The following is a 144,179-nucleotide window of genomic DNA, read 5'->3' on the forward strand; positions in this document are numbered from 1 at the left end:
AGGTGTGTCAGAATCACCAGTAGTGGCATTTTGGAGGCGTGGTGGCAGAACAACCTCCAACACTACTGCACCTTGTCCTGCATTCTTCCCAGCTGCCAGCAAAGTCACCCAATGTGCCGTAAAACTTAGGTAACGTCCCTGTCCTTGCCTGCTGGACTATGAGTCAGCGGTAATATGCACCTTACCGCTGACCGCCCTGTCCAGCGAGGCCAAGACATTGCCTTCCACATGCCGGTAGAGAGCCGGAATCGCCTTCCTTGAGAAAAAGTGGCTTTTGGGAACCTGCCACTGAGGAACCGCAAATTCCACAAACTCACGGAAGGGGGCAGAGTCTACCAACTGAAAAGGTAGCAGTTGAAGTTCTAGCAATTTTGCCAAGCTAGCATTCAACCGCTGGGCATGTGGATGGCTGGGAGCGAACTTCTTTCTGCGGTGCAGCAGCTGGGGCAGGGAAATTTGCCTGGTACAATCTGATGTCGGTGTACCGATAGCAGATTGCCCGCAAGTACTTGGCTGTGACACACCTAATTCTACACCTTCATTCCTCTCAGTGCAGGTCTCAGAGAGGACTGAAGGTATAGTGGGGTTGGAGATCACAGCTGATGAGGAGCAAGGAGAGGTCCTCTTTGTTCTTTGGTGTGGGTCTTTTAGGTACGCTTGCCAACGAACTGCATGGCAGGTCAACATATGTCTGGTCAAGGATGCGGTGCCCAAGCGGGAGATGTTTTGGCCACGCGAGATACGCTTGAGACATATGTTGCAAGTAGCAGCGGGGCGATTTGATGCACTCGTCTCAAAAAAGGCCCACAACAAAGAACTTTTGAAATAACGCGCAGAGACAGCAGCGCCCTGCACATGCGGAGCTCTGCGGTGTGATGCAGTCAGTGTGCTGCCCTTAGGCTGGCCCCTGGAGGGCATCCTGCCTTGTTGGTGATGTGCCTCCTCCTCCTCTCTCCTATCAGGCACCCACATTGAGTCAGTGACCTCAACATCCCCTCCCTCCTCATCACTGGAGCAAACCTGGCAGTATGCTGCAGCAGGGGGAACATGACTGCCAGATTGCTGTCCTTCTTGGGCACCCCCTCTGTCCGTGCTCACGTTACTGCCTTCATCTAGCTCAATATCATCATCAGAGCCTTCAAAATGCTGGGCATCCTCCTGGAGCATGTACCCAACACTGTGGTCAAACAGTTCTAGGGACTCCTCAGGAGGACATGGTGAGGCTAGGGAAGGAGTGACTGATGCCATTGAGCTGAGGGAAGAGGTCGCGTTGGCAGCTGCTTTGCCAGACAAAGTACCCTGAGCCTGGGTGAGAGAGGATGAGGAGGATGAGGACGGCTTGGTCATCCACTTGACCAAGTCTTCCGCATGTTGCGGCTCAACACGGCCAGCTGCCGAAAAAAAGGCCAAGCGTGTCCCACGGCCACGTGCTGATGAGGATGCACCGTCTCCACGACCAGCACTGTTGCCTCTAGACACAGAGCCTGCTTGCCCTCTTTTATTGGTTTGTGACTGTCTGCCTCTCCTTGTTGGTCTTCCTGACATACTATTGGCCTGCAGTGAGCTGCACAAAACTGGGATATATATATATACCGATTATACGGCAGCTAGCAGAATCAACTGCCTGCCTGTAATATTATTAGTATGATAACCCCTGCACTTGTCTTCAGGTAGCTATAATGTAGGTGCAACTGTGAAGGGTACACAGTACAGTAACTGGAAATACGTCAAGAGCCTACACAAGCACTTGGCTGCAGGTAGCTATAATGTAGGTCAGACTGTGCGGGGTACACCGTACAGTAACTGGAAATACTTCAATGAGCCTACACAAGCACCTGGCTGCAGGTAGCTATACTGTAGGTGAGACTGTGCGGGGTACACAGTACAGTAACTGGAAATACTTCAATGAGCCTACACAAGCACCTGTCTGCAGGTTGCTTTACTGTAGGTCAGACTGTGCAGGGTACACAGTACAGTAGCTGGAAATACTTCAATGAGCCTACACAAGCACCTGGCTGCAGGTTGCTATACTGTAGGTCAGACTGTGCAGGGTACACAGTAAAGTAGCTGGAAATACTTCAATGAGCCTACACAGGCACCTGGCTGCAGGTTGCTATACTGTAGGTCAGACTGTGCAGGGTAAACAGTACAGTAGCTGGAAATACTGTAAAAACACCTGCCTGCCGGAACACACTACACAGGGCCGCCGTGGAGGTGGCCTTATATAGTGTGGGGCGTGTACTAAACCCCTGAGCCATAATTGGCCAAAGCCTCCTTGGCTTTGGCCAATTACGGCTCTCTGTTCAGACGGCGCTGTGTTTGGCCAAGCATGTAGGTCATAGTGCATGCTTGGCCAATCATCAGCCAGGAATGCACTCTGATGCCGCAGTGAATTATGGGCCGTGACGCACCACTCGAATTTGGCGCGAACGGCCCATATCGTTCGTAATTCGGCGAGCGACCGAACAGACGATGTTCGAGTCGAACATGGGTTCGACTCGAACACGAAGCTCAACCTTAGTCCTGAGCACTTTTGAGTTTGGTGGTCTTTTTTGTATATTCACTGCTCCAAGTGTTTTTCCACAGCAGCTGTGTGTTATGTACTGTAACGCAGGGGTTTTACCAGAATCCTTGTACTGGATGGTGTGTATTCCTTAAATAAGGAAATGGCTCCCTCTAGTGGTTGCAACAACTATGCATGATACCAACAACTATGCATGATACTGTGAAGCCTAGAGGAAGTGACTCATTTGTTTAACTAGGCTGTGCACTACCTACCCACGATGCCCTGTTCACTTACCCACAATGCCAGGGACAGAGCAGCCTGCTGGGTAGGCCTATAAAAGAGACAGCACGGCCATGCTTCTCTCTCTTCTTTCCGGGACGTGAGACCTGCCTGCAGGGACCTGTGTGGGTGTATCGGAAGAACTACGGCCTGCATGCTGCGGAGCAGAGTTGGAGCTTCCTGAGTGATTTAACACACAGTGCGCTGGACCAGCGCATGATCGGACCTGAGGATCCAGGACACTCAAAGGAGCCAACAAGACGGTTCCCGGTCATCTGACGGAGGGTGCAGTTTGACGATGCTACCCGGGAGCGGGACTGGGATCACAGAAGCGGAGCAGCACATTTGTGTGGTGAGAGGGCTGTTAAATATATATAAATATAAATATATATATATATATATATATATATATATATAACTTTGCCACTTTGCAGCCTAGTTCAGAAGGATTGCTGAGACTCATAGTTCTACAGAGCGGTCTCACTGCATAGACTGTGTTTGACTCAAAGTTTGCCTTTCACATAACATAGAGTGTTCGGTTGCACTTTTCATAGAAGAGGAAGTTTGCACGTGTTTCACACAACCAAGTTCACAGTTCACCTACCACCTTTATCTTATTTTAACATTTGCTTACTCATTGGATTACAATTACTGCAGTATAATAAGGCTAGCTGAAGAAAGAAGATCAAAGACTTTGCCATTCACTATAAAGCACTTATTATTTCTCTTACACACACTCTGCGGACTGCAGTGCAACCTAGGGGGAGCCCTTGAGTATATTTACTGTGTTGTCTTGTTTTCTAATACTGTATAGTGTACTGCAGGTTAGGAGTGTGTTTTCACAGCTGCATTGGGAATGGGAAAGTGCCCAGTATCAAAGTTTTACCGCCCTGAGCATCGGTCCCACTTTGAGGCATGCCTGCACGTGTTACTCATGTGATCTTTGAGTCTGGATATTTATATGTACCTTGATTGTAATTGACCTTGTGTATCGGAATCAACATTGTATTCTATATTCTAAACCAGCTTCCAGTAAACTTACTGTGTGGTTAAAGTACAAATGGTGTGAGATGTTTTCTATTCCTATAGCAGGTGGTGTGACGGATACCCAGGTAATGGTGAATTACAGTATATTGTATTATAATTGTGTTGCTTCTTAGCATTGGGCCTCACACAAACACTGCCACACAGTTGTGCCTAGGGGGTTGAGCCTATATTCAGGGGTTGATAGGCAGAGAGCAGGTCCAAAACAATTATCAGCAGCTCCTTAGGGGTCAGTGCTACACGTGGGGGCTCATCCGGGATACTGTTACTCTGCAATCAAATCCCCCCCCCCAGAGGGTACCCCCCATCTAAAAATCAGAATGGACCCCCTCACTGTGGTCCAGTGGAGTTAAGCAGAAGGCACCTGCTCAGAAGCGAATGTGGCAATTGAATTCCCAGTCGAAGCCAGGGAGGAAGAACAGGTCAATCAAGTTGTGAAGGCCCTGCCCCCAGACCGAAGGGCATGGGTGATTGCTGTCAGACCAGATCGGGGGACCTCTCGCACTCATGCATTGCTAGAGTGGAGAAAAGGAGTACCTGACAGCTTCAAGGGTAAAAGTGTACAACTAGGCAACAAAACAAAGCTGTATATATCACATCCGAAGGTATCAGATGAGGGTCCTATTAGCCCCATTCAAGCAGGAACAGCTCCCTCTCAGTCGTCGCTGGCTATGATTGGACCAGAGTTCTTTACAGCCATGGGGGACTTTGTGTCAAAATGCCAGAGGAGCAATCCAATATGTATAGACGTTGGATATCGGAAGTTGAGGATTTTCTCTGGAAAACAGCCGATGCCAAATGGAGAGGAGGAGTTTGAAACATGGCTAGAACAGGCCATGCAGGCACTAGATGAGTGGAACCTGCCAGAGACCCAGAATAAACAATGTATCAGTGAGAGTTTGCGGGGAGCCGCAGCTGAGGCTATTAGGAACTTGAGATTCAGCAACACAACCTGTACCGCTTACGACTACCTGACTATGTTACAGGAGGAGTTTGGACGGCCAGAGAAGGCAAGTGACTTGATCTATCAATTTGAACACAAACTGCAACGCCAAGGTGAACGCCTATCGGAACATATTAGACGGTTGGACAGGATGCTTTACCAGATTGTGCTAAAAAAAGGAATGACACACTCTGCCATTGACCAGGCCAGAATACAACAAATCGTGAAGGGAGCCCTACGCTCGGACCCAGTCTGGCTTCAGCTGAGGACATCAGTGGGTGTTATGTCCCTGAGGTACCCAGATCTCATTAAAATAGTGAGAGAAGAAGAGGCCCTGTTTGACGACAAGCAAGATTATGACTTTACTGATGGCAAAAGTCACCCAGACACCCCATGATGGTGTAGCGGAGACAAGAACACCGCAAACTTCATCTATGACCTTAAGTCAGAGGGTAATGGGCAATGAAATTTGTTTTAACTGTGGAGGGACCAGACACAATCGATGAGTATGCCCAAGTCCAGCAAAACCTGAGGTACAGAGTCAAAAGCCAGCGGAAAACTACCGAAGGCCCCGGTGAAGGAGTCAACCGGGTGCCCTGCTACATTAGCGAGCTCCAGAAACCTCAATGATGCAAAAAGACCACGGCAGAAGCTCAAACCCTTGCATAAAACTCCTGTTGTCACTTCTGAACAGCCCAGTGTCCCACTACCCGGCATTGGAGAGTCAGTGCACACCAGACCCCTAGGGCCCGGAAGAAGATCAAGCCGAAACAAAACCTCTGTAGGAAGGGAGAGCGAATGCAACCCACCAAACCTGCCACTTCTTATAAATTCCCTTCCAAGTTAGTGGGACCCTCTCCTGAAGTCCCCATTCAGGTAGGGGGGATCTACACCAAGGGCCTCCTGGATACTGGAGCCCAAGTGACCCTCCTCTACAGGGACTTCTACGACAAGCATCTCAAACACTTGCCACTACAGGAGTTAGAAGAGCTGGCAATATGGGGTATCAGGACTCAGAATTTCCCCTATAATGGTTATCTATCCATCAAACTGACCTTTTACCCCTCTGTGGCTGGGAAGGCTGAGACGTTTGATACTTTGCTGGTGGTCTGTCCTCGTCCACCAGGGGCTAGTAGAAGTTCCCTCATCATCGGGACCAACACTGACCTGGTCAGAAGACTGTTAACACCTCTTGCCCAGAAGCAGGGCGCTTCAACTCCAAGTATGCATCCCATGTTGAGATCAGCTTATCAGCGTCTGGTGCAAGAAGAGAAGGCCCTAGCTGATGGAGTGGGAAAGATCTGGCGTTTGGACCGGAATGAGAGGGTGTTACAGCCCAATGAGGTCGCTTGTTTGAGAGCATCCGTCAAGCTGAATTGGGAGCAGCCAGGCCCCTTCATTGTTCTTGAAACGAACGGTAAGGAAAGAGAGATGGGATTGGAAATTATTCCTGAGGTGGTTTCAACGAAGGCCTTACAGAGAAGTCACTGAAAAGTTTTGGTTAGTGTCCGCAACACGACAGCCTCGCCCCGGAAGATGCAAACTCGGATGTTACTGGGGCAAGTAAACCAGGCAACCCCAGTCTCCCCATGTGATTTGAGGTGTGGTAGAGGTGACGAAATCCCTGAAGATGAATTCTACCCGAAGAGCACCCCTCTCACACCTACCTGGATGGAAAGGGCCAAAACTCAGCTCCTAAGATGGCGAGCTGCTTTTTCAAAGAGTGAGTTTGACGTTGGGTGTGCCAAAAGTGCCCAACACTGGATCTGCCAGGAGGAAGACAAGCCTTTCTGAGAAAGAACCAGATGGATTCCCTTTTGGGACTTGGAAGACCTGCGAGAACAGCCGGCCGAGCTGAAGAGAACAGGAGTTATCCGAGAGTCTCGGAGTCCATATGCCTCCCCAATAGTGGTAGTAAGGAAGAAGAATGGGTCATTGCGTTTGTGTATCGACTACAGGACACTGAATCGAAGGACCATTCCTGACCAATATACCACACCCAGGATACAAAATGCCCTACAGAGTCTGTCAGGGGTGAAGTGGTTCAGCGTGCTGGATCTGAAAAGTGGATACTACAAAATCCCCATGCACCCTGAAGATAGGGAAAAGACCGCTTTCATTACCCCAGTAGGCTTCTTCGAGTTTGACCGCATGCCTCAAGGTCTGTCTGGTGCCCCAGCCACCTTTCAGAGATTTATGGAGAAGACTATGGGGAACATTAACCTGATTGAAGTGTTGGTATACTTAGACGACATCATCGTGTTTGGCAAGACTTTGGAGGAGCATGAGGAGTGCCTGGAGAGGGTCCTGAAGAGGCTCCATGATGAAGGCCTTAAGCTCTCCATGGAAAAATGCCAATTTTACCAACCTTCAGTAAATTACCTGGGTCACATTGTGTCCGCCGAAGGAGTGGCCACAAATCCCGAGAAACTGGAAGCTGTCACCTCTTGGCCTTTCCCCGACTTGCTGATACCCCAACTTGCTGACGCCCCAACTTAGTTGGGGTAGGCGGAACACTTTGGTGGGGGTGGGTCACCGCACCTCTTGACCTTTGACCTCTGGGGGACACGCCTGCTGACCTTTGACCTTTGGGGGTGGTCCCTAACCCTAACCCTAACCCTAGCCGTAACCCTAACCCTAACCCTCTAACCCTAACCCTAACACCCTAACCCTAACACCCTAAACCCTAACCCTCTAACCCTAACCCTAAACCCTAAACCCTAACCCTAACCCTAAACGCTAAACCCTAACCCTAACCCTAAACCCTAACCCTAACCCTAACCCCAAACCCTCTAACCCTGACCCTGACCCTAACCCTAACCTAACCCTAACCCAACCCTAACCCTAACCCTAACCCTAAACCCAAACCCTAAACCCTAACCCTAACCCTAACCCCTAACCCTAACCCTCAATGTGAAGAGGCTTTCAGACAGCTGAAGTGGAGCCTTGCAACTGCCCCAGTCTTGGCCTATGCCGACCCTGCCAAACCCTACGAACTTCACGTAGATGCCAGCCGGGATGGGCTGGGTGGGGTGTTGTACCAGAAGCATGAGGGACATGTAAGGCCTATCGCTTATGTGAGCCGGAGTTTGGCACCTGCTGAGAGGAACTACCCCACCCATAAGCTTGAATTCCTGGCCTTGAAGTGGGCAGTGGTAACAAGCTGAGAGACTACTTATATGACACAGAATTCGTTATCAAGACAGACAACAACCCTCTCACATACCTGCTCACTACTGCAAAGCTGGATGCCACGGGCCATAGATGGTTGGCCGCCCTATCAGGTTTTATCTTCAGTTTGAAGTACCGGCCAGGAGTCGGAAACAAGGACGCAGATGCCTTGTCGAGAAGACCCCACTGCTCCCGAGACTCCCCAGAAGAGTGGACCCACCTCACCCCAGATGGAGTGAGGGCCCTTTGTGAAGGAGCAGAACAACAAGCCAGCGGTAGAGCCAGAGCTGAGGACATTGGAGTGTCCGCTGCTGGAGTGCCCAGAAGCTACTGTAATGTCACCCAAGTCAGGGCTGAAGGTCTGCCAAAGCTATCCAAGAAGGATCTGCAAAGAGACCAAGTGGAAGACCCTCTCTGTGGCCTGGCATTGAAGGCCCTAGAGAGTAAGTGCCCTGAACTGCTTTTCACTAACTCTCCGAAGGAAGCCCGCTTGCTGCACAAGGAGTGGGATCGGTTGCAACTGCAACAAGGGGTGGTCTACGGAAGGTGCCCCTTTGAGGACTCTGAAGAGAAATGGCAGTTGTTCCTACCAGAGAAACATAGATAGGTGTTGGTCGCTTTACATGATCATCATGGCCATTTAGGGTCGGAGAGGACTTTTCCACTGGTGGGAGATAGATTCTATTGGCATCGCATGCGGATTAAAGTCGAGGGTTACTGCCATTCCTGCCTGAGGTGTATTCAAAGGAAGACTTTACCCCAACGAGCTGCCCCAATAGGTCACTTAGAAAGTCAAGGCTATTGGAACTGGTGTGCATTGATTTTCTGTGCCTGGAGTCTGACTTGAGTGGGCAGGGAAACATCCTGCTGATAACTGATCACTTCACCCATCATGCCCAGGCATTTCCCACAAAGGATCAGCAGGCACCCACGGTGGCTAAGATCTTGGTAGAGAAGTTCTTTGTGCATTATGGTCTGCCTCGGCGTATCCACTCTGATCAAGGAAGAGACTTTGAGAGCAGCCTAATTAAGAAACTTTTAGACCTGCTGGGGATCAAGAAGTCTAGAACCACCCCGTACCATCCTCAAGGAGATCCTCAACTTGAGAGATTCAACAGAACCCTTTTGAATATGCTGGGAACCCTAACCTCAGAACAAAAGCAACATTGGAGTAAACACATAGCGGCTATTGTACACGCTTACAATAGCACTGCAAATGATGCCACAGGATATTCTCCCTATCGTTTGATGTTTGGGCGAGAGGCCAGACTGCCAGTAGACCTAGCCTTCGGCATTTCCTTGGACCATACCTCAGCAACTTCTCACAGGGGGTATGTGGGCCGACTACGGAGAAACCTGAAGAATGCCTATAAAAAGGCCCAAGCTGTGTCAGATGCCCAAGGATAGAGAAATAAAAGAAGTTTTGACCTCAGAGTACGAGTACAGGACCTACAACCAGGTGATAGAGTACTGCTGAGGAATTTAGGTGTGCCTGGGAAACACAAGCTGGCTGATCGCTGGAAATCACAGCCCTACATTATCTGCAAACAACTCCCAGGACTGCCAGTGTACCAGATTCGGCTAAAGGGATGTACAGGCCCACTCAAAACTTGGCATCGTAATCATCTCTTCCCCCTGACTGAGACAGTGCCACCATAGCAAGCTTCACCGTCCACATCCACCACTCCTCAGGGATCCCGACCAGTGACTAGATCACAGGCTGTACCTCTTGTTGAAGAATATGAGGACAGCGAGGATGAGGAAATGCAAATAGACTGGTTGTGGTTGTCTCACACGCCAGAGCTTATTACAACTCCACCCTCTCGTCCAAAGGTGGCAGATAGTGGAGCTCTTCGACCAGAGGCCCCTGAGTTTGTACCTCAAGACAAATCTTCAGAAGATCTAGAAGATCATCAAACTTCTTCATTAGGAACAGACCCTGAGGACCTTTCTTCTTGTATTGAAACAGAAATACAGGAAACTGAAGTAAACGAACAAGAAGAAGGGGATGAAGATGATACCAGTTTGCCTGAGACACTGAAGGAACAGAGAGCGAAGAGAAGTCATTCACCCACCCAAGAGTCTAACTCACGATACCTTAGGTGAATGCTCCAAAGAAATTTGCTTCACTTCAAAAAGGACACTTGAAGTGCCTGGTCCTTCCACCGCTGATTTGGTGGAGGACAACCCCATCTCACCCCTTGGCACATCTATACAAGACGCTTTGGTGTCAGTAGCAGGTAGACAGAACAGCCTCCCTCCTTGTGACAATTGTGGGAGGCTCCTCTGTCAAGCTTATGTCATGGTATGAATTGTTTGAGTTTAAACTCTGGTTATGATAATGCAACTTGTTTGTTATAATGTGTACACTAACCCAATTTCTCCTCGAGTATACAACAGCATGTAACAGGTCATAAATTTTAATTAATATCACATAGGGGATTGGGGAGGGGAAGAACCCAAAAGGGTGGGTTCAAGAAAAGGGGTTACTCTATGCAACAATAGAATATGGAGTTGGTATAGTGATAAAATCAATTTTATTCATCTTATACATAAAAAAGAAACACAATTTACTAAATCATAAATAGCAAAAATGGTAATACAATTAGGCCTTGAATAAATCAGACAAGACAGACTTGACAAACAATACATCTAAGAAACATATATTGCTACCCAGTCAGGGCATATTGCAGTTTGCCACATTGGCCTAATGGTTAAGTCAATCAGTCAAATTATATTGGATTACAATGTGGGTTCCAATTTAGTGTTTAGACTATAGTGTAGGCCCCTGTGGCATTATGCAATGGGAGAGTGTTAGACACTGTGGAAGAAAAGACACCTGTGATGTGATAAGGCAGGGTGTGATTCTGTTGTTGTTTTGGTATTGGGAGTTAACTATTCCTCTAAATTGGATATAGGGCAGTGTAGACAGATCGTCCCAAAACCGTATTAACCACTCTATAGTTATCTGGAAGTCCTTGGTGACCTGCAGAGGTGTTAGAAATGCCGGTTCAAGCTGATATCAACCAATAACAACACAGCTTAATACCAACAGCAATTGTATTCTAACTACATTACTAGATTGTGGTTTGAGTGACTGCACTGCCACTTGAACACCTAGTTAAACTGCTGACTGACTGCCTATGGTACCACCGCATACCTGATATCAGCTTGAACCGGCATTTCTAACACCTCTGCAGGTCACCAAGGACTTCCAGATAACTATAGAGTGGTTAATACGGTTTTGGGACGATCTGTCTACACTGCCCTATATCCAATTTAGAGGAATAGTTAACTCCCAATACCAAAACAACAACAGAATCACACCCTGCCTTATCACATCACAGGTGTCTTTTCTTCCACAGTGTCTAACACTCTCCCATTGCATAATGCCACAGGGGCCTACACTATAGTCTAAACACTAAATTGGAACCCACATTGTAATCCAATATAATTTGACTGATTGACTTAACCATTAGGCCAATGTGGCAAACTGCAATATGCCCTGACTGGGTAGCAATATATGTTTCTTAGATGTATTGTTTGTCAAGTCTGTCTTGTCTGGTTTATTCAAGGCCTAATTGTATTACCATTTTTGCTATTTATGATTTAGTAAATTGTGTTTCTTTTTTATGTATAAGATGAATAAAATTGATTTTATCACTATACCAACTCCATATTCTATTGTTGCATAGAGTAACCCCTTTTCTTGAACCCACCCTTTCGGGTTCTTCCCCTCCCCAATCCCCTATGTGATAATGTATAAGTTATGGTTACAGCAACAATACCCTAACGGGTTAAATTACCAAGCATTTGCTTAAATAATTTACGATTCAGTACAGGTGTACTCACGCCTTCCCTCTCCCCCTCCTTTCCCTCCCATCCCTCATCCTCCAATTTCCTTCCCCCCTCCCCCCATTTTTTGACATAAATTTTAATTAACTTTGGGGACCAAAGACTTTAAGTGGGGGAGTATGTAACGCAGGGGTTTTTGCCAGAATCCTTGTACTGGATGGTGTGTATTCCTTAAATAAGGAAATGGCTCCCTCTAGTGGTCGCAACAACTATGCATGATACCAACAACTATGCATGATACTGTGAAGCCTAGAGGAAGTGACTCATTTGTTTAACTAGGATGTGAACTACTTACCCACGATGCCCTGTTCACCTACACACAATGCCAGGGACAGAACAGCCTACTGGGTAGGCCTGTAAAAGAGACAGCGTGGCCATGCTTCTCTCTCTTCTTCCCGGGACGTGAGACCTGCCTGCAGGGACCTGTGTGGGTGTATCGGAAGAACTGTGTCCTGCTTGCTGCGGAGCGGAGTTGGAGCTTCCTAAGTAGGTTTAACACTAGGGATGAGCTTCGTGTTCGAGTCGAACCCATGTTCGACTCGAACATCGGCTGTTCGATCGTTCGCCGAATTGCGAACGTTATGGGCCGTTCGCGCTAAATTCGTGTGGCGCGTCACGGCCCATAATTCACTGCGGCATCGCAGTGCATTGCTGGCTGATGATTGGCCAAGCATGCACTATGACCCGCATGCTTGGCCAATCACAGCGCCGTCAGTAGAGAGAGCTGTAATTGGCCAAAGCCAGGGTGGCTTTGGCCAATTATGGCTCAGGGGATTTAGTACACACCCCACACTATATAAGGCCGCCTGCACGGCGGCCCTGTGTAGTGTGTGTTCCGGTGTGCTGAGAGATAGAGAGAGAGAGAGACAGTGTCATTTGATTTGAGTTAGATAGATTAGGCAGAACAGTCAGTCAGTTAGCTGCACTTACAGTGTATTGTGTATATATATGCATCCCAGGTGTTGCATATATATATATACACTGTATTCAGTTTAGCTAGATCCGTTCCTGTTATCTTCTATCTAGACTATTTACATTTAATGCAGTGCGTCCTGCTCACAGTGTTCAGCTAGATCCGTTCCTGCTATTTACATTTAGTGCAGTGCGTCCTGCTCACAGTGTTCAGCTAGATCCGTTCCTGTTATCTTCTAGACTATTTACATTTAGTGCAGTGCGTCCTGCTCACAGTGTTCAGCTAGATCCGTTCCTGCAATTTACATTTAGTGCAGTGCGTCCTGCTCACAGTGTTCAGCTAGATCCGTTCCTGCTATTTACATTTAGTGCAGTGCGTCCTGCTCACAGTGTTCAGCTAGATCCGTTCCTGCTATTTACATTTAGTGCAGTGCGTCCTGCTCACAGTGTTCAGCTAGATCCGTTCCTGCTATTTACATTTAGTGCAGTGCGTCCTGCTCACAGTGTTCAGCTAGATCCGTTCCTGTTATCTTCTAGACTATTTACATTTAGTGCAGTGCGTCCTGCTCACAGTGTTCAGCTAGATCCGTTCCTGCAATTTACATTTAGTGCAGTGCGTCCTGCTCACAGTGTTCAGCTAGATCCGTTCCTGCTATTTACATTTAGTGCAGTGCGTCCTGCTCACAGTGTTCAGCTAGATCCGTTCCTGCTATTTACATTTAGTGCAGTGCGTCCTGCTCACAGTGTTCAGCTAGATCCGTTCCTGCTATTTACATTTAGTGCAGTGCGTCCTGCTCACAGTGTTCAGCTAGATCCGTTCCTGTTATCTTCTAGACTATTTACATTTAGTGCAGTGCGTCCTGCTCACAGTGTTCAGCTAGATCCGTTCCTGCAATTTACATTTAGTGCAGTGCGTCCTGCTCACAGTGTTCAGCTAGATCCGTTCCTGCTATTTACATTTAGTGCAGTGCGTCCTGCTCACAGTGTTCAGCTAGATCCGTTCCTGCTATTTACATTTAGTGCAGTGCGTCCTGCTCACAGTGTTCAGCTAGATCCGTTCCTGCTATTTACATTTAGTGCAGTGCGTCCTGCTCACAGTGTTCAGCTAGATCCGTTCTTGCTATTTACATTTAGTGCAGTGCGTCCTGCTCACAGTGTTCAGCTAGATCCGTTCCTGTTAAATTCCTACTGACCGGCAGGCTTGTCTGGTTACAGTATATAAAGCTACCTGAAGAAAATTACAGGTGTTCTATTTGATCCTATTAGTACCACGGTCAGGCAGCTAGACTATTTACATTTAGTACAGTGCGTCCTGCTCACAGTGTTCAGCTAGATCCGTTCCTGTTATCTTCCTACTGACAGGCAGGCTTGTCTGGTTACAGTATATAAAGCTACCTGAAGAAAATTACAGGTGTTCTATTTGATCCTATTAGTACCACGGTCAGGCAGCTAGACTATTTACATTTAGTACAGTGCGTCCTGCTCACAGTGTACAGCTAGATCCGTTCCTGTTATCTTCCTACTGACAGGCAGGCTTGTCTGGTTACAGTATATAAAGCTACCTGAAGAAAATTACAGGTGTTCTATTTGATCCTATTAGTACCACGGTCAGGCAGCTAGACTATTTACATTTAGTACAGTGCGTCCTGCTCACAGTGTTCAGCTAGATCCGTTCCTGTTATCTTCCTACTGACAGGCAGGCTTGTCTGGTTACAGTATATAAAGCTACTTGAAGAAAATTACAGGTGTTCTATCCCAGCTTAGTGCAGCTACAGGCCATTAGTATGTCTGGAAGGCCAAGAAGGAGAGGCAGACAGTCACAAGCCAATAAGAGAGGGCAAGCAGGCTCTGTGTCTAGTGCTGGTCGTGGAGACGGTGCATCCTCATCAGCACGTGGCCATGGGACACGCTTGGCCTTTTTTTCGGCAGCTGGCCATGTTGAGCCGCAACATGCGGAAGACTTGGTCGAGTGGATGACCAACCGTCCTCATCCTCCTCATCCTCTCTCACCCATGCCCAGGGTGCTTTGTCTGGCAAAGCAGCGGCCTCTTCCCTCAGCTCAATGTCATCAGTGACTCCTTCCCTAGCTCCACCATGTCCTCATGAGGATTCCCTCGAACTGTTTGACCACAGTGTTGGGTACATGCTCCAGGAGGATGCCCAGCGTTTGGAAGGCTCTGATGACGATACTGAGCTCGATGAAGGCAGTAACATGAGCGCGGACAGAGGGGGTGCCCAAGAAGGACAGCAATCTGGCAGTCATGCTCCCCCTGCTGCAGCATACTGCCAGGTTTGCTCCAGTGATGAGGAGGGAGGGGATGATGAGGTCACTGACTCAACGTGGGTGCCTGATAGGAGAGAGGAGGAGGAGGAGGAGGAGGAGGCGGCAGCACATCACCAACGAGGCAGGATGCCCTCCAGGGGCCAGCCTAAGGGCAGCACATTGACTGCATCACACCCCAAAGCTCCACATGTGCAGGGCGCTGCAGTCTCTGCGCGTTATTCAAAAAGTTCTTTGGTGTGGGCCTTTTTTGAGACGAGTGCATCAGATCGCACCGCTGCTATTTGCAACATATGTCTCAAGCGTATCTCGCGTGGCCAAAATATCTCCCGCTTGGGTACCACATGCTTGACCAGACATATGTTGACCTGCCATGCAGTTCGTTGGCAAGCGTATCTAAAAGACCCACACCAAAGAACAAAGAGGATCTCTCCTTGCTCCTCATCAGCTGAGATTTCCAACCCCACTAGACCTTCAGTCCTCTCTGAGACCTGCAGTGAGAGGAATGAAGGTGTAGAATTAGGTGTGTCACAGCCAAGTACTTGTGGGCAATCTGCTTTTGGTACACCGACGTCAGATTGTACCAGGCAAATTTCCCTGCCCCAGCTGCTGCACCGCCGAAAGAAGTTTGCTCCCAGCCATCCACATGCCCAGCGGTTGAATGCTAGCTTGGCAAAATTGCTAGCACTTCAACTGCTGCCTTTTCAGTTGGTAGACTCTGCCCCCTTCCGTGAGTTTGTGGAATGTGCGGTTCCTCAGTGGCAGGTACCCAAACGCCACTTTTTCTCACGGAAGGCGATTCCGGCTCTCTACCGGCATGTGGAAGGCAATGTCCATGCCTCGCTGGACAGGGCGGTCAGCGGTAAGGTGCATATTACCGCTGACTCATGGTCCAGCAGGCATGGACAGGGACGTTACCTAAGTTTCACGGCGCATTGGGTGACTCTGCTGGCAGCTGGGAAGGATGCAGGACAAGGTGCAGTAGTGTTGGAGGTTGTTCCGCCACCACGCCTCCAAAATGCTGATTGTGACACACCTCTCTCCTCCACCCCCTCCTCTTCTTCTTCCTCCATGGCCTCTTCCTCGGAACCAGCGGTGCTCCGTAGGCGTTCAAGGGGCTATGCAAGTACGCAGGCCAAAAGATGCCATGCGGTGCTTGAGCTGGTGTGCTTGGGGGACAGGAGCCACACTGGGGCAGAGGTTCTGTCAGCTCTGCAGGGGCAGGTTCAGAGGTGGTTGACGCCACGCCAACTTAAGGCAGGAATGGTGGTTTGCGACAATGGCACCAACCTCCTCTCTGCCCTCCGACAGGGACAAATGACCCATGTGCCCTGTTTGGCTCACGTCCTTAACTTGGTGGTGCAGCGGTTCTTGGGCAGGTACCCGGGCTTACAGGATGTCCTGAGGCAGGCCAGGAAAGTCTGTGTGCATTTCCGCCGGTCATATAATGCCAGTGCTCGGCTGACGGACCTCCAAAAGGAGTTTAACCTGCCCAAGAACCGCCTAATCTGTGACATGCCCACCAGGTGGAACTCAATGTTGGCCATGCTGCAGCGGCTGCACACGCAGCAGAGGGCCATCAATGAGTACCTGTGCGACTATGGCACCAGGACAGGGTCAGGGGAGCTTGGTTTTTTTTCCCCACGCCAGTGGGCCATGATCAGGGATGCATGCACTGTCCTGTCACCATTCGAGGAGGCCACGAGGATGGTGAGCAGTGACAGTGCATGCATCAGTGACACTGTCCCCCTTGTCCACCTGTTGGAGCACACGCTGCGTGGAATAATGGACAGGGCACTTGAGGCAGAACAGAGGCAGGAAGAGGAGGACTTCCTTAGCTCTCAAGGCCCCCTTTATCCAGACAGTGTTCCTGCGTGCCCGCCGATCACACAGGAAGAGGACGAGGAGGAAGAGGAGGAGGAGGAAGATTGTGTCAGTATGGAGGTGGAGCCTGGCACTCAGCATCAGCAGCAGTCTTTAAGGGATCAGTCCCAAGAAACACATGGACTTGTACGTGGCTGGGAGGAGGTGGCTGCGGACCATGTCGTTCTTAGTGACCCAGAGGACTCCGGACCGAATGCCTCAGCAAACCTACGCTGCATGGCCTCCCTGATCCTGCAAAGCCTGCGTAAGGATCCTCGTATTCGTGGTATCAAGGAGAAGGACCAATACTGGCTGGCAACCCTCCTTGATCCACGTTACAAGGGTAAGGTTGCGGACCTTATCTTGCCATCGCAGAGGGAGCAGAGGATGAAACATCTTCGGGAGGCCTTGCAGAAAGGTCTGTGCAACGCGTTCCCAGAGACTGGGAGGTTACAAACTCCTGTTTCTGGACAACGTGTTGCTGAGGCTTCGGTCAGTCAAAGAAGGAGCGGTGGAGAAGGTGGCCGTCTGACCGATGCGTTCAGACAATTTTTTGGTCCGCAGCCCCAAGGTATGATCGGTTCCAGCAACCATCGCCAGCGTCTGTTTTACATGGTGCAGGAATACCTAGGGGCAAGATCAGACTTGGACACCTTTCCCACCGAAAATCCTCTGGGTTACTGGGTCTTGAGGATGGATCACTGGCCAGAGCTTGCACAGTATGCAATTGAGCTACTGGCCTGTCCTGCATCCAGCGTTCTTTCGGAACGCACATTCAGTGCTGCTGGAGGCGTGGTAACCGATCACAGGGTGCGTCTGTCCACCGACTCGGTCGATCGGCTGACCTTCATAAAAATGAATGAGTCTTGGATCACCACCAGCTACCAAGCACCTGATGCTGATGTAACCGAATAATTTTTTTTGAAATCTCAGATCCCTTCAAAGACTGCCTATGCTGATGCTGAGTGACTATCCCTGAGTAATTATCCTCTTCCTCCTCAATCATCACGCTGATAGCTTGTAAGAACATTTTTGGTTCTGGGCGCCACCACCAGTGCCTAAGGCACAATTTTTCAGCCCCTGTTTAACAGGGGCGTGTAATTACAATTTTTGATGTAATACTTTGCAGCAGGGCTCGTTCCTGCATTCCAACTAGAGTGTCTGTGAGGGGTTGCAGTGTTGTGGCACCAGCACCAGTGCCTAGGGCCCAATTTTTCTGCCCCTGTCTAACGGGCGTGTAATTACAATTTTTGATGCAATACTTTGCAGCAGGGCTCGTTCCTGCGTTCCAACTAGAGTGTCTGTGAGGGGTTGCAGTGTTGTGGCACCAGCACCAGTGCCTAAGGCCCAATTTTTCTGCCCCTGTCTAACAGGGGCGTGTAATTACAATTTTTGATGCAATACTTTGCAGCAGGGCTCGTTCCTGCGTTCCAACTAGAGTGTCTGTGAGGGGTTGCAGTGTTGTGGCACCAGCACCAGTGCCTAAGGCCCAATTTTTCTGCCCCTGTCTAACAGGGGCGTGTAATTACAATTTTTGAAGCAATAATTTGCAGCAGGGCTCGTTCCTGCGTTCCAACTAGAGTGTCTGTGAGGGGTTGCAGTGTTGTGGCACCAGCACCAGTGCCTAAGGCCTAATTTTTCAGCTCCTGTTCAACAGGGGCATGTAATTACAATTCTTGATCTAATATTTCACAACAGGGCCCTGTGAGGGCTTACAGTGTTGTGGCCACAGCAACACCTAAGGCCCAAATTTCTGCTGAGTATATAGGGCAGGACCCTACTTTCAAACATCTAACTTACAAATGACTCCTACTTGCAAACGGAAGGAGACAACAGGAAGTGAGATGAAATCTACCCCTAGGAAGGGAAATTCTCTCCTGTAAGAGTTAATATGGGAAAACAATTTCTCCTTTCCACTGATGCTTTCCAATCCTTGTTCCACAAAAAAACCCAAATTTTCAAAAAACATTTTTCATTGGGACAAAAAAGTGAGGTGAAATCTTCTGAAGAGGAGGAAAGACAGCAAAACAAATGTCACAGGGGTGATAACCCTTCCCTATGTTTTCCAAAAAGCTTAGAAAAGATTTTTTGGCTGGAGCTAAACACGTTAAAAATGTTCAAAATTACAAACAGATTCTACTTAACAACAAACCTACAGTCCCTGTCTTGTTTGCACCGCCTGTATACTGCTGTTCAGAGTATAGAGGGCCTGGTGGCCCCACACCTTTCCTTATTTTAATTTGGGTGCGGGGTTCCCCTTAATATCCATACAAGACCCAAAGGGCCTGGTAATGGACTGGGGGGTACCCATGCCGTTTGTCTCACTGATTTTCATCCATATTGCCATGACCCGACATGACATTAAACCCGCAAGCAGTTTTAAATGAGATTTTTTCCTTTAAAAATGACATTTGGTGCAGGGACTGTTCTAAACATGGGAAACACGCGTCACTTTACAGGCATACTATAGACACCCCCCAGGTACGATATTTAAAGGAATATTTCACTTTTTTTTTTTTACTTTAAGCATCATTAAAATCACTGCTCCCGAAAAAACGGCCGTTTTTAAAAGTTTTTTTTGCATTGATACATGTCCCCTGGGGTAGGACCCGGGTCCCCAAACCCTTTTTAGGACAATACCATGCAAATTAGCCTTTAAAATGAGCACTTTTGATTTCGAACGTTCGAGTCCCATAGACGTCAATGGGGTTCTAACGTTCGTGCGAACTTTCGGTCCGTTCGCGGGTTCTGGTGCGAACCGAACCGGGGGGTGTTCGGCTCATCCCTATTTAACACACAGTGCGTTGGACCAGAGCGTGCTCGGACAGGAGTATCCAGGACACTCAAAGGAGCCAGCAAGACGGTTCCTGGTCATCTGACGGAGGGTACAGCTTGATGGTGTTACCCGGGAGCGGGACTGGGATCACAGAAGCGGAGCAGCACAGTTGTTCGGGCCCTGTGTGGTGAGAGGGCTGTTGCCCAAGATATATATATATTACTTTGCCACTTTGCAGCCTAGTTTAGAGGATTGTTGAGACTCATAGTTCTACAGAGCGGTCTTACTGCATAGACTGTGCTTGACCACAGGCCTCAAAGTTTGCCTTTCACATAACATAGAGTGTTCGGTTGCACTTTTCATAGAAGAGGAAGTTTACACGTGTTTCACACAACCAAGTTCACAGTTCACCTACCACCTTTATCTCATTTGAACATTTGCTTACCCATTGGATTACAATTACTGCAGTATAATAAGGCTAGCTGATGAAAGAAGATCAAAGACCTTGCCATTCACTATAAAGCACTTATTATTTCTCTTGAACACACACTCTGCGGACTGCAGTGCAACCTAGGGGGAACCCTTGAGTATATGTACTGTGTTGCCTTGTTATTTAATACTGTATAGTGTACTGCAGGTTAAGAGTAGGGATGAGCCGAACACCCCCCGGTTCGGTTCGCACCAGAACCTGCGAACGGACCGAAAATTCGCACGAACGTTAGAACCCCATTGACGTCTATGGGACTCGAACGTTCAAAATCAAAAGTGCTCATTTTAAAGGCTAATTTGCATGGTATTGTCCTTGAGTATATGTACTGTGTTGCCTTGTTATTTAATACTGTATAGTGTACTGCAGGTTAGGAGTGTGTTTGCGCAGCTGCATTGGTAGTGGGAAAGTGCGCAGTGTCAAAGTTTAAAGTAGTTAAAGTACAAATGGTGTGAGACGTTGTCTATTCCTATAGCAGGTGGAGTGACGGATACCCAGGTAACGGTGTATTACAGTATATTGTATTATAATTTTGTTGCTTCTTAGCATTGGGCCTCGCACAAACACTGCCACACAGTTGTGCCTAGGGGGTCAAGCCTATATTCAGGGGTTGATAGGCAGAGAGCAGGTCCAAAACAATTATCAGCATCTCCTTAGGGGGTCAGTGCTACATGTACTTTTTTACTCATCATACATTTGTAATATAATGGACTCAGCACTTGACTTTTGGGTTTATTGTTAATAATTATCTTAGTGTATTTAGTGAAAATATTGTTTTGTAATTTTCAGGGCGGGGGGGCTTTCAAGTAGGCTATATGGAGCCCCGTGATTTCCTAACAGCAGCCCTGTGCTGACCAGCCCTGAATTCCGCATGCCTGGGCTGGGTTTGAAGTACCAGGCCAGGAGTCGGAAACAAGGATGCAGATGCCTTGTCGAGAAGACCCCACTGCTCCTGAGACTCCCCAGAAAAGTGGACCCACCTCACCCCAGATGAAGTGAGGGCCCTTTGTGAAGGAGCAGAACAACAAGCCAGCGGTAGAGCCAGAGCTGAGGACATTGGAGTGTCTGCTGCTGGAGTGCCCAGAAGCTACTGTAATGTCACCCAAGTCGGGGCTGAAGGTCTGCCAAAGCTATCCAAGAAGGATCTGCAAAGAGACCAAGTGGAAGACCCTCTCTGCGGCCTGGCATTGAAGGCCTTAGAGAATCAGCGCCCTAAACTGCTTTTCACTAACTCTCCGAAGGAAGCATGCTTGCTGCACAAGGAGTGGGATCGGTTGCAACTGCAACAAGGGGTGGTCTACCGAAGGGGCCCCTTTGAGGACTCTGAAGAGAAATGGCAGTTGTTCCTACCAGAGAAACATAGATAGGTGTTGATCGCTTTACATGATCATCACGGCCATTTAGGGTCGGAGAGGACTTTTCCACTGGTGAGAGACAGATTCTATTGGCCTCGCATGCGGATTGAAGTCGAGGGTTACTGCCATTCCTGCCTGAGGTGTATTCAAAGGAAGACTTCATCCCAACGAGCTGCCCCAATGGGTCATTTAGAAAGTCAAGGGCCATTGGAACTGGTGTGCATTGATTTTCTGTGCCTGGAGTCTGACTTGAGTGGGCAGGGAAACGTCCTGCTGATAACTGATCACTTCATCTGTCATGCCCAGGCATTTCCCACAAAGGATCAGCAGGCATCCACGGTGGCAAAGATCTTGGTAGAGAAGTTCTTTGTGCATTATAGTCTGCCTCGGCGTATCCACTCTGATCAAGGAAGAGACTTTGAGAGCAGCCTAATTAAGAAACTTTTAGACCTGCTGGGGATCAAGAAGTCTAGAACCACCCCAGAGAGCAGGTCCAAAACAATTATCAGCATCTCCTTAGGGGGTCAGTGCTACATGTACTTTTTTACTCATCATACATTTGTAATATAATGGACTCAGCACTTGACTTTTGGGTTTATTGTTAATAATTATCTTAGTGTATTTAGTGAAAATATTGTTTTGTAATTTTCAGGATGGGGGGCTTTCAAGTAGGCTGTATGGAGCCCCATGATTTCCTAACAGCAGCCCTGTGCTGACCGGCCCTGAATTCCGCATGCCTGGGCTGGGTGGCAGGATAAATAACAAGCACCGGGCAAGCAGGCCTAACGGAAACCTGGTGTTCAGCTTCCGTAGTGTTGTGTTAGGCCTGCATGGCTGAACCCTTCCACCTTGTCTCAGGGCACGCCGCACATGCCAATGCAGGGCTCTTACAGAAGCGTGGGACTTCCCTAGCGTTGGGCCTGTGCAACTTCACCCTTTCACCTCAGGGCCCACACTGATGCAAGGCCCTTAAGGCCCACCAAAATCCCCAGCACCAGGCACATGATGCTGTTAATCTGGCCCTGGGTTCCTGGTGAACAGGAGTAAAAAGTCCCCACCGGTGTCCTACCGAGAGATGGTCATCCCCCTGGCATGAATGGTGTATGCCGCATCCAAGCAGAGGCCAACTCCATGCCCCACCGCATGCTCTCCTCCCTTGGCCAGCCCCAACCGAGCTTCCCTGGCTCCATCTCCTGCCGACCAGTTTAAGAACCTGGAGTCAGTGCAGCAGGCGCTGTGCACCCTGACCTGCCCGGTGGGCAGAGAATACCTGGAGTGGAGCTTCAGCCTGGGATGGGGTTGGGAGGAGGGATAGCAGGAAGAGGGCCAAGTCACTGCATCATGGACCTCTGGGTTGTACTTGTCCCTTGGCCAAAAGTTACTGGTCAGCCCCTGATCTATGGCCAACTGGAGGCCAGGATGTCATGGAAAGACAGGGTGGGGACAAACACATAGCTGTTCAGGGTTTCATGTAATCAGGGCCGATCCTAGGGTCACCGGCGCCTGGGTGCAGAAATATTTCTGGCGCCCCCACATGGGCGTGGTCATCTTACCAACTCCTCCCCTTTATAAATGTTTCTATGGCAACGACTCAAACACAGAGATGCTCCCCTAAGAAGTCTTTGTTACCCTAGGAATAGATCCTCCCCTGATCTTTTAACAATAAAAAAAATACAGGAAGAGCGTACACTAATGAGACCTGGAGGGGAGTCTCTCTGATGCACACAAAGAGGGCTTTTGTTAGAGAGTCTGTTAGAAAGAGCCCCCAGACATGATACAGGAGATGATCAGAGACTGTAGACATGATACAGGAGATGGTCAGAGACTGCAGACATGATACAGGAGATGGTCAGAGACTGCAGACATGATACAGGAGATGGTCAGAGACTGCAGACATGATACAGGAGATGGTAAGAGACTGCAGACATGATACAGGAGATGGTCAGAGACTGCAGACATGATACAGGAGATGGTCAGAGACTGCAGACATGATACAGGAGATGGTCAGAGACTGCAGACATAGTACGGGAGATGGTCAGAGACTGCAGACATGATACGGGAGATGGTCAGAGACTGCAGACATGAAACAGGAGATGGTCAGAGACTGCAGACATGATACAGGAGATGGTCAGAGACTGCAGACATGATACAGAAGATGGTCAGAGACTGCAGACATAGTACAGGAGATGGTCAGAGACTGCAGACATAGTACAGGAGATGGTCAGAGACTGCAGACATAATACAGGAGATGATCAGAGACTGCAGACATAGTACAGGAGATGGTCAGAGACTGCAGACATAGTACAGGAGATGGTCAGAGACTGCAGACATAGTACAGGAGATGGTCAGAGACTGCAGACATAGTACAGGAGATGATCAGAGACTGCAGACATAGTACAGGAGATGCCCAGAGACTGCAGACATAGTACAGGAGATGATCAGGGACTGCAGACATAGTATCGGAGATGATCAGAGACTGCAGACATAGTACAGGAGATGATCAGAGACTGCAGACATGGTACAGGAGATGATCAGAGATTGCAGACATAGTACAGGAGATGATCAGAGACTGCAGACATAGTACAGGAGATAGTCAGAGACTGTAGTTATGATACAAGAGATGATCAGAGACTGCAGACATAGTACAGGAGATGCCCAGAGACTGCAGACATAGTACAGGAGATGATCAGAGACTGCAGACATAGTACAGGAGATGCCCAGAGACTGCAGACATAGTACAGGAGATGGTCAGAGACTGTAGTTAAGATACGATACAAGAGATGATCAGAGACTGCAGACATAGTACAGGAGATGCCCAGAGACTGCAGACATAGTACAGGATATGGTCAGAGACTGCAGACATAGTACAGGAGATGATCAGGGACTGCAGACATAGTACAGGATATGGTCAGAGATTGCAGACATAGTACAGGAGATGATCAGGGACTGCAGACATAGTACCGGAGATGATCAGAGACTGCAGACATAGTACAGGAGATGGTCAGAGACTGCAGACATAGTACAGGATATGGTCAGAGACTGCAGACATAGTACAGGATATGGTCAGAGACTGTAGTTATGATACAAGAGATGATCAGAGACTGCAGACATAGTACAGGAGATGCCCAGAGACTGCAGACATAGTACAGGAGATGATCAGAGACTGCAGACATAGTACAGGAGATGCCCAGAGACTGCAGACATAGTACAGGAGATGATCAGAGACTACAGACATAGTCCAGGAGATGATCAGAGACTGCAGACATAGTACAGGAGATGTCAGAGACTGTAGTTATGATACAAGAGATGATCAGAGACTGCAGACATAGTACAGGAGATGATCAGAGACTGCAGACATAGTACAGGAGATGCCCAGAGACTGCAGACATAGTACAGGAGATGATCAGAGACTGCAGACATAGTACAGGAGATGATCAGAGACTGCAGACATAGTACAGGAGATGATCAGAGACTGCAGACATAGTACAGGAGATGATCAGAGACTGCAGACATAGTACAGGAGATGATCAGAGACTGCAGACATAGTACAGGAGATGATCAGAGACTGCAGACATAGTACAGGAGATGCCCAGAGACTGCAGACATAGTACAGGAGATGGTCAGAGACTGCAGACATAGTACAGGAGATGGTCAGAGACTGCAGACATAGTACAGGAGATGGTCAGAGACTGCAGACATAGTACAGGAGATGGTCAGAAACTGCAGACATAGTACAGGAGATGGTCAGAGACTGCAGACATAGTACAGGAGATGGTCAGAGACTGCAGACTTAGTACAGGAGATGGTCAGAGACTGCAGACTTAGTACAGGAGATGGTCAGAGACTGTAGTTATGACACAAGAGACGGTCAGAGACTGCAATCATAGAACAGGAGATGGTCAGAGACTGCAGACATAGTACAGGAGATAGCCAGAGACTGCAGACATACTACAGGAGATGCTCAGAGACTGCAGACATAGTACAGGAGATGCTCAGAGACTGCAGACATAATACAAGAGATGATCAGAGACTGCAGACATACTACAGGAGATGGTCAGAGACTGCAGACATAGTACAGGAGATGCTCAGAGACTGCAGACATAATACAAGAGATGGTCAGAGACTGCAGACATACTACAGGAGATGGTCAGAGACTGCAGTTCCTATGGACACTAGTACATAATGGCCAATCGGCCCTCTCACCTGACCCAGCGACACAGCAACGGTTCCTCTGATCAGGAGTCAGCTCACTCTGAATTGCCCATGGTGACTCCGCTGGGTAGCACCCAGATCTGTATTCCTGCAAAGACTCCATTCCTTTCTCTGCCAGGGATGGCACCAGGCTGTGTGGCTTTCCCTCTGGTGGCGCAGGGCAGCCGGGTTCTCTCTCTGATGGTGTTCTCTCAGCACTGTCTTCTCCCTCTGGAGTCCTGGGTGTACTTCCCTGAAAGCTTTCCCGGGCTCCTGTCTCTCTCTTTCTTTCCCATTCACCTGAGCATGCTGTGTGGGCTCCAGTTTCTGTGTTACAGTGGGGCTGCCAGTCCTCGGGACTATATGTCCCACAATCCTCTTCTCTGCTCCTTTTTCTATACTGTTTCCTCCCTGGTTGATATGAAGGCGGGGGAAGAAACATTGTGGGCAGCTGTGCTGGCAAGCACCGCTCACTAGTACAGCAGCACGCAGGAGGAGAGGGAGGGGGGAAAGGAGAGGGAGGGGGGAAAGGAGAGGGAGGGGGGAAAGGAGAGCCTGCAGCTGCATTGGCTTCACTAGGGTTAGGGTCACCCCCCTTCCACCAACTATAGTCGCCCCTTAGTACAGACCCCCCTCCACTACATATAGACCCCCCTCCGTCAGTGCAGAACCCACACTAAGTATAAACCCCTCCCTCAGTACAGACCTTACCCAGTACAGATCCCCCCCAGGTAACCCCCCCTCTATTAGTACAGACCCCCCCAGGACAGATCTCCCTCTCCATTAGTACAGACCCCACAGGACAAACCACCCCTTCATTAGTACAGACCTCCCAGGACAGACCACCCCATTAGTACAGACCCCCCTCCATTAGTACAGACCCCCCAGGAGAGACCCCCTCATTAGTACAGACCCCCTCTCCATTAGTACAGACCCCCCCTCCATTAGTACAGCCCCCCTCCATTAGTAAAGACCCCCCCTCAATTAGTACAGACCCCCCAGGACAGACCCCCTCTCCATTAGTACAGACCCCCCTCCATTAGTACAGACCCCCAGTACAGACCCCCCCATTAGGACAGACCCCCCCTCCATTAGTACAGACCCCATTAGTACAGACCCCACCACAGTACAGACCCCCCCCCCATTAGTACAGACCCCCCATTAGTACAGACCCCCTCTCCATTAGTACAGACCCCCCAGGACAGACCCCCCTCCATTAGTACAGACCCCCCTCCATTAGTACAGACCCCCCAGGACAGACCCCCTCTCCATTAGTACAGACCCCCCTCCATTAGTACAGACCCCCCAGTACAGACCCCCCTCCATTAGTACAGACCCCCTCTCCATTAGTACAGACCCCCCAGGACAGACCCCCTCTCCATTAGTACAGACCCCCCTCCATTAGTACAGACCCCCCAGTACAGACCCCCCCTCCATTAGTACAGACCCCATTAGTACAGACCCCCTCTCCATTAGTACAGACCCCCCAGGACAGACCCCCCTCCATTAGTACAGACCCCTCCTCCATTAGTACAGAGCCCATTAGTACAGACCCCCTCTCCATTAGTACAGACCCCCCAGGACAGACCCCCTCTCCATTAGTACAGACCCCCCCAGTACAGACCCCCCTCCATTAGTACAGACCCCATTAGTACAGAACCCCCCCATTAGTACAGACCCCCCATTAGTACAGACCCCCCTCCATTAGTACAGAACCCCCCATTAGTACAGACCCCCTCCATTAGTACAGACTCCATTAGTACAGACCCCATTAGTACAGACCCCCCTCCATTAGTACAGAACCCCCCCATTAGTACAGACCCCCCATTAGTACAGACCCCCCTCCATTAGTACAGAACCCCCCATTAGTACAGACCCCCTCCATTAGTACAGACTCCATTAGTACAGACCCCATTAGTACAGACCCCCGCTGGATTTGTACAGACCCCATTAGTACAGACCCCCTACATTAGTACAGACCCCATTAGTACAGACCCCCTCTGGATTAGTACAGACCCCCCATTAGTACAGCTCCCCCATTATTAGTACAGACCCCCCATTATTAGTACAGCCCCCCCTCCATTAGTACAGCCCCCCATTATTAGTACAGACCCCCATTATTAGTGCAGACCCCCCATTATTAGTACAGCCCCCCATTAGTACAGCCCCCTCTCCATTAGTACAGACCCCATTAGTACAGCCCCCCTCTATTAGTACAGTACAGCCCCCCTCCATTAGTACAGCCCCCCCTCTATTAGTACAGCCCCCCCTCCATTAGTACAGTACAGCCCCCCTCCATTAGTACAGCCCCCCTCCATTAGTACAGTACAGCCCCCCTCGCCCCCCCTCCATTAGTACAGTACAGCCCCCTCCCCTCCATTAGGGTACATAAATATACCCGGGCGGCAGCTGGAGAGGAGAGGACAGTGTGCAGCCAGCCGCGCCGCCCGGGTGGAGAGCAGAGCAGATCAAAGCAGGCATGAGCGGGAGCGGGAGACACAGAGAGGAGAATGTGTCAGGCACGGACCGCTCCACCGCTCCTCCGCTCCCCCCCGCGACATCACTGTGCGGCTGGTCTCTCTCCACGCAGAGACCAGCCGCTCTGCCTCCGATGTCATCTCCGGCTGGCAGCTGCTCTCTTTCTCCGAGGAGGGGCTTGAGCAGCAAACAGCGGCGCAGCGCCTCTTTCTTCTTGGAGCCGCCGCCGGACACAATCAAGGGGAGGAGGAGGAGGGAAGGGAGCAGTGGAGCACTCTGGCGCTTCAGCGCCCCCACCTCTCTGGCGCCTGGGTGCACTGCACCCCGTGCACCCCGTCTAGGACCGGCCCTGCATGTAATGGTTTATGTGTCGTATTGTATTTTCCCTGTTAAAAGAAAAATAGATAGAAGTGATATTTGGCTCTATTTAGCGATTTTATCTACACCTTATTTTAAAACAATATCAAGCCTTTTAATTAGATTGGAATAATGTACAGATGCAGACAGGGGCGTTGCTAGGTCTACAAAAGATCTGGGGCTAGAGCCCATAGCAGCGTAGTAAGAAAGTCATACGCTTGGGCGGGCATACACATGTATATACAGTAATATACTTGTGGGTGTATATATATATCCCCAGAGAGTCCCCCGCTTACATCAGAGTCCCTAGAGAGCCTCCCCCTTACATCACCTTACATCAGGGTCCCCAGAGAGCCTCCTCCTAACATCAGAGTCCTCAGAGAGCCTCCCCCTTCCATCAGGGTACCCATAGGCCCCCCACTGACATCAGGGTTCCCAGAGAGGCCTCCTTACATTAGGGTCCCCAGAGAGCCTCCCCCTTAAATCTGGGTCCCTAGAGAGCCTAGGCCTTAAAATCAGGGTCCCCAGAGAGCCTCTCCCTTACATCAGGGTCCCCAGAGAGCCCCCCCACTTACATAAGGGTCCCCAGAGAGCCTCCCCTCCCCTTGGGGACCCCTGCAGAGACTCGGGGCTATTGGCCTCAGATTCGGGGCTATAGCCTCAAAAGCCACCCCCTAGGAACGCCCCTGGATGCAGACATTCTACTGAAGTTAGGCTTAGGGGAGCCTTCTAATGCCGCGTAAACACGATCAGGATTTTGGTCGGAAAAAGATATGATGGCTTTTCCGACGGGATTCCGCTCAAGCTTGCCTTGCATACACATGGTCACACAAAAGTTCTCTGAACTGTCGACCGTCAAGAATACGGTGACGTACAACACTATGATGAGCCGAGAAAATGACGTTCAATGCTTCCAGGCATGCGTCAAATTGTTTCAGAGCATGCGTGATTTTTTGTGCATCCGAATTGCATACAGACGAACGCTTTTTCGGGTAGGAACTTTTTCCGACCAAAAAATAGAGAACCTGCTCTCAATCGTATTTTCCAACCAAAAGCTCACATTGGTCTTTTGCTGGCAGAATTTCAGATCGTGTCTACGGGGCATTAGTGGTGTCATTTGTCCGGTCAAACTATTTTTGTTTAAATTTTTGATAGATTGGAAAAGCATTCAAATCCCTGTTGGGTTTTTAGTGTTACCCAAATCCACTTCCCATCCGCTTACGCTAACATGCATTGTGTTAAGGCAGCCTTTTCAATCAGAATGTATTGACATTGCACAGCAATAGAAGAAAAACTAGACCTCAGCATTTTTCTGTAACTTAGCTCACCACAACACCGGTATGTGATACTTTTCAGGGTGAGTCTGCTGGCACCTTATATGCTGTGTGTTGGGTATACATACTAGTGTAATTATTATTAATATACAGGATTTATATAGCGCCAAAAGTTAGCTTCACACCTTAAAAGGTGTCATGCTTTACCGTGCCGTGCGGTAACATGTGCTAAAGCATGCATTTTAGTGCGTGTTACTGCAATGCATGAGTGTGAAGGGAGCCATTTACAGAAACAATGTGAGAAAGTGAGGGAAAATTGTTTGTTTTTGTATGTAATGCGGTGAAAAGTTAGGACCCCCTTCAGAGTTACAGTAAATGAGAGGAGATGTCTTTAACTGAGCCATGGATAGCAGTAAAATCCCAACAGCGGTCCTGGCGAAACTCACGTGATGTGAGTGAAATGCGTTGACGTCACAGTGTCATGTGACCTGGCTCCTCTCCCATTCTAACAGCGTTCACCATCCAATATCAGCCGTCCCATCTGACTAACATTCCACCCGCACAGCCTGCACTGAGGTTTGGAGGACTTCTCAGGTGACATGAGTGTTACTCATCTACTGACTTTCGCATCCGCCCCACAGCTACCTGGGAATTTCTGTGGAAATCGAGGAAGTTCATCGAGTATCGGGTCTGCTACCATTGTGAACCCCCTGTCGTGGAGGACAGAGCGTCATCAGGAGATCGGGTGAGACTGTTCCTGAACACCGTTCCCGATCCCTTATGCTATTAGCCCTCTGCCGTTACCACTGCCGTGTGGATGTTTCCAAGTTCATGACTAACAGGCCACAGTGACTAAACTAATATTCCCTTTTTCCATCTCCTTGGCTGTCACTTTTGTATGGCGATTGAAATATACCTCCTACCTCCAGCTTGTGCCTTTCTGTACTTTTCAACACATCTTTAAGTCCTCAGCATATTGCTGTTTGTGGCCCATCTACATGGGCTGTTCCTTTAGTGGCTCAATAAGGCTTAATAAGGTCTTCTGACAGTTCTCCATTCATTTTGGAATACCAGCCACGGCTGTTCATACCAGGTGCTTGATGTCTATTTGCCGCTTAAGCTAGCTGTATGCTTGTCAGTGGGTAATGAATGAGAGCCCAGGTCCTTTATTTTAATTTTCTGACAATGTTATCACGAATGGTTTTTATTATGGTGTGGTGAAGGTTTTGGTTTTTTTGTTTGTTTGATGAATTTTTGTACAAATAAACGTCATCAATTTGATAGTTACATCGCTGTGTGTTTCCCTTTGGAGTCCCTTCACTTTAGTATACTTTACCTCAGTCATTTTCTTTCATTCTAACTCTTTCCCACTCTCTGACACAAAAAAGTGTTTGACTTTACTGTACTTTAACAATTTAACTTATGGAAACAAAACAAGCTTTAAGACAATAGTGGAATATTTTAATAATATCTCTAATATTTACAATTATGTTTAGTTCATCCACACAGTCCAGTCTCATCATTTCAGATGTTTAATTTAGCTGCGTCACCTTAAGAGTCCCCCAATACAAAACGTTCTCCCTCTGGGTATAGGTGTCATAAGGCTCAAATTCTTGTGTGTCCTGCAAAGACAAAGGCAAATGTTTACACAATGGTTTTATTTTCAGGATGTACAGAAGTTACAGTATTATAGTTCACAGAAATCATAAAGAACACCCCCCCCATGAGAAACGTGGGACTTTAAAAATTTACTAACAAGGTAAAATATATGTAAACCTGTCAAGCTATGGAATGCTCTGCCTGCGTGTGTTTGTTTTTAATGTCTACACATCATTGCTGACACTCCTGGCCACACATGATTTTTCTTTCACCTCAGCTTTATTGTTGTGGCCACCCCTCCAGCCTGTTTTTCCCAGGCATCGTAACATAGTTCCGTTCAGACCTATCACAGTGTTCTCTGCCTTTAGCCACTCCCCCCAATCAGATTCTTATGGCCCCTAGCCCTATCCAACCATAGCTTGACGAAGGGGCGCGGCTGTCACGTCATTGCAGCCCGTACACCCAGGAAACGCGTCGCTTGCCAGTGACATAATTTCTCCCCGCCCGCTATCCATCCGCGCTCCAAGCCTCGTTCTGGTCCTTCGCTGTCACCACGGCCTGCATAACATCTTAGCGGTGTCCCTCCACACGCAGGCAGAGCATTCAGCAAGCAGGCAGGAGTTCTATGACCGATCTGATGACAACTTTATGATGGATATCCCACATTTACATGCCTTTTTGATGACTTTCTAAATGTGAGTGATATTGACACAAGATTTATAAATAAATTGTTTTTTAAGTCTACACCTAGAGGCGCCTCTCTCTCTTTGTGCTTCTTCTCATGACTTTGGAACGCGGTTTCAGTTCCCATTGAAGGCAGCCCTATATGTGGACTCACTGTCCTGGTTTTGGACCTTTGGACTTTTTTTCCCATATATACATGATTTCAATACTATAGAAATTTATACCCATTATTGTGGCTTTTTCATGCACCTGTCTTTGAATATATTCCCATATTCCGAGATATTTTAAAAGTTTTAAATGTTTTCATTCAGATACATACATGTTCTTTTCTTTTATATATACCAGCCTGTGGGTTAGGGTTGTTTTTGCTGCTTTCTCCAGTTTATTGGGCCTACTTGCATATAGGAGGACACTGTTAACCCTGTCTCTCCTAAAAAAACCTGTGGCATCAAAATCAAATCATTGGAGGACAAGGTGGACGGTTTGGAAAACCGTCTACGCAGAAACAACCTACGCTTGGTAGGCCTGCACAAGCGAGTTGAGGGTTCTGACCCGGTATCCTTCCTGGAAAGTTGGTTTACCCAGAAATTTTGGAAGGACTGTCTATCTCACTGCTTTGTCCTGGAAAGAGCTCACAGAGTTCCTGGCAGACCGCTCCCTACAGGTAATCCTCCCGGACCATGATGATCCGTCTCCTTTACTACCGGAACAGGGACTCCATTCTGCACTCTGCTCACCTGAAAGGGAGCCTAAAGATCAACAATGCAATGGTGTTCCTCTTCCCTGACTACTCCCCAGCTGTCTGTGCCTCGAGGGCCAAGTACCAGCACGTCAAGCAAAAATTAAGGGAGAAGACCATCCAATACTCCATGTTATTTCCTGCCACATTGAGGGTTGTCTACCAAGGCCAGGTGCATTATTTTCCAAACCCCTGTGAATGCTCTCTCCTGGTTTGAATCCCTGCAACAGCCTGGTCATTTGTCTGACTGGGCACCTAAAACCTGATTGGGACCTTTAAGGCAACCGTGCAGGGCTCCTATATCTCTAATATTGTTAAGCATAGGAAATCTACTCAGGCTACCCTTCGGACCCTTGAGTCCTCCTTAGAGACAGCTAGGGCCCAATATATGCACTCCCCACTCCGGACTCCCATGGTGTCTTGGTAGGGGCACATAAGGCACTGGATCTCCATAGGGTGGACACAACTCAAACAACAATTCTTTTTGTCGGCAAGGTTACACGTGCATAGTAGGAAAAATGGTAAGATGCTGGCCTATCTTTCTCACACGAAATACACGGATAGGTCCATACCACAAATCCAACTACCCGATGGTTCAATTTCATCGGATCCTTTTACCATAAATCAGACATTCAAGTCCTTCTATGAACGCCTATATTGGGACCAGCCCCCCCCCCAACCGAACTTGAGTCAGTGGGGTTCTTTGAATCCATCCCATTCCCTGAATTGGAGGACTCTCACAAACTTATTTTGGATAAACCCCTGACGATCAAAGAAATTACAGAGGCCATATACTCTCTCCTCCCTAACAAGACTCCAGGGTTAGACGGTTTACCTGCTGAATGGTAAAAGAACTATGCAGAAGACTTAGCACAGAAACTACATTCTCTGTTCGGACAGGCATTAGAGGAAGGTGAGTTTCCCGCCTCTATGTGGGAAGCCCTGATTGTAGTGTTGCCCAAACCTGAGAAAGATAAATTATTATGTGGGTCCTACCGTCCAATTTCACTATAAAATAGTGATGCTAAAGTGCTGGCTAAACTCTTAGCTACAAGACTACAAAAGGTTATTCTTCACCTTGTCCACCAAGATCAGACGGGGTTCATGCTTGTTAAGAGTACGTACGACAATATTCGTCGTCTTTATTTACATATTCATAGGGCGGCACTTACACTGCCCAGACAGAGCCAGCACTGACAGCCCGCTTGCATCCCCCCCGCCATGCACGGACAGGGGAGAAGAGTGACCTAGATCTACTCCTTCTCCCACCCACTGTCCTCCTGTGTGTGCCCATGGCCCCCCCCCCCCCCACACTCCAATTGGATTGGAGTGTGGGCGGGGAAGCCGGGGATTAGTGGGCGGGGGAGCCCAGCAGCCGGGAACAGCATGGAGAATGAACATGGAAGATATACAGACTGCATGAGCCTCCTTCCTCCTTGGGGTGAGTGAGCTCACATCCATCCATTCACCCCCTCCATTATCTCTCCTGCCTCTGAATCGGTACAATAATGTAAGGGGACCTCAGATTTAAGGGGTGCTCCACAGACTCTGATGTAAAGGGGGCTTTGGTGAGCAGAGACCCCCTTACATCAGAGTTCCCCTTTACACCAGAGTGCACAGAATTCCCCCTTACATCAGAGCACCCCCTTAAATCAGGGTTCCCAGAACACCTCTTCCATCAGAGTTCCCCTTTACATTAGAGTTCACAGAACTCCCCCTTACAGTGAAAGTCTGCTGGCCCTGATGTAAGGGGGAGCTCTGCAGACTCTGATGTAAGGGGGGCTCTGCAGACTCTGGTGGAAGGGGGAGCTCTGCAGACTATGATGTAAGGGGGGCTCTGATGTAAGGGAGGGCTCTGCAGACTCTGATGTAAGAGGGGGCTCTGCCCCCCATACCCCTCCTCCTGTCAGTCTCTCCTTCTTCTACCCTCCCCATTGGCTGCCCCCAGCCACTTCCCTCTTTTGGCATAATGTGGTTTTAAAGTTGATTTTCTTGGTTCACCGGTGTAACCCTAACCTTGTTACTGGTTTAGTTTCTGTACACTTCAATTTTGCTGACCTACACTGAGATTACTGTAATGTGCTAAATGTGATCTTTGTGCCTTATGGTTTATTGTATCTGGTTTGTCTTATCGTTTCCCTTGAGATAAATTTTAAAAAAAAACCTTTTCTCTTAAAAAAAGGGGGGCCTCCGCAGACTCTGATGTAAAGAGGGCTCTGCGGACTCTGATATAAGGAGGGCTCTGTGGACTCTGATATAAGGAGGGCTCTGCGGACTCTGATGTAAGGAGGGCTCTGCGGACTCTGATGTAAGGAGGGCTCTGCGGACTCTGATGTAAGGAGGGCTCTGCGGACTCTGATGTAAAGGGGGCTCTGCGGACTGTGATATAAGGAGGGCTCTGCGGACTCTGCTATAAGCTCTCTGCACTCTCATGTAGGAGAGACTCTTGGAACTCTGATTATGGGGAATGCTGGGAACTATGATGTAGTGGGGGCTCTGGTTACCAGAGACCTCCTTTTTATAAGAGTTCCCCTTTACACCAAAGTGTGCAGTGTTCCCCCTTACATCAGAGTTCCCTCCTTATATCAGAGTTCTCAGTGTTCCTCCTTAAATCAGGGTCCCCAGAGTTCTCCCTTACATCAGAGTCTACAGAGTCCCCCTTTCAGTGTAAGGGAACTCTGGGAGTTCAGATGTAATGGGGAACTCTGTGAGTTCAGATGTAAAGGGGAATTCTGTGGATTCAGATGTAAAGGGAGACTCTGTGGACTCTAATGTAAGGGGGACACTTGTCATTAAAACCATATGATTAGAAATGTTATTTAATGACAAAATATATGCATAGTGTATACTAAATTTTTTTTTGCTGATGTGCCGTTAAAGAAAAGGTGGCAACCCTACCTAAGATGGCAGGAAGGGGGCCTGCTGCAGAACATGTGTAAGGGTTCCACCTCAGGACCATAATATAGGGCCCTGTGATGGAAGTAAAGAGCCCCAGAATAGGTGGGAAGGGCCCCGGGCTCTGAGGGAAGGCTCCAGGACCAGAGGTCAGGGGGGCCCTTCATGGTTTCTTGCACTGGGGCCCTGAAGGTTCTAGTTACGCCTCGGATTCAACCTATTTCCTTTGAGCCCACTTCAGGTCCGCTCCACAGCAGTGTTACTGCTACAGGGTGGCACACGTGCGCATGATTACGTATATATACTTAGGGTGTGTGCTGGCATGCCACCAGCGGCTCGCTCCTGCTGTGATCACACAACAGGAGCCCAGCGGCGGGTACCGTCGATGTCCGCCAACACCCACCGATGATCTACACTACAGAGTGGCAGAACGACGGTCTGCTTATGTGAACAAATCAGATCGCCGTCCTTACTGGAGAGAGGTGCAAAGCAGGGACAAGGATCCATGTTTTCTCCTAGTTAAAGCGGTAGTAAACCACTAGAAACCCCCCCCAAAAAAACAAACCTGCAAGACAATGGCATAATGTGCTAGTATGCATTGCATACTAGCGCATTATGAAATACTTACCTTAGAACAAAGCCCCCGCAGCGGCGTCCAGTCAGGGTTGACATGTTCCCCGGCGTTTCTTCCGGGTTCGCGGGCTCTGACGCTGTAAGTGGCCGGAGCCATGATGACGTCACTCCTACGCATGCGCACGGGAGCCCCCGGTTCCGGCAAGATGCTCTGACGTCAGCGGCTGCATAAGATCATTTTATAAATGGTGTACGTTTAGGAGATATTAATTTTACCTACAGGTAAGGCTTATTATAGGCTTACCTGTAGGTAAAAATAACAAAGCGGGCTTTACTATCGCTTTAAAGCACCTCCCACACTGTAATAGATCGCTCTAGATGTTTAACCCCTTCCTCATTAGTACAGTGACAGTACTTTTTTTTTTACCACTGATTACAGTATTAGTGTCACTGGTCCCCAAAAAGTGTCAGTTAGGTGTCCGACTGTCCACCACAATGTCGCAGTCCTGCTATAAATTGCTGATTGCCCCCATTACTAGTAAAATAAATAAATAAATAAAAATATCCCATAGTTTGTAGATGCGATAACTTTTGTGCAAACACATTTTTTATTTTTTTTTACCATAAACATGTAGCAGAATACACATTGGCCTAAATTTATGAAGAATTTCATTTTTTTCAGTTTTTTATTGGATATGTTTTATAGCAGGAAGTAAAAAAAATTGTCATCAATTTTGTTTATAGCCCAATAAATAAAAACCGCAGAGGTGATCAAATACCACCAAAAGAAATCCCTATTTGTGGGAAAAAAGGACATCAATTTTATTTGTGTACAGCGTCTCACGACCACCAATTGTTAGTTAAAGTAACGCAGTGCCGTATCGCAAAAAATGGGTACATTTTCCAGAGGGCAAGTGGTTAAATAAAATACATTTAATAATGTAAAAAAAAAAAGCAAAAAGCTGCATGTTTTATATCGGCCTAGGCTTTAGGTAGCATGCAAATCTAATTGTAAGCTAAATAATGAATTTCTGATCATAGCAAAAAATCAAAATATCAAAAAATTTACTTTATTTCCAAGATTCCCATAAAAAACACGGTACAAAGTTTCTGGTAAATCACTATTACCTTAATCAGGCTTATAAAATATGCCCCATTGACAACGTCTGCTGATGATGAAAACGCGTCTGGTGGAAGGCACGTAGTGACGTCACCACGCGAGAGGAGTAGGACAGGCTCCGTTTTTGTGTATGCCGGCCGGCTCTTTTACATGCGATATTATCGCCTGCTACTTGTAAGTGCATTACGTTTTTTTTTTTAACAACAAGGTTGGTCTTTATTGAGAAGACATCATATAACAATTGGAAGACATACATTGGTTGTGTACAAGTTTTCAAGTAGTATGCATACATGAGAACAAGGGATAAAGAAAATAAATAAAAACAGAAAAATTATACAGGGTAATGCAGTCGACTCTCCTTATACATACAGTGCAGGAAATTAAATTGACACTCTCCTACCAAATAATGGTGGACGGGGGAAGGGGAAAACCACATACCAACATCTCTGTACCAGGAGGTAGTACCCAAAACCTACTTCAGTAAAGAGTTAGAATTGTTCAACCCATGGTAACCAGATCCGGTCAAACTTCTGCGGGCATCCCCTATTCAGGTATATCATCTTATACATAGGTAGTACTGCATTAATAGATGAGTCCCAGGACTCCACCTTCGGAGGAGAAGGCGAGGCCAATTTCTTTAAGACTTCTTTCTTAGCGTAAAAAAGTAAGAGTGAGACCAAGATCTTTGTATACCTGGGTCTCTGATCGTCTTCGTGAATACCTAACAAGGCCAATTCCGGCGATATTGGTAGTGATAGCTGAAGCCGGATATTAATACTTTCAAAAACCCCGGCCCAAAATGTCATAATTAAGGGACAGGTACAGAACATGTGTATGTACGTACTATCTGGAGATTGGCATCTGGGACAGTTTGGTGATCTATGGGGATAGAACCGGTGCAGTCTGAGGCGTATAATATATTCGATGCATAAATTTAGTTTGCAGCAACTTATCTCTAGAGGATATCACTAGTTTAGACCCCACCTCAAAGCATTCCTCCCAAGCTTCCCTATCCAAGCTAGGAATGTCAGCCTACCACTGTTCCCATAACTTGTCTATTTTAGGCGAATCCACTCCCAGCAGGGCAAGGTATAATGTAGATAGAGTCTTTTTAAGGGATTCCTGAGCAAGAATATTCTCAATGGGGTCTATTTTTAACCTGATAAGTCCAGGGAATTGGGCCCTGATGGCATGCCTCAACTGATAATATCTGAAAAGCATTCTTCCTGGGAGTCTGTATCTCTCTGTCAGATCCTGGAAGGAGAGCAATGTCCCCGCCTGGATGATGTCTTGTAAAACCTTAATCCCATATCGAGCCCATAACTGTGGGTCTGGAATAGTCCTAAAATGAGGGAGTGAGGGGTTACCCCACATTGGGCAGAATGGGGAATATTGGTGAGGCTGTATGAATCTTTTCCTCGCTGCTGACCAAACTTTGAGGGTTATTTTAGTGGGACCTGGAAGAGAAGGATAGGCCAAGGGTCCCCTGTATACCAAATTCCCTAATTCTCTAAAAGAGCCTAGGATTGCAGCTACCAAGCACGCGGCCGCATTCGTCCGTGATTGCTCAAACCACCATCTCACTGTGACTAGTATCGCTGCCCAGTAATACACCTGCAAACTGGGCAGCGCAAGACCCCCAAACTGCACCGGGAGCTGTAATGTCGTCTTTGCAAGTCTTGGGGAAGAACCTTGCCATAAAAACAAGCCTATGCATGTGTCCAAATCCCTAAAGAATGAATCGGGAAGCCACACCAGTTGCGGAATATATAGCTAAATCTAGGTAGGTATAACATTTTTAGCACATTAATGCGGCCCATGAGATTAGGGGTAAGTCCCGCTATCTGGAGCAGTGCTCCTTAAGTTTTGTGACAATAGGTTGAAGGTTAAGGCCCCGAAAGGCTTGAAGATCCCTAGTTACCCGAATTCCCAGATACCTGAACTCCACAACCCAGAGCAACGGAGTCGGTGAGGCCACCTCTCGGGCCCGAGGATCTATCGGGAATATGACCGATTTTGACCAATTAATCTTGACCCCAGAAAATTGACCAAACACGTTAAAAGTCTCCAGTGCCGCCTGCAGTGAGTTCTCAGTATCATGCAAGTAGAGCAAAGCGTCATCTGCATATAAGGAGATTTTCTCCTCCAGAGGGCCAACCCTGAGACCCTGAATAGCACAGGAGTCCCGAATCAAGATAGCTAGTGGCTCAAGGGCCAGAGCAAACAAACTGGGTGATAACGGACAACCCTGCCTGGTGCCCCTCTGGAGGAGAAAATAATCAGATATGGTACCATTCGTATGAATCCTGGCCTTAGGGGATTTATAGAGTAGGCCCAGCCAATGTAGAAACTTTGGGCCAAAGCCAAAGCGCTTCAGGACTTCCCAGAGGTACTCCCACTCCACGGAGTCAAATGCTTTCTCCGCGTCGAGGGAGACAATGACTCTGGTACCTCTATTATCCTGGGTCATGTCTAAATTGAGATATAATCTGCGAATATTGATATCGGTGCCCTTTCCCGGCATGAACCCCGTCTGGTCTTGATGAACCAGGTCCTCAATCACCGTGGCCAATCTAAGAGCCAGGATTTTAGCCAAAAGTTTGGCGTCGGCATTTATCAGTGATATGGGCCTGTACGAGGAACACTCTTCAGGGTCCCTACCGGGTTTGGGCACCAGGACCACCATCGCTTCAGACATGGAATCTGGGAGAGAACCTAAGTCAGCAAATTGTGAAAGGAGAGAAGTCAATTTAGGGGCCAGTAGCTCTTGATGGACCGAGTAAAATTCTATGGGCAAGCCATCTGGACCGGGGGCCTTCCCCGATTACATGCAGCTCATGGCCTTTTGTACCTCCTCCAACGTTATGTCCTTATCCAGAGACTGACTTTTGTTTGGGTCAAGCGTAGGAAATGGGATCTGGTCTAGGTAGTCAGTCAGATCTTTGTCAGTATAGTTCGCTTTGGAGGAGTATAGGTCTTGGTAAAATTCTAAAAATCGATTACTAATCATTTCTGGAGTGGTCAAAAGTGTACCATCCCCACCCCTCAACCTACCCACATGTGTAGATGCGTACTGACCTTTGGCTAACCAAGCCAGGAGCCTACCATTCTTGTCTCCATATTCAAACACCCTCTGTGCACTAGCTAACATAGATTTTTTTGTGAGATCAACCCGCAGTAAAGATAATTCTCTAAGAGCGCATTGCCAGGAAACATAATTATCTGGGTTTGGGATTAGGACATACTCCTTGTCCCTGTCCTGGGCCTGATTTTCAACCTGCCTAAGAGACTGCACCAATGACCTCTTTTTGTTTGCTATTTTTTTAATGTATTCATAGTATGAGTGGGCCCGAGGTTCCTGCATTACTTATCCAAAAGTTACACAGTGCCTCAGGTAGTTCTTCTTGAATCTCTGTGTCCATAATCCAGTATTTGGATAGCCTCCACACCCTCCGACCCCAGGCAGAGCCGCACGGACCGTGATCAGCAGAGGGGCATGATCCGAGATGCCTCGAGAGAGAATTTCAGTGGATGCCGCTTCTCTCAGCAGGCCACGGGTTGCAAAGGCCAAGTCTATACGGGACAGTGTCCGATAGGTGGTGGAAAGACAAGTAAACTGGGCATCGGAGGGGTGGAAGTGGCGCCAGAGATCCGTCAGGTCAAAGGTGTATGCCCATTGAGCCAACCCAGTGTGAGCAGGGGAGGTGGCACGAAGTCTATCCACTTCATTTGACATAACCAAGTTAAAATCTCCTACGTATAACACCCCATCTACCTCGTATTGTGTAACAGTTTGCATCAAAGAATGCAGTAAGGTGATATCAGCAGGCGGGGGCAAGTATATTCCCACTATTATGTAGGGTATCCCTACGATCAATGCATGTACAATAACTTACCCCCCCGGGATCAGTTTTGACTGTCACAAGCTGGAAAGCCAGGGATCTGTGCATAAACACACTCACCCCCCTAGCGTAATTAGAATAAGAAGCGTGGTAATGTGCACAGACCCAGGCTCTCTTCAATCCCAGAATCCTGGCACCCACTAAGTGGGTATCCTGTAAAATACAAATCTTGGGATTGTGTTGCTGAATATATTTGAATACTAGGGATCTTTTAATGGCAGAATTGAGGCCTCTGACGTTCCAAGAAAGCACAGTAAAGTCAGCCATATTTCCTACAGAGCCATAAATGAAGGATACTGATTTGTCAAGGAATTCCACCTCCATCCACGGGTGTGCAGCACCATGCCATCCTCAGTGCACTAGCCACCTCCACAACTAGACAGCATGACTGATACACACCTGCAGATGTTCCCCCGCAGCATATTATAGACATTAAATAAAGACCAACCAAAAACAACAAACCATAGATAATAAAAAAAACAGTTCCCATACTGATGGCAACGGCCATCCAAATCCCCCCCCCCCCACCCCGTGAACCTCTAAACAGCGAGTAGCACATGATCCCAGAAGTAACTGATATCAGAGTTAGGAAACTCAGGAGGCGTGCGCCCGATTAAGCCATGTCAACATTCGTAGTAACCGTTCAAAATTGATAGGAAAAAAAAAAAAAAAGTTTTTTTTAGAACAAAAAATAAAAAATATAAAATCTGCTGATTATAGGGCGTACACACAGTCGGACTTTGTTCGGACATTCCGACAACAAAATCCTAGGATTTTTTCCGATGGATGTTGGCTCAAACTTCTTTTGTCTACACACGGTCGCACAAAGTTGTCGGAAAATCCGATCGTTCTAAACGCGGTGACATAAAACACGTACGTCGGGACTATAAACGGGGCAGTGGCCAATAGCTTTCATCTCTTTATTTATTCTGAGCATGCGTGGCACTTTGTCCGTCGGATTTGTGTACACACGATCGGAATTTCCGACAACGGATTTTGTTGTCGGAAAATTTTATCTCCTGCTCTCCAACTTTGTGTGTCGGAAAATCCGATGGAAAATGTCCGATGGAGCCCACACACAGTCGGAATTTCCGACAACACGCTCCGATCGGACATTTTCCATCAGAAAATCCGACCGTGTGTACGGGGCATTAGAGTTGCTGGAAAGGTAGTGTCTCAGACATTAAAAGAATTCTTCTAAGGCAGTTCACTAGGTCATGTTACATAACCCATATACGACCTGCAGCTCTGTGACTCCATACCAGGATACAGTACAAGGAAAGTCACGGTCAGAAGAAAACTCAGCCCGGGAGCAACAGGAGCGCAACAACAGCTCAAAGTTCTCAGGGCCACATTCCCAGGCTAACCGGAACAAAACAGCCATCTCACCTCCTCAGTGCAAATCCTTCAAACCGCGGCCTCAATCAGAAGTTGGTAATCTTGGGAGAGGAAACTCGCTACGGAGGTAGAGTCTCCAGCCAGGCGCTGGCATCTTTGGAGCTTGTGAAGATCCGCACTGTTTCTCCGTCGACGACTCGTAGCTTTGTCGGGAACAGAATGCTATAGCCAATCCCCTTCACTCGAAGCGTTGCTTTCACAGCGTCGAATGAACGACGCTGCCTTTGTGTCTCCAGTGTATAATCCGGGAACATCATAAGTTTAACATTACAGTATGGGATATCCCTCACCTCATGGGCCGCCCGCAACAGCTCATCTCTGTCCTGGAAGTTCATTAATCATAGAATAAATGTACGGGGGGGAGCACCCTCCGGCCCCGGCCTCGGGGGTACTCGGTGAGCCCTCTCCACCGTGAAGTAAGGGGAGAGCCGAGCCGCTGGAAGCACTGATCGCAGCAGGTCTTCTGTAAATCCGGTAGGGTTGCGCCCCTCCACTCCCTCCGGCAGACCGACTATACGGAGGTTGTTCCTGTGACTGCGGTTTTCGGCGTCCTCCGCCTGACATTCAAGCGCCCGCACTTTTGTTTGGAGAGATCTGATAGAAGCCTCGTGGTCAGTCACGGTATCCTTCACTGTGCCAACACGCTGCTTCGCAACCGTTATTCTGGACCGGATCTTGTCTAGATCTTGTCGCAGTAAACCCACGTCCAGTTGTACAGCCTCTATTTTGGATGTGAGCGCCGTTTGGCAGGTAGTTATAGCCGCCATCACCTCCAGAATACCAGGTGGAGCGGCCTGTAACTGCTCCTCATGGTCTGTTTGCAAAGCCATGTTGCAACGCCGCGCTGGAGTGTGCTGCCGATCGGAGGACGGGGTCACCTCTTCCACAATGCTGGGGGGAAATTTCAGTTTCTTGCCCCGTTTTGGGCCCCCCGGAGTTCTAGAAGGCATACAGGGCTTTTTGTACCACCTAGTGATATATCTACCCAGATACGGATCTATATACGGATTTCTTGCCAGCAGAGCTCAGTCAGCACGTCTGCTCAGTCTTCCATCCCGGCCACGCCCCCCCGTAAGTGCATTACTTAATTTTATTAAAAACTTTGGAATTTATTACACTATGGCCAGTTCTTTTTTCTTCTGGGCAATGTACTAAATATGTGGATGCCGGACGTGGGTCCTAGTGAGCGATCTTCACCATCCGAATATGGTTCCTATTGTGGTCATCAGCAAGCTTAAAGGCCCAGGCTGGGCTATAGCCACCTGCCTTTTAAGCTTGCCGCCCGGTAAGCTCAATCTACAGCTACGGTGGTCGGGCACTTTATTTGTGTATGCACACTGTGGTGTTATTATGACCCTTCATATCTTCAATGGACACTCATTTGTCTTGATGTCAACTGTTTCGGATTTTATTTTTAGCGCAGCTTTCCCCATTCCATAGATTTTATAAAATATGTATCACATGGAAATTATTTGAAGACCGGTTTGAGATTTCACTTTCACAACTAGCAGTTTACCACATACCTCTGCAAAACCTTCCACTTGTTGCGGGGGAGATGTGTTAAGTGACTTTTTGGAGCACGTTCTGAAAAAAAAGGTCAGAAAATGAAAATATGAATTTCCAGAGAACCAGTCATGATTAGGTTTATGCAGCCGGATTATTTATTAAGTCTTGGATAGGGAAGGGTTAGAACCCTTGTTGGCTTTCTGTTGTCTTCCATTGGGAGAGTGGTTTTCTATTTCTATTTGATGGGTGACAGATAGGAAAGGCAAAGTAAATCTCCCCAATGGAATTACAGATGGTAACAAATAAATTTTTTTTCTAGTAGAGTATGGAAGAGTTAGAACCATACTGCTGTTTGTATACCCATTGGGGAAATTTCCCTGCGTTTCCTATTTAGGGGATGGGTATCAAGAAATGAGATTGGGTGTCAGTACATCAGGATTGTCCAATTTTCATACACAGTGGAACCTTGATTGACAAGTAACGCGGTTAATGAGCGTTTTGAAAGACGAGCAACTTTTAAAAAAAAAATCCTGACTCGGTTTTTTAAGTGTTATCTCGCAAAACAAGCAGAATTTAAGGTAATGGGGTGTGCAGTAGCGCATTTGGCCAGAGGTGCGGGGGGCGCCGGTGACACTCGGAACAGTTCAGAGCCGTTCGGAAATACTCAGAATCACTCGGAAATACTAGGACACACTAGGAAATACTCAGAAATACTTAGTTCCCGAGTGTTTCCAAGCCTTTCCGAGGGTTTCTGAGTTCAGCCGAGCTGTCCCCGAGTATTTCCGAGGCTCTCCGGCGCCCCCCCACCTCTGGCCACATGCGGTATTGCATGCAATAGAATTCAATGCGGAACGAGTTATCTTTGTTTCCATTGACTTCTATGGGGAAACTCGCTTTGATATGTGAGTGCTTTCGATTACAAGCATTCTTCTGGAATGGATTATGCTCGTAATCCAAGGTTCCACTGTATATATATCATAGTTTGTGGACTCTATAACTTTCCTACAGACTAAATATTATACACCAATTTGGGGAATTTTCACCAAAGAAATGTAGCAGAACAAATTTTGGCCTAAATTTGTGAAGAAAGATTATTTATTTGCAAAATAGAAATTAAGAAAAAACTTTTTTTTTTCAAAATTTTTGGTCTTTTTTCGTTTATTTAGCAAAGAATAATAAATCGCCAGCAGTGATTAAATACAACCAAAAGAAAACTCTATTTGTGGGAAAATAATGATAAACATTTCACATACTACAATACTACAGTCAGTGTTACATGACTGCGCAATTGTCATTCAAAATGTGACAGCGCTGAAAGCTGAAAATTGGCCTGGGCAGGAAAGGGGTAAAAGTACCCTGTATTGAAGTGGTTAAAGCGGAACTTCGGTCATTTTTTCATCTTTCCATCTGTTAAATCTTCTGCCCTTGATGTTGTTTTAACTTTGGATAGGAAAACATTTTTTTTTTGCCAGTAAATACCTCATACATCCCACTTCCTGTTTCTTGTCTGGTCATTAGCCTAGGCTTATGACATCATGCACAGCTCTCGTGAGAGTTTTCCAGGAAGGGAGGGGGGATCAGTCATAAGAGGGCCAATGAGAGCTGCAGAGCTGGAGTTGTGCCTCTGTGTGTCTGTGTAAATCCAGGAAGTGAACAGGCAGCAGCTTCAGCTGCCCACAGTTAAAATGGCTGCATCCAGACTCAGTGGAGGGAGATTTCTGCAGCATTTTTGGCAAGTACAGAATCACAGTATATATAAAATAATATGCAAAGTGGTTGGAGGGAAGCTTCAGAATGGCAAAGCTTTTTTTTATTACAAATTATGTGAACAGACTGCAGTTCCTCTTTGAACCCCTGGTAACCTCTGGAGGACCTCTGTTGAATACGGCTGCACTGGTCAATTTTTGAACAAACATTCCTACGAACAATTATTTGAAAAATTCCCAGTACATTCGATGACTTGGCTAATTCAAAACTCCAAATTGAATTTGCTTTTCACATTTAATTTTGGAATGTCAGGACCACGAAAGAATAAATTAGAGAAGTGGCCCCATGGGATTGTCACCCCTGACACCCATTTGTTTTATAAATAAATTTCACTCTTAATAGAGGGCTATGATAATTGTTAAGTACATGTCTCTCGATGGCGGCTTTGCTGGTTCTTTATGCTTTGTGTTTCAGGTGACAAGCTGCCTGCTGTTGCTAGGAAGATTTACCTCAGCTGCTGAGCACTGGATTGGTGACAAATCCTTTGGGCGGGAAACTTCTAGCCAATGAGTGTAACCTTTTACCTATATCCTCTCCTGTCACTGGGCGGAGTCAACATTTACCTCAGGTCTGTCAGCTGGACTCACCTCTGGATTCTCCTCAGCCTTCCTTTTGGATCTTTTGACCCGATCTCAGCCCAGAATGGATATTCGACTTTATGAACTACGTCAAAGGACTAATTCCCCTGGAGTAAGGCTTGCCTCAGTCATTTAATTATACATTTTTTTATTTTTTTTGCTTTTTCCTCCATCAGTTTTCATTGGTGACAGTTTTATCTTCACTACATCTGTGGGCCCTGGGCCTGGATTATGCCTCTCATTCCTGAAGTGCCAGGGCTGCCCTCTATACTGATGGAAATAGGTTACCTGAGGCCAGCCATGGAACTTTTCATCTACCTGTAGGCAGACCTGGTGTTTAGTCAGATTCGGCTACCACTCAAAATGTGTAACGGAAGTGACGTTCCATCGCCGCCATTTTGCTACACCCTGCACTCCTCCACAGTAAGGATACGGTGAGAAGGGGGAAAGCGGACATTTTGTTACACCCACCGGAGTTTTGCATTTTACACTTATTTTTAACAGTACTGTGAGTTTATATAGTGAATTACAGTAGTTAGGACTCCGTCTGTCTGGTTAGATGTTGAATTTTAAAAGCAGCGACAAGCCTGGTCATCTCATAGGTTTGCTAATCTGACACTGCTTTTAAAATTAAACATCTAAACATTTAGACGGAGTTCTGAGTACTGTATTTCACTATATAAACTCACTTTACTGTTAAAAATAAGTGTAAAATAAAAAAATGCAAGACTCCGATGGGTGTAACAAGATGTCCGCTTTCCCCTTCTCAGTGTACCTTACTGTAGAGGAGTGTGGGGTGTAGCAAGATGGCGATGACAAAACCTCACTTCTGTTACACATTCTGACTAAACACTGGCCCTGAGGCAAGACCATAGGATCATCACATCACCACTGGGACTTTACAGGGACCAGAAGAGGAGGACCGCTGACTGGAAGTGTCAGCACAGGCCGACAGGACGGAAGCTACCATGAAAGAATATGCAGGATGAGGAGGCCCTACTTAGACACCCAGAGTGCCACTGTTCCTGCCAGCGTGAGCCAGGTAGGCAGCAGGTCTAAAGCTGCTGCCATGGGCCGACAGCGTGATCAACACCTCTCCAACAGGACCCTCATCATCATCACCACAGACTAGGGGTGAGTGAAGGCTCTGAGGGCCGGGAATGTACACAGACTTCACTTTGTTCTGTCTGCTTCAGTCTCCTCTGTGTCCGTGTCTTCCCTGCTCAGTGTTCTCTGTCTGTCACCCTTTAGTCATCTCTTCCTGATCACTCTCAGCTCTCTAGTGCTTTCATTTATAGTTCACTTATCACACTTCTGACCTGTGAAATGTCTTCATTGTGCTTTTATTTGCTGCAGTTATTGCAGGTACAGTACTGTGCTAGAATGGTCAGTGCGCCTGTTCAGTATACAGCATGTCACTGTTGTTAGGGGAGATTGTTGTGGTTACATGTGTGCCTAACAGGCTGATTAGTCAGCTTATCATCATTGCCTTTTCTGAGGGTTTTATTTACTTCCTTCACAGGAATTAGGCTGTTTAGGGCTTGTAAGTTTTAAATCTGTGAATGAGTTGCCCGATATTGTGTTTTTACATATATTTTTTCCCACTTTGTTTTATTAGGAAAAGTTAAAGAGTAGTACACATACAGTACACAGAGTGTCACGGAACATGACATGTAGACATGATAGTGTTTTAAAATTTAAAAAATATATATAATCTATACGAGGTCTGGTTCTATTTATAATATATATGAGGTCTGGTCCTATTTATGGTGGAGTGTCATTGCGTTGCCTGACCCCCATTGAAAACGTCACCTATGACAAAACGCATCTGGGAGGGCATGCACTGTAGTCACCACGCTGTCTGTGAGGAGGACGGGCTCCTGTGTTTGCCGGCCGGCACTTGTTTTTATGCAAGTTTTTATCCTACCTATGTAAGTATTACTATTTATCCTTTAATAAACTGTTATACTGTATTATCTATGGTCAGTTTTCTTTTCCCTGAGCCCACGTGGAGTACATCTCAAGTATGGCCATGATCCAGTGAGTCGCTTAGGGGGTTGCCACTATTAGGTCCATTACCAGGTGCATTCCTGTGTGTGTCCAACAGCCGTCCTTGCAAGTTGAAGGCCGTGGCTGGGCTACAGCCGATCACTTCCTTTTGCCTACTATCTGGTAAGCAGGCAATTTGTACGGTGGTCGGGCACTTCTTTCATTTTGTGTGAAGTCACTGTGGTGTTGATCATGAACTGAATTTATGGACTGTGTGGATTTATGAATTTATGGACTACTTTCACTATTCATATATTTAATGTTATGGGCGCAGCTATTCCCCAACCTATCTATTTATTGTGTGTATCCCACATTTGAGTTGCTGCCTTTATTTATTAATTTTTTTTTTAATTTTTTTTTTTTCTAATTTTTAAGTCTAGCGCAGTTTTTCCTTCCTTTTTTTCTGACAATAAAGGGGTTGTAAAGGCTCGTTTTTTGTTTTTTTTTAAATTGAAGAGAGTTTAATAAGACTCGTGGCCACTCATTACAATTAGAAGAAAAGAGGTTTAACCTTAAACTACGTAAAGGGTTCTTTACTGTAAGAGCGGCAAGGATGTGGAATTCCCTTCCAAAGGCGGTGGTCTCAGCGGGGAGCGTCGATAGCTTCAAGAAACTATTAGATAAGCACCTGAACGACCGCAACATACAGGTATATACAATGTAATACTGACATATAATCACACACATAGGTTGGACTTGATGGACTTGTGTCTTTTTTCAACCTCACCTACTATGTATCTATATGTAACTATAAAATAACAAACATGTCATACTTACCTCCACTGTGCAGCTCGTTTTGCACAGAGTGGCCCCGATCCTCGTCTTTTAGGGGTCCCTCGGCGGCTGTCTCGGCTCCTCCCCACAAGAGCCATAGCCACTAAGTGTATCACTCGGCCCTGCCCCCGGCGCGCCGCTTCATTGATTAGATTGACAGCAGCGGGTACCAATGGCTGCGCTGATATCAATCTCTAATGAAGAGACGAGAACAGCTGAGAAGACAGGGGCGAGAAGCCAGCTCGTTCACGACGCGGGACTTTCGAAGGCTCAGGTAAGTAAACGGGGAGGGGGGCATAGGATGCCCCCGCCTGTAGGATGCATTAAGGTGAAAAAACGCAAAGCTTTACAACCCCTTTAAATCTTTTTGTTTATTCTCTGCTTTTAGTAAGGAGCTTGTAAGTCCCTGGTCATTCTTTTCTTGCTTCATCTCAAATTAATTTTCTTGATAAGCAGCATGAAGATTCAATAGTGAAGCATTGGAAGGCTTTTGGTGTAGCTACATGATCTCCTCAGAGGCTCTGCCACAGAGATCTGAATTCTCCAATGCTCCTCCTCCTCCTCTCAGTTCAGTACAGGGCTCTGATTTTATTTTAGTAAATCACAATGCATTTTTTCTACAGTGCTGCAGAAATCTGGTTTGCAAAACACTGTTGCCTGGTAGGAAGTTTGTTCTCAAAGCCAGAGTCCAGTGAGCATGGGGGAAGTGATCCCCTGGTCTTCCAGTTTGGTGGTATTCATGTCCCTTTGGCTGCTGAATCACAGTCCTGCCTTGCCCCACATTTATTTCCTGGTGTTGGTATAAGAGTTTGCCAGGATGGAGTTTTAGACTCCTACAAAAAAGACACGGTGTGTTTTCAGAACCACCTTATCAGAAACAAGTATACTGTTTATGTGATTCAGTTGTTCTTGGGCTTTTTGGTGTTTGTATCAGGCATTATGCCTATGAGCAGAATTGTAATAGTGGGCTGGGTGCTTCTCCTCTCAGGCCTTAAAGTGGAGTTCCACCCACTTTTACAACTCTTCAGCATCCCTCACTAAACTGTGCACTGTAAACTACCGTATTTATCGGCGTATAACACGCACCGGCGTATAACACGCACCCCAATTTAGGAGGGAATTTTAAGGAAAAAAAACTTTTAGGAGGGAAGTTGAAGGGAAAAAAAACTTACATTTAAATGCCCATCATTGCAGCCTTGTCAGTGCAGCCTTGTCAGTGCAGCCTTGTCAGTGCAGCCATGTCAGTGCAGCCATGTCAGTGCAGCCTTCCCCAGTGCAGCCTTGTCAGTGCAGACTTCCCCAGTGCAGCTTGTCAATGCAGACTTCCCCAGTGCAGCTTGTCAGTGCAGACTTCCCCAGTGCAGCTTGTCAGTGCAGACTTCCCCAGTGCAGCCTTGTCAGTGCAGCCTTCCCCTGTGCAGCCTTCCCCAGTGCAGCCTTCCCCAGTGCAGCCTTCCCTAGTGCAGCCTTCCCCAGTGATCCCAGCCATTCTGGTCTTCAAAATCGCCGACCGCGATTTGAAAATGGCGCCGCCGGCGCCGAAATACACAGAGCCGGTCCTCGGCTCTTTCCGGCGGCTCTCGTTCATTTTCGGCTCCACTCGTAGTCCCGAGCGGAGCTATCCGAACCTAGCCGACTAGGTTCGGATAGCTCCGCTTGGGACTACGAGTGGAGCCGAAAATGAACGAGAGCCGCCGGAAAGAGCCGAGGACCGGCTCTGTGTATTTCGGCGCCGGCGGCGCCATTTTCAAATCGCGGTCGGCGATTTTGCAAATCTGACAGGTCGGGATCGCAGGGGATCGGCGTATAACACGCACCTGCGATTTTCCCCTGGTTTTAAGGGGAAAAAAGTGTGTGTTATACGCCGATAAATACGGTAATTGGATATTTAAAAAAAAATTTTCTCAGCACCTACTGTATATCTGCTGTATTCATTTCTCACTTCCTCCTCCCTGGCCGCGGCCCATCGCATCATTTCCTGTTTGCAATGCCTTCTGGGAAGGGGCGGCAACTTCCTCTGACACTGCCGTTGCTATGGAAACCTGACCTGAAACCTATTACACTGCTTGTGCTGCACTGAGCATGTGCGAGATCTGCAAGGATGAGATCCAGGAAGAAATACAGTCTGGCTTCAGACGCCCACACTTAAGATGGCCACGGCCTGCTGTAAGTTTATAAAATAACAAACTACTGCTATAAACTAACAAAACAGACCTTAGTTTACAGACTAACTTTACTAGAATACATTAAGCTTGTGTATTATAGGGGGATTTTTATTTAAAAAGTATCATTTCGGCCGGAACACCACTTTAATCACATGCCCACCAGCCGCCGCAGTTGTACTACAGCAGAATGGCACGGCTGGGTAAAACGACGTTATGTAACATCGCTTTGGCCACTAGGGGGCGCAAGCACACCCCCCGAGCCAATGTGAGTGCCCGGCAGTCGCGGTTGCTCGGGGCACACGGAGAATCGGGATCTGTCAGTGTAAACACAGAGTTTCTGGTTCTCTGAGGGGAGAACTGACAGATCCTCTGTTCATACAGAGTATGAACAGAGGATCTGTTTGTTTCCCTGCACAGTCCACATCCCCCTTCAGTTAGAACACTTCCTAAGACACACATTAACCCCTTCACTGCCCCCTAGTGTTAACCCCTTCACTGCCAGTGACATTTTTAAAGTAATCAATTTATTTTTAATCACACTGATCGCTGTATTAATGCCAGTGGTCCCAAAAATGTGTCAAAATTGTCCGTCGTGTCCACCATAATGTTGCAGTCACAATAAAAATCGTTGATCACCACAATTACTAGTAAAAAAAAAAAAATTGATAATAAAAATGCCATAAAACTATCCCCTATTTTCTAGAAGCTATAACTTTTGCGCAAACAAATCAATCACCAAAAATATGTAGAAGAATATATATCGGCCTAAACTGAGGAAAACATTTTTTTTATATATATTTTTTGGGTATATTTATTATAGCAAAAAGTAAAAAATAATGCGTTTTATTCAAAATTGTCGCTCATTTTTTTCTTTATAGCGCAAAAAATAAAAACCGCAGAGGTGATCCAATACCACCAAAAAAAAGCTCTAATTGTGGGAAAAAAAAGGACATCGATTTTGTTTGGGAGCCACGTCGCACGGCCGCGCAATTGTCAGTTAAAGCGACGCAGTGCCGAACCGCAAAAAGTGCTCTGGTCTTTGGCCAGCCAAATGGTCCGGGGCTGAAGCAGTTAAATTCCCTTATTGGCATGTTGGTTTTGTTAGCAGGTAAAAGAGTATCTACTGGTTTTGGCACAAATTTATTTCAGCTTAAAATGTTAGCTCTATGTGGTAGGTGGAATTTGTTTTAGATGAGCATTTTCTAGTTGTCTATGGACGCAACAGAATCTATTGAATGTGGTAATTTCCGGTCTGGCAAATGTTCAGCGTTTTGACCAGAATATTGTATTTTCATGATATCCCTAAGAATATTGTTCACTTGGGCTCTTCCCTGTTGTTGTGGCACTTTGCAGCAAGCAGTTCACCCGCCAGAGCCTCTTATTGATGAATGTTAGAATAGCGTTTTTATGTAATTAATTGTCTAACATATATGGTTCTTCCTGGTCTTCATTTAATGTTTAGGTTAAACATTTTCAGGGTAGCAAAACATTTATTAGCAGATGCTTTTTTGCCTTGTTTCCACTGTTTCAGGACAACAGTTACCCCAGCAGTGAGCAATGGCCTAATATGTCCTTAAAACCTGTTTTTTGCTTGCAGTTATATCCCATATAATATTCCATTCCCTTGCTGAAAAAACCTGCATTATCTATGCCACTGGTTGCCTCTCTTTTGAGGACTCTGCAGAACTTTTTTGCCCTTTATATGACATGTATCAAAGTGGTTGTTTCCACACTCTTTCATCAAAACTGTTAGTAGGAGTTTGAGACTTTTCATATAATTCCCGTTTTTGGTTTAAGAGTTCTGAAAAGGATTTTAAAAACAGTGTTTATATGCTGCTATTGGGTCACAAATTTCATTCAACGTGTTATTTAACCCTTTCATGACTAAGCCTATTTCTGACAGTTAAAATCTGTATTTTTTGCTAGAAAATTACTTTGAACCCCCAAACATTATGTATATTTTTTTTTAGCAAAGAATCTAGAGAATAAAATGGCAATTGTTACAATATTTTATGTCACATGGTAATTGTGCAGTGGTCTTTTAAACGCAACTTTTTGGAGAATAAGACACTTTCATGAATTTAAAAAAAACGAAACAGTAAAGTTACCCCAATTTTTTTGTATAATGTGAAAGATGATGTTACGCCGAGTAAATAGATACCAAACATGTCACACTTTATAATTGCGCACACTCGTGGAATGGCGACAAACAACGGTACCTAAAAATCTCTATATGCGACAAATTTAAAAAAAAAATAATGGTTACCAGGTTAGAGTTACAGAGGAGGTCTAGTACTAGAATTATTGCTCTGGCTCTGACAATCGCGGCAATACCTCACATGTGTGATTTGAACACAGTTTACATATGTGGGCGTGACTTCCGTATGCAGGGACGGGGGCGCTTTAAAATAATTTTTTTTTCAATTTCATTTATTTTTATTTTTTTACATTAACCGGAAGTGATGTAATGACGTCACTTCCGTGTTTACAGAAAGAAGACTGGAACGAAGCTGTTTCCGGCTTAGTGCCAGTCTGTCTCTAGCCGCCGGAAGAGGCAAATCGATGATCGGGTCTCCCGGTGGGACGGGAGGCCCGGTAAGAGCGGAGGAAGGAGGCGGGAGGGGGGGTGTCCCCTCCCGCTCCTCCGGGATAACAACCGAACGGCTTTAAGCCGCATCAGTTGTTATCCCTGGAAAGCTGATCGTCGGCTCTAAAAAACAGTACCGCGATGATGCCTGCAGCTGCAGGCATCATCCTGGTATAACCCCCTAAACCCGAGGCGTAAGCTCAGTGGGAAGGGGTTAATTTCGCTACTGCTTTGGAATCAATCTGTCTGCATATAAAAATACATTAGAACTGCTTTACCACTCAGTTCAGTCTGGTTAGTTGAGGTAAGTTGTTAACTTGCTAGACAAAAGTGTTTGCAGAATTAGAATAGCAAGACAAGGATATGCAGTTATCATTTAATGCCTTAGGCCATTCCCATTGTCCAATAGAGCTGATTCAGCAGTTTCAACTATTCGCAAGGCTTTCCTTTCTTTTTCTGTCACATGTGAATGGCTCTCCTTTATCAGAATCATATTTTAAATCTGTCTCTAAAAGATGTTGATGGTGCAGGATATGCAGCTGCTACATAGGGAGTGTATCAGGATGTAGATGGGCGCACTGCTCTTTATGTCCATCCTGCTCTTTGCATTTATTACGCAAGTCCCTGTCTTTTATAATAATAATAATAAAAAAAAAAAAAATTAATAGTTTGAATAGTTGACATTCATATGTTGTCTGGTGCAAAGGATTTTATTTCCCTCCTGTTAAAAATCCAGTTCTCTTGCAGGGTATATGGGGTATGTATTTGGATTAGTTGGCTGATCATTTTCCCTATTTGCAAGTGTGAGCTGTGTTGGATATCCTTGTTGTTCACCTGGAAGGGAATGATTTAAGTGGATTTGAAATATTAGACTTTCTAAATAAAATGGGAACTGTTCTGTCTACAAATAAATGGTTTTCTAGGCCTGGGCTTCAGTTCATGGTACAGTTACCATAAAATTTAAAGATTCATATGCTGATTCACTGTATACTCATTATTAGTGACTTCATTTTTCCATATTGTGATCTGGAGAGTTTCTCATCAGAGGTCTAGCAGTATTTGGCATAGTGCCCAATTGTCCCTGCTTTGGGACCAAATCCCTCTGTCCCTCATGCAGCTTCAGTTGTCCCTCTTTTTAGTCTGATATGTGCATCTCTATACAAAATGTAATATTTTACTGCCAAAAGTGTTATGCTGTACTAAACTTTTTATCCAGCCTCTATATTACTGCATTTGTTATTTTGAAAAATCATTATAAAGGAAAAGTAGAGGTAAGAAAAAAAGCACGTGTGGTGTTTAGCCAATCATTTTCTGCATATTTGATCATTGAGGTCCCTGTAACTGGGGATATGTTCTTTGCTACTTACTGAGCAAAAGGGTGTACCTCTTTATAATTTCAGAAATTTGGGAGGTATGTTTTTGGTACATTTTCTCAGTCATTGGTAAGGGCATTTTCAATGCTGGATTGTAAGGAGTGATTTTTTTAGGCCGCAGTGGTGGGGTGGGGCCAGGTTGGTAACCTGGCTTTTGGGTAATGTCGCCCACTTTGTGGGTGGACAGTGGTTGGTAAACTGTTATTTGGTTGGTATAAGTTATTGCTGCTTGAGTTTTAGTGACTAAGCATGTTGGTCTGGTTAACAGCAATTCTGTTTGGTATTAAAGATTGAAGTTCATTTCATAATTAAAATTGTTTTGAACCCAATAAAGGGGCCGCAGCCTAAACTTTTCCACAATCCTTGTTGTGTGTTTTATGTTATATTTTAGGTATGTTCTTATGGTATGATGGGTGTTAATGGGGTGTACAATCCCATGAATGTAATTTCCTGAATGAAAACCACATTCACTGTTAGACATTTTTTAAAGAAAAAATTTCCATCCTGCTTTTTCTCACCACTGTGGTAGAAAACATACCGTATATACTCGAGTATAAGTCGAGTTTTTCAGCACATTTTTTTTGTGCTGAAAGTGCCCCTCCTCGACTTATACTTGAGTCAAGCACTTTTCTGCATCAAAAAATTTCATTTTCCGAACCGACTTTGGGGCCCTGTATCTCAGGGCCACTTGGTGCTAGGAACCCCAGATTGTGTATGCAAACCCAGTGGAACTGGTACCACAACATATCCAAAGATGAAGTTCCTAGCACTAAGTGGCCCTGAGATATGGGGCCCCAAAATCGGTTCAGAAAATGTCATTCTCTGCTGCAGAAAAGTGCTTGACATTTTCTGAACCGATTTTGGGGCCCTGTATCTCAGGGCCACGTGGTGCTAGGAACCCCACATTTGGTGTGCAAACCCAGTGGAACTGGTACCACAACATATCCAAAGATAGAGTTCCTAGCACCAAGTGGGCCCGAGATAGGGGGCTCCAAAACCGGTTCGGAAAATGTCATTCTCTGCTACAGAAAAGTGCGTAACATTTTCTGAACCGATTTTTGGGGCCCTGTATCTCGGGGCCACTTGGTGCTAGAAACCCCAGCTTTGTATATTGTATGATGCTAGTTCCACTGGGTTTGCACACCAAATTTGGGGTTCTTAGCACTATGTGGCCCCAAGATACGGGGCACCAAATTCGGTCAACTGTGTCCATCTGCAGCAATGTCATTTTGGGACCCTTTGGGTTCAGAGACCCCAAATTTTGGCTGCAGCTAGGGGGCATCTAGGAACCCTTAACTACCGAGTTTGAAGTTCAGGGGACCTATGGCTACAAATGGGCACAGTGAGGCTGCAAATGGGCATTGTGGACCCTCTTTTCCACTTACAGTAGCTGTGCATTTCTCACCCTCGTCTTATACTCGGGTCAATAAGTTTTTCCCATTTGTTTGTGGTAAATTAGGGCCTCGACTTATACTCGGAACGACTTATACTCGTGTATATACGTTACATCTATTTGCCCTCACTTAGCAGCTAGAAAAGTGAATGAACATTTTTAAAATGAAAAATTTAGTCCACAGCACTCACCGCTGCATGGGCCAGGCTGTGCCACGCGTGCTGCAGCCGTTCACACAAAGCCAATGCTACAGCTGTTCTCCCTCTTCTTGCCTGTTTTGTCAGATTAGATGACCCGTCAGATTTTGTAACTGAAGTGACATTCAGTCGCCGCCATCTTCCTACTCGTAAGGATACAGTGAGAAGGCGGCAAGCGGACATCTTGTTACACCCACCGGAGTCCTGTATTTCCATACCTCCCAACTGTCCCTGATTTCAAGAGACTGTCCCTGATTTGGAACAATGTCCCTCTGTTCCTCTTTCCTCTTCATTTGTCCCTCATTTTGGTCTGATCTCTATAGTTGTATATAAAATGAACTTTTTATCTTTCAAAAAGTGTTTCCCAGTGCTAAACCTTTAATCCAATTTCTAAATTGCTGCATTTGTAAATTTCAAAAGCCAATATAAAGGAATAGTAGTGGTAAAAAAAGCACTTTTGGGTTCAACTAATCATTTTTTTTTTTTTGTATGATTAATTATCCTTTAAGGGGCATGGCAGGGGGTGTGTCCTATGCCTACATACTTTTGCTAATAGGTGTCCCCCGTTCCCATCTCAAAAAGTTGGGAGTCTGGCATTTCACACTTATTATTACCAGTAAAATCAGCTTATATAGTAAAATTCAGTATTTTTAAAACCGTAAGACTGTTTTTATGTTGATTTTTCAAAGCAGCGGTGTTCTGTCATATTAGCAAACCTGTGAGATCAGCAGGCTCGCCGCTGCTTTTAAAAATTTAACATCTAAACAGGCAGACGGATTTTTAAATACTGTATTTCACTATATAAGCTGAGTATACTGTTAAAAATAAGTGTGAAATGTAGGGCTGGGGAAAAAAATCGATTTAAATCTTGAATCGAGTTGAGAGGTCAAATCGATTAAAAATTTAAGCAAATTGATTTTTTATTTATTTTTATTTTTTGACACCACGCCGGTCCTGAGGACCTGCGGGCTGGAGTTTTTAGGCGGACGCCAACGCCGTGGACTAGGCCGAAGCCGCAGCCTCGCCTAAAAACTCCTGCCCGCAGCTCCTCAGGACTGGCGTGGTGTCAAAAAAAAGAAAAAACTTGATTCGAATCATGAATCGAGTTTTCTTTAAAAAAAAATCTGCTTTTTTTTTTATTTAGAAAATCGCCCAGCCCTAGTGAAATGCCAGACTCTGGTGGGTGTAACAAGATGTCCGCTTGCCCCCTTCTCACTGTATCCTTTCTGTGGAAGAGTGCGGGGTGTAGCAAGATGGCCATGACGGAACGTCACGTCAGTGACAAAATCTGACGGGTCGCCTAATCTGACGAAACACCTGCCAGTGAGAAAAGGAGAAAGAGAGAGCACAGAACATTTGTAAGGCTGTGCTGCAGTGCTGCGTACAGACAGAGGAAAGCTCTTCCCACCATCTGGGAAAAAAAAGAAAGCAGTAATGCTGTTGCTGTGCAGCCTGGGAAAAGACAGAGCCTGCAGGGCGAAGCAAGGACTTGTGGGAGATGTAGTTCCCAGGGAGACTAGGCCTGGGCTGCAGATTGGCTCTGGGTGTAAAAATCTCAGCAAAAAGAGAGCTCTGCAGAGGAGGAAAAGGAAGGACTGTTTCTAGGCTTGAGGGAGTCATTGGGAGGACTTTGTAGAACACATTGTAGAACACACACAGTGCAGCAGTCTATTGATGGGATGAATTGCTGCAGTGTTGGGGATGCAGAGAGGTCAAGTCGCTGGCATCTCCTTGATTGTGAGAACACCACTGTCAAGCCTTGGCGTGGCTGCCTGGTTGTGGGGAAGACATCACTACAGCTGGTATCATTGAGCCCAGAACAGAGAGTGGGAGGAGACAAATGATCATCCTATGTGTCAATGAAAGGCCACTGTCCATTCCCTACGCACCCTATTTGAAGGAACAAAATGCAATAATCCTCACACACATGTTCCTGAAAAGGGCTGTAGTAATTCTGGGTGCTGTAATGACCACAGGCTGGAAACCATAGACAATCAGAGTGAAGAAATGTCATCAGCACACCCAAGGATTCCTCAAAAGGGTCCAAAGCTAAATTCACATGGTCACATGGTACACATACAGTATGTCACTTGCACATACGGCTTCGTCACTTGCCTGACGATGGGGCCCTGCGTGGCTCCTAAACGTTGCCGTATGTGTACCATGTGACCATGTGAATAAAGCTTTGGACTCCTTAGGAATCCTTGGTGTCATAGGCATATCATGAAATCAGTGCGCCCGTGTTCAAGATTAAAAGTGGGCCCGAGGTAAAAAAAAATGTGGCACACGTAGCGTGCCACTGTGAAATGTGGGCATGGCTTAAATTGTGCTAAATATTGGGCATGGCTTAAAGGAGGTGTGGTTTAAGAGAGTCTGAGATGCCTCACAGTGCAGAGTGTGGTAATGTTAAATAGGGAATGTACAGTGCAGAGTGTATGGCAGTAGGTAATATGTGCAGGAGAGGAGTATGGAGTGCATGGTGGTGGGTAGTATGTGTGGGTCACAGTGCCCCCCCCCCCCTCGGGGGCCCGTGTGCAGTGACCACTCTGCACCCATGGATGATACACCACTGCTTGATGTGCTGATGGGATTTCTTCACTCTCTTTAAGGCTGGGTTCACACTGCCGTACAGATCGGCTCACAGCAGGGGTCCCTGTTCACCGTTTCAGGTCCGATTTCGGTCCGAATGTTTGGCTGAATCCAGACCTGAAACAGACCAGAAGACACACAAGACTCCTGTGCAATTCGCTCCAGAACCATTGAGAGCTGGTCACAATCTCCTGACATGCAAATTGGATACAATTTGCAATAGTGTGAACCCAGTTTAAAGCGGTTGTATTCACTTGGTGATTTTTACCTAAAGGTAAGCCTATAATAAGGCTTACCTGTGGGTAAAAAGAATGTCTCTTAAATCTGCACGGTTTAGGAGAACTGGACCCTGCATGCAGCCGCTGTCAGCGGCACATGCGCTCTGCAGGTCCGGCGGCCTGTGTCAGAACAGAGGGCTCCCGCGCATGCGCGGGAGCGACGTCATCACGGCTCCGACCACTCACAGCGCCAGAGCCAGCGATCCTTGAAGAAACGCTGAGGGAACATGTCAGGTCCCTCAGCAGTGAATGGGTGAGCTGCGGGAGCTTCGTTCTAAGGTAAGTATTTCAAGGCATACTAGCACTTTATACTATTGAATTGCAGGGTTTTTTTGTGGGTTTTTTTCACGGTTTACTACCGCTTTAAAGGAACAGTATTAAGTAACTGAAATAATAATAATATTGCTTGGCTTGGACACTGTTTGGGCATTTATACCCGGGTTCAGAGGGACTTACGTTTGCGAAATCCAACAGAGGATTTGGGCCCCGACGCATAAAGCAGTGGGAGGGAGTTTGCCTGAGATTATCGGACCTCTATTTTTGCATTGCCCCTTAGTATAGGGATTAGAGGTAAAGTGATTACTCCACTTGTTACTTACTGAGTCACACATTATTTTGTAACTGTTTCCGTATACTTGGTAAAGTGTTTATTATTGCTTTTCCGTCTTTTGACTGTTGATTTATTGTTACAATATATATTTACCTTTCAGTCTTGATGTTTCAGAGGGGGTGTCATTTACATCTGAAGGACGCAAACATCAGCAGCTCCTTTGAGGGTAAGCACTACACTGGTGTAAGGAAAGCTTTAGATACTCCAGGGACCAACTTCAAAGTCCAAATGTTGCTTTGCCACACAAGGCTCACTTTTAGGAATTATTTAATCTCTTTTGGTAGCCCAAAGCTCTGTCCATGCATTGCAAAATAGTTAATGGAAGCAATTCTCGGGAAAATTGTTTTTAATAACTGACTAGCATCAGTCAGTGCCGTTTTACAGGTAAAACTTACAAAACTAATTTTGTATGTTAAGACATACCTGATTGTCTTTTGGTTCCAGTAGACAATACACAGGGCAGTGAATAGAAGGATGGCGAAGCCTACAAGGATCCAGATCAAATCCCTGGTTTTATCTGTAAAGAAACAAAAACATTGATTGACACATGATAATGGATAAAGTCAAAGTTGGGAAACTCAAGACTCAAGTGCCACTGGACCCAGCTGTTATGTGCAACCATGTATCTATTATCCACTCACTCTACTGCTACTGGATGTCTTCTTACTTCCCACCATAAGCATCTGTGGAAAGAGCTGGAGAGTAATCCAGTGCTCTCAGCAGTAATGAATGGCAGGAGGCAAAAAATAATCACTGTTTAGACTCTGGGGGGGGGTTGATTTACTAAGAATAAGGTGAAGCAATAGACATTAGACTCTGAATTGCAACCAATTAAAACAATTAAGACCTCACTGTGGTGAATGGAGAAGTGCCATCAAATAAGTGACCGCCTATTAGTAAATGTAGAATCGCCATAATTGTGCTGACATAGTAGAAAATGCTAAAAATCCCTAGAGGGCACAGGAGTGCAGGATTTAGCCAAGATGCCATTTGTTGCCATTTGTTTGTGTGTAAAAAGAAACAATTGGCAAGTGTGATTGGCTGCTTTTGATGCTAATAATATTAATTATCTTACCTGTTTTGTAGTGTTTTTATGTGCATGGTGTAGCAGGGATTCGGGACACTGACTAGGGACAGTATGTTAACCACTTCAGCCCCGAAAGGTTTTACCCCCTTCCTGACCAGAGCACTTTTTACAATTTGGCACTGCGCCGCTTTAACTGCTAATTGCGCGGTCATGCAATGCTGTACCCAAACGAAATTTGCGTCCTTTTCTTCCCACAAATAGAGCTTTCTTTTGATGGTATTTGATCAGCTCTGCCGTTTTTTATTTTTTGCGCTATACACGGAAAAAGACCGAAAATTTTGAAAAAAATGATATTTTCTACTTTTTGTTCTAAAAAAAATCCAATAAACTCAATTTTAGCCATACATTTAGGCCAAAATGTATTTGGCCACATGTCTTTGGTAAAAAAAATGTCAATAAGTGTATATTTATTGGTTTGCGCAAAAGTTATAGCGCCTACAAACTAGGGTACATTTTCTGGAATTTACACAGCCTTTAATTTATGACTGCCTATGTCGTTTCTTGAGGTGCTAAAATGGCAGGGCAGTACAAAACCCCCACAAATGACCCCATTTTGGAAAGTAGACACCCCAAGGAAATTGCTGAGAGGCATGTTGAGCCCATTGAATATTAATTTTTTTTGTCCCAAGTGATTGAATAATGACAAAAAAAAAAAAAAAAATTACAAAAAGTTGTCACTAAATGATATATTGCTCACACAGGCCATGGGCATATGTGGAATTGCACCCCAAAATACATTTAGCTGCTTCTCCTGAGTATGGGGATACCTCATGTGTGGGACTTTTTGGGAGCCTAGCCGCGTACGGGGCCCCGAAAACCAATCACTGCCTTCAGGAATTCTAAGGGCGTACATTTTTGATTTTACTCCTCACTACCTATCACAGTTTTGAAGGCCATAAAATGCCAAGATGGCATAAAACCCCCCCAAATGACCCCATTTTGGAAAGTAGACACCCCACGCTATTTGCTTTGAGGCATGTTGAGTCCATGGAATGTTTTATATTTTGACACAAGTTGCGGGAAAGTGACAAATTTTTTTTTTTTTTTTTTGCACAAAGTTGTCACTAAATGATATATTGCTCACACAGGCCATGGGCGTATGTGGAATTGCACCCCAAAATACATTTAGCTGCTTCTCCTGAGTATGGGGATACCACATGTGTGGCACTTTTTGGGAGCCTAGCCGCGTACGGGGCCCTGAAAACCAATCACCGCCTTCAGGATTTCTAAGGGTGAAAATTTTTGATTTCACTCTTCACTGCCTATCACAGTTTCGGAGGCCATGGAATGCCCAGGTGGCACAAACCCCCCCCCCCAAATGACCCCATTTTGGAAAGTAGACACCCCAAGCTATTTGCTGAGAGGCATGGTGAGTATTTTGCAGCTCTCATTTGTTTTTGAAAATAAAGAAAGACGAGAAAAACATTTTTTTTTTTCTTTTTTCAATTTTTAAAACTTTGTGACAAAAAGTAAGGTCTGCAAAATACTCACTATACCTCTCAGCAAATAGCTTGGGGTGTCTACTTTCCAAAATGGGGTCATTTGGGTTTTTTTTTGCCACCTGGGCATTCCATGGCCTCCAAAACTGTGATAGGCAGTGAAGAGTGAAATCAAAAATTTACGGCCTTAGAAAGCCTGAAGGCGGTGCTTGGTTTTCGGGGTTCCGTACGCGGATAGGCTCCCAAAAAGTCTCACACATGTGGTATCCCCGTACTCAGGAGAAGCAACAGAATGTATTTTGGGGTGTAATTTCACATATATGCCCATGGCATGTTTGAGCAATATATCATTTAGTGACAACTTTGCGCAAAAAAAAAAATTAAAAAAAATTGTCTCTTTCCCGCAACTTGTGTCACAATATAAAATATTCCATGGACTCGACATGCCTCTCAGCAAATAGCTTGGGGTGTCTACTTTCCAAAATGGGGTCATTTGGGGGGGTTTTGAACTGTCCTGGCATTTTATGCACAACATCTAGAAGCTTATGTCACATATCACCCACTCTTCTAACCACTTGAAGACAAAGCCCTTTCTGACACTTTTTGATTACATAAAAAAATATTTTTTTTTTGCAAGAAAATTACTTTGAATTACTTTGAACCCCCAAACATTATATATTTTCTTTAAAGCAAATGCCCTACAGATTAAAATGGTGGGTGTTTCATTTTTTTTTTCACACAAGATTTTTCAAACGCATTTTTTGGGGAAAAAACACACTTTTTTAAATTTTAATGCACTAAAACACATTATATTGCCCAAATGTTTGATGACATAAAAAAGATGATCTTAGGCCGAGTACATGGATACTAAACATGACATGCTTTAAAATTGCGCACAAACGTGCAGTGGCGACAAACTAAATACATTTTTAAAAGCCTTTAAAAGCCTTTACAGGTTACTACTTTAGATTTACAGAGGTCTACTGCTAAAATTACTGCCCTCGATCTGACCTTCGCGGTGATACCTCACATGCATGGTGCAATTGCTTTTTACATTTGACGCCAGACCGACGCTTGCGTTCGCCTTAGCGCGAGAGCAGGGGGGACAGGGGTGCTTTTTTTTTTTTTCTTTATTATTATTTTTTTTTTATCTTATTTTTAAACTGTTCCTTTCATTTTTTTTTTTTTTAAATCATTTTTATTGTTATCTCACGGAATGTAAATATCCCCTATGATAGCAATAGGTAGTGACAGGTACTCTTTTTTGAAAAAATTGGGATCTATTAGACCCTAGATTTCTCCTCTGCCCTCAAAGCATCTGACCACACCAAGATTGGTGTGATAAAATGCTTTCCCAATTTCCCAATGGCGCTGTTTACATCAGGCAAAATATAAGTCATAAAATGCTCGTAGCTTCCGGTTTCTTAGGCCATAGAGATGTTTGGAGCCATTCTGGTCTCTGATCAGCTCTATGGTCAGCTGGCTGAATCACCGGCTGCCGGTGGCAGCGGGACACTACTTGTGCTTGCCACCTCACCAGCTTGAACTGCACTTATGGGACTCGCCACGTCACCAAGTGTTACTGCAGTGCGGGTTTGACTACGACCGGGGTGTACTAGGCCGCTGGTGCTTGCCAGTTCACCAAAACGCTACCAAAAAAACTGTTAGCGATCGCAGGGATCAGGCCTGACTCTGCGAACACTGCAGTTATGCGTTTAGTGTTTTGTAAGTGACAGTTATCGATCGATACTGCACTTGGGTGGGCTGGGCTGGGCCGGGCGGAGGGGCAAAACGCAGGTGCTAGCAGGTATCTGGGCTGATCCCACTAACACTGCGTGTTTGGGAACCCTAAACTGCTGGGGACGCCAGTATAGATCTGATCGGATCAGATATTGATCCGTTCAGATACTATACCACTAAGGGAGGTGTACGGTGCGTGCATGGGTGTTAGCGGTACTGGCGCTAACCTGATGCTGCCTGGGGCTGGAGCTTGCCAGTTCACCAAAACGCTACCAAAAAACTGTTAGCGATCGCAGGGATCAGGCCTGACTCTGCGAACGCTGCAGTTATGCGTTTAGTGTTTTGTAAGTGACAGTGATTGATCGATACTGCACTTGGGTGGGCTGGGCTGGGCCGGGCGGAGGGGAAAAACGCAGGTGCTAGCGGGTATCTGGGCTGATCCGCTAACACTGCCTTTTTGGGAACCCTAAACTGCTGGGGACGCTAGTATAGATCTGATCGGATCAGATATTGATCCGTTCAGATACTATACCACTAAGGGAGGCGTATGCTGCGTGCGTGGGTGTTAGCGGTACTGGCGCTAATCTGACGCTGCCTGGGGCGACGCATATCACCGCCGGGCGATCAGGGTGCTAAACCTTAATTCGGTAATAAACGGCGGGTGCCCTGACACTATAAAAAATAAACGAACTAACCAGTGTCACCCGTAACACTTATACGGTAATCAGGGGTGAAAGGGTTAACTAGGGGGCAATCAAGGGGTTAAAACATTTATTAGATAGTATATGGGGGTCCCTGACGCTATAAAACGCTGACGGCGAACCTAAATATTTACGTCCCTAACTAGCGTCACCAGCGACACTAATACAGTGATCAGAAAAATGATCGCTTAGTGACACTGGTGACGGGGGGTGATCAAGGGGTTAAAACTTTATTAGGGGGGGTTAGGGGGGTACCCTAGACCTACAGGGGGCTAACCCTAACTGCCCTAACACAGTAACTGTCACAAACTGACACCATGCAGTAATCAGAAAAAAAAAAAAAAATACTGCTTGGTGTCAGTTTGTGACGGGGGGGGGGGTGATTGGGGGGGATCGGGGGGGGCGATCGGGGGGGGGGTCGGGGGTGTAAAGTATGCCTGGCATGTTCTACTGTGTGTGTGTGTGTTGTGCACTCACATGTCTTCTCTCCTCGGCGCTGGAACGGAAACTGCCAAGCCGAGGAGAGATGACATCACATCCTCTGCCTGTGTGAAACTACACACAGGCAGAGGAGGATTCCCATTGGCTGGGAGCGATAGCGAGGGGGGGGCCACGATCGGATGGTCTCCCCCTCGCCTCCCAACGCTCCCAGTGAAATGCCGACCGCCGCTGGCACCGGGGGGGTCCGATCGGACCCCCCGCCCGCGGGAGGCAGATCACGTATGGGTACGTGATTCTGCCTGCCCGTGCCATTCTGCCACAGTATATCTGCGTTAGGCGGTCGGCAAGTGGTTAAAAATGGGGGGAAAAAATAGAGCTCCTTACCATCACCCCCTGGCTCAAACAATTTCTATGAGCCACATATTTAAGTTTAAATATAAATGTAGCAGAGTCCCGGGCTCCCAGAGACCTAATGGTGACCTCCAGAGTTAGGGAGAGCTGACATTCTTTTTTGTAAAGTGGGTTACCAGGCATGGTGGGTGTGATGCATGATGAAATGATGGGCGCCAGTCACTTTTTGAATGCAAAGAGATTTATTGTCTCTTAACAAGAACTGTGGGAGTGCGAGTTAGGGCCAGGACACCCTTAGGTAGATGCAAAGTTAATTGTCAGACCCCGAAACACTATAGGAAGACAGCTATACAGAGAAAGGCCTCCAGCCGGATGCCACGAATGTAGAGGTAGGACCTCTGTCTCCTATAGCACTGAACTTGTAACAGTAGTAGTACATAAGTCTTGGTAACGCAGAACAGTCTGGTTCTTATCTCACAGTATCCCAGTATAGGTCTTCAATTGCTGAGCTCCCACTCTCACTAGACCTTCAGATCTCAATTGTTACCGGATCTCCTGAGCTCTTCCACAGCTATCCCGCTGTGTCCTCCTCAAGCGTCCCCCTGCTAACCTGCTGGGCCCCTGGCTTGGCACTAGCTGAAGCTTTCCCACTTCTTCACTGCCCCCGGCTGATGAGAAGACTGCTCTGGTACTTACTCGAGCTTACTCACTGAAGTCTCCGGTAATAAGGTGGAAGCTCCCTTAGTGACGACTGGTTCCCCTTTACCTCCAAAGACAACTGGTTCCCCGTCCGGCTCTTGGACTCCAATCCTGCAGTCCCAACCCTATGCTGTTTCTCCTGCTCCTGGATAGGCCTCAGGCAGCCCAGCAGCCAGGTGCCCCCAGGATAGGCCTCAGGCTTCCGGCCTAGCAGCACAGGGCGACATAACACACGTTCACTTGGACAGCCATCCAGGTGGCACAGGACCCTGATCACCTGTTTTCACCCAAATAAATAGGCTCTCCCAGCAGGCCAAGGGACTAAAAAAACCCTTGTCTATTGGCTGAGACACCCCATCCATTTATGGTCTGTCCTTGCTATGCCCTTGTCTAGCTAATGTCCCTCTACCCTATACAAGTTCTCCAAAAAGAAAAACAACACCCCTAGACTGGTTATTGAGGAAAAGTACTGTATGGCTGAGATTGTGTGCCTGGCTGTGGGGCAATTCACTGGGGAAGAACCTCCTATGGGTGTAAGTGCTACAGCAGCAACCTCTTATTGCCGAAAAAGTTTGTATTCCACTACGGTGGAAAGATCCTTGCGCACCATCGATTGCTATGTGGAGACTAAATGTAGAAGACATAAGAAGAATGGAGGATCTTGCCTAATTCTCAAAAAACAAAAACAAAAAAAAACAAGCATGAAACCTCTTATAACCCTGGTCTTACCGAAGGGAATGTCACTTTTCAGATGAAGGTAAAACTCTGATGTCCAAAATGTCCTGATTTCAGTCTGATCCTACTTCCATGTGTCCATGCTTCCCAAACCCTACCTTCCACCTTGCTTTTCCTATTTAGTCTTAGTACCTCCTTCTCCGATCCCCACTCCTTTCCGCTACTTACCTTACACCATTGCTCTCCCACAAACCCATCCCCCCATCCTATCTTTGCTTTCCATTACCTCTTGTCCTACTATACTTCCTTGCACACCCCCCACCCCAACCATTGGCTTGGAGAACATTTAATCCTCTAGCCCTGCTTATGTCAGTAGACCTGTACTGAAGGGAATTTTTTCTTTACATAAACAATTGGTTAGTTGTATTTTGCCCTCAGGAATAACCACTTGACCTCTGGAAGGTTTTACCCCCTTCATGACCAGGGCATTTTTTGCTTTTCAGCACTATGCTATTTTAGCTAGCAAATGCTCAGTCATGCAACACAGTACCCAAATTACTTTTATATCATTTTATTTTCACACAAATACAGCTTTCTTCTGGTGGTATTTGATCACCACTGGATTTTTTTAATTTTTTATTATATATATGAAAAAGGACCAAACATTTTGAAAAAAAAAACTTTCTAATTTCTGTTATAATACATAGTATATTTTAACCACTTAAGGACCGAGCCTCTTTCTGAGATTTGTTGTTTACAGGTTAAAAACATTTTTTTTTGCTAGAAAATCACTTAGAACCCCCAAACATTATACATTTTTTTTCGAACACCCTAGAGAATAAAATGGCAGTCGTTGCAATACTTTCTGCCACACCGTATTTGCGCAGCGGTCTTACAAGCGCACTTTTTTTTGGAAAAAATGCACTTTTTAAAATTAAAAAATAAGACAACAGTAAAGTTAGCCCAATTTTTTTTATATTGTGAAAGATAATGTTACGCCGAGTAAATTGATACCCAACATGTCACGCTTCAAAATTGCGTCCGCTCGTGGAATGGCGACAAACTTTTACCTTTAAAAATCTCCATAGGCAACGTTTAAAAAATTCTACAGGTTGCATGTTTTGAGTTACAGAGGAGATCTAGGGCTAGAATTATTGCTCTCACTCTACTGATCGTGGCGATACCTCACGTGTGTGGTTTGAACACCGTTTTCATATGCGGGCACTACTCAAGTATGCGTTCGCACGCAAGCTCGGTGGGACGGGGCGCCTTTAAATTTTTTTTTTTCCTTACTTATTTTACCTTTTAGTTTTTATTTTTACATTGTTCTTTAAAAAAAAAATTGTATCACTTTTATTCCTATTACAAGGAATGTAAACATCCCTTGTAATAGAAAAAAGCATGACAGGACCTCTTAAATATGAGATATGGGGTCAAAAAGACCTCAGATCTCATATTTACACTAAAATGCAATAAAAAAAAATTGTCATTTGGAAAAAAAAAAAAAGGCCCTTTAAGAGCTATGACGTTGTGACGTCTCTTTCCCCCTGCAATGGTATGGAGATGGGTGGGGGCCATCTTCCCCTCACTCGTCTCCATACCCAGGAAGGACAAGCATCCGATCACCTCCGCTGCTACCGACGGCTCTGGCAAGCGACAGAGGGCAGCGGAGGGCAATGAAAAGCAGCTATGATGCTGTACTGGTAATGGTGGTGATCAGCGACTTATAGTGTGACAATGACAGTGTGGCGGGAAATCTGGTGCTAACAGACACTGTCTGAAAGGGTCATTGACTGACTAACTGACACTGATGTCTCTAGTGACACTAATACAGTGATTACTGATAATACTGTACACTGTATGCTGTACTAATGACACTGGCCGGGAAAGGGTTAACATCAGGGGGCTAACTGTGTGCCTAACAAGTGTAATCTGTGTAATGTGCACTGCTTTTACGTAGTAATCTGGCTTCTTTTCTCCCTACTATTCAAGGAGAGGAAACAGCCAGATCGCCGTTCTCTGTAAACAGAGTTCTGTGTGCTTGTACACACAGAACTCTGTGTGTGATTGGACATAGCCAATCGGTAGGTTCCAGACGAAACCATTGGCTGAAATCTGCTGCCAAATTCGTGCTGTGTCCAATCCCCACACGGGTCAGCATGTGTGCCCCAAACCTGGAAGACAGGTGACAACGAACAGGTACATTGTCTGGCCTGACTATGCCGCCCGTCCGAAGCAAATCTACTATGGGTGGCTGCTAAGTTGTTAAATCAAAAATTTTGCTAGGCCACTGTGTAATACAAATTACATAAAGAAATTTCTCAAACAAAATATGTTTAAAAAATAAAAAGACAAATAAAATAAAATGATACAAAAAAAGTTTTTGGGTTTAAAGTTCAGCAATAAAGTGTCAGAAACAACCATTCACCTTTTAGATGTTGACTAATTATAATTCTCCCAATGCAGGCACCAACACCACCACCCAACACCAATACCACCACCGAATACCAACACCATCAGACTGGACACTGACTAAGTTCTCTGCTACAGCCCATACAGCATGATCACATAAACCAGCCATGGTATCAATAGACAGCTTCAGTATGGCATCTGCAGTGCACCCAAGGACCCTCTGCTCTCCAATAGTGATATCTAGGGATGAGCCGAACACCCCCCCCCGGTTCGGTTCGCACCAGAACCTGCGAACGGACCGAAAATTCGCACGAACGTTAGAACCCCATTGACATCTATGGGACTCTAACGTTCGAAATCGAAAGTGCTCATTTTAAAGGCTAATTTGCATGGTATTGTCCTAAAAAGGGTTTAGGGACCCGGGTCCTGCCCCAGGGGACATGTATCAATGCAAAAAAAACTTTTAAAAACGGACGTTTTTTCGGGAGCAATGATTTTAATGATGCTTAAAGTAAAAAAAAAAAAGTGAAATATTTCTTTAAATATTGTACCTGGGGGGTGTCTATAGTATGCCTGTAAAGTGGCACGTGTTTCCCGTGCTTAGAACAGTCCCTGCACAAAATGTCATTTTTAAAGGAAAAAAAGTCCTTTAAAACTGCTTGCGGCTTTAATGTAATGTCGGGTCCTGGCAATATGTATGAAAATCAGTGAGACAAACGGCATGGGTACCCCCCAGTCCATTACCAGGCCCTTTGGGTCTTGTATGGATATTAAGGGGAACCCCGCACCCAAATTAAAATAGGGAAAGGTGTGGGGCCACCAGGCCATATATACTCTGAACAGCAGTATACAAGACAGGGACTGTAGGTTTGTTGTTAAGTAGAATCTGTTTGTAATTTTGAACGGGTACATTTTTAACGTGTTTAGCTCCAGCCAAAAAATCTTTTTTAAAGCGGAGCGCCACCTAAAAAAAAATTTTTAAAAGTCAGCAGCTACAAATACTGCAGCTGCTGACTTTTAAAACACGGACACTTACCTGTCCAGGGCGCCCGCGATGTCGGCACCCGAGGCCGAAGCGTCTCTCCGTCCTCGGGTGCTGCCGCCTCCATCTTCGGTAAGGGAATCAGGAAGCGAAGCCGTACGGCTTCACTTCCCGGTTCCCTACTGCGCATGCGCGAGTCGCGCAGCGCAATCCGGATGGTCCCTGCTGCCTCTGGGACCCGTGTGTTTCCCAGCAGGCAGCGGGGAGGGAGCAGGAAGTGGCGTAAATACCCGCAGATTCTGCGGGTGTCTATGCCGGAAGTGGGTACAGATACCTGTAATATACAGGTATCTGTACCCCCCTCCCCCCTGAAAGGTGCCAACTGTGTCACCGGAGGGGGGGAGGAATCTAATGAGTGGAAGTTCCACTTTTGGGTGGAACTCCACTTTAAGCTTTTTGGAAAACATAGGGAAGGGTTATCACCCCTGTGACATTTGTTTTGCTGTCTGTCCTCCTCTTCAGAAGATTTCACCTCACTTTTTGTCCCAATGACAAATATTTTTTGAAAATTTGGGGTTTTTTGTGGAACAAGGATTGGAAAGCATCAGTGGAAAGGAGAAATGTTTTTCCTATATTAACTCTTACAGGAGAGAATTTCCCTTACTAGGGGTAGATTTCATCTCACTTCCTGTTGTCTCCTTCCGTTTGCAAGTAGGAGTTGTTTGTAAGTTGGATGTTTGAAAGTAGGGGCCTGCCCTATATACTCAGCAGAAATTTGGGCCTTAGGTGTTGTTGTGGCCACAACACTGTAATGCCCCGTACACACGGTCGGATTTTCCGATGGAAAATGTCCGATCGGAGCGTGTTGTCGAAAATTCCGACCGTGTGTGGGCTCCATCGGACATTTTCCATCAGATTTTCCGACACACAAAGTTGGAGAGCAGGAGATAAAATTTTCCGACAACAAAATCCGTTGTCAGAAATTCCGATCGTGTGTACACAAATCCGGCGGACAAAGTGCTTCGCATGCTCAGACTAAATAAAGAGATGAAAGCTATTGGCCACTGCCCCGTTTATAGTCCCGACGTACGTGTTTTACGTCACCGCGTTTAGAACGATCAGATTTTCCGACAACTTTGTGCGACCGTGTGTAGACAAAACAAGTTTGAGCCAACATCCGTCGGAAAAAATCCTAGGATATTGTTTTCGGAATGTCCGAACAAAGTCCGACCGTGTGTACGCCCTATAAGCCCTCACAGGGCCCTGCTGTGAAATATTAGTTAAAGAATTGTAATTACATGCCCCTGTTGAAGGGGCAGAAAAATTGGGCCTTTGGTGGTGGTGGTGGTGCTGGTGCTTGTACACACAGAACTCTGTGTGTGATTGGACATAGCCAATCGGTAGGTTCCAGACGAAACCATTGGCTGAAATCTGCTGCCAAATTTGTGCTGTGTCCAATCCCCGCACAGGTCAGCATGCGTGCCCCAAACCTGGAAGACAGGTGCTGGTGCCACAACACTGTAAGTCCTCACTCGCTCTTGGTGGCGCATAAATGGGCCCTGCTGTGAAATATTAGATCAAGAATTGTAATTACATGCCCCTGTTGAACAAGGGCAGAAAAATTGGGCCTTTGGTGGTGGTGCTGGTGCCACAACACTGTAATGCCCCGTACACACAGTCGGACATTGATCGGACATTCCGACAACAAAATCCTAGGATTTTTTCCAACGGATGTTGGTTCAAACTTGTCTTGCATACACACGGTCACACAAAGTTGTCAGAAAATCCGATCATTCTGAACGCAGTGACGTAAAAAACGTACGTCTGGACTATAAACGGGGCAGTAGCCAATAGCTTTCATCTCTTTATTTATTCTGAGCATGCGTGGCACTTTGTGAGTCGGATTTGTGTACACACGATCGGAAATTCCGACAACGGATTTTGTTGTCGGAAAATTTTATAGCCTGCTCTCAAACTTTGTGTGTCGGAAAATCTGATGGAAAATGTGTGATGGAGCCTACACATGGTCGGAATTTCCGACAACAAGGTCCTATCACACATTTTCCGTCGGAAAATCTGACCGTGTGTACGGGGCATAAGTCCTCACTCGCTCTTGGTGGGTGCAGAAATGGGCCCTGCTGTGAAATATTAGATCAAGAATTGTAATTACATGCCCCTGTTGAACAGGGGCTGAAAAATTAGGCCTTAGGCACTGGTGCTGGTGCCACAACACTGCAACCCCTCACAGATACTCTAGTTGGAATGCAGAAACGAGCCCTGCTGCAAAGTATTGCATCAAAAATTGTAATTACACGCTCCTGTTAAACAGGTGCTGAAAAATTGGGCCTTAGGCACTGGTGCTGGTGCCACAACACTGCAACCCCTCACAGATACTCTAGTTGGAATGCAGAAACGAGCCCTGCTGCAAAGTATTGCATCAAAAATTGTAATTACACGCTCCTGTTAAACAGGTGCTGAAAAATTGGGCCTTAGGCACTGGTGGTGGCGCCCAGAACCAAAAATGTTCTTACAAGCTATCAGCGTGATCATTGAGGAGGAAGAGGTTAATTACTCAGGGATAGTCACTCAGCATCAGCATAGGCAGTCTTTGAAGGGATCTGAGATTTCAAAAAAAATTATTCGGTTACATCAGCATCAGGTGCTTGGTAGCTGGTGGTGATCCAAGACTGATTCATTTTTATGAAGGTCAGTTGATCGACCGAGTCGGTGGACAGACGCACCCTGTGATCGGTTACAAAGCCTCCAGCAGCACTGAATGTGCGCTCCGAAAGAACGCTGGATGCAGGACAGGCCAGTAGATCAATTGCATACTGTGCAAGCTCTGGCCAGTGATCCATCCTCAAGACCCAGTAACCCAGAGGATTTTTGGTGGGAAAGGTGTCCAAGTCAGATCTTGCCCCTAGGTATTCTGCACCATGTAAAACAGACGCTGGCGATGGTTGCTGGAACCGATCATACCTTGGGGCTGCGGACCAAAAAATTGTCTGAACGCATCGGTCAGACGGCCACCTTCTCCACCGCTCCTTCTTTGACTGACCAAAGCCTCAGCAACACGTTGTCCAGAAACAGGAGTTTGTAACCTCCCAGTCTCTGGGAACGCGTTGCACAGACCTTTCTGCAAGGCCTCCCGAAGATGTTTCATCCTCTGCTCCCTCTGCGATGGCAAGATAAGGTCCACAACCTTACCCTTGTAACGTGGATCAAGGAGGGTTGCCAGCCAGTATTGGTTCTTCTCCTTGATACCACGAATACGAGGATTCTTACACAGGCTTTGCAGGATCAGGGAGGCCATGCAGCGTAGGTTTGCTGAGGCACATGGGTCATTTGTCCCTGACGGAGGGCAGAGAGGAGGTTGGTGCCATTGTCGCAAACCACCATTCCTGCCTTAAGTTGGCGTGGCGTCAACCACCTCTGAACCTGCCCCTGCAGAGCTGACAGAACCTCTGCCCCAGTGTGGCTCCTGTCCCCCAAGCACACCAGCTCAAGCACCGCATGGCATCTTTTGGCCTGCGCACTTGCGTAGCCCCTTGAATGGCTACGGAGCACCGCTGGTTCCGAGGACAAAGCACAGGAAGAGGCCATAGAGGAAGAAGAAGAGGAGGGGGTGGAGGAGAGAGGTGTGTCACAATCATTAGTAGTGGCATTTTGGAGGCGTGGTGGCGGAACAACCTCCAACACTGCTGCACCTTGTCCTGCATCCTTCCTAGCTGCCAGCAGAGTCACCCAATGCGCCATGAAACTTAGGTAACGTCCCTGTCCATGCCTGCTGGACCATGAGTCAGCGGTAATATGCACCTTACCGCTGACCGCCCTGTCCAACGAGGCATGGACATTGCCTTTCACATGCTGGTAGAGAGCCAGAATCGCCTTCCGTGAGAAAAAGTGACGTTTGGGTACCTGCCACTGAGGAACCGCACATTCCACAAACTCACGGAAGGGGGCAGAGTCTACCAACTGAAAAGGCAGCAGTTGAAGTGCTAGCAATTTTGCCAAGCTAGCATTCAACCGCTGGGCATGTGGATGGCTGGGAGCAAACTTCTTTCGGCGGTGCAGCAGCTGGGGCAGGGAAATTTGACTGGTACAATCTGATGTCGGTGTACCGAAAGCAGATTGCCCACAAGTACTTGGCTGTGACACACCTAATTCTGCACCTTCATTCCTCTCAGTGCAGGTCTCAGAGAGGACTGAAGGTATAGTGGGGTTGGAGATCTCAGCTGATGAGAAGCAATACCGCGGTATTCGGCTGCTAGCGGTGCGGTTTTAATCCCCCGCTGGCGGCCGAAAAAGGGTTAAAACCCCTCGTATAGCGTGGCTGTGAGGGGGCGCCGAAGAGCCTCGGAAATACTGGGGGACAGCTCTGCTGAACTTGGAAAGCCTCGGAAACACTCAGGAACTGAGTATTTCCGAGTGTTTCTAAGTATTTCCGAGTGTTTCCGAACGGCTCCGAACCGTTCCGAGTGTCCCTCGGGCCAAATGCGGTACTGCACACCCCATTAGCTTGAATTCTGCTCGTTTTGCGAGACAACACTCGCAAACCGAGTCAGAATTTAAAAAAGAAAGTTGCTTGTCTTTCAAAATACTTGTTAACCGCGTTACTAGTAAACCAAGGTGAAGGGCAAAATCATCTACTGTAACACTTTTGGTCTTCAAATGTGGAGGAAGACGGCTGCCTAGGGGAATCTAACATACTTCACATACACTCACTGATTTTACCTGGTGCTGCAATAGACTGGCTCCAGAGATTCACAAATGTGGGATGAGACACAAGGCATGTCACGTTGTCTCCATTAGACTGGTATGTGCTGATCACTGTCCAAGTATCATCCAAATCTTTCATTTTGATTATGTTTTTATCATCTGAATGTGAGATCCAGGAGATCTCTGCAGCCGGGAATCCACCACTTGCTCTACATTCCGGAGATCCATCACTGTTTATAACCAGAGACGCAGAAGGCTGAGCTACATGAAAAAAATATTAATAAATATTTATTGATTACACTATTGGTGCTGTTAACAATGGTGTATATACAGAAAAATTCTGGCGCAAATAATGGAGTGGACCATCTTACTGCTACCAAAGGGGCTGAACTTCCCTTACTGCCCCCCCCCCCACAAACACACACACACACCCTTCCTCAGGTTAGAAGTGTTTCAGTCAATTCAAAGCAGACCTAACCCCATTAATTTAACCACTTGAGCCCCGGACCATTATGCTGCCTAAGGACCAGAGGTCTTTTTCCAATTTGGCACTGCGTCGCTTTAACTGCTAATTGCGCGGTCATGCAATGCTGTACCCAAACAAAATTTGCGTCCTTTTCTTCCCACAAATAGAGCTTTCTTTTGATGGTATTTGATCACCTCTGCGGTTTTTATTTTTTGCGCTAAAAAAGGAAAAAGACCGAAAATTTTGAAAAAAAATGATATTTTCTACTTTTTGTTATAAAAAAAATCCACTAAACTCAATTTTAGTCATACATTTAGGCCAAAATGTATTCGGCCACATGTCTTTGGTAAAAAAAATGTCAATAAGCATATATTTATTGGTTTGCGCAAAAGTTATAGCGTCTACAAACTAGGGTACATTTTCTGGAATTTACACAGCTTTTAGTTTATGACTGCCTATGTCATTTCTTGAGGTGCTAAAATGGCAGGGCAGTACAAAACCCCCCCAAGTGACCCCATTTTGGAAAGTAGACACCCCAAGGAAATTGCTGAGAGGCATGTTGAACCCATTGAATTTTTTTTTTTTTCCAAGTGATTGAATAATGACAAAAAAAAAATATATATATATATTTACAAAAAGTTGTCACTAAATGATATATTGCTCACACAGCAATACACACGCCATGGGCCTATGTGGAATTGCACCCTAAAATACATTCAGCTGCTTCTCTTGAGTATGGAGATACCACATGTGTGGGACTTTTTGGGAGCCTAGCCGCGTACGGGGCCCCGAAAACCAATCACCGCCTTCAGGATTTCTAAGGGCATAAATTTTTGATTTCACTCCTCACTACCTATCACAGTTTTGAAGGCCATAAAATACCCAGATGGCACAAACCCCCCCCCCCAAATGACCCAATTTTGGAAAGTAGACACCCCAAGCTATTTGCTGAGAGGCATGTTGAGTCCATGGAATATTTTATATTTTCACACAAGTTGCGGGAAAGTAACACTTTTTTTTTTGCACAAAGTTGTCACTAAATGATATATTGCTCAAACATGCCATGGGCATATGTGGGATTACACCCCAAAATACATTCTGCTGCTTCTCCTGAGTACGGGGATACCACATGTTTAGGACTTTTTGGGAGCCTAGCCGTGTACGGGGCCCCGAAAACCAAGCACCGCCTTCAGGATTTCTAAGGGCATACATTTTTGATTTCACTCCTCATGACCTATCACAGTTTTGAAGGCCATAAAATGCCAGGATGGCACAAAACCCCCCCAAATGACCCCATTTTGGAAAGTAGACACCCCAAGCTATTTGCTGAGAGGCATGTTGAGTCCATGGAATATTTTATTTTTTGACACAAGTTGCAGGAAAGTGACAATTTTATTTTATTTTTGCACAAAGTTGTCACTAAATGATATATTTCTCACACAGGCCATGGGCATGTGTGGAATTGCACCCCAAAATACATTTAGCTGCTTCTCCTGAGTATGGGGATACCACATGTGTGGGACTTTTTGGTAGCCTAGCCGCATACGGGGCCCCGAAAACCAAGCACCGCCTTCAGAATTTCTAAGGGAGTAAAGTTGTGATTTCACTCCTCACTACCTATCACAGTTTTGAAGGCCATAAAATGCCAAGATGGCACAAAACCCCCCCAAATGACCCCATTTTAGAAAGTAGACACCCCAAGCTATTTGCTGAGAGGCATGGTGAGTATTTTTCAGCTCTCATTTGTTTTTGAAAATGAAGAAAGACAAGAAAAATGTATTTTTTTTTCTTTTTTCAATTTTCAAAAGTTTGTGACAAAAAGTGAGGTCTGCAAAATACTCACTATACCTCTCAGCAAATAGCTTGGGGTGTCTATTTTCCAAAATGGGGTCATTTGGGGGGGGGGGGTTGTGCCATCTGGGCATTCCATGGCCTCCGAAGCTGTGATAGGCAGTGAAGAGTGAAATCAAAAATTTACGCCCTTAGAAAGCCTGAAGGCGGTGCTTGGTTTTCGGGGTCCTGTGCGTGGCTAGGCTCCCAAAAAGTCCCACACATGTGGTATCCCCATACTTAGGAGAAGCAACAGAATGTATTTTGGGGTGTAATTTCACATATTCCCATGGCATGTTTGAGCAATATATCATTTAGTGACAACTTTGTGCAAAAAAAAAAAAAAAAATTTGTCTCTTTCCCACAACTTGTGTCACAATATAAAATATTCCATGGACTCGACATGCCTCTCAGCAAATAGCTTGGGGTGTCTACTTTCCAAAATGGGGTCATTTGGGGGGGGGTTGAACTGTCCTGGCATTTTATGCACAACATTTAGAAGCTTATGTCACACATCACCCACTCTTCTAACCACTTGAAGACAAAGCCCTTTCTGACACTTTTTGATTACATGAAAAAATTATTTTTTTTTGCAAGAAAATTACTTTGAACCCCCAAACATTATATATTTTTTTAAAGCAAATGCCCTACAGATTAAAATGGTGGGTGTTTCATTTTTTTTTTCACACAGTATTTGCGCAGCGATTTTTCAAATGCATTTTTTGGGGAAAAAACACACTTTTTTAAATTTTAATGCACTAAAACACACTATATTGCCCAAATGTTTGATGAAATAAAAAAGATGATCTTAGGCCGAGTACATGGATACCAAACATGACATGCTTTAAAATTGCGCACAAACGTGCAGGGGCGACAAACTAAATACATTTTTAAAAGCCTTTAAAAGCCTTTACAGGTTACCACTTTAGATTTGCAGAGGAGGTCTACTGCCAAAATTACTGCCCTCGATCTGACCTTCGTGGTGATACCTCACATGCATGGTGCAATTGCTGTTTACATTTGACGCCAGACCGACGCTTGCGTTCGCCTTTGCTCGAGAGCAGGGGGGGACAGGGGTGCTTTTTTTTTTTTCTTTATTATTTTTTTTGCTTTTTTATCTTATTTTTAAACTGTTCCTTTCATTTTTATTTTTTTAATTAATTTTATTGTTATCTCAGGGAATGTAAATATCCCCTATGATAGCAATAGGTAGTGACAGGTACTCTTTTTTTTAAAAATTGGGCTCTATTAGACCCTAGATCTCTCCTCTGCCCTCAAAGCATCTGACCACACCAAGATCGGTGTGATAAAATGCTTTCCCAATTTTCCAATGGCGCTGTTTACATCCGGCGAAATCTAAGTCATGAAATGCTCGTAGCTTCCGGTTTCTTAGGCCATAGAGATGTTTGGAGCCATTCTGGTCTCTGATCAGCTCTATGGTCAGCTGGCTGAATCACCGGCTGCATTTTCAGGTTCCCTGTTGGGACAGGAGAGCCAGAGAAAAACATGGAAGACGGTGGGGGTGGGCATTCCCTCCCACTGCTTGCAAAAGCAGTCTGGAGGCTAATTAGCCGCTAGGATTGCTTTTACATGAAAGCCGACCGCTGGCTGAAAAGAATGATACCAAGATGATACCTAAACCTGCAGGCATCATTCTGGTATAACCACTCAAAGTCCAGCAACATACCAGTACGTTGCTGGTCCTTGTTGGGCATATATTGTAAACTTTTTTTTCATGCAGCCTGTGGGCTGAACGAAAAAAAGATATTGATCGGTGGGTATGCCCACCATTAGAATACCTCCCTTCATCCACCCACTTCTAATGATGGGCATACATGCACCATTTATATATGCCGAAGCATGGGGGCATCCTCCCGCAAAAGGCAGGAGCAAATCGCTCCTCCACCCACTGCTGCCCCCACGCTTCGGCATATATGCTGAAGTATGTAACTGTGGTGGTGAAATCACCTCCGACAGCGCTGGAGTCACAGCTTTATATATCGTGGGAGCAAACGCTGTTGCTGTCAAGATAAATAAATCCGCGCTGCAACTGAATGGCGTACCTGCTAAGCAAATGATGGTTAACAATAAAACAAAGTAACATTACAGTATAACAGTAAGACTTACCATACCTGCAAAGCAAATACAAAAAAAAACATAGTAAAAAATAAAACATTTAACGCAACCTGTGCCTAAAATATATATATGCCGAAGCATGGGGGCATCCTCCCGCAAAAGGCAGGAGCAAATCGCTCCTCCACCCACTGCTGCCCCCACGCTTCGGCATATATGCTGAAGTATGTAACTGTGGTGGTGAAATCACCTCCGACAGCGATGGAGTCACGGCTTTATATATCGTGGGAGCAAACGCTGTTGCTGTCAAGATAAATAAATCCGCGCTGCAACTGAATGGCGTACCTGAAAACAATAAAATGGTTACCAACAAAACACAGTAAACAGTAAAGTATAAAAAAATTGCATATCTGAAAAGCAAACATGGTAAAACATAATAACAATAAAACATTGCAGAATAGAATAGAGTAAAAAAGAACAGAACAATAGAGAGAGAATAGAGAGAGAGAACAATAAAACAAGAACTATTTTTGGTTTTTTTATTTTATATTTTTTTTGTGTTTTTATTTTTTTTTTTTACATTTTTTTTAGTAACTTTTAACTTTTGTAACTGGTTCCAGGTTTGGGTCTCTCAAAATGCAATGGCATCTTGGGAGACCCTGTGAAAGTGTGTCCTAGTCTGTGCAGTGCTGAACCCTACGCTAATACTCAACTAGTGTATGGTAGCGTTCAAAGCATTCACCCATGCAAAGACCAGGATTGCCAGGACAGGAGGGACAATAACACCGGGTGTCACACCTAAATCAGCGCTTGCTGCAGACACGACATCTTTTTTGGGGGGCTCGTTGGGTAGGGGTACTCGGGAGGGCATAAAGAAAATGCCTCTCATGCAGCCGGCCTACTGCATTTGGATTGGGAAGGTGAGGTAGAGCACCGTCTGGAAACAGAAGGGCTCTGACGATCTCTTCCTGGAATTTAAGGAAGGATCCAGTCCGTCCTGAAGCTCTGTATAGCACCTGAGCGTTCAGCAAAGCCAATTGAAATAAATAAACAGACACTTTTTTGTACCAGCGTCTGGCCTTACGGGCAACTAGGTATGGCGCCAACAACTGGTCGTTGAGGTCCACCCCTCCCATATTAAGGTTATATTCGTGGACACAGAGGGGTTTCTCCACAACACCTGTCGCCGTAGTAATTTGGGTCGTCGTGTCTGCATGAAGGGAGGTGAGAACGAAAACATTCTTCTTATCCCTCCACTTCATAGCGAGCAAATTATTATACTTCAAGCAGGCTCTCTCCCCCAGCCTAAGACGGGAATCTACGAGCCGCTGGGGAAAGCCCCGGCGATTAGGTCGCACATGCTCCAATCTGATGATCAAACGAGTGACTAAAAAGTGGCACGCTCGTATAATAATTGTCCACGTACAAGTGGTACCCCTTTCCGAATAAGGGTGACACCAAGTCCCACACTATCTTGCCAGCGCTTCCTATGTAGTCAGGGCAGTTTGTCGGCTCTACGTGACTATCTTTGCCCTCGTAAACCATAAATCTACATGTATAGCCTGTGGCCCTGTCACAGAGCTTATACATCTTGACCCCGTATCTGGCACGCTTGCTGGGAAGGTACTGTTTGAATGACAAGCGGCCAGAAAATTTAATCAGGGACTCATCAACGCAGGGTAAACAAGTCTGCAAAACGTTGGTTGAAGTGGTTTACGAGGAGCCCGATTTTTGTAGAGCCGATCGTATGCAGGGTCTCCACGAGGACGACAGAGTTCATTGTCGTTGAAGTGCATGAACCGCAAAATCTGCTCGTATCGTGCCCTGGCCATGGAAGAGAGAACAAGGGCGAATGGTAAATTGGGTCAGTGGACCAATATGACCGCAACTTACTCTTTTTATTCAAGCCCATGAGGAGGGAAAGGCCCAGAAAGATCTTAAATTCGGAGACCGTAATTGGTCTCCAATCTCTGGCAAGGGAGGACTGGGGATTAGCGGCGATGTGTTGACCAGCGTATAAATTGCTTTGGTCCACAATAGATCTATAGAGATCTTCGGTGAAAAACAGTGAATAAAAATCCAGTGGCGTAAAGTCAACTGTTTCCACCTGAATTCCGGGTTGGTCAGTGAAAGGGGGAAGTACGGGTGCTGCAGAAGTGGTGGGTTCCCAATTCGGATTGGCGAATGCAGCAGGAAGGGCACTATGGGCATGACAGGGCCTGTCTTTGTCTTCTTGGTGGCAGCGGGACACTACTAGTGCTTGCCACCTCACCAGCTTGAACTGCACTTATGGGACTCGCCACGTCACCACGTGATACTGCAGTGCTGGATGTACGACCAGGGTGTACTAGGCCGCTGGTGCTTGCTAGTTCACCAGAAGGAATAGCGGCGCTAGTACTTCTCTGCTCCATACGAGGGTCCTGCGGTTCTTGCACTTCAAGGACAGAAGAAGTTCGGGGTCTGGTACGCCTGACCCTAGCAGGGACCACAACTCCGTCGTCAGAGCTATCTGTCATGGAGCCGCTGTCCTCTACAGGATCGTATTCTGAGCCTGAACTTGACAGATGAGTGACTTCCTCTTCACTATCTGTCATGCTCTGAAACTTGTAGGCCTCTTCACTAGTGTACCTTCGATTTGCCATTTTGGGCTCTAAATTTAGGGGTACACTAGTGAGACTCACAGGCAAAAAAGCTCCTGACTGTCAGCGACTGTATCAAAACGCTACCAAAAAACTGTTTGCGATCGCAGGGATCAGGCCTGACTCTGCGAACGCTGCAGTTATGTGTGCTTAGTGTTTTTTGTAAGTGTCAGTTATCGATCGATACTGCACTTGGGTGGGCTGGGCAGGGCTGGAACAAGGGGCAAAACGCAGGTGCTAGCAGGTATCTTGGCTGATCCCGCTAACACTGTGTTTATGGGAACCCTAAACTGCTGGGGAGTATAGATCTGATCGGATCAGATATCGATCCGCTCAGATACTATAGCACTAAGGGAGGTGTATGCTGCGTGCGTGGGTTTTAGCGGTACTGGCGCTAACCTGACGCTGCCTGGGGCGACGCAGACCTTATCTGACCCTAAAAACATAATTTATATCACCGCCGGGCAATTAGGGGTTAAACCTTTATAAGGTAATAAACGGCGGGTGCCCTAAAACTATAATAAACTCAAATAAACTATAATAAACTATAATAAACTACAAAAAACAAACTAGCTAACCAGCGTCACCCGTAACACTTATACGGTGATCGCTGGTGAAAGGGGAAACTAGGGGGCAATCAGGGGGTTAAAACCTTTAGCAGGTAGTATATGGGAGTCCCTCTCGCTATAAAACACTGACAGCAAACCTATATACTTACCTCCCTAACTAGCGTCACCTGTGTCACTAATAGAGCCATCAGAAAAACGATCGCTTAGCGACACTGGTGACGGGGGGTGATCACGGGGTTAACCTTTATTAGGGGGGGTTAGGGGGGTACCTTGGACCTAAGGGGGGGTACCCTAGACCTAAAGGGGGCTAACCTAACTGCCCTAACACTTATAACTGTCACAAACTGACACCAATGCAAAAAAAAAAAAAATGCTATTGGTGTCAGAGTGATAGGGGGTGCAGGGGGGTGATCGGGGGGTGAAGGGGGGTGACAAGTGTGCCTGGCGTGTTCTACTGGAAGTGTAGTGTTGTGCAGACTTACTTGATGTCTTCTCTCCTCGGCGCCGGATCGAAAAGACCGGCTCGAGGAGGGATGACATCACCTCTGTTTACATTACAGAGGGAAAGGAAGCATTTTCATTCGCCGGGAGCGATCGGGAGGGGGTGGCCAACAATGGATGGCCTCCCCCTGACCTCTCATCGCCCGGGAAGAAATGGCGACTGCCTCGGGCACCGGGGGGGGGTCCGATCGGACCACCCACCCGCGGAAGGCAAATCACGTGCATGTACGTGATTTTGCCTGTCCGTGCCACCTTGCCGACGTACATCGGCGTGGAGCGGTCGTCAAGTGGTTAACAGTTTTCAAAACAGTCACAGTCAAGGACTGCTGAGAATGACAACTGTCACAACTGCAGATCAAACAGAGGCTAAGATAGCAGCTTCCTTGGCTGTAAAGGATAGGAGGATTTAGTTCTGCTTTAAAGGGGTCCTTACCATTCACACAGCCATCATGAATAACCCCCATATTACATCTAATATGTTTATTTCTTATGATTGCCAGCTCCATCTAGTGCTCATAAAGGGGCATTTGCCTGATTTCAGCACTATATAACTCAAATACTCTCATAATACAGACACCTCTGATAAACAATAACCAAAATATTATCTAAATTGAAAAAAGTGTATATCAAATATTTCTTTTATCAGCTATCCAGCACTGACATGTGTTTTCACATCAAAGATAGAATCTCACTGAATAAAGTGCAGCGCTGCTGTAATCATACATTAATTAGACACATGCGGTTCATTTAGTTCCCAATCGAAATTCTGACAATTTTTTTTTACAATAGTAACGAATTTAAACAAATCCGAAATAAAGAAACAACATTTCGGAAGAAATTTGAGTTGTTTTCATATCCAAAATATAAGGGATAGAAGGGATAGAAGGGATAGAACAGGGTCACGTGGTGGGTGACGTCAATCGGGCAGTTCTAGTATCTGGGATCCACTACGCGTTTCTGAGCATGCGCGAAGCTCGCAACGGGCATGCGCGCTCCTTTCTCAAGTGTGACACTTGAGAAAGGAGCGCGCATGCCCGTTGCGAGCTTCGCGTATGCTCAGAAACGCGTAGTGGATCCCAGATACTAGAACTGCCCGATTGACGTCACCCACCACGTGACCCTGTTGGAACGCGGAAGTGACACTCGCTCACCGCACAACAGCCGGCGTCTCCGAGCGGAGGTCCGCGGCCATCCGCACGGCCGCCATCCATTCATACCTACACCTGGATGTGGCGACAATGGGAACAGTTCTCCTTGGAAGTCTACATTTTTACATGTAAGTGCTTTGATGTGATTCTTTTATTACAATAAATTCTGATACTTAAGAGGCGCTTTTCCTTTTGGATTTTTTTCATATCTTTCATGGAGAGCTGACTTCGCTCAACAGGAAGCTGCCCTGGGTATTGGATATATAGAGACCCACTTGACTCCTATATCTATCTACTACACCGATGATTTACATCCATAGACTTTACATTGTTTTTACAGTATTGGATTATCTTTTATTGGACATTGCTCCTATTTATTATTATTTTTTACCGGTCATTGCTTCCACTGGTCTGCTTGTCCTCACCAACTGATTTCTCTTTGATTGATTATACACACACATGTGTGTTTATATGTGTGTATATTATCCTTGAATGGACTAAGCGCTGTTACATTATATTTTATTTCCACAGTGAAACATGGTGGTGGCAGCATCATGCTATGGGGATGTTTTTCAGCAGTCAGGACTGGGAAACTGGTCAGAGTTGAGGGAAAGATGGATGGTGCTAAATACAGGGATATTCTTGAGCAAAACCTGTACCACTCTGTGTGTGATTTGAGGCTAGGACAGAGGTTCACCTTCCAGCAGGACAATGACTCCAAACACACTGCTAAAGCAACACTTGAGTGGTTTAAGGGGAAACATGTAAATGTGTTGGAATGGCCTAGTCAAAGCCCAGACCTCAATCCAACAGAAAATCTGTGGTCAGACTTAAAGATTGCTGTTCACAAGTGCAAACCATCCAACTTCAAGGAGCTGGAGCAGTTTTGCAAGGAGGAACGGGAAAAAATCCCAGTGGTAAGAGGCGGCAAGCTCATAGAGACTTATCCAAAGCGACTTAGAGCTTTGATAGCCCCAAAAGGTGGCTCTACAAAGTATTGACTTTAGGGGGGTGAATAGTTATGCACATTGATTTTTTCTGTTATTTTGTCCTATTTGTTGTTTGCTTCACAATAAAAAAATAAAAAAAAACATCTTCAAAGTTGTGGGCATGTTCTGTAAATTAAATGATGCAAATCCCCAAACAATCCATGTTAATTCCAGGTTGTGAGGCAACAAAACACGAAAAATGCCAAGGGGGTTGAATACTTTTGCAAGGCACTGTACATAAACTCCAACTCCAGTGCTCATAAAGAAATAGGTGTTCGGTGAAGTGATATATAACACATTTTATCCAAGTGTTTAACCAGTGCTCATTATGCTCTCACCTCTGTTGTTGACTGGTAAACATTTATAGGCCAAATTTAACCTCTTTAAGGAATTATATCCCCTCTTGAACCTTCAGTACTCCTTTACCTCCAATTCCACTTTCCACCTAATATCACACACAGGTATTGGCAACTCTTACCCTTTAAGTGCTTAATAGCTCCACAATCCACCTTATAGCAATCCACCAGACTTCAGAGTATCCTCTGAAGAAGTCACAACTAGTGACATAACACGTAAGGGAGAAGCCAGTGGCATTATCACGCAATTATAGGAAGTAGAGAGGCACCAAGCTGAGTGGGGCTGTCCACAAAGTATACATCTCTTAAGGGGACATTTGCATGGGAATTCCGCAGCGCACTGGATTAGTGCATGGATACATGTAAGTGTGTTTTTCTATTCTTAACCCCTTCAGATCCGCGCTATAGCCTAATGACGGCTACAGCACGGATCTGTTTTGCCGGGAGGGAGTCAATAGACGTCCTCCCCTTTGCAAGCTGGCCACGCCCCCTGAAGGGTGCGCGCGGCACGGTGATGTGATCACCCGAGTCAATGAGACTCGGGTGATCACAGTTCGGATTAAGGGGTCGATCCTGACCCCTTACCACGTGATCATCTGTCAGCCAATGACAGCTGATCAGGTGATGTAAACAGAAGATCGGTAATTGTTTTTTTTTCTTCTCATGCTGACAGCGTGGGGAGGAAAAAAAGCTGATCACCAGCTTCAGTTAAAGGGACATCGGTCCCGAAGAGGAAGAGGCGAAGCTGCCTCATATGTGCCCACCAATACCGCCTGCCAGTGCCACAAATCAGTGCCCACAGATCAGTGCCCACCAATCAGTGCCCACCAGTACATAAGTGAAAGCAATCAGTGCCACCTATGAATTCCCACGAGTGCCACCTGTCAATGCCCACCAGTGGTGCCAATCAGTGCCTCATCATTGCCACCTAGCAGTGCTGCCTATCAGTGTCACCTACCAGTGCCCATCACTGCCACCCATCAGTGCCCATCACTGCCACCCATCAGTGCCACCTATCAATGCCCTTCAGTGCCGCCCATCAGTGCCACCCATCAGTGCCCACCAATGCCACCTATCAGTGCCCACCAGTGTCGCCTATTAGTGCCCATCAGTGCTGCCTTATCAGTGCCCATCAGTGTCGCCTTATCAGTGCCCATCAATGCAGCCTATCAGTGCAGCCTATCCGTGCCCATCAGTGTAGCCTCATCAGTGTACATCAATGAAGAAGAAAAATTACCTGTTTGCAAAATTTATTACCAAAATATAAAACAGTTTAAAAATGGTTTTAATTTGTCTAATGAAAAATAAAAAACCCAGAGGTGATCAAATACCACCAAAAGAAAGCTCTATTTGTGGGAAAAAAATTGTCAAAATTTAGTTTGAGTACAGTGTTGTATGACCGCGCAATTGTCATTCAAAGTGCGACAGAGCTGAAAGCTGAAAATTGGTCTGGGCAGGAGAGGAGTTTACGTGCCCAGTAAGCAAGTGGTTAATAAAGGAAAGAGTTGCCAATTTGTGATAAAGTCTGAAGGAGTCCCGAAGGTGGAAGGTAGAGTCCCGAAGGTGGAAAGTAGAGTCCCGAAGGTGGAAAGTAGAGTCCCGAAGGTGGAAGGTAGAGTCCCGAAGGTGGAAGGTAGAGTCCTGAAGGTTGAAGGTAGAGTCCTGAAGTCGGTAGAGAGGAGAGTGAGGCTATGACCCCTTAAAGGGAAAAGTGGATATTTGACCTATACATGTTTTTCAATCAACAGCAGAGCTGAGAGTATAATGAGCACAGAGGGGTGAAACACTTGGATGAAATTTGTTATATATCACTGAGCACCTATTTCTTTATAACCACTGGAGTTGGACGGATCTATTTATGTATGGACTGGAATATTATAATTGATATTTTTGGTTTACAACTCTAAATGAACTAGAGATTTTTTTTTAAATAATAAGTGTGAGAACAGCACATGTCCATTTGTATAAAGGTTTGATATATGAAAGTTTTATTGAAATGCAGTAACAGCACACGTTACACTTATTTTCCAGCACGCTGGGCAATTTTGTGTTTAACTTTTTTTTATATATATTGAAGTACGTTTACAGCAGCTCTATACTTTATTCACTGAGATTAGCTCCAAACACTGCCTCAGGGGTGAAGTTACATGCTCTTCCATATCCAAAAGCATTGGGTATTGTCGCTGGCTGTAGAAAAGGAAGGAGCAGTGAGGGAGCACAGGAAAGGTGATTATTAGGGAGTTGGAGGTCACTTTGCACAGAAAATGCCATATTAACCTGCATGGACAAGAAGACAGTAGTGTTCACTGTTCAGGCTGTTCACTTTTTAAGTGGATTTTCCCTTAGCTTGGTGAATGTGGTGACAATTCACTTTGTAACAAATACCCAATCATGTTCAAGGAACATAAAGATTTTTTTTTTGCTTCCCCTGATTGAATGCTGGAAGTCAGCAGAGCTTCACCTCATTCATTATAATAAGGGCACATTCCATTGCAAAGTGAAAATTCCCTTGTCTTTATTTGCAGTATACATTTTGTTAAAGGTAAGGTTAATGTTCTAATTGTGTATTTTTGCCTGAGTATTTGAAGAAGCAACCATTTTTTATATTAAAAAAGAAAAATGAATAGGTTACAAAATACCTAATACTTGTAAAATAGTTGTAGTGATGTTGGTCCCTTCTTGATGTGACATCTCACAGGTATAATTTCCTCCATCAGATATCTGGGTGTTCTGGATGGTCAGTGTTATATTGGTAAATGTCATTCTTGTACCGCAGTTGTTGTATATCCGGGGTCCTCCTATGGCAAAGTCACCATATGAGGATAAACACGAAGAATTATTAATGTGATGGATCTTCCATATAACTCCGTTATATTATTTCCAGGATCACCTCCACATTGTAGAACTATAGAATTGCCTTTTCTTCCCACCACAACTGTAACATCTGTAATCCCAAAAAAATTATATAATTGCAATTATTGTGTGTTGAATTAAGCAGTTAAGAGTTATCACGGGTTCTATATTCTGAGATATAGATATTGGTATATATATATACACACACAAGTATCACCATAAAGGTCTATAAATCAGCAGGTTCCTTTCTAGGAGCATTTATCAGTATATCTGTAAAATTCTGGACCTTATAGTATTTATTATAAACATTCCATTTTAACCATTTGCTGACCAGCCGGCGCAGTTGTACTGCAGCAGAATGGCACGGCTGGGCGAAACAATGTTATGTAATGTCGCTTCACCCTGTGGCCACTAGGGGTGCGTGTGCTGCTCGCCCCCGGAGCCGATGCGAGTGCCCAGTGGTTGCGATCACCGCCGGGCTTTCACGATCGCTGGTGACACACCAAGAACTGGGATCTGTGTTTGTAAACACACAGTTTCCGGTTCTCTGAGAGGGGAAGAGACTTGATCGTCTGTTCTTACAAAGCACGAACAGCGATCTGTCTTCTCCCCTAGACAGTCCCATCCCTCCTTCAGTTAGTACACAGAGAGGGAACACAATTAACCCCTTGATCGCCCCCTAGTGGTTAAACCCTTCCCTGACAGTGACATTTTTACAGTAATCAGTGCATTTTTATAGCACTGATCGCTGTATGAATGCCAATGGTCCCAAAAATGTGTCAAAAGTGTCCGACATGTCCTCCATAATGTGGCAGTCCTGATAAAAATCGCCCACCATTACTAGTAAAAAAATAAATAAAAATGCCATAAAACTATCCCCTATTTTGCAAATGCTATTATTTTTGCGCAAAAACCAATCAATATAGGCTTATTGTGACTTTTTTTTAACAAAAATATGAAGAAGAATACATATCGGCCTAAACTGAGGAAAAAAAAATTTTTATATATATTTTTGGGGGATATTTATTATAGCAAAAAGTAAAAAGTATTGCGTTTTTTTTCAAAATTGTCGCTCTTTTTTTGTTTATAGCGCAAAAAATAAAAACTGCAGAGGTGATCAAATACCACCAAAAGAAAGCTCTATTTGTGGTAAAAAAAGAACATCAATTTTGTTTGGGTGCAACGCCACACGAACGCGCAATTGTCAGTTAAAGCAACGCAGTGCCGAAAAGCAAAAAGTGCTCTGATCAGGAAGGGGGTAAAATCTTCCGGGGCTGAAGTGGTTAATAACATATACATGCTACGGGAAAAAAAATATTTTAGAAAGCACAAATAATGTTAGAAGACGACATTGAATGATCGGTTAATAAGTAATGTTGCTGTTTGTGTTTGAATAAAAATGTGATTCTCCCTTATTATCTCATATTTCATTTGGGAATGCTTTACCCATTCCTCTGGGAGGGGGTGGATATCTGGGGCCCCTTTATTTTAAAGCGGGCTTTGAGATTCCTGCAAATCCCCCAAATAGTTTTTGGGGGACCAGATGTGGGGAGAAGACCTTATCTCTCATTATTGGCACAGGGTGCCTTGCAAGGGGGTAGGCTTTGTCTCCCTTCCTTGCAAGGTACCCCCAATATAATACCCTCACGTGGCCTGGTATGATACAGAAAGGGGGCCTCATATTCACTGCCCTCCTATTATTGGCCACCAAGGCCTTGGTCTGATCTGGCTGTTTTTTTTTTCATTTTTTTTAATGTGCATTGGCCTTTTCACATGTACACCAAATGTAGGTAACTGCTGTTTCCTCTAGTGCCTGTATCTGTATGTAGCACCCTCCTTTAGCTAGGCTGTCAGGTTAAGTTTAGTTGTTGGGTTCACTCTAGCCAGTGGAACAGTGATCTATTAGATGATGTCCATTAGGACGAAACGCGTCGTTAGCGTTCATGAAGTAATTGTGATTCTTGCCCTATATTCATGGATTTGATGACTGTATACATAGCGCTATTTTAAGTGGATACATGTAAGTGCACATCTGTTTTTATGAATAAACATTTTCATACAGTTTTACACCATGTGCGATTGCTTGCTGTTTCCTCCATATATATCCAAGAACTTCTTGCCAAATTTATAAAGTTGTCCATGCACTTGGAGCCTGTCTTTTGAAGGTTGAAACTCTTCATCCTATTCGGGGCCGGTGGATTCTCCTATTAACCCTCTGGGAGAGTGGAGTATGATTGGGGTGTTTCCCCAAAATTGCTTGGTTGACTCAATACCTACCAGTATATGAGTCCACAGCCTCTGGTAAGCATGCTGACCTTACTTCATGGTGGTGGATCACACAACAATGGTGAAGCCTGATAACATTGTGCCCTTTCATGGGTGACCCTTACCAGATTCATGGGATTTTGGAATATCACACATTTTTTTGATTCACTTATAAACTTTGTTTTGAATTCTGAATCTTATCATATTATTTGCTCATTTTGGATGTGTCAAGGTTTTTTCCATAATCCAGTTTTGATTTATACGGTATGTCAAGATATAGTTTGCATTTTGGACTAGTTATATATACAGTAGGTATCACATGTAATGGACACATTGTATGCCTTGAGGAATTTCACTGTACATATTGTTTACTGAGAATTCATTTTAATCCAAGGTCTCATATTGCTTTTTGCACATATCACTTTAAGCACTGCACTATTGTTTATTTTATCTATTATGTTTGTCTGAATGGGGCTTCCTAAGCTGGGTGTTTGATTTCTACCATCTGCTTCTGGAATAAGCTTCTGCAATATAGGGCAGGGAGAGTCAAATGTCCAGTATGAATATTTATTATGTCCCAGCCAATCCTTGTAAGGATGAGTCCAGAAGGTGGCTGGGAAGGTGATAAATGTTTGGGAGGCCTTGCCAGAGTGTTCCTCCTCTAATAGGAGGGTACCAATTCTCCTTACCTGCTGCCCCTGGGAGGCAGCTAGAAACAGACAAGAATTGCAGTCTGGGCCTTAGCAGGAGATGGTCTGAAGGCCTGGAGAGGAATGTTAAAAGTATTTTGTCTGGAGGGCATGGCTCTGAAGTCCTGGTCTGGAGAAGGATCTTTTATCTCCCTCCCTTGATCTACCTGTGCTTAGTTGCCAGCATTTCAAAAAAGTTTTTAGGGACAACTTTTTTTTCTGTGTGTATAGAAAGCTGCTGTAGGTGGAGCATGTACTTATATTAGGGGCAGAGCATACATTTAATATAGGCGTGGTTTTATAAGAAGGTTAATCATGTGCTTCCATCAGCGATCTAACAGTATATCATGTCCACCCACGAGGGATCTGCTAGCACTGAAAGGTTTAATTATATACAGCGAGCAGGAATCTGCTAGCAAAAGCAGGGTAATTCATGTCTTTAGCCATCAGGGATCTTAGGTAGGCCACAGACGGTGAAAATTGATTTCCTGCAAATTGTGGAAATTCACCCTCCAGCCGAGCAATTGTCTGCTCCCAGTGGGGAGCGGGGGAGAGCGGGGAAAGTCATCCCTGCTGGGAGAAGACAGTGATAATTGCTATATATATTTCTACTATATCAGCTGTTAGCAATAATCGCAAGTTAATCCGGCAGCACAGTGGTGTAGTGTATAGCACTTTCACCTAGCAGTAAAAAGGGTTGATTATTCGAATCCCAACCACAAAACACTACCTGCCTGGAGTTTGCATGTTCTCCCTGTGCCTGTGTGGGCTTCCTCCGGATACTCCAGGTTCCTCCCACACTCCAAAGACATGCTGGTAGGTTAATTAGCTTCTGTCTAAATTGGCCCTAGTACCGGTATATGTATGTGAGTTAGGGACCTGAGGGTAGGGACCGATATGAATGTACAATGTATATGTAAAGTGCTGCGTAAATTGACGGCGCTATATACCATAAGTACCTTAAATTAAAAAAAAAAATAAAAATAAGAATGTCTGCTAAGAAGCTTGTCCTCCTAATCATTGCCACTTTTGTTTTGGTGTATCTTGAATCCCCTGAAACCCTCTCTTCCTCCTCTCCTGTTTCAAGTTATTCAGCAATAAATTCTAAAAAGCCATCCCTAGACTGAGTCTGTATTGTTGGTATGCAGGGAACTGCACTTGTGGATAGCAGCCTCTGTCCTTATGTAGGAGAACCTGTGATATTCTGAGTGGCCCCTCCCGGAGTGAGAGCTACATGTAAATAGCTGTTACTTGGCAAGCACTTGCTTATCACAGAGTTAGTTGGTTATGGCTGGGCAAATGGGCGTACAGGTACGTCCACTTTAAAACGCAGAATTGTGGGCGTGCCCGCTGCGTAATCCGTGACTGTGCCCGCGGATCCCGCGGACTCGATGTCCGTCGGGGGGCCCGCGATCATGTCACGGAGCAGCAGAAGAGGGCGATGCCTTTGTAAACAAGGCATTTCCCTGTTCTGCCTAGCAACATGACAGAGATCTACTGCTCCCTGTTATCTCTGCCATGTTCTAGTGAGGCAATCCCCCCTTCCCTGCCAGTGTCATTTACACAGTAATCAGTGCATTTCTATAGCACTGATCGCTGTATAAATGACAATGGTCCCAAAATAGTGTCAAAAGTGTCCTATGGGTCCGCCATGTCGCAGTCCCGATAGAAATCGCAGATCACCGCCATTAAAAAATAATAATAAAAATGCCAAAAAACTATCCCCTATTTTTTAGACGCTATAACTTTTGTGCAAACCAATCAATATATGCTTATTGCGATTTTTTACCAAAAATATGTAGAAGAATACGTATCGGCCTAAACTGAGAAAGAAATTTGTTTTTTTATATATTTTTTGGGGATATTTATTATAGTAAAAAATATTGCTTTTTTTTCAAAATTGATGCTCTTTTTTTGTTTATAGCGCAAAAAAACACTGCAGAGGTGATCAAATACCACTAAAAGAAAGCTCTATTTGTGGGGCAAAAAGGACGTCAATTTTGTTTGGATGCAACGTCGCACAACTGCTCAATTGTCAGTTAAAGCGACGCAGTGCCGTATTGCAAAAAATGCTCTGGTCAGGAAGGGGGTAAATCCTTCCAGGGCTGAAGTGGTTAAAGACCGCCTACCGCAGATATACTGCGGCAGGGCGGCTCTATTGCGCGACGACATACCTGAACATAATATCGTGCTGTAGATAGCGGGGGCACGTGCATGCTGATTGGCCAAAGGGGGCTGCCGGGACACTCCGATCGTTCCCCAGAGAGGCAGAATGGCGATCTGCCTATGTAAACAAGGCAGATCGCCGTTCTGACAGGGGAGAACACAGTGATCTCTGTGTTCTCCCAGTCAGTTCATCCCCCACACAGTTAGCAAGCACCTCCTAGGGACACACTCAACCCTTTGATTGCCCCTGGTGTTAACCCCTTCTCTGCCAGTGTCATTATTACAGTAACAGTGCATATTTTTAGCACTGATCACTGTAATAATGTCACCGGTTCCCAAAAAAGTGTCAAAAGTGTCAGTTAGGGGTCCGATTTGTCTGCTGCAATGTCGCAGTCCCGCTAAAAATCACTGATGGCCACCATTACTAGTAAAGAAAATAAATAAATAAAAATGCCATAAAAATATCCCATCGTTTGTAGACACGATTACTTTTGCACAAACCAATCAATTTAAGCTTATTGGAATTTTTGTTACCAAAAATATGTAGAAGAATACATATTGGCCTAAATTGATGAAAAAAAACAATTTTTTACATTTTTTTAATGGATATGTGTTATAGCAGAAAGTAAAAAATATATTTTTTTCAAAATTGTCTGTCTTTTTTGGTTTATAGCTCTAAAAATAAAAATCGCAGAGGTGATCAAATGCCACTAAAAGAAAGCTCTATTTGTGGGGAAAAAAGGACATCCATTTTATTTGAGTACAGCGTTGCATGACCGCGCAATTGCCAGTTAAAGTAATGCAGTGCCGTATTGCAAAAAATGGCCTGGTCATGAAGGGGGTAAAACCTTTCGGGGCTGAAGTGGTTAAAGCGCCCCTGTACTCACATGTAAAGGCAAACACATGCGTCAGTCCTACATCAGTATGTAAACAGCAATCGCAACCACACATGTAAGGTATCACCCCAAACATCAGATCGAGAGAAATCATTCTTGCACCTCCTGTGTAAATCTAAAGTGGTAGGTTGTAAAGGCTTTTAAACCATCATCTATGGATAATATAATTGACATAGTTTGTTGCCATTCCACGGGTGTGCTCAATTTTAAGGTGTGACATGTTTGGTATCTATGTACTTGGGATAACATCATCTTTTATAATTTACCAAACATTTGAGTTACAGTATCTCACAAAAGTGAGTACACCCCTCACATTTTTGTAAATATTTTATTCTATCTTTTCATGTGACAACACTGAAGAAATGGCACTTTGCTACAATGTAAAGTAGTGAGTGTACAGCTTGTATAACAGTGTAAATTTGCTGTCCCTTCAAAATAACTCAACACACAGCCATTAATGTCTAAACCGCTGGCAACAAAATTGAGTAAACCCCTAATTGAAAATGTCCAAATCGGGCCCAAAGTGTCAATATTTTGTGTGGCCACCATTATTTTCCAGCACCGCCCTAACTCTCTCTTGGGCATGGAGTTCACCAGAGCTTCACAGGATGTCACTGGGGTCCTCTTCCACTCATCCATGAGGACATCACGGAGCTGGTGGATGTTAGAGACCTTAGGATGCCCCACAGATGCTCAATAGGGTTTAGGTCTGGAGACATGCTTGGGCAGTCCATCACCTTTACCCTCAACTTCTTTAGCAAAGCAGTGGTCATCTTGGAGGTGTGTTTGGGGTTGTTATCATGTTGGAATACTGCCCTGTGGCCCAGTCTCCAAAGGGAGGGGGTCATGCTCTGCTTCAGTATTTCACAGTACATGTTGGCATTCATGGTTCCCTCAATGAACTGTAGCTCTCCAGTGCTGGCAGCACTCATGCAGCCCCAGACCATGACACTCCCACCACCATACTTGACTGTAGACAAGACACACTTGTCTTTGTACTCCTCACCTGGTTGCCGCCACACACGCTTGTCACCATCTGAACCAAATAGGTTTATCTTAGTCTCATCAGACCACAGGACGGTTCCAGTAATCCATGTCCTTAGTCTGCTTGTCTTCAGCAAACTGTTTGAGGACATTCTTGTGCATCATCTTTAGAAGAGGCTTCCTTCTGGGACGACAACCATGCAGACCAATTTGATGCAGTGTGCAGCTTATGGTCTGAGCACTGACAGGCTGACCCCCCCCCCCACCCCTTCAACCTCTGCAGCAATGCTGGCAGCACTCATACGTCTATTTCCCAAAGACAACCTCTGGATATGACGCTGAGCACGTGCACTCAACTTCTTTGGTTGACCATGGCGAGGCCTGTTCTGAGTGGAACCTGTCCTGTTAAACCGCTGTATGGTCTTGACAACCTTCTTATAGCCTAGGCCATCTTTATGTAGAGCAACAATTTTTTTTTTCAGATCCTCAGAGAGTTCTTTGCCATGAGGTGCCATGTTGAACTTCCAGTGACCAGTATGAGAGAGTGAGAGCGATAACACCAAATTTAACACATCTGCTCTCCATTCACACCTGAGACCTTGTAACACTAATGAGTCACATGACACCAGGGAGGGAAAATGGCTAATTGGGCCCAATTTGGACATTTTCACTTAGGGGTGTACTCACTTTTGCTGCCAGCGGTTTAGACATTAATGGCTGTGTGTTGAGTTATTTTGAGGGGACAGCAAATTTACACTGTTATACAAGCTGTACACTCACTACTTTACATTGTAGCAAAGTGTCATTTCTTCAGTGTTGTCACATGAAAAGATAGAATAAAATATTTACAAAAATGTGAGGGGTGTACTCACTATTGTGAGATACTGTATACTGTCATTCTGTACTTGCCAAATATGCTGCAGAAATCTCCCTCCACTGAGTCTGGCTGCATCCATTTTAATTGTGGGCAGCAGAAGCTGCTGCCTGTTCACTTCCTGGATTTACACAGACACACAGAGGCATGCCTCCAGCCCTGCAGCTCTCATTGGCCCTATTATGACTCATCCCTCCTCCCTTCCTCTCAAACTCTCACGAGAGTGAGAGAGAGCGCTGTGCATGATGTCATATGCCTAGGCCTTTTTACCAGACAAGAAACAGGAAGTGGGCTGTATGAGGTATTTACTGGCAGGAAAAAAATGTTTTACTATCCAAAGTTAAAACAACAACAAGGACAGAAAAATTAATAGATGGAAAGATGAAAAATGGCTGAAGTTCCACTTTACAGACTAGTTAGATTTATTGAAAATAGTAGGGTTTGTTAATGATTATTATATAGTATATCAGGAATATGCAAATAGCGGACCTCCAGCTGTTGCAAAACTACAAGTCCCATCATGCCTCTGCCTCTGGGTGACATGTTTGTGGCTGTCAGAGTCTTGCTATGCCTCATGGGAATTGTAGTTCTGCAACAGCTGGAGGTCTGCTAATTGCATATCCCTGTAATATACGGTATGTTTGGTATTTTTTCTCCTATTATATTTGTACAACATTTTTTGACAAAGGGCTGCTGTGGCCATATATATCCAGTCATATAGGGTGTCTATATATTGTTGGGGATTGGGGTTCTACAGTCAGAGACCCTCCTCATCTGGAGGTTATAGGCTTTCAGCTACAATTGCTGTGCATGTGTTATTCTGCAATAATGAACCCGGGACTGTCCCTGACACTCAGGAAATGCTTGTAGCTCTTGCAAGATGCATTTGATAAGAGAAAATGTATTGCGGTGTCATCTTGATTCTAGAAAGCAGAGGAGTCCCCTTTGTACTGTTGCCTACAGAATGAAGGTTTTCCAAAAACGCCTATCTGCACCTTCACATTATATGAACTGTAAAGTCAGGAATTAAAATGATGTGTAAATGCTTGTCATGTTTTCTACTGACTCAGAACACTTTTTCATGTTTCCTACCTGTGACTTCTGCTTTCTGTTTCAGTAACTCTTTACACACATCAGAGAAGGCATAATCAGGCTTTCACTTAAAGTGATACCAAAGTCTCTCTTTTTAAAAAAAAAATAACAAACATGTTATACTTACCTCTTCTGTGCAGTGGTTTTGCACAGAGCAGCCCGGATCCTCCTCTTCTCGGGTCCCCCCACCGGCTCTCCTGGCTCCTCCCTCCTGTCGAGTGCAGCTTGCTATGGGGGCACCAGAGCTGAGTCACAGCTCTGTGTGTCCATTCAGACACATAGCCGTGGTTCTGCCCCACACCCTCTCTCTCCTCATTGGCTAACTGACTTTGACAGCAGCAGGAGCCAATAGCACCACTGCTGTGTCTCAGCCAATCAAGAAGCAGAGTCCCTGGTTGAGACACTCGTGCACATCGCTGGATTGAGATGGAGCTCAGGTAAGTATTAGGGGGCTGCTACACAGAGAAGGTTTTTTTAATCTTAATGCATAGAATGTATTAAGATAAAAAAACCTTCTGACTTTACAATCACTTTAACCACTTCAATACATGGCACTTAAACACCTTCCCGCCCAGACCAATTTTCAGCTTTCAGTACTCTCACACTTTAAATGACAATTACTCTGTCATGCTACACTGTATCCAAACAAAATTGTTATCATTTTTTTCTTACAATTAGAGCTTTCTTTTGGTGGTATTTAATCACCGCTGGGCTTTTTCTTTTTTGCGATATAAGCGAAAAAAGAGCGAAAATTTTGAAAAAAAAACACTTTTTTTTAACTTCTATTGTAAAATTTTGCAAATAAGTCATTTTTCCTCATAAATTTGGGCCAAATATTATACTGCTACATATATTTGGTAAAAAAAAACAAATTAGTGAATATTATTTAGTCTGTGTGAAAGTTATAGAGTTTACAAGTTAGGGTACAAATCACTGAAAATAGATCACACCTGATGTACTGAAGGCTTATCTCATTTCTTGAGACACTAGACATTCCAAGGTATTTAGTAAGAGGCAGGGTGAGTTTTTTGAAGTTGTAATTTTTTCCCACAATTCTTGGGAAAATTAAGACTTTTTTTTTTTTTAACGCAAACTTATTGTATTGACAGGTTATTTCTTGAACACAGCATGCATATACTTGCAACTACACCCAAAAATACATTCTGCTACTCCTCCTGAGTATGGCAATACCACATGTGTGAGACTTTTACACAGCCTGGCTACATACAGTGGCCCAACATGCAGGGAGCACCTCCAGGCATTCTAGGAGCAAAATTACACATTTAATTTCATGACGACCTATCTCCCTTTTGAAGGCCCTGGAGCACCAGGACAATGGAAACGCCCACAAAATGACCCCATTTTGGAAAGCAAACACCCCAACGTATAATCTATGAGGCATAATGAGTCTTTTGAATGGTTCATTTTTTCCCAGAAGTTTTCAGAAAACGTGGGAAAAAAATAAACGCATTTTTTTTACACAAAGTTGTCGATTTAGAAGATATTTTTAACACATAGCATGTACATGGCAAAAATGACACCCCAAAATACATTCTTCTACTCCTCTTGAGTTTAACAATACCACATGTGTGACACTTTTACACAGCCTGGCCACATACAGAGGCCCAACATCCAAATAGCACCTCCAGTCGTTCTAGGAGCATAAATTACACATATAATTTCATGACTACCGATCATATTTTTGAAGGCCCTTCATATTTCTAATACATAACATGTACATACCAAATAACAAAAGATTACCTGTGGTTTTAGTAGTGTAGTGGTCCACAGAGGAGAGCATCGGCCCAGGCAGCAGGCAGCGATGTGGTCAGCGACAGCAAAATTGGTTGTGATCAGCCTGCTGTCACTGTGCTGTACACTCCTCTGCCCCCAGGTGATGAAGAACACCCACTGTACAGTATTATGCTATGTGGCTCCCCTTCTTCATTTCTATATGGATTGTCTATCTGAGATGACCCGCGGGAAGGTTTGCTATTCATTTTGAGTACCCTCAGAAGTATGGATATGTATTGAAGCTTTACCACCGTCCAGTTGTGAAGTTCCCTTTCTTTGAATACCCATTGGGGTCACAAGCTTGATTGACTCATTGAACGTATGTTCTTATGAGTTCAATCCCTCTGGTAAGCCTTCATTTTGTCCGTGTGTGGAGGGTCCATCACATTTTTGCATGTGTTATCCACGTGGTGAATAAGGGACTTTATATACCTCTTGATTAACATCAGTCCTCCTCAGCTTTTTAAGCATTTAAAAACATCTGAAGAAATACCAGAGACTTTATTATTGTTTTTGTTTATTTTATATATCTGTCAAGCTATCTTATATTGCAAATGTTGGGGTTTGATACAGATATTTTTTACCTTTGTCTTATATCATCTTTAATTTTTATAATCCCATAACTCATAGCGCTACACTTGTATTTGCATTTGCAGCGACAGCAAAAGCAATCGTCCAGGCAGCAATACTGTCCATAGTTAGTTCAGGCAGAAATCCTGTCAGCACAGCCAAAGCATTGGTCCAGGTAGCAGGCAGAGATGTCCAGGCAAGAATACTGTCTATAGTCAGTAGAGGCAGCAGGCCGAGATATGGTCAACACAGCCAAAGTATTGGTCCAGGTCCAGGTAGCAGAAATAAACAGTCCATAAAGTCCTGGGTCATTACAGGCAGCGATATGGTCAGCACAGCCAAAGTGTTGGTCCAGGCAGCAGGAAGGACCATCAAGCTTAGGGCCAGGGGGACAGGGGTAGAGGCTTCTCTCAACCAAATCTCTTTGAAGCCTCCGGGCAACCAGACCCTGTTCTGGGAACACAGAAAACCAAAAACTGATTTCCTCTACTAAGAACGCTATTCTGAAGCCCCTCACATATGTGAGACCCCTGTGTACTGAAGTAGAAGGGCAAAAGATCAGTCCAAGTGGCAGGCAAAAACATGGTCGATTTAACAGGCCGAGGTCGGTGCACGTGGAAGTCAGAAACGTGGTTAAAACAGCAGGCAAAGGCATCGTCGGTAAATAGGCTGAGGTTGGTGCAAGTGGAAGTCAGAAACATGGTTAAAACGGCAGGCAAAGACATTGTCGCTAAACAGGCCAGGGTCAGTTAACATGGAAGGTAGAAACATGGTGGCAGGCAAATTATGCACACAGGTAATTGAAATGGGGAAATGGCAGTCTGTTACTAATAAGGGGAACTAATATCTGATGGATGTGTGATAATTTTTGAAGCAATCACCGATACACAGGCCAGGTTGGGAGGGACATTGGGGACAATAATAACTTGTATCTCTTCTAGCTCCTCCACTTGAGCATACACAACATCTCTTTTGGCGTCTCCTTCCGGATTCTGCAGGGGAATGGTAAATGTTGCTCATGAAGTCGACTCACACTATCAGAGTGAATGCTTCCTGGGGCGGGTCCTTGCTGGTAAATAAGGGCAGTGACAATGTTTTCTATATATTTGAGGCAGGTGATGGGTTGGTTTTTGGGTGATTTTTGATAGCAGACAAATGAATTGAACATGGACATATGAAAGAGATGAAATGCAACTTTTTTATACCAATATTTGGACTTGTGGGTTGACAAATATGGTTGCAGCATCTGATCATTTAAATCCACCCCCCCCCCCATATACAGATTGTAGTCATGGACACATTCAGGCTTTACTACGGGGCCACGTCTTCTCTGAACCTCGACCAAGGTGTCATTGTGAATGGTAGTCATCATGTAAACATCCTTCTTGTCCCGCCACTTCATGGCCAACACCTCCTCATTCCTCATGAATGCAGCTTCCTCCTTTTGTAGCCGTTTTGCAAGTAAATTCTGTGGGAAGCTCTTCCTATTTTTTCGGAAGGTACCGCAGGCCAGGGTTTTTTTACAATACAGGTGACGGAAAAGGGGCAGGCTGCTGTAGTAATTATCTACATATAAGTGGTAACCTTTTTTGAACGGGGGTATGGAAGGTCCCACACTGGTTCCTATGTATGTGGGGCACTCACGGGGCTGAAGCCCTCATAAATACGAAATGAGTACACGTATCTAGTGGCTCGGTCACATCATTTATTAATTTTCACCCCATACCTGGCTCTCTTACTTGGGATATACTGCTTGATATTCAGCCGGCCAGTAAAGTGGATAAGGGATTCGTTTACACAAATATTTTGGTCAGGGATAAAGACTTCAGAAAATCGTTTGGTAAAAGAATTTATTAGGGGGGGAAGCTTATATAATTTATCGTGGTTAGGATGATCTTGGGGAGGGCACTGCGAATTGTCATTGAAACGCATAATCATATCGTACCGTGTCCTGGACATAACAGAAGAATAAATGGGCATGTGGTGGATGGGGTGGGTGGACCAGTAGGCATGCAGTTCGTTTTTCTTTGTAAGCCCGATATTAAAAGTAAGGCCCAAGAACAACTTGAATTCGTCTAGTGTGAGACATCGCCAATGGAACATACGGGCGTAGGACGAACTGGGGTTGGCAGCAATAAATTGCTCTGCATAGAGATTTGTTTGGTCCACCATGTACTGCAACAAATCTTCCGGGAAAAACAAATAGAAATAGTCCACATATGAAAAATTTGAAGTGTTGGACTGCACACCTGGCTGTGCAGTGAAAGGGGGGATTGTAGCGGATCCTGAGTTGGCAGGCAACCATAAGGGTTTGCCAGGGCATCGGGAAGGTAGGACTGGGCCCGGATTCTTTGGGCTGGATGTGCAATTCCAGTACTTGTACTGGGCTAATCTTCCTGGGGTCTGGCGCTGCTGGTGGTAGGCAGGTTTTCTGATCTAGGTCCTGATCTCCTTACTCTTTTAGGAGGGGCGGTTTCCTCTGCTGACTTGGACGCTGATCCGCTACCCTCCACTGGCTCGTATTCCGAACCAGAATCGGATAATGAGAGCTCCCTGCTGCTCTCATCATCCGACATGGCAAGGATGTTATATGCCTCCTCAGCTGTGTAAACTCTTTGGGACATGATGGTGGTACTTTTGGCAGGCCTGTGTGTGACAGATAGGCTATGACAGATGGGCTGTCAGATCCAGATGGTACCAATGGCGGTACTAATAGTGGTACCGTTAGTGGTACTGATGGCGACCTGTGTGACAGATGGGCTGTCAGATCCAGATGGTACCGATGGTGGTGATGGTGCTGATGGCGGTACCGATGACGGGCTGTAAGGTTCTGATGGGCTGTGACAGGTTCTGATGGCTGTGACAGGTTCTGATGGGCTGTGACAGGTTCTGATGGGCTGTGACAGGTTCTGATGGGCTGTGACAGATCCTGATGGGCAGTGACAGGTTCTGATGGGCTGTGACAGGTTCTCTTTATTGGTGGGGGGGGAGGGTGCGTGTTGTGCAGACAGTAGATGTGTAAAAATAAAGGTGTTTCACTCACTGATCAGATCTCTCCTTCTCTCTCCTCACACGATCGGTGTGTGGGGAGAGAGAAGGAGAGATCCCTGGAAACCGCCACAGTGTTTATACTTGTGACCGGCTGTGATTGGACACAGCCGATCACGTGGGTAAACAGCCATTTCATTGGCTGTTTACCCTGATCGGGATGAGGCTATGTCCAAGGGACACTCGCCATCTCCGATCGGTGCGCTGCGCGCCCCCGGCGGCGCCCATCGCGCGCGAGCCCGATTTGTTTTGACATGTGACCGGCTGTTATTGGACACAGCCGATCACATGGTAAACAGCCAATTTCATTGGCTGTTTACCCTGATCGGGGATGCGCTGTGTCCGAGGGAGCGCAATAGCGGTGAATCCTGATCACGTCATATGACGTCCGGTCAGGATTATCAAACCACTTTGCCGCCGTCATTTTGTAATAGGGCGGGCGGCAAGTGGTTAAAGGAAAAGTAAACCCTCACCGTAAAAACAATCCATTCAGTTTAACCACTTACGGACCGCCCACCATCAGTATACGGCGGCACTTTGAAGGGGAAAATCGCTGTTATAGCAGCAGCTAGCTGCCATAACCCTGGTATACACTTCTTCAGTGGGCGGTCCGCTTTCAGATAAAAGTGGTCTCAGCGGGAGATTCGACGCTCTCCAGTGCCCTCTGCTGCTTACCGGAGACGCCTTTAAACTTTGCCTTTATGTTGGTGAGCACAAGAGCACCTAAATATGTGCTTAAAGCAGTGATAAACCCAAAAGCAAACATTTATTATATTGCAGATTACCAAGTCTTTCATGTGATGTCTGCATTTGTTTTCTTTTTTAGCCTTTCTTTCTTATATTTTCATCTGGTGATCTGGCCAGTAAGTCTGATTAGCTTTTATTTATTAATTTAAAACTACCCTAAAATGAAAAAAATGGTTTACTGTAGCTGCTTATAAAGTGTGAATTGCATTTTGGTTTCAATTTGTTAAATCTGCTAGTATAGTTAACACTCCCCTCCCCTCAGATTAACCAAGCTGCTGTCTCCTATGCCTCTTGTGCTCCTTCATCCAGAGTGGAGGCATTCTAATACAGGAAGTGTGTTACTGGCCAGATCACCAGTTAAAAACAGAGAGAAAACGAATTCAGCCACCACATCTAATGATTGGTAAGCTGCAATATATTGCATTTTTGGTTTTGGTTTTAATGTCACTTTAACTTGAACAGAAAGCTCCTCAGTGGAGGGTACTGTGGGCAATGGAATAAAAAGGACCATTTTGCTAATTCCACCTATGACCATCCAGATGGCAGAGCACCCCTGGGGCATGGGTAAGTCCACAATAAAATCCAAAGCTAAATAGGTCCATTTGGGTGAAGGACGGCAGGCTTGGACAGTTTAGTCTTACCATGGACACAGGTCTCAAAGACATCAACAAAAACTTGAGTGTCGGAATGAAGGAAAGGCCTTCAAAGGTCTGTAGAGTCAATCTCTAGTGTCTGCTTGAAGCTGGGATGTCCATCAAGCTTGGAATTATCGATTTGCTGCAGCACTTGAAGGCACACAAAAAGTGTAACAAGCAAAAGTCCCAGGTGGATAGTTGGTGGAGCTTTGGACAGGTAATAAAAGTTTAGAGAGTTACATACATTGAAATAGAATAAACAATATGTTCCATTCATCTCCCTGTTTTAAATGGCTTATAAGCCCCTCTCAAATCAAGTTTAGTGAAGATTTTAGCACCCTGAATTTGGCAGATGAGTTAAGTCATGAGTGGTAGTGGATAACAATTGAAACAGTAATTTTTTTAAAGTGATATTAAAGCCAATTATTATTACTTTTTTTTAAATAACAAGCATGTGATATCAACCTGCTCTGTGCAGTTGGTTTTGCACAGAGCAACCCCAATCCTCCTGTTCTCAGGTGCCCCATCGGCACACCTGGCTCCTCCCTTCCTGCTGAGTGCCCCCAGATCAAGCAGCTTGCAACGGGGGCACCCAATCAGACTTGCTCCTGAGCCACTGCTCTGCATGTCCATTCACATACAGAGCCACGGCTCGGCCCCGTCCTTGCTCGCTCCTTATTGGCTCACTGGCTGCCATAGCTCCTGCTGCTGTCTCAGCCAATGAGGAGGTAGAGTCTCTGAAGAGCTGGATCACAATGGGGCTCAGGCAAGTATTGGGGGGAGCTGGGGGGGCTGCTGGACAAAGAAGTTTTTTTAACCTTCATGCCTAGAATACATGAAGGTAAAAAAGCTTGAGCCTTTTGAACCACTTTAAGTCCATGCTAGTCAATACAAGGTATGAGGCTTCTATCTTTCTTTGGCACATGATGAATGTGAACCCAGCCCCTGTAGGTGACGTGAAAGGGCATATGAAGTCCTTTTCCAGGTTTTCCTGAGTAATGCAGGCCATACACGGTCGAATTTCAAACGAAATTTCTTTTCAAAATCAGAATGTTCATTTTTTTTGTGATCCGATGATGCCATCATTGACTTTCGAAATTCGGCCGACCAAACCTTCAATTTCACCGCATGTTGCCACAGAAAAGACGTTTCGTGGCTGGGAATCTTCTTTTCTCTCCGTAAATTTTCTTTTCTTATTACATTTCTTGCACGATTCTCCCATCATTATTTAGAAAATCGTTTGTTTTTCTAAAAATTTCCAACATGTCCGATTCCTAAAATTTGATTGCCGCACAAAAATCAGCCGTTGTTGCAGCCCACTAATGGTGCAAAATTCATATGAAAATTCTTCCATACAATTTTCGAAAGAAAATTCTAACGAAATTAGAACTGCGTATGGCTGGCATAAGGCTTGCAAGCCTTTATTCTCAGAATTAGAGAAGGAAAACACTCTGTCACAGGTGGGCAAGAATCAGGCAGAAGTTCAATGATGAGGGGGAAGAATGCCATTACAGAAGAGAGTGGTAGGAAGGCAGACCTTTAGGTTCGAAAGCCGCAGACTTTGGATGCAGGTGCTGTTTCAATAGGCTAATCATGAATATATTTCCTCCAGCTACCAGTCAATGGATGGATTATGACCTTATTAGACAAGACATTCCTAAGATTAGTGGAGGGAAGAGTGAATGGATGATTAACTAGAGAGTTATTTAAAGTGAAGGAACCTGATTTGGAGTTCAAAAGGCTGAGTGATGCAGTAGACTAGCCTTCTTTAACAGGTTGATTAGAAATGGACAGCAGATGAATAGGAGCTACCAGCTTGAGGATAGCAATAGCCAGCAGGTTAACTAATCCTTTGTGGACAAAGTTTCCTGTGGTCAATAAAGGCTGAGCAAGGAAATGGCCCTTTACTGTAGCCGTCCCTACGGACCATTATATGGAAGAGGGTCTGGAGCAGGACGAAAACCCTGGACCAGAACCCCACCAGTCTCAGCAGGACCACCAGGTATACAGGACATCTCCCCTTTCTCCACAAGTACGAAAGCATCTGTCACTACTCACCGGGAAAGTATGGGCGACCCGAGTAGGGACCCAGTACCCCTTGAAAAGAACCTTATACGTGGATTCAAGTGTATTTTTGTATTAAAAGAACATTTTACAACTGTTTTCCAAGCCTTACTCCAGTCCTCTAGATGTATTGGGGATCGGAGGTCCTGCTCCTATTAAGACATGTAGGAGAGATATTCTGATGATGGTCGTCTGTTCAAAGATGCATAGATGGCTGAGATGAGGCTGGGAGCCCCCGGGGCATGCTGGCTCGCATGTTCAAAGAAAGTTTTTGGCTAAGTGGACTTGCGGCGCAGGGCAGCAATTCAATGTTTAAGTTGATGAAAGCGAAAGTGCTCCTGGACTGGGACCTCATGCATCTCTCCAATGGCCTCCTAGGAAGCAAAGGATCAGGAGGAAAGAAAATCTTGGACCCGACTGAAGCCCCGGGAGAGCCACCAGGAGAAAGCCCAGGGTTCCTTCAAACCTGGGGGGAAGAGGGGGTTATGTATGATAGGCAGCAGCGGCAGAAAGGAAAATGCCCGAGTAGCGGACCGAATCCCATACCCTTATGCCGCATGCACACGGTCGGAATTTCCGACAACAAATGTTCGATGTGAGCTAGTTGTCGGAAATGCCGACCGTGTTTAGGCTCCATCGGACATTTGCTGTTGGAATTTCCGACAACAAAAATTTGAGAGCTGGATCTCAAATTTTCCGACAACAAAATCCGTTGATGGAAATTCCGATTGTGTGTACACAATTCTGATGCACAAAATTCCATGCATGCTCAGAATCAAGCAGAAGACCCGCACTGGCTATTGAACTTAATTTTTCTCAGCTCATCGTACGCGTTGTACGTCACCGCGTTCTTGACGTTCGGAATTTCCGACAACATTTGTGTGACCGTGTGTATGCAAGACAAGTTTGAGCCAACATCCATCGGAAATAAATCCACAGTTTTGTTGTCGGAATGTCCGATCGTGTGTACGCGGCATTGGACTATCCAACATCATGGAGCTCAAGGGGGGGCGTAACTTATGGGGGATCCAAATCAAGGCCTGTATTGAATATGGATTACAGTTGGGTAGTTCGAGCAACACACAAAAAGGGATATCCGAGACCGCTTGAAGCATAGCCAGCAGGTAGATCTGCACCGCTGCATAGTAGAAACGTTAGGGACCCCCAGGTTGCCTTGTAGCCTATAAACAGGAGGGTCTAGGAACTCTGGGATGTTTCTGGGCCCAAATAAATGGGGGAATACAAATCTGAAGGAGGGGAAGAAAAAAGGGGGGCACTCGCACTGGTAGAGAGATGGATATTGCCAGGAATGCATAAGGGAGTTTAGAGTGCGCAACAGAGGGTAATAGCGGAGAACAGGGAAGAGTAGGAAGATGTCAATTTATTTCCTAGATAATCGATCGAGTAGGGAGCCCAGCGGTATGGGAAGTGCTCTTTAGATTGTTCCACAACGTTGGTGGAGAGAGTTACATTCATTGCCGTTATCTTAGAAAAGTTAATCCAGAGACCCGAGAAGGCATCCAATCATGTTCAAGCAAAAATGCAGTTTGTTTTTTTTTTTTTTTTTTCATTACATGTGATTGGGTATTCTAGCAACAGTGCAAAAGTGGTCATACAGATTCAGTCATTCGTAATATCTCTGTGGGCCAATGCTTTAAATCTTATATTGTAACTGTACACAATTGAACGCTTTCTAGAGAGAGGCAGATTTACTCAATCTGTGATTACAACAGAAATGGTATAAAGACAAGCATCTAACAGAAACTTACAAAAGGGTGAGTCTTGTATGGATGGATTGGTCTCAGGAAAACAACTGCTAAATAAACCTATTGAAGATAAAACAACTAGGCTGAACCCAGCCACCTTCCTGACCTATATCAACTAAACTATTTGCCCATTCTATGAAATATTCACAAAGATCTCCAAAATTGGCACAAAGGCTTATTTTCTTGGTTTGGTCGGGCCGCCATAATAAAAATGAATATTATGCCACTGTATCCTGTACATCCCTCAAACAATACCTATCCATCTCCCCAAAGCTTTTTTCGCATCCTTTAGAAGGGCTTGTACACTTTTTGTCTGGGGATATAAATGTCCCAGACTCAGATAAGAACTCATCAAGATACCTAAACTAAAAGGGGGTATAGGATTACCAGACGTTCACAAATACTATATATCTTGGCACCTTACAAGAATTGTCAACTGGAACCTACATGCGAAAACGAAAGCCTGGGTTCAGATAGAAAATGCAGGAGCTCAAACCCCCTTACAACTGATTGCCTGGTTACCAGCCGCACACACAATTAAGCCTCACAAAGACCATTCAACCATAGGTCCGTCCCTTCAATGCTTACATCTCATCAACAAAAAATTAAAGCTGACCTCTTACCCAGGCCCATTAGGCCCCATTCAGTAAAACCCTGATATTACGCCAGGCCTTTCCTCCCAGTTCCTTAGTGAAGGGTGGCCATTTGAACAAATTTGAGCCAAACGTTTCTTTCAGAAGGACTCCCTAATCCATTATGAAACGCTCCAAGCTAAAATGTTTGACTCTAACTTCCCCTTCTGGACACACGTCCAGTTAAGAAACTTCTTTAAATGCCCAAACACACCCACAGATTGGTATAGGGAACACACACCTTTTGAATCTTTCTGCAAAAAACTCTCCCCACAACGCCATATAGTGTCTTTCATGTATTTCATTCAAACTATGAGGTGAACCTTGTCAAAGATGGCAAAAAAATCTTGACCTCTCCACGGAAAAGGAATAGAACAATATTCTACACAACATCCACAAAGGCACAGTAAACGTTACAATTCAAGAATCTGGCTACAAACTACTGGTAAATTGGTACCTAACACCTATACCTAGACTAAGCAAATTTTCCCTTACATCACCATCATCTCTCTGCTGGAGATGTGGAGTCGAACGTGGGTCCCCAATACACATCTGGTGGTCTTGCTCGAAAGTGCAACCCTTTTGGAAAGAGATACATGAAAGTATTAAAAAAAATGTCCACACTTGTGGAAAGTGGGGTCCCCCAGGGTTCTGTCCTGGGACCAATCCTATTTAATTTATTCATAAACGATCTGGAGGATAGGATAAACAGCTCAATCTCACTATTTGTGGACGATACAAAGCTAAGCAGGGCAATAACATCTACTTAGGATGTGGAAACCTTGCAAGAAGATCTAAACAAATTAATGGGGTGGGCAACTACAAATTAAAATGAGGTTTAATGTTGAAAAACGTAAAATAAATGCATTTTGGTGCCAAAAATATGAATGAAATCTACTCACTGTGGGGGAGAACCTCTGGTGGAGTCTAGGATGGAATAAGACCTTGGGGTCCTAGTAGATGACAGGCTCAGCAATGGCATGCGGTGCCAAGCTGCTGCAAACAAAGCCAACAGAATATTGGCATGCATTAAAAAGGGGATTTACTCCAGAGATAAAACAATAATTCTCCCGCTCTACAAGACTCTGGTCCAGCCGCACCTGGAGTATGCCGTCCAGTTCTGGGAACCATTCCTCAGGAAGGATGTGCTTGAACTGGAGAGAGTCCAGAGAAGGGTAACAAAGCTAATAATGGGACTGGGGGATCTCAGCTATGGGGAAAGACTACAAGCATTAAACGTATTCTCTCTGGAGAAGAGGAGCTTGAGAAGGGATATGATTTATATGTATAAATACCATACTGCTAACCCCACAATAGGGAAAAAACTTCTCAGCGAAATGGAATTTAAAAATACACGCGGCCATTCACTAAAATTAGAATAGAAGCCGTTTAACCTTAAACTGCATGGAGGGTTCTTTACCCGTAGGTAAGGAAGTGGAATTCTCTTCCACAAGCAGTGGTTTCAGCAGTGAGCATCGATAATTTCAAAAAACGATTAGATAGGCACCTTAACGACCACAAATACAGGGTTATTTGTACCATTGACATATAAGCACACATACAGGTTGGACTGGATGAACTTGTGTCTGTTTTTCAATCTCACCAACTATGTAACTATGTAACTTACTCTAGACTTTACACCCGCATAATACCTTCTGCACCACTCATCTCTTCCACACTCCACACATCACAAATCCTTGGCCCTACACCTTGTAAACGTAGCTAAAAGATGCATCCCACTGAAATGAGGCTCATCTATCCCACCAACACTAGTAGATTGGACCCACTGTGTACGTCAAACAGCAGAAATGGAAGAGCTGATACACATAACGAGGGACAATCCTACTAAATTTATTAATACCTGGGCATGTTGGATTCACTATTCAGACTCCCCTTAACATGAATCCCCTTTTAGCTGATCACATAAAACGTGTCAGTTGTTTAACTTCACCTTTAACTCGACTTTAACTCTGTCTAATTACAATACAACTTCAAAAAGTTAAATGTTAAAATTTGAAAATTCAATTATATTTCTTGAAAATAAGAAAGAAATATACCTGTGAGTGATGATTGGTCATGTTCCCACTCGGACACAGTTTGTTCCCAAAGGGGTCTCCAGAAGCATGGGTGATATGACCAATGCCACTGTTTTGCTGTAGATTTATTAACACACAATATCTGTTTGGTTTTATTTTGATCTTTTGACAGTTTATACATTGCTTAGGTCAAGTCTTGCTTTCATATACATAGCCTTCTATTGACAGAAATCTGGAAATGTTCTATTTGATTGCTTATATTTCTTAATTTGTTTTGAAAAATTTTCAATAAAAACATAGAAAAACAAAACAAAAAGCAACTAGGCTGATCATCACTTTTCCCATCAACATACTCAAATTCGTAATATTTTTTTATTGGCACTAGTTACAAGAAGAGGAAACTTATATTTAAGTAATTCCTCCTGATTCTGCTCTCACCTTCCAAAGTGCTCCATCATTGAGCTCTATAATTTGTCTTGATGTCCTATGAAAGGCAATTCTCTCGTATAATAAATAATTTGCTCATATATATATATTACTATCAGCAGCATTTGCCTAAAGAACATAATGCTCCTATACCCATAACTTTTTCTAAGTTTTGGATAGAGTGGCAAAGGATTAGATCTCATCTGGATTTACTGCAGTTGGCAACCCCATTGGAGAAACTTCTTTACTGACAATCCAGTACAAAGGTTGTCTCCAGGACAGGAAGAGATGGAAAATCTTTGGATAGCCCTACAATCTGACAGGGGCTCTAACCATTCTCTATGCTATCTAAAACAAGTAAAAAAAAAGTTTGGCTATAGACACATTGGCATTATTCATGCAAGCTTGGATATTTCCATGTAATTGTCTCCTCTGATAAATTTGCTGACAGACACATACATTATTATTGATGTGTCTTGCCATTTGGAGTGAACACCTGCATGATTAACAATACTGTCCCCTATTTGGATCAATCCATCACAAAGGTACCAATATTTGCCATTGGAAACAAATTGCCAATCAAGACTCTAAATTAGCAAGCACTCTGCCCTAAAGTGGTGCCCTGCACGTTCAGATCCTACAGTATTTAAGATCTTACTGTTGTATCACTTATTGACTCATCTCAGCACAATCTTTCATTAATAAATTGCGCACATTTTATCACATTGTGCGCATTTTGTTTGGGTGATTAACATACAGGCATACCCCAGTTCTAGGTACACAATGGGGTTTATTTACTAAAGCAGGAAAGTGCAAAATCAGGCTCACTTCTGCATAGAAACCAATGAGTTTCCAGGTTTTATTACCAAAGCTTAAATGAACAAGCTGGGGTTAGAAGCTCATTGGTTTCTATGCAGAAGTGAGCCTGATTTTGCACTTTCCAGCTTTAGTAAATAAACCCCATTGTGTACTTAAAACTGTAAAAAACAGCAAGAAGCGCCAATCTAAGTGCAGTATCATGTAACTTTAATAAAATGATGATGAACGGACAAACAGCCAAATGGCTACTCACAAAAATAAAATGGTTTAAGGCAAGGATAGGTGATGGGTCCAGGGACGTCCTCCTCAGATGTGGGCAGAGTGCTTGATGCAGGTTCTCCTGGAAGCGCGTGTCCACGTGGAGATGTACAAATGGTCACCGGGGTCACCGCTGGGCGCTTGGCTGCAAACAATGGAGGTGTCCGCAAAGAACAGCCAGCGTCTGGGTGGACATGGAGGGCCAGAGCCGTCGCGGTGGACGGAAACCGGAAGACGTGCGTGGAACGCAAAGCACTAGTCCAGAAACCAACGAGAGCGGAAGTGACGTATGGACGTGTCGGATGACGCGTTTCAATGCTTCCGCATTTTCTTCAGATCCGATAGGCCAATACAGCAAGTGTCCTTTTATGGGAGCTAGGAAATCGGTAACTAGGCAACAGCTAAAAACAAAAAACGATGTACTGAATACAGCAATGAGATGAGAAGATTGAGTCAAAAAACACCAGAAAAAATATGGAAGTAAGATATAAAAAGGTAGAAAAAAAGTGAAAAAAAGAAGAAAAGTGAAAAAAAGAAACAAAAAGAAAAAAAGAAGAAAAGAAGAAAAAAATAATAAAACAAAAATAAAAAAATAAATAAAAATAAAAATAAAAATAAAAATAAAAACAAAAATAAACGAAAATAGTAATAAAAAATAATAAAAGAAATTAAAGAAAACCAGAAAAATATATAAAAAATTATGCAAAGTATATCAAAATTATATGAAAAATATATATGTCAAAAATATAAAAAAAATATATATAACATTATATAAAATAAAGTATATATAAGGAAAATTATATATAAAAAGAAAAAAAGTGCATGCATATAAAAACACCTAAAAGGGACATCTATATACAAATAGAAGAATATAGTGACCCTAAAAAATAGGGAATTTATAAAAACCTGAAAACCTGTCAGTGAACTAAAGTGTGTATATAAGTATACACCCCCATGTATACACACACACACACATAATGGAAATATAATTGTTGATAAATTCGAAACAGAGTAGGAGAAAAAAATACCCAAAAATGGCTGAAACCGAATATGGCTATAGGTTGGGAGGGTATAGCCTGAAGTGAGAGGGAAAAATTATATATATAAGTTACAGTAAGGGAGGGAATAACATGAAATGAAATGGTGATGATAACAAGAGGAGAAATAAGGACTAACGTAAGTCCTAAAACTAGGTCATACGGAACTAGATGACTGTATTGATCTCTATGTCTTCGTTGAGACCATTGGGTGCCAAACTGTTTAAAGTAAAGATCCAGAAAGTTTCTTGCCTGCAGAGGCGCTGGAATCTTTCTGCAGGGGTGAATTGGTCTGGTATAGATTCGATAACCCACACATTTAGATCTGCAGTATTTTGTTGATGGTGAGTAGTAAAATGACGAGCAGTACTGTATAGGGGATTGTTGGCCTGTACTGCTCTTCTGTGTTCCCCAAACCTGGCCCGTAGGGTCCTGATGGTTCTGCCTACATACAACAGCCCACATGGACAGGAAATACAATATATGACATAAGTGGTGGAACAATTGAAAAATGATTTTAGGATGTATTGGTTCCCATTGGTATAGAAAGATTTCTGACCATGTGTGACATGGGAGCAAGTAAGACATAATGCTTTCTTGCATCGGTACATGCCTAACAATGGAATAAGAGTAAGTTGTTTAGATGTAGATGAGGTTTTATGAACTGGGATTTTGCTGGGAGCAATCTTAGTCTTGACATTGGGGGCCCTCCGATAAGCAAACTGAGGGACAATGGTTAAGGAAGGTGCTAGGTGAGGATCTTGAGCTAGAATCGACCAATGTTTTTTAATGATCCGTTCCATTCTTTTGTGACTGGAGTGGAACTGGGTGATGAATCTAGTGGTAGGTTCTGTTTTCTTAGCCTTGGGATTAGGTAAAGTGTCAGTCAGATAAAAGGAGGCTGCTTCGTTGATGGTACTAAGGGGATAACCTTTATCTGTGAACTTTTTGGAAAGAGTAGTACATTGAGAACTGTAATCTTCTAGTCTGGTACAATTCCTCTTGAGCCGATGGAACTGGCTCTTGGGTATGTTATTGACCCACCTAGGATGATGACAACTGGAAAAATGTAAGAAAGAATTTCCAGCAGTGGGTTTAGTAAAATTTTTTGTTACAATCTGATCATTTATGTGGAACAATTCCAAATCTAGAAAGCATATTGATTCTGGATCCATGGTCGATGTGAATGATAAGCCAAAGGAATTATTATTGCAATGGGCAATAAATTCTAGCACAGAACTAGGGGGGCCGTCCCAGATGATAATAATATCATCTATGTAACGGCCATAGAAGACCAGGTGTGCAGAAAAGGGATTATTTTCCCAAACACACCTGGTCTCCCATAGTCCCATGGTCAGGTTAGCATAGCTGGGCGCAAAATTTGCGCCCATAGCTGTCCCCTGTTTTTGTAGATAGAATTGACCATCAAAAGTAAAATAATTATGTTCTAAACAGAACTTGGTGGCAGAGATAATAAACTCAATCTGGGATGGATTAAGCAAGGGGTTGGAGTGAAGGTAGTAGGAAATGGCTTGAAGGCCTATTTCGTGAGGTATGGAGGTATAAAGTGAACAAACGTCCAAAGAAACCCAAAGGTACGAAGACTCCCATCTGTAGGGATGTAGAAGATCGATCAAGTGGGTACCATCTTTAATGCAAGAAGGAAGGGACTGGGCCAATGGCTGTAAGAACTGGTCAATATAAAGTGAGTAGCTGGTGGTAATGCTGTTCATGGATGCTACTATGGGACGACCTGGTGGCTTATTGGGATCTTTGTGTATCTTCGGTAGATGGTACAGATAAGGGACCTGGAAGAATGGTTTAAGAAAAAATGATGCTTCTAGTTTGGTCAAAATTCCCTGTCCAAGTGCTGATGTGACTAGAGTCTTAGATTCCTCAATGAATTTGGCTAATGGGTCTGTTTTCAATTCCTCATAGGTTTGAGTATCCGATAGAAGACGATACGTCTCCTGGAGATAATCGGATCTATTCTGTAATACGATCCCACCCCCTTTATCAGCAGATTTTATAATGATATCCAAATTGGTGCTGAGTGATTTTAATGCTGTGAGTTCTTGGGGAAAAGCAGAGAAAAGCAGAGAAACTTGTTATAGATCTTTTGTCCCTTCACCCACAGTTACCTACTGCGTGGCTTAAAACTTTTAAGATCAATACCAAAAAAAGTGAGAATTCATTAATTGAGAACAAACTAGGAAAACTTAGAAGAGATCTGGATGACTATTCCTACAATAGAGTTTTCAACTGGAAATCTAAACACATTCAGCCCCCCCCTCTCCTATCCCTACCACGTCCTATTCCCCCTCTCATTTCTGTACATACTTCCAGTTCACCTTCTCTACCTGACCCTATTCCTTCTAATCCATTACCTATATCTCCTCCTTTGGCTTCCCCCCATCCGGTTATGGTTGATCATTCACCCTCTGCCTTATCTGTAGTCGATCATACCAATCAGGTTTCCCTCCATGACCCTGAATTCCATCCCCATCTTCCCTCTGATTCACCTTCTGTTGTTTCCACTGATGTCAATCCATCTGCCACTAATCTTGTTTGCCCATTATCCACTACTAAGTCAAATCCCACTAAAGATATCAGGGTGAGCGAACACTCTTCCCCTGAAAAGTTGACCTCTTCTTTTTTAGTTCAGACCCCCTCTTCCAGCCTAATTCCATTCCAATCCAAAAGAAAAAACGTAGAAGAGGCAGACGAGGGGGACATCGTAATTCCAGAATCATCCCGCCCACTCAAAGTGCGGAAACTATAAAAATTTTTAATTTATCCTCTTATAATCTCAATGAATATGAAACTTCACTGTTATCTCGAGGTCTTAATTTTGCCCCACCACTCCTCCTACCCCATTCACCTTATTCAAGGATTTAAATAAATTTATTCGTGACCTCACACTTAGAAGATATTTCAATATCAAGGACAAAAAAATCTCCACTACAGTTACTCCTGTGCCCGAGGATCCGTCATTCTCATTGGATAGTTCAGTGGACCAACAAGCCATTCTTGATTTATGTGAACTATGGAACATCAATGAGGATGACGACCTGGTAGCATGGTCCCAATATTCTCAACCCACTGTGCCTATACAACACACTTCTTTCAGACCAAAATCCGTATTTAACCCCACTCAATCAAAAGGCCCTTTTTTGACAACTTTCTATGAAGTTGTCTATAAGGACCTTTTGGGTCTTTGTGCTTCTGAATCTTCCAAAAACTCATACTTCACTCGTAATCTCAATCCCCAAGAACTAACAGCATTAAAATCACTCAGCACCAATTTGGATATCATTATAAAATCTGCTGATAAAGGGGGTGGGATCGTATTACAGAATAGATCCGATTATCTCCAGGAGACGTATCGTCTTCTATCGGATACTCAAACCTATGAGAAATTGAAAACAGACCCATTAGCCAAATTCATTGAGGAATCTAAGACTCTAGTCACATCAGCACTTGGACAGGGAATTTTGACCAAACTAGAAGCATCATTTTTTCTTAAACCATTCTTCCAGGTCCCTTATCTGTACCATCTACCGAAGATACACAAAGATCCCAATAAGCCACCAGGTCGTCCCATAGTAGCATCCATGAACAGCATTACCACCAGCTACTCACTTTATATTGACCAGTTCTTACAGCCATTGGCCCAGTCCCTTCCTTCTTACATTAAAGATGGTACCCACTTGATCGATCTTCTACATCCCTACAGATGGGAGTCTTCGTACCTTTGGGTTTCTTTGGACGTTTGTTCACTTTATACCTCCATACCTCACGAAATAGGCCTTCAAGCCATTTCCTACTACCTTCACTCCAACCCCTTGCTTAATCCATCCCAGATTGAGTTTATTATCTCTGCCACCAAGTTCTGTTTAGAACATAATTATTTTACTTTTGATGGTCAATTCTATCTACAAAAACAGGGGACAGCTATGGGCGCAAATTTTGCGCCCAGCTATGCTAACCTGACCATGGGACTATGGGAGACCAGGTGTGTTTGGGAAAATAATCCCTTTTCTGCACACCTGGTCTTCTATGGCCGTTACATAGATGATATTATTATCATCTGGGACGGCCCCCCTAGTTCTGTGCTAGAATTTATTGCCCATTGCAATAATAATTCCTTTGGCTTATCATTCACATCGACCATGGATCCAGAATCAATATGCTTTCTAGATTTGGAATTGTTCCACATAAATGATCAGATTGTAACAAAAAATTTTACTAAACCCACTGCTGGAAATTCTTTCTTACATTTTTCCAGTTGTCATCATCCTAGGTGGGTCAATAACATACCCAAGAGCCAGTTCCATCGGCTCAGGAGGAATTGTACCAGACTAGAAGATTACAGTTCTCAATGTACTACTCTTTCCAAAAAGTTCACAGATAAAGGTTATCCCCTTAGTACCATCAACGAAGCAGCCTCCTTTTATCTGACTGACACTTTACCTAATCCCAAGGCTAAGAAAACAGAACCTACCACTAGATTCATCACCCAGTTCCACTCCAGTCACAAAAGAATGGAACGGATCATTAAAAAACATTGGTCGATTCTAGCTCAAGATCCTCACCTAGCACCTTCCTTAACCATTGTCCCTCAGTTTGCTTATCGGAGGGCCCCCAATGTCAAGACTAAGATTGCTCCCAGCAAAATCCCAGTTCATAAAACATCATCTACATCTAAACAACTTACTCTTATTCCATTGTTAGGCATGTACCGATGCAAGAAAGCATTATGTCTTACTTGCTCCCATGTCACACATGGTCAGAAATCTTTCTATACCAATGGGAACCAATACATCCTAAAATCATTTTTCAATTGTTCCACCACTTATGTCATATATTGTATTTCCTGTCCATGTGGGCTGTTGTATGTAGGCAGAACCATCAGGACCCTACGGGCCAGGTTTGGGGAACACAGAAGAGCAGTACAGGCCAACAATCCCCTATACAGTACTGCTCGTCATTTTACTACTCACCATCAACAAAATACTGCAGATCTAAATGTGTGGGTTATCGAATCTATACCAGACCAATTCACCCCTGCAGAAAGATTCCAGCGCCTCTGCAGGCAAGAAACTTTCTGGATCTTTACTTTAAACAGTTTGGCACCCAATGGTCTCAACGAAGACATAGAGATCAATACAGTCATCTAGTTCCGTATGACCTAGTTTTAGGACTTACGTTAGTCCTTATTTCTCCTCTTGTTATCATCACCATTTCATTTCATGTTATTCCCTCCCTTACTGTAACTTATATATATAATTTTTCCCTCTCACTTCAGGCTATACCCTCCCAACCTATAGCCATATTCGGTTTCAGCCATTTTTGGGTATTTTTTTCTCCTACTCTGTTTCGAATTTATCAACAATTATATTTCCATTATGTGTGTGTGTGTGTATACATGGGGGTGTATACTTATATACACACTTTAGTTCACTGACAGGTTTTCAGGTTTTTATAAATTCCCTATTTTTTAGGGTCACTATATTCTTCTATTTGTATATAGATGTCCCTTTTAGGTGTTTTTATATGCATGCACTTTTTTTCTTTTTATATATAATTTTCCTTATATATACTTTATTTTATATAATGTTATATATATTTTTTTTATATTTTTGACATATATATTTTTCATATAATTTTGATATACTTTGCATAATTTTTTATATATTTTTCTGGTTTTCTTTAATTTCTTTTATTATTTTTTATTACTATTTTCGTTTATTTTTGTTTTTATTTTTATTTTTATTTTTATTTATTTTTTTATTTTTGTTTTATTATTTTTTTCTTCTTTTCTTCTTTTTTTCTTTTTGTTTCTTTTTTTCACTTTTCTTCTTTTTTTCACTTTTTTTCTACCTTTTTATATCTTACTTCCATATTTTTTCTGGTGTTTTTTGACTCAATCTTCTCATCTCATTGCTGTATTCAGTACATCGTTTTTTGTTTTTAGCTGTTGCCTAGTTACCGATTTCCTAGCTCCCATAAAAGGACACTTGCTGTATTGGCCTATCGGATCTGAAGAAAATGCGGAAGCATTGAAACGCGTCATCCGACACGTCCATACGTCACTTCCGCTCTCGTTGGATTCTGGACTAGTGCTTTGCGTTCCACGCACGTCTTCCGGTTTCCGTCCACCGCGACGGCTCTGGCCCTCCATGTCCGCCCAGACGCTGGCTGTTCTTTGCGGACACCTCCATTGTTTGCAGCCAAGCGCCCAGCGGTGACCCCGGTGACCATTTGTACATCTCCACGTGGACACGCGCTTCCAGGAGAACCTGCATCAAGCACTCTGCCCACATCTGAGGAGGACGTCCCTGGACCCATCACCTATCCTTGCCTTAAACCATTTTATTTTTGTGAGTAGCCATTTGGCTGTTTGTCCGTTCATCATCATTTTATTAAAGTTACATGATACTGCACTTAGATTGGCGCTTCTTGCTGTTTTTTACATTGTTGTTTCAGAGTTGCCTGCTTCTACTCTCAAGTGAGCTGCCGCTGGTGCTTTTTATCAGACCTTCAATTTCAGTGACTATTGATTTTTATATATATACATATATATATATATGTAATTTTCTTATATATATGTATAACTTTTATTGACCATTACACCCTGGACAATTTTTATATTCACTTTGGACTCTTTATATGCATGTTTGTATGTTCTAGCTCCATTTCTCCTTTTTGTGTACTTAAAACTGCAATGTGTGATCTGGAGATGCAATAACACTTGAGGATTTTGAATGTAAGGGATAGTTCCTAAAATACATCAACAAAGCTTTTAGGATACATCTCTTACATCACTCTCCTCATCTTCTGCTGCTTCTCCCCTTCTCCGCTGTTATGTGCAAGTACCAGCTGTCAAAATAACATCCGATAATTGCTTTGTATAAGTCAAAATGCATCTGCATTAGTCTTCAAGTGTCATTGAGTAAATACAAAGAATTTATGTATTGTTTCAATGTATTTATTATTTAATCCATATGTAGTTCAAAAGTGTGACATTTGACCTGCATACAACATCATTTTACAACCTTAGGACTTACGTTTTTATTATATAAAATATATTCCTATTTAATCTCTTATTAACCCTTAGTTAATCCTAATCAGCTCCCATTAGCTAAGATTCTCTGCAGTTCATTTTTTATTTCTATTTAAATATATATATATATATATAGAGAGAGAGAGAGAGAGAGAGAGAGAATAAAAAGTCTACACACCCTTGTTAAAATATCAGGTTTCTGTGATATAAAAAAGATAAATGATTTCAGAACTTTTTCCACCTTTAATGTGACCTATAAACTGCACAACTCAATTGAAAAACAAGCTAAAATCTTTTAGGGAGGGGAAATAAAAAACAAAAATAATGTGGTTGCATAAGTGTGCACATCCTCTTATAACTGTATTCAGAATTAAGCAATCACATTCAAACTCATGTTAAATAGGAATTAGTACACACCTGCCATCATTTAAAGTGCCTTCGATTAACCCCAAATAAAGTTCAGCTGTTCTAGTAGGTCTTTCCTGACATTTTCTTAGTCACATCCTACAGCAAAAGTCATGGTCTGCAGAGAGATTCCAAAGCATCAGAGGGATCTCATTGTTAAAAGGTATCAGTCAGGAGAAGGGTACAAAATAATTTCAAAGGCATTAGATATACCATGGAACACAGTGAAGACTGCCATCATCAAGTGGAGAAAATATGGCATAACAGTGACATTACCAAGAACTGGACGTCCCTAAAAAATTGATGAAAAGACGAGAAAAAAAACGGTTTCAAAATGAATAGTGAAGGAAGCTTTACTAACATCAAAGAGGGACTCCGTGAAGACCACTGCTTGTGATCCATACATGCTGTAACCTTAGTAAGGTGAGGGGCTTGTACACACACACAGATGCTATAACAGAGGATTGGCCAGGCACCGGCTTTTGTTATTCATTCACGGTGGAGGGATCTACTATTCATTTTGAAACCATTAGACTGTCACAGCCTTGTTTGGATTGCACTTATATATTCATGATATTCATTCAGTAGTGCACATGGGACTTTTGATATCTATTCCTTGATTTTGATTCACTTGTTTATATACTTTATTGGTCTTATTGATTTTTATGATCAAGTTTTCACCAATGAATATGGATGTACCTAGTTAGTTTTTGACTGTATATATTTTATTGCACTAGCACTTTATTAATTTAGTTATTTTACAGAGCGCAACACTATCATTTATCCATTTACCCCTTTGTTAAGGATCAGCTTACCAGGTGTTTGCCGCAGTGTACCCTTAGTTTTGATTTTGACAGCGTGGGAGTTATATACTTATTCAAGTAAGGGACAATGTTGTTGAGAAGTACAAGTCAGGGTTAGGTCGTTAAAAAATATCCAAATCTTTGATGATCCCTAGGAGCACCATCAGATCTAACATAACCAAATGGAAAGAACATGGCACAACAGCAAACCTGCCAAGAGACGGCAGCACACCAAAACTCACGGACCGGGCAAGGAGGGTATTAATTAGAGAGGCAGCACAGAGACCTAAGGTAACCCTGGAGGAGCTGCAGAGTTCCACAGCAGAGACTTGAGTATCTGTACATAGGAGGACAATAACCCGTACACTCCATAGAGTTGAGCTTTATGGCAGAGCGACCAGAAGAAAGCCATTACTTTCAGCAAAAAACAAAATGGCACGTTTTGAGTTTGCGAAAAGGCATGTGGGAGACTCCCAAAATCTATTGAGGAAGGTGCTCTGGTCTGATGAGGATGGGTGGAGATGTTTTTCAGCAGTCGGGACTGGGAAACTGGTCAGAGTTGAGGGAAAGATGGATGGTGCTAAATACAGGGATATTCTTGAGCAAAACCTGTACCACTCTGTGTGTGATTTGAGGCTAGGAGGAAGGTTCAGCTTTCAGCAGGACAATGACTTCAAATACTGCTAAAGCAACACTTGAGTGGTTTAAGGGGAAACATGTAAATGTGTTGGAATGGCCTAGTCAAAGCCCAGACCTCAATCCAATAGAAAATCTGTGGTCAGACTTAAAGATTGCTGTTCACAAGCGCAAACCATCCAACTTGAAGGAGCTGGAGCAGTTTTGCAAGGAGGAATGGGCAAAAATCCCAGTGGTAAGATGTGGCAAGCTCATAGAGACTTATCCAAAGCGACTTGGAGCTGTGAGAGCCGCAAAAGTTGGCTCTACAAAGTATTGACTTTAGGGGGGTGAATAGTTATGCACATTGACTTTTTCTGTTATTTTGTCCTATTTGTTGTTTGCTTCACAATAAATTAAAAAAAAAAAACATCTTCAAAGTTGTGGGCATGTTCTGTAAATTAAATTATGCAAATCCTCAAACAATCCATGTTAATTCCAGGTTGTGAGGCAACAAAACACGAAAAATGCCAAGGGGGGTGAATACTTATGCAAGGCACTGTAAATGGAACAACCCTTCAAGCCTCTCTTCACACTCCTACACCACTTGGTGTGGGGATTTCTCACATGATATAAAGACTAAGTGAGCTTACCTGCTGAGACTGTATAGCCACAGATACACAATATCAGGAGAGGAACAATCATGTTGCTTGTAGATAATGTATTTCCGGCTTAATGTTGAGGATTAAAGCAAAAATATCATTCTTTGTTTTCCATGATCAAACCAACTCAGCGTCCGAGTGTACAACTGCTCAACTGTACATCTTCTCTACTGTAGAAGTTCCTTTAACACTGTTCACTGACACTTCCTGTTATCTACCTATTGACATTTTAAAGCAGAGAAGGCTATTAAAAGATCAGCAGATAACAAAAGAAAAAAATTGCACTGACTTGTCGTGTATAAAAAAAATCTCTAATAATACATTTACTAAAGATGTCATTTTGATGGGTGTTCTGTGACTTGCATTTCACTGTATTTATATATAGGATTACTGGAGATGAAGCATCTGATTATATATAATATACACTCACTGAACCCTTTATTAGGTACACCTGTTCAATTACTTGGTAACACAAATTGATTGCTAATCAGCCAATCACATGGCAGCAACTCAATCCATTTAGGCACCTAGACGTGGTGAAGATGACTTGCTGCAGTTCAAATCAAGCATCAGAATGGGGAAGAAAGGGGATTTAACCACTTGCCTACTGGGCACTTAAATCCCCCTCCTGCCCAGATAAATTTTCAGCTTTCAGCACTCTCACACTTTGAAAGACGATTACTCAGTCATGCAACACTGTAACAAATATGCATTTTTTTGTCCTTTTTTTAAATACAAATAGAGCTTTCTTTAAGTGGTATTACTTTTTAATTACCACTGGGTTTTTACATTTTTTTGTGCTATAAATGAAAAAAGACTGGAAATTGTGAAAAAAAATGCATTTTTGTTTGTTTGTTACAAAATTTTGCAAATTAGTAATTTTTCTTCATAAATTTGGGCCAAAATTTATACTGCTACATTGCTTTGGTAAAAATAACCCAAATTAGTGGATATTATTTGGTCTTTGTGAAAGTTCTAGAGTCTACAAGCTATGGTGCTAATCATTGAAAATTGATCACACCTGATGAACTGACGATCTATCCCATTTCTTGAGACCCTGAAATGTTAGGACAGTAAAAATACCCCCCAAATGACCCCTTTTTGTAAAGAAGACATTCCAAGATATTTAAGTTATCATTTTTTCCCACAGTTCTTTGCAAAATGAATTATTTTTTTTCACAAAATTGTCATATTAACAGGTTTTTTTCACATGACATATGCATACCACAAATTACATCCCAAAATACATTTTTCTACTCCTCCTTAGTATGGCGACACCACATGTGTGGGACTTTTTCACAGCCTAGCCACATAGAGAGGCCCAACATGCAGGGAGCACCATCAGGTGTTCTAGGAGCTTACATTACACATCTAACTTGTTGACTGCTTATTACAATTTTGAAGGCCCTGGAGCACCAGGACAATAGAAATGTCCACAAAATGACCCCATTTTGGAAAGCAAACACCCCAAGGTATAATCTATGAGGCATAATGAGTCGTTTGAACATTTAATTTTTTTCCACAAGTTTTTGGAAAATGTGGAAAGAAAATTTATAAACATTTTGGACCTCATTTTGGACAGCAAATACCCCAATGTATATTCTATGAGGCATGTTGAGTCTTTTGAAAATTTCATTTTTTTCCACAAGTTTTTGGAATTTGTGAAGAAAAAAACTTATGACACCGTGGCACTCATGACTGATGGGCACTGTGACACTAATGGGCACTGATGGCACTGTAGGCACTGTGACACTGATGGGCACTGTTAGCACTGATGGGCACTGTTAGCACTGATGGGCACTGATGGGTAGTGAGGACACGGTGACACTGATGGCACTGATGACACAGTGACACTGTAACACTGATGGGCACTGTTGGCATGGATGGCACTGTGGGCACTGATGGGCATGTGACACTGATAGGCACTGTGACACTGATGGACACTGTTGGCACTGTGGGCACTGTGACACTGATGGGCACTGTTGGCACTGAGGGCACTGATGGCACTGTGGGCACTCTGATACTGATGGGCACTCTGATGCTGATGGGCACTGTACTGTGACACAGATGGGCACTATATCGGTGTAGCGCTACCCCCACAGGAGCCACTTAAGTGTATTTGGTTCCGTACTCTGCCTCTGAACCCCAATAACAGCCTCAGCCCCCTCTGGCACACCTGGCAATAGTGTAAGTGCAAGGACCAATGAGAAACACACACATTATGATAAAACACAGAAATTGTCTTTACTGCAATATTTCTGCGGGAAAGTAACAAACAGTAACAGTATATATATATATATATATATATATATATATATATATATATATATATATATATATATATATATATATATATATATATATATATTCAAGCAATGATCTGGAGAGAAATAACTGAAATTAAGAGCAATATAGCTCAATACTATATTCGGGCTGCTTTCTGGGGATTCCAAACCTGAGAATGCCCCCAAGAACAGAGGCACACTTAAACAGGAATTGCAGTCTGCTCACATAATTTGTAATAAAAACATCTTTGCCATTCTGAAGCTTCCCTACAACCACTTTGCGCATTATTTTATATATACTGTGATTCTGTGTATGCCAAATATGCTGCAGAAATCTCCCTCCACTGAGTCTGGCTGCAATCATTTTAACTGTGGGCAGCTGAAGCTGCTGCCTGTTCACTTCCTGGATTTACACAAACATACAGAGACACACCTCCAGCTCTGCAGCTCTCATTGGCCCTCTTATGACTCATCCCCCCTCCCTTTCTGGCAAACTGTGCATGATGTCATAAGCCTAGGCTTTTTTCCAGACAAGAAACAGGAGGTAGGCTGTATGAGGTATTTACTGGCAGAAAAAAATGTTTTACTATCCAAAGTTAAAGCAACAAGGGCAGAAGATTTAATAGATGGAAAGATGAAAAAATGACTGAAGTTCCACTTTAGATGGCAAATAAATCACAATATTACACTTTATATCAGATTGGTTACCTCTACTCAAATTTGGCTCTATGCGTCCAGGCAGGAGGAGAGCAGAAGACTGACCCTCCTAATGATAGACCTCTCTCTTCTCTCTCCTGACACCACAGGCCCAACGACAAACACTGTATTTTAATCGATATTTAATGGCTTAGCTTCCCAGATAAACTATCCCACACACTACATATACAGAGCCCTGAACATGTGTCTTAGAGCCCATATGGCACTAGTAGCTTCAGTCCCTTTGAAGAAAGATGAGGCTTTGTATCTTCAACTAGCCACTCTTGTTGGTGCACTTAAACTCCTGAATAGCAGGGCCAAACAACACAACTGGCCCGGATCATCACGTAACGAATGCAGAATCTTCTTCAGCAAGGTAAAAGGAAAATGGCGTCTGTATACAGTGTCTCTGTATCTGAATGGCCTTGTGTCCTGTAGTAATACAGGTGTCAGCAAGGTGACTGAGAGCAATGATGTCTGTATACAGTGTCCATACAACTCTGTCTGTGTGCAGTGTCCTTGTTTCCTGCAAATGGGCAAAAGCCCTCTCACCCAATCCTGCGGTCAAGGCCAAAACGAATGTCCTGTAACAGGCAGGCTCTTCTAGTAACCCGACTAGTCATCTCACACTGAAACGCTTCACACTGTCGGTGCAGGTGCGTCTGGATATGCACCTGGGATCCCCCTTTTGCAGGCTGGATGTCCCGACTGCCTGTGGATGCCTAAAATCATGCAGTGGACTGACCTGCGAGGCAGACCCTTTCCCCTTGGTATAATCTCTTCCTCTGCCTTGTGTAGTCTGAATTACCTCAAATAAGCCAGATGGAGTCTTTAGTTTCCTGCTTTCTAGAGCAGGCTGGCTCTTGTAGTTCCGCTCTTATACAAGGCTATGGGGCCGTTTGGTAAGGGGACTTCACATTCCAGAATCCTTTGCAGCAGTTCCTGTTATTGCTTCTATAATTGGCTAGCTTCCCTCTGCCAATGAAGAAACAGGAGCTAGGGCAGAATGGGTTGTCCTGCCTGTGAATGTCTCTAAGTCGTATACAGTGAGAAGAAAAAAAAGGGAGGGGGGAAAATTCCTCATAGCTGCAGACATTCCGAATTTGTCCCTGTCAGTTTGGTTGTTTTCATTTAAGTCTCAGGCTGTAGCACCCGCTACATCGTTAAGGAAAAAGTTGGAGATCACTCATTGTGATCACAGATCACTCTCCCTCCTCATCCGCTGTGTCTGTGTAAGGAGGGAGAGCCGTCAATGAGATGATCTCATATATTTACATTTGAAATCATCTCTCATTGGACACGCAGATCACATGGTAAATGGTCACTGTGATTAGCCATTTACCAGGATCTGAGATTGGCTGTGTCCAAGGAACATGGCCATCACAGATTTTCCCCGATGCGCGCCCCGTGTTTCTGGGAGGACATACATGGATGGCCTTCTGGCAATTAAGGCCCACGCTGTAGCGCGGACGCAAGGTGATTAAGTGACTTTGAACATTGCATGGTTGTTGGTGCTAGACGGGCTGGTCTGAGTGTTTCATAAATTGGTGATCTACTGGGATTTTCACACACAACCATCTCTCGGGTTTACAGAGAACGGTCCGAAAAAAAGAAAATATCCACTGAGCGAGAGTTGTGTGGACAAAAATGACTTGTTGATGTCAGAAGAGAATGGGCAGACTGGTTGAAGATGATAGAAAGACAACAGTAATTCAAATAACCACTTGTTACAACCAAGGTATGCAAAATACCATCAATGAAACGCACAACACATTCAACCTTGAAGCAAATGGGCTACAGCAGCAGAAGACCATACCAGGTGCCACTCCTATCAGGTAAGAACAGGAAGCGGAGGCTAAAATTCGCACAGGCTCACCAAAATTGGACAATAGAAGATTGGAAATATGTTGCCTGGTCTGATGAGTCTCGATTTCAGCTGCGACATTCAGATGGTAGGGTCAGAATTTGGAGTAAACAACATGAAAGCATGGATCCATCCTGCCTTGTATCAGCGGTTAAGGCTGGTGGTGGTGTAATGGTGTGGGAGATATTTTCTTGGAACACTTTGGGCCCCTTAGTACCAATTGAGCATCGTTTAAAATCCACGGCCTACCAGAGTATTGTTTCTGACCATGTCCATCCCTTTATGACTACAGTGTACGCATCTTCTGATGGCTACTTCCAGCAGGATAATGCTCCATGTCACAAAGCTCAAATCATCTCACCACTGTTTTTTTGGTCACTACTCCAATGGCCTCCATAGTCGCCAGATCTCAATCCAATAGAGCACCTTTGGGATGTGGAGGTATGGGGGATTCACATCATGGATGGGCAGCTGACAAATCTGCAGCAACTGCGTGATGCTATCATGTCAATAAGGAGAAAAAAAATTAAATGTTTCCAACACCTTGTTGAATCGATGGCGCGAAGACTTAAGGCAGTTCTGAAGGCAAAAGGGGGTCCAACCCGGGACTAGCAAGGTATACATAATAAAGTGGATGGTGAGTGTAGATTAACCACTTGCCATCCACAGGCTGAATATAACCATCCTGGAACACAAGTGGTTAAATCAGCCAGCTTCCAATAAAGGTTATCAGAGTGCCTTTGGAGCCGCCTAATAACTTTTACAGTAGTGTGAAAGTGCCACCTCCCCCTGCTATACCACCCTGTCATGAGTCCTAGGCTCTCTTGATTTTCTGAGGAGCCTGGGACCATAGTAATTGATGTCAGGATGGCAAGCAGGAGCAAATAAAAAAGAAAGAAGGACGGCGCCCTCTAAGTGCAGCATGTATGTTAAAAATATTTATTACAATAGATAAAAACACTCACATTTGAGTTGCTAAAAACCAGCATGTAAAGTAGTTTCATCCGCGTGCTCTCGGGGGATGTGGGTGTCACGGGCCAGTGGAGGGGTTCCTGGGATGTGAGTCCTGTAACCTGGGTCCTGGTAGTTGTTCCGGTGGTGCCGAGGGTCCTCAGAGCCTCCGGGCGGCCAGGATATCGGTCATGGATCCTCAGTGGAGCGCCGTGCTGACCTGCGTCTTCACTTCCGGGAGCGGGGTGAGGCGGGCGGTGCTTCGCGTTCGGAGCATGCGTGCTCCTTCATCAGGCTATGCTGGTGGCCATATTCAGTGTGGGAATTTATACCATAGGCAATGGGAGGGGTGGAGAGGTAATTGAGAGGAGGGCGGGACTATGTATAATGATTGGGCACGTAGGTAACCATGGAGATGGGGTGTACACAATGTGGAAGGGGAGTGAAGGGAGATGGGGAGTGGGCGGGGCGGGGAGTGAGGAAGGGGGGAAAAAAAAGGAGATATGCAAATGAGTGTGTTGTGGTAAGAACATATATGTGTGTATATGGAATGTGGGGTAAGGAGAAGGCGGTCTATAGGAAGAGGAATGTTGTATTGATCATAGTGGACGGGAACAAAATATATATACATATATATACACACATACATACATACATACATACATACATATATATATATACACATACATACACATACACACACACATATCTACATATATACACATATACATACACGTCAACATATATGGGAAGGGAATACAAAAATGCAGAAAATGGTATATAATTAAATAGGTATATAATTATAGGGAGAGATTGGTGGTATATATGAGAAGAAATGACGCAATGATGGAAAAGGGATAAAACATGTACAATGTATATACGTGTGTAAACACAAAGAACCGTTTATAGATGAACTAAGATCGTACATTACACCCCTACCCACCTCATGGTACAAAAAAACTGAAACTTAACACTAAGTACCAAGAGGATTGCCTCATCAAATGTAAATTACAGAAGATACGCAGAGACTTTGACGATTACAACTCCAACAGGATCCACTGTTGGAAAAAACCCTGACGCAATACAACCCCCCCCAAAGTTAACAACCACCCCATTCTCCACACCCCATCAGGGCAAGAGAACCACGCCCCAGTCCCCCTGATGGAATGTGTACCTAGGCCCACCACGGCCCTCTTATCCTTTCAAGGCCCCTCCACCAAGCCTTATAAACCACATAGGCCACCGGCACCTTCCAGACGGCCACAGCCCACACCCACACCAAAAGAGGACCATCGTCGTCCACCACCCCCCGTGCCAGTTTCTTCCTCCAGTACACCCAAAACTTCCAAGAGTATAAAGAAGAAACCCCACACTGGCATCCATACCTCAATCCCTTCCATACCGGTTACCCTCAAAGAAACACAGACCGGCAGTGCCATATCAGATCACAGCACTTATGAGGACCCCCAGTCATCCACTCTGGATTTTGGTATTGGGAATCTACACACCGCACAGCTCAAGATCACTCATGCATCTGGGCCCACCATGGACCACCCCAGTATCCAGGCCATCTCATCACCCCCCCCATTTACAGTCCGACCAATAAACATATATCTCCCACCCCTACTCCCTCTTTTTTAGTGATCACCCCCCAACCCTGCCCAAAAAGAAAGCTCACCGACGAGGCAGGAGAGGGGGGAGACACAGACACAAAAAGGAGGGAGAAATTGCGCAGACTGTAAAAATCTTCAACCTCTCTGATCACACCTTATCCATGCCTGAAAAATCTCTACTAGCACGCGGGCTCACCTTCGCCCCCACAGCATCTCCCAACCCTTTCACTCTCTTCTTGGATCTCAATAGGTTCATTAGAAATATCACCATCAAACGATATTTCAACATTCAAGACACTAAGAAAGGTAATGGTACTCTAAACATTACCCCAAACACTACTCCATATACTACTAATGACCACGCTGAATGCAGTACTACTACAGAAGACTCCTCCACCCTAGGACCCGCAGAACTCATAGCCCTAGACCAGTTGGAAGATCTCTACATTGACGACCAGATTGAATCTCTAACTCAACATCCACCTACCTCTCCACCCATCTTACACACTAATTTCAAACCGAAATCTATCTTTTATCCCACATTTGCCAAAGGACCTTACGTCCAGACCTTCTATCAGGTTGTATATGCTGATATACTACGAATGTGTCAAATGTCCAACTCACGTTCCAATCCACCATCTAACTTAACCCCAGCAGAACGCACGGCTCTTAAATCACTCACAAACAACAGACAACTGGTTATTAAGCCCGCAGATAAAGGAGGTGGTATCGTAGTCCAGAACCGTGCAGACTACATGCTGGAAACAACTAGACTCCTATCGGACACATCCACATACAAAAAACTTTCCGGAGATCCCTTATCCAAATTCTCTATTGAAGCTCACAACCTAATAGATCGAGCACAAGCAGATGGTATAGTTACAGCATCCGAAGCCTCATTTCTTAAACACGACTTTTACAAAAGGCCCTACTTTTACCACCTTCCGAAGGTGCACAAAGACCCCACACACCCTCCTGGTAGACCAATAGTGGCGGCCATGGAAAGCATAACCAGCTACTTCTCTATCTACATTGATCATTTTCTACAAGGTATAGTACAGAACCTACCTTCCTACATTAAAGACAGCATCCACCTTCTGAACATGCTACGATACTACTCCTGGGAACCGACATACCGCTGGCTCTCGCTAGATGTGGTCTCACTATACACGTCCATGTTGTAATATGTTGGCCAATTTATGTATAATATTGTATTGGAGTGCCATGCTGACCAGAAATTCAGTTGCATTGTCCAACTGAATTTTAGCATAGCAAGGGAACAGCTGAAAACCCTTTGATGTGTAAGTCTCATGCAAGTCTACCTAGGGGTGTGAGGTATGGGCTGTTAACCTAATTGAACATTTCAAAGGGTACATTGTTTAAAGGACCATAGAAGAAATATTTATTGATGGTAATTAGACTTGAGGGGGTAACAATGGGATCAGGGAGTGTTTTGGGTTGGCCTAGCGGGGGCTCCCTCCTGTGGGGCTAATATATCAGGGGGGCTTGTTGATATGCAGGAATGTAGGTATTCCAAGGGCTCAAAAGGGTGTTCTGTTTATCTAATTAATATATCTAAAGGGGAGTTGTTGATGTTGATATGCGGGAGTGCAAATTGGGGTGGTTCACGGCTGTTCACGGCTGGGGGTTGTTGTCTGTTTGAAAGACTAAAGCTAATCAAAGTCCTAAATTGAAAGGCCAATCAAATTGCTCAGCCATTCAATATTTAGTGAATATAACACGGCATTCAGTCTATAGGTTTGGGAGAGTGAGGCTTGTCTGTGTATAGGTGAGGCTTGTCTGTGTATGCACACAGACCTATGAACATGAGGTTCTGAATTATATCTACTCTGTCGGATCTTTTTGTCATCTGTGGACTTTGGACTTTGTTCTGTGTTGGAAGTCAATAAAGTGCATCTCTCTGGAAGAATTGGGTTGCTGCGGAAGAGTACTTACATACTAATTCATAATCATACCCACTCTACATCTATACATCCAATATATATTTATATATTCGATCACTACAGTCCATTCCCCATAACATTGGTTTACAAGCTGTACGACACTACCTCAACAATGATCCATCACTCAACCCACGTCAGAACCAATTCTTACTGGAAATATTAGAATTCTGCCTAACCCACAATTATTTTGAATCCCACGGAGAATTCTATATTCAAACAAAAGGAACTGCCATGGGGGCCAATTTTGCCCCCAGCTACGCGAACCTTACCATGGGTTACTGGGAGCTACAATATATACACAACAATAACCCATATGCGCCCCACATAGTCTATTACGGGCGCTACATAGATGACGTAGTCATTATCTGGGATGGTCCAGAAACCACCATCCTACCGTTCGTCCAACACTGCAACAACAACTCCATGGGTCTATCATTCACATCAGTCACAGACAATAACAAACTGGCCTTTTTGGATCTGGAACTCTTCCACTATGAAAACACCATCTGCGCCCAGAATTATACAAAATCCACCTCAGGAAATTCTTACCTACACTCTAACAGTTGCCATCACCCACGATGGGTTAAAAACATCCCAAAAAGCCAGTTCTGCCGCCTGAAACACAATTGCACGCGCCTACAGGACTATGAAACACACGGCCTACTACTCAAAGCCAAATTCAAAGACAAGGGTTATCCAGACCACATCATAGAAGATGCCTTCCAATACTATCTCAGTGAAAACGCGAAGGACAAGAGACAAACCAGTACAGACGACACTACCCAACCCGTCAGATTTGTGACACAATACCACAACAGATTTAAGCAAATGGAAAAGATCTTCACCAAACACTGGTCCATTCTGCGTGAGGATCCGCATCTAAAACCCACCATAAGTGATAAACCACTGGTCACCTACAGACGGGCTAAGAATATAAAGGCCCAAATAGCACCAAGCAAAGTGAAAACAGCACACCCCACCGCCAGTGCCCCCTTAACCTTCTTTAACATCAAAGGCATGTATCAATGTAGGAAGCCCCTCTGCCTCACATGCGCCCATGTTACACATAGGCAAAAAGACTTCCACCATAAGGGTAAACTATATGTCATCCCCGACTTCTTCAATTGTGGTTCAGATTATGTGGTCTATTGCCTCACATGCCACTGCGGCCTACTATACGTAGGCCGCACTATACGCCCGCTCCGCAAAAGGTTTGGTGAGCATCATAACCTTGTAGAGAAGGGCATTGACAAGCATAGTGTACCAAGACATTTTAAAGAACATCATGGACAAACATCTTCAGGGCTACGCGTGTGGGTTATTGAGTCTATTTCACCCACCCTCCCTACCGCTGAACGCTACAAAAGGTTGTGTGAAAGAGAAAACTACTGGATATACACACTGGACACTTTATCACCAGGAGGCCTCAATGAAGGCATTGAAATTAACATTTTCAATGACCCCAACCATATCCCTGCCTCATCACATCATCTCATCTCAATTCACCACGTATTGTTTCATCCATTGTCCTACCTGTTGTCTCATTTATTGTTTTATCCATCATCTAGTCACTACCCCATTAACTTACAGTCTACGTGGAGAACGTGTATGGGTATACCCGTCTCCCACCCATTACCCCTATCCACATAGCCCTAGTGTACAACACATACCATTTTTATTTTTATTCCTATCTTTATTTTTATATTTATATTTATTTTTATTTTTATTAAAAAATATTTTATTTTTAATTTCCTTATTTATATATATATATATATATATATATATATATATATATATATATATATATATATATATATATATATATATATATATATATATATATATATATATTTTTTTTTTTTTTTTTATTTATTTATTTATTTATTTATTTGTACTTGTATTTGTATTTTTATTTTTACATATATATATATTTATCTTTATTTTTATTTATATTTCTATATATTTTTATTATTTTTACTTTTATTTATTTATTTCCCAGTACTTCCCATAACATTCCTCTCATTCCCAAATACCCGTCTGGAAACACACTCCCCCCTTCTTTTGTCCCAATCTGACGCGTCATTTAAATGTGCATATATGTGTATGTGTGTGTGAAGGGATCCTTATAAACGGTTCTTTGTGTTTACACACGTATATACATTGTACATGTTTTATCCCTTTTCCATCATTGCGTCATTTCTTCTCATATATACCACCAATCTCTCCCTATAATTATATACCTATTTAATTATATACCATTTTCTGCATTTTTGTATTCCCTTCCCATATATGTTGACGTGTATGTATATGTGTATATATGTAGATATGTGTGTGTGTATGTGTATGTATGTGTATATATATATGTGTATATATATATATATGTATGTATGTATGTATGTATGTATGTATGTGTGTATATATGTATTTATATTTTGTTCCTGTCCACTATGATCAATACAACATTCCTCTTCCTATAGACCGCCTTCTCCTTACCCCACATTCCATATACACACATATATGTTCTTACCACAACACACTCATTTGCATATCTCCTTCCCCCCCCCCCTCCTCACTCCCTACCCCGCCCACTCCCCGTCTCCCTTCACTTCCCTTCCACATTGTGTACACCCCATCTCCATGGTTACCTACGTGCCCAATCATTATACATAGTCCCGCCCTCCTCTCAATTACCTCTCCACCCCTCCCATTGCCTATGGTATAAATTCCCACACTGAATATGGCCACCAGCATAGCCTGATGAAGGAGCACGCATGCTCCGAACGCGAAGCACCGCCCACCTCACCCCGCTCCCGGAAGTGAAGACGCAGGTCAGCACGGCGCTCCACTGAGGATCCATGACCGATATCCTGGCCGCCCGGAGGCTCTGAGGACCCTCGGCACCACCGGAACAGCTACCAGGACCCAGGTTACAGGACTTACATCCCAGGAACCCCTCCACTGGCCCGTGACACCCACATCCCCCGAGAGCACGCGGATGAAACTACTTTACATGCTGGTTTTTAGCAACTCAAATGTGAGTGTTTTTATCTATTGTAATAAATATTTTTAACATACATGCTGCACTTAGAGGGCGCTGTCCTTCTTTCTTTTTTATTTGTTCCAGAGCTTCTTCTAGCTTTTATAGACTGGCTGCCTTCCATTTATTCAGCATCATTTTATCCTTACATGGACTAATACCCGAACTTGTTGTGAAAAATTAACTACCACCATCAAGTTCCCCCTCTCAGGAACCCCCAACCCACCCCCTTCCCCCCACCATTTTTAGTTATATGTACTCGGCTACCTCCATTGTGCGCCATATTAACCCCTTGATCGTTTTTTTATTTCCTCTTGGCAAGCAGGAGCAGAATGGGGAACAACCATTCCCTGATCTCCTCTGTGATCAATGAACCTGGAAGTGCTCAGGTCTGAGCACTTCCAGGTTCAGAGCCGTCAGCATCCCAGATAAAATGCTGTGATCAGCTTGGAGAGGAGGGCAGGGCAGAGATTAGGAGTCTTAAGCCGCGTACACATGAGCGGAATGTCCGACAGAAAATGTCCGACGGAAGCTTTTCATTGTCTATTCCGATCGTGTGAAAGCCTCATTGGACTTTTCTTTTTTCGAAAATTCTGACGGACCTAGAAATGGAACCTGTTCTAAATATTTCCGACGGACCCAATTCCTATTGGGAAAACTGATCGTCTGTATGCTGCTCCGACGGACCAAAAACGACGCATGCTCTGAAGCAACTACGAGACGGAAGCTATTGGCTGCTGGCTATTGAACTTCCTTTTTCTAGTCCCGTCGTAAGTGTTCTACGTCACCATGTTCTGGACAGTTAGACTTTGGTCGGACTTTGGGTTGACTGTGTGTAGGCAAGACCACTTGAATGGAATTCCGTCGGAGTTCCGTCAGAGAAACCTTCAGAGTTTATTCCGACGGCAAACCCGGTCGTGTGTAAGTGGCATAATAGACTTTCCATAAAGAAGATTAAATAAAGAAAGAATAAGGGCGCAATTAGATAGTGGAATCTGTGTTCCACAGAATGTGTGTAGTCTCATGTAGCCATAAAACCTGGGGCAAAAGAATATATCTTGGTGGGTAAACAAGAGTGTCTACCACCTACGTTAAGAGGCTACCTGCAGAGGCTAACACAGAATGAACCAGTATTTAATCAAAAACAGTAAACTTTATTAACAAATGTGTCTAAAAATGTAAATAAGTGTAAATAATACAGTAAAAAGTAGCAGCCATCACAAGTATAAAGACAACATTGTGTTTCCACAAACAAATACCCCCCCCCCCCCCAAGACATTAAATAGTAATCACACCAAGCAAGTAAATGGGCCAAGGACAAAGTAACCTTTTTAACCATTGACTCATCCACACCGCATCCTGTGTATCACCTCACAGAATGGCAAAACACTGCAATATGAGCTAGCCCAAAAAGCTCAGAGGAGTAAAACTAAATATACTGAAGACTCAGTAGCGTCATTGATGTAATAGTGTGCACAGCTCGGCATGCTTTTTGCTCTATGCCTGATATACCTTATACAAAGCCTTATATAAGGAAGACAGTATATACTAACAAGCAGTTTTTGCTGTGTGCACACTATTATCAGTGACTCTATTGAGTCTTCACTATATTTAGTTTTACTCCTAGAATGTACTTTTTTGGCTTGCCCATGTTGCATGTTATTTACACTTATTTACATTTTAGACAAATTCAGGTTAAATAAAAAAAAGTGTTAACCACTTCTGGGCCAGGCCTATGTCTGACATTTGTTGTTTACAAGTTAAAATTAGTATTTTTTGCAAGAAAATGAATTTGAACCCTCAAACATTGTATGTTTGAGGGTTCCCCTCTTTACATCACAGGGCACCCCCCCTTACCTTGTACTGCTGCTGGGAAGAAGCTATAGCCTGAGGTGGGAAGCAGAAAGTGCAGGGTCTGGTGGGGGACCTGAGGAGAGCTGGAGTTAGCTGAATACTGAGACCAGGGGAGACAGAGACTAGGGGGTGCTGTGGCTGCACAGAGAGACACTGTAGGAGGAGTTTTGTCCTCCTCTCTGCTGTCGACTGCTGAGACAGGGGGTCAAAGGTGAGCCTCTCTATGTCTGCACAGTATAGCGCAGGATCTGGCGGAGGAGTTTGGTCTTCCTCTCTGCTGCTGACTTCTGAGACATGGTAGGGGGATAGAGACGAGCCTCTACGTGGCTGCACAGAGAACCACAGGATTTGTCAGGGGGGGGTTCAGTCCTCTCTGCTGCTGACTGCTGAGACAGGGGGGCAGGAACGAGCCTCAACGTGCCTGCACAGAGAACCACAGGTTCTGGCGGAGGACTTCAGTCCTCCTCTCTGCTGCTGACTGCTGAGACAGGGGGGCAGGAAAAAGCCTCTATGTGCCTGCACAGAGAACCACAGGTTCTGGGGGAGGACTTCAGTCCTCCTCGCTGCTGCTGACTGCTGAGACAGGGGGGCAGGAACGAGGCTCTACGTGGCTACACAGAGAACCACAGGATCTGGCAGGGGGGCTTCAGTCCTTCTCTCTGCTGCTGACTGCTGAGACAGGGGGGCAGAGATGAGCCTTTCCGCACCTGCACAAAGATTTGCAGGATCTGGCGGAGGAGTTTGATCCTCCTCTCTACTGCTGACTGCTGAGACAAGGTGGAGGCAGAGACAAGGGGGTTGTCACAGCTGTAGGGGAGGTGTGAGGGCCACACGAGATGTCCTCTAGGGTCAAATTTGGCCTGCAAGCCTTGTGTTTGACACATGTGCTATAGAATGTCACTTGAGTGACAGCTCTGAGTCTGTTGCCATCACCTCCTAGATGGCCCGCATGCAGCAGCAGTCTCAGAGCTTTTGGATATCTAGGGAGGCTTTTACAGATAAATAATGAGCCTAAATAATGGTAAATGCACATATACAGTAAGATTTTTGGTAGAATGATTGGTCCGCTGACAGGGTCAATGTGAATGTCTGATAACAAAAAGCAGCTGCTGTGCAGCAAAGCTGTAAAGAGTTAACAAAAATCATTCTTAAAAATCTTGATAACTTAGTTGTAGCGAGGTCACTTTTCAAAGTTTTACAAAAAGTAACTTTATACATAATTGTTTTTAAAAGACTAGAGAGGAGGAAATGAAAGCAGAACCAGAAAGCAGAATGAAAGCAGTAAATGTATTTAACTGTTGAAAAAATACTTGTTTTGCTAGACTTATGTTCTCACAGATCAGCATTATCAGGGGTGTTGTTGGGGTTGCATGAGATCATCCGGGGACTATTGGGAACCATAACAAGCTCAATCACATGAACAGTGCAGGCCCCCCCCCCCCCCCCCCAAAAAAAAGTCATCATTTCCCTGTGATGTATACATCGCTCCTTTACCGCTCCTGCCCATTGAAATGAATAGGCAGCGCCACCAAACCACCGGCAAAGCGCCACTGCAGCGGCGATTTGCAGGTCATTTTAAACCTTTTTCGGCCGCCAGCAGGGGTTAAGAGCGCCCCGCTAGCGCCTGAAATCCTCTGCAAAAACAACAGTAAAGCGCCGCTAAAATTAGCGGCGCTTTGCGGCCGATGCCCCAGTGTGAAAGGGGTCTTATGCAGAGAATGCATTAAGGTAAAAAAAAAATACACACACACACAGCAATTATGTAGATTAAAACATAATAAATGCATCCTAAGTTAGCTCATCTGGCTGGTTATACTGTCCGGCAGGGCTGTGTGAATCTCATAACTGGATGGACAGAAATACAAATACTTTGGCTGGTAAAGCAGCTTTACTTTGAATATTTTAATGGTCTATTTAACTTTTAGATTGCCATTTACTGTTAAGGCTGGGTTCACATATACAGTTGTGTTCATAAAGTTTACATACCCTGGCAGAATTTATGATTTATTGGCCATTTTTCAGAGAATATGAATGGTAACACAAAAACTTGTCTTTCAGTCATGGTTAGTGTTTGGCTGAAGCCATTTATTATCAATCAACTGTGTTTACTCTTTTTAAATCATAATCACAACAGAAACTAGCCAAATGACCCTGATCAAAGGTTAACATACCCTGGTGATTTTGGCCTGATAACATGCACACAAGTTGACACAAAGGGGTTTGAATGTCTATTAAAGGTAACCATCCTCACCTGTGATCTGTTTGCTTGTAATTGGTGTGTGTGTATAAAAGGTCAATGAGTTTCGGGACTCCTGACAGACCCTTGCATCTTTCATCCAGTGCTGCACTGACATTTCTGGATTCTGAGTCATGGGGAAAGCAAAAGAATTGTCAAATTATCTGAGGGAAAAGGTAGTTGAACTGTATAAAACAGGAAAGGGATATTAAACGATATCCAAGGAATTGAGAATGCCAATCAGCAGTGTTCAAACTCTAATCAAGAAGCGGAAAATGAGGGGTTCTGTTGAAACCAAACCACGGTCAGGTAAACCAACTAAAACTTCAGCCACAACTGCCAGGAAAATTGTTTGGGATGCAAAGAAAAACCCACAAATAACTTCAGGTGAAATACAGGACTCTCTGAAAACATGTGGTGTGGCTGTTTCAAGATGCACAATAAGGAGGCACTTGAAAAAAGATGGGCTCCATGGTCGAGTTACTAGAAGAAAGCCATTACTACACAAATGCCACAAAGTATCCCACTTACAATACGCCAAACAGCACAGAGACAAACCTCAAACCTTCTGGCACAAAGTCATTTGGAGGAATGAGACCAAAATTTAGCTTTTTGGCCACAACCATAAACACTACATTTGGAGAGGAGTCAACAAGGCCTATGATGAAAGGTATGGAGGTGGATCGCTGATGTTTTGGGAATGTGTGAGCTACAAAGACACAGGAAATTTGGTCAAAATTGTTGGCAAGATTAATGCAGTATGTTATCAAAAAATACTGGAGGAACATTTGCATCAGCCAGGAAGCTGAGCATGGGACGTACTTGGACATTCCAACATGACAATGATCCAAAACACAAGGCCAAGTCGACCTGTCATTGGCTACAGCAGAATAAAGTGAAGGTTCTGGAGTGGCCATCTCAGTCTCCTGACCTCAATATCATTGAGCCACTCTGGGGAGATCTCAAACGTGCAGTTCATGCAAGACAGCCCAAGAACTTACAGGAACTGGAGGATTTTTGCCAAGAGGAATGGGCAGCTTTACCATCTAAAAAGATAAAGAGCCTCATCCACAAATACCACAAAAGACTTCAAGCTGTCATTGATGTTAAAGGGGGCAATACGTGGTATTAAGAACTGGGGTATGTAAACTTTTGATCAGGGTCATTTGGGTAGTTTCTGTTGTCATTATGATATAAAAAGAGTAAACACAGTTGACTGATAATAAATGGCTTCTACCAAACACTAACCATGACTGAAAGAAAAGTTTTTTGTGTTATCATTCATATTCTCTGAAAAATGGGCAAGAAATCATAAGTTCTGCCAAGGTATGTAAACTTATGAGCACAACTGTATGCAGTCTGTTTTGCAAACCGTTTTGGGGTGTTAACTTAACATTGACACCCCCTGCAATCTCAAAGAGGTGTGGTAAACGAACAGGGCTTGCTGCATTTCCTGCATCGCATATATGTGAATCGAGCCAATATGTCTTTCCCAATATACACTATCTCTTCATCACTGATACATGTCTACCGCAACTATTCTGTACATCTAAATTAAAATACGTACACATATTTTCATATATATATATATATATATACACGTGCTGTGGCTATTTGGTCAACTCATTATTAGCTCCTTGTAGGTGTTGAACACATCCTGTGTAAACCTAATGTGGTGAGGCCACAGGAAGAGCTGCTCAATCTTTCACCAGGATAAATGTCTCTTTAGCTGTACTGACATGTAGCATTGATAAATTGGACATACAGCTTCTTGAATCCTGCACTTCTGCCAATCCCATAGCCCTGTCTTCTTGGAGTGTAAAATGCCCATGTGCTTCACATTTAATATGTCACTCCTTCAAGAACTCACCCCCTACTCTGCTCCTTACACCTTTGGCCTCTCTGCTTCCTGCACTGCTCTTCCAACAGCAGCACAGTCCTAACTGGCTCAGTATAGATTTACTAACTGATATTCAACAAATGTATCCCCATCCCATCCTGGAACATTAGAGCTATGAATAATGTATAGCAGGGATATGCAATTAGTGGACCTCCAGCTGTTGCAGAACTACAAGTCCCATGAGGCATAGCAAGACTCTGACAGCCACAAGCATGACACCCAGAGTCAGAGGCATGATGGGCATGATGCAACAGCTGGAGGTCCGCTGATTGCATATCCCTGATGTATAGGAAAGATGTGTGTATTAATATACAAAATGTCCACCCACCAACCCACCAAAGCCTTTAGTAAAGGAATTATTTTCATACAGGGCGACTTTTGGCCCTCTGGGGGCAAAGTCCTTTAAGACTTTTAGCAGTAATCTACATAGTTGTTATCATCATTTCGACCAGCCTTTCTCAACCTTTTCAACACAGAGGACCCCTTAAAATGACTTTTTAGTCTCAGGGAACCCCTGCTAAAAATTACTCTATCTACAACTCATGATACATCAGTGTGATCATTGGGAAGAATTGCAGAATTAGCTGTCCTACAGACAGCCAAAAAGATCAACGACGTCAATGGGAACTTACCTGATGTCAGGGTTGGACTCATCCCTTCCTTCTCTGAGCTGGCCACTCAGCTGTCAGCTAATTGCCAGTTCCTATCTCTCCACAGTGACTCACCTGTTGATGATATCCTGCTCGCCAGTCCTGCCTACTTAAGCCGTCCAGTCTTGATGATCTCTGCCTTCACCTTGGTCACATCTCTAGAGATGCTCTCCTGTGTTTCTGTTAAAGACTTGCTTGGCTGACATTCCTTCTGGCTCCAGATCCTGCTTGCTGTTCTACTATGCTGTTCTCTGGCTCCCTGATGTTTTGGCTTGTCTGATCATCCGTTCCGGTTCCTGAACTCTGGCTATGTTTTGACTACGTTTACTCTGTTTACCTTTTTTATTATTATTAAACAAGTGTGATTTAACTGTACTTCTGTCTCAGTCTGATTCATGGTTTCTGACACACGAGAGGCAGAGACTGCCCGTTGCTCAAGGAGCCCCTAGCAACCTCTGGAGGAACCCTAGAATCTCTGAATTAAATATGGCAATAGATGGATTAAATGTTGGTCCGTTCAGATTTGATCCGTCTATGGGCAGGCTGATTGTACCCAAGTCAATATATTGATTGACTTGGGTACAACCAGCATGTCGGATTTTAAGCATGTGATTATTGCCAGTGGCTATAGCCACTAGCAGTAATCATTGTGCTCTCCCAGCAGTGATGGCTCCCCTGCCAGGAGAACACAATAGCTCAGTGGGAGGGATTCCCCCATCAACACTGACTGTGTTGATGGGGAACCAAGCAATTTACATAATCTACGGCCTGCCTTAGATAATCACACTGAAACCCAGACATTTGTAATCAGCATGTTGTAAAGTAGATATTCCAGTTTACAGCGCTCCTGAAACAATCCAGTCACAGGTAATCAAGCCCATTAGGCAAATATCTCCCAAGTCAACAGCCTACAGATAGCATTGTAAACTTTCAGTAGCAAAGGCTTTATGGCATGTCATAAAATAGCTTGCTTGCAGGTAAGCTAAGCTATGACCTTCTTCCTTTCATAGTTGACTGCATTTTATTCCCTACAATGTAGGAGGGATATGGCATTTACTTTGCTACACTGCATGGTTGTGAAGTAGGTCTAAATGTAACACTCATCAAGTGTCACATATCAAATCAATACATAAACCATAAAATGTACAAATCTGAACATGAAATATTTTCTCCTACCAGTAGGCATATTTACACCCTTCCTATCCCCACTGCTCAGCTTACATACAATATATACCCAATCTCTCTTCATCAACCATGTATATATCATCACCACCTAGCCTGTGTTTGGATATTGTCCCCCTTGCCCACAATAGCTACTGTAAAAATAATTTGGTCCAAGGACTCCTGACTTGAAGGTAGAACTCAGGTTGTGTACAGTGTTGCCCTCATTTCTGCAAAGTCCGCAATAAATCATTTAAATTTAAGTCTGTTGCTTGTGCACAGGCAGTGACATTTAAAAAAAAATACACTCTTTCTTTGATACTTCTCCCACACTAGAACATAGGCATAGTATATTTGGAATGGAATGCATTTAAACAGAATAAAACAACCACAAAAAATGT

The 144,179-nt window shown here is 44.4% G+C and overlaps 1 pseudogene; it reads right to left on the minus strand.

Annotated features, from left to right (window-relative positions):
* Positions 1-31,211: 31,211 nt before the first annotated feature.
* LOC141127735 (cell surface glycoprotein CD200 receptor 1-A-like) lies at positions 31,212-120,200 on the minus strand (annotated as a pseudogene).
* Positions 120,201-144,179: the final 23,979 nt, after the last annotated feature.

The sequence above is a fragment of the Aquarana catesbeiana genome, linkage group LG02 (assembly GCF_042186555.1).
Source record: "Aquarana catesbeiana isolate 2022-GZ linkage group LG02, ASM4218655v1, whole genome shotgun sequence".
NCBI lineage: Eukaryota > Metazoa > Chordata > Amphibia > Anura > Ranidae > Aquarana > Aquarana catesbeiana.